The sequence below is a fragment of the Lepisma saccharinum genome, chromosome 21, assembly GCF_977018435.1.
Source record: "Lepisma saccharinum chromosome 21, izLepSacc3.1, whole genome shotgun sequence".
NCBI lineage: Eukaryota > Metazoa > Arthropoda > Insecta > Zygentoma > Lepismatidae > Lepisma > Lepisma saccharinum.
In genome coordinates, this window is record NC_139249.1 from 40,716,646 (window position 1) to 40,846,811 (window position 130,166).

At 37.1% G+C, this 130,166-nt stretch overlaps 1 protein-coding gene across 1 annotated transcript; it reads left to right on the forward strand.

Annotated features, from left to right (window-relative positions):
* The first annotated feature begins 7,604 nt into the window (after positions 1-7,604).
* On the forward strand, positions 7,605-114,906 carry LOC146004141 (mast/stem cell growth factor receptor kita-like). Its single transcript, XM_083142806.1, has 22 exons — positions 7,605-7,653; positions 12,460-12,608; positions 18,093-18,252; positions 24,964-25,085; positions 38,870-39,005; positions 46,888-47,027; positions 52,144-52,291; positions 54,917-55,225; positions 58,625-58,785; positions 61,164-61,442; positions 70,291-70,429; positions 75,077-75,183; positions 76,592-76,733; positions 86,423-86,647; positions 88,584-88,776; positions 89,357-89,415; positions 96,140-96,297; positions 98,342-98,464; positions 104,326-104,455; positions 105,030-105,111; positions 111,689-111,794; positions 113,676-114,906. The coding sequence occupies exons 1-22, from the start codon at positions 7,605-7,607 to the stop codon at positions 114,180-114,182; spliced, it is 3,624 nt and encodes a 1,207-aa protein (XP_082998932.1). The 3' UTR covers positions 114,183-114,906.
* Positions 114,907-130,166: the final 15,260 nt, after the last annotated feature.

The following is a 130,166-nucleotide window of genomic DNA, read 5'->3' on the forward strand; positions in this document are numbered from 1 at the left end:
GGCAACACTTGCATGTTGACCACTTTCAAGGACAAAAACAAGACAGGGCAAGTTTGTGTGTTCCCTAACAGCACGCACCTGCAAATCCTTTCCTTCTGGTGTTCGTTAAGAGCACGTGTTCGCTACGAGCACGTTCGCTACGAGCACGGAATCCTTTAGTGAATAGAGTCACAACCCCCACCCTCCCTCCCGCGCAGGTTAGAACCTGCTCAGTCGTGTCTGAGTGTTGCGAGAGTAATGAGCGAACAGAAGGTGTACGAGTAGTATGTCTATGAGAAGATGCCCCGGAGCGTGGAACCACAGATGGAATAACGCATTGTGATCAAATTTCTCGTTGGAGAAAACGTCCAGCCATCTGAAATTTTGCAGAGACTCAAACAACAGTATGGGGAAAAGTATATCTCACGAACCCGTGTGTTTGAGTGTAAGTACTTCAGAGAGGGAAGAGAGCGCGTGGAGAATTAGTACCAGCAGTCATCACGTGAGTGGCGGCATACTGGTTCTCCCAGACCCGAGAAAGCGCGGAGGACCCGTTCAGTAGGAAAAGTGATGGTAACGTTATTTTTGGGACTGGCAGGGGGTTATCTATGTAGATTTTCTTACAGATGCCAGAACAGTCACTGCAGGTGCAGGTTATTACTCAGAACTCCTGACAACAGAAGTGAAGGAAAGATCCGATCCAAGCGGAAGACAGGTGGAAAGCGGCTAGCCTTTTTTCAAGACAATGCACGGTCTCATACAGCCAAAACAACCATGGCAACCCTCAGCAAATTAAAATGGGACCTTCGCCACACCCACCATACAGTCTCGATTTGGCCCCAACTGATTTCTACCTGTTTGGAAGGCTTAAATCAGACTTGGAAAGCATGTAGTTTGCGAATAACGACGCCGTAATTGGAAGTGTTCGGGAGTGGATACGCAGCAAACTCAAAAACTTTCATGAAAAGGGCATTAAGATGTTGCAGAACGTTGGAAAAATGTATGAACTCTGGAGGGGAGTACTTTGAAGGGTGACATGTGCAAATAAGTATTTGAAAATAAAGGATTTGGTAAAGAAAACCAGTCCCGGTCATATTTGAATGACCTAGTATTAGTAGTAATATGTAAATATAAGTATACCGGATATGACACTTTTGACAATATAAAGTATTGATACATAAATTAGCCGTACATGTATGTTTAACCCGATATGAATAGTAAATATGTACTGCTTAATAAGAATGATTGGTATTCATTGTTTAAAGAGTTTATACAACGAAAATTAGGTAAATAAAGTAGCATTTCTTTAGAGGAACACGGTTTGATTTACTAAAATTAAAAACCTAAAAATAGTGCACTTCAATTAAGTGCCAAGTGTGGTTTCTATTGTTTTATTAGATTGTAATAATGTAGAAAATATTTTATCCTGCCGTTAAAATCATTAATATTTACCAGAAATATTTCTCCTTATATCTCCACGATCGTAGAAATAAATGCAAATGAAACATTTTGGGAATGACAGTGAATAAATGCCATTGTTTAGATATTTTTATTTTTCGTTGAGTATATTTAGGAATCGGAGAAATGTCGAGGAAAAATTTATTTACATATATATCGACCCTTGGCCAGTAGAATCCTATTAGACTTGTGTTGTGAGCTGTCCATATGTGTTTGTGATTGTCCATTCATCTCTTTCATCTTAAGCATTCACTGCAATTGGCCAAAAGTGACACAAACGCGAAGTACGTGTAGGCATGAACAACGGCACGAGGATGTAGGAGGGATCCTTCTGGAATAAGAAAATAATGTATTTATTTGTAATTCTTTGCTGCTGTTCTTTCCTTGTAACTTCTTTTTCGCTTTGAGCTTCCCTAACTCGGTTATGCAGTATTTATTTCATGGTTTTCACTCCCTCTCTTTGTTGATTATTTTTTTTTCTGGTCTCTCTCTGTCTCTCTCTGTCTGTCTCTCTCTCTCTCTCTCTCTCTCTCTCTCTCTCTCTCTCTCTCTCTCTCTCTCTCTCTCTCTCTCTCCCTTTCCCCGTGCGTGTCTTTTATTTCGCTTCATATTTCGCTCTCTTCACTTATTTTGCTTAGTTCTCCACTCTCTCTATTTTACTTATTTTACTCATCTTAATTTCTCTGTATTCCTTCCTCCCTCTTTTATTTCGTTGCGTTTTTAAATATACAGCAGTGGCGGCGACCAGGAGGGACCTTGCCCCCACCCGGTTTTGAAACCCAATCGCCGCCACTGATATACAGTATATGTAAAACCTAAATTATCTACATAAAGATACTTTTTAATTGCACAAATATACCCCTTAAAATGAATTATTCTATTTACAATATTTATAATAACCTATTTATAATTATTAATTACTATAATTATAATAAAATATTAAATATTAACAACATCACGGTAAAATATAAATAAAAAACCAAATCCTGAAAATGATAACAAGACTATTCTCATCATTCGATCCAACATCATCAATTATAAATATATCACTAAACTGAATAAGAACTTTCCTAGGACTATTAATAATTCCTGCTCCATTCTGACTAATACAATCACGAACTTCACTCATATATAATATAATAATATCAAAATCGCATGAAGAATTTAAAACATTCTTAGGAATATTTAATCATCAAGGAAGAACATTAATATTTATTAGTATATTTTAAATAATTTTATTCAATAATTCAATAGGCCTATTCACATATGTATTTATTAGATCAAGTCACTTAGTTTTTACTTTGACACTAGCTTTACCAATATGAGTATCCTTTATATTATTTTGGTGAATTAATAATACAAAACATATATTAGCACACCTAGTGCCAGAAGGCGTGCCAGCACCAATTATAGTATTATTGAAATAATTGGAAACTTAATTCGTCCAATAACTCTATCTGTGCGACTAGCAGCAAATATAATAGTTTGACACTTAATACTATCAATAATTTTAAATACAGGAACAATATATATATATATATATATATATATATATATATATATATATATATATATATATATATAACTTTTCTCCATATTTCCTCCCTCTCCCCCCTCTCTCTCTCTCTCTCTTTCTCTCTCTGTATCTGGCTTGTCTTCATATCCTTATTCTTTATCAGTTCTATCATAAACACATTCACTCTTCCTTAAAAAGTTTGCCTATGATCATGGCCACAGTTGGCTCACGAAATTTGATGTTGAAGTTGGTCAGGTCTGAAATATATACATTCCGTAGATGGACGGATTTGGGATTTACGCGTGCCTGGATACCCAAAAGCTTTGCACATGACTGAATATATGTCTCGGACAAGGTTGGAGCCGTGACCATCTCCGCACGAGCACACGCGAAGGATACGCCATGCGATGAATGACAACTGCTGCAATACAGGGAGAATGGGGTTGGACATGTCGGTGTCAGTAATGTTGATATGCCCGTTATGTCTGTTGGAAACAGGATACTGCTAAGCGCAACACGGATTTTTAGGTGCTAGAAATGTGTCAAAGGTGTCTTTATGTACTGAAAAATATTCGCGGCACAGGGTGATTACAAAGTCCTTGTACGTTTTTAAACTATTTGAAAAAGGTATTCAATTGTGTTGATGCTGAAGCAAACGTTGTCTTCTACTCATTGGCGTTTTTAGAGTGAATGAGCATGCTGATGAAGAGTTCGCTTGCTAATATATTTGCCGTCAGCTGTACAAAATCACAAGAAGTGATGATGAACTTAAATTAATAATAACAGTCGCGTTTATTTCAGCAGGACTGCTTCAGCCTCCTTGGCTATTCATAACAACCAGTTCGATTGATTTATTTAATTTTAGTTCGCTTCTCTGCCGCTTTTGGCTAACCTCGAAGATGAGGATGAGTGATGATAAATGTGTGATTGATGAAGGGACACACGAAAAGACCCATGCCCTAGCCGGGACTCGAATCGGCTACAGCCGGATTGCGCACACTTTTCCGGTTTTATCAGTGGTATCTCATAAGCCGTTGACAAGCTGTCACAATGTACAGGATTGCGCACAAAAAAATGAGGTGATGTTGTCAGATGTAAAATGTTCTCAAGCCGTTCTCACTTCTGTTGTGTTTGTTTGTGTGTGTGTGTGTGTGTGTGTGGACTTACAAGTGTTTTTGCTGTGTTTTACCTAACCGAACCTAACCTAACCTATCTAGACGTGCTACATTTAATGGTCAAATTATATTTTTTATTTAATCCCTAAGATATTTACTATTTTATTTCTAATTCCTCTCTCTCTTCTTGTCTAAAGAATAAAACAGTTTTGTGCACAGACTTTAAAGTTATCAAAGGGGCAATGTTCGACCAAAATCTGTGCGCAAAACAGGTCATTGAGAATTGTGCGCAATCCTGGATCTAAAGTGTGCGCAATTCGGTTGTGGCGCTCGAATCCGGCACCCTCGTGTCGCAGCGCTTCGTGCTAACCACTCCGCCACGGAGGTCGACAACAACCAACTCTTTCCAAGAGGGCCTCCTCGATGGCGCAGTGGTAGCGTCCTCGCCTTGTAATAAAGGTGTCCCGGGTTCGATACCCGGTGGAGGCACATAGTGGTTCGGATCCCACATTAAACTGTAGGTCCAGTCCCGATTAGCCTTTCTGTGCATAAAGTGGACTTAAAACAACAAATCAATCAATCTTTCCAAGAGGAGATAGAGAGGAGGGGATCATTGAAAAGTGACGATAACACAATACAAAAATACATAATAAAAAGTTAGATAGCATACTATTAATAGCAACATCAAGTGCAAAATACGCCAGTGCAATGCAAGTCAATTAAGGGCAGTGATAGGGTCATTCGAGGAGGCTTGCCCTGCCCCACCTAAGAAACATGTGGTTGTACATTCTTTAGCCCACTGATATGGTTATATTTTTAACCCAATAATAATAATAATAACAATAATAATATATTTGCAGCATGAAAGCCATGATTTTTACTTTGCGATTTAGCAAACTAAAATCAAGTCAGAGGCCCGGGTTCGATTCCTGGTCGAGTCTACATTTTTCGCTGAAATTTCCTCGTGATTTTAGTGTTTACATATCTGCATAGAGTCAGTGCTGTAACCAGTGCCGGATCTACAAGCCGCAAAACCCCGCAGTGCGGGGGGGGGGGGGGGGCGGAGACAAGTAAGCATTTAGGGGGCCCTCAGAGAGGGTTCGTAGGTTCATGCGTATGTAAAAAAAATAAACGTACTTATTCAGTGGTACAGAAACAAATACAATGAATACAGGTAAAGATAAAGTTCCCTGTGCATGGTACCGTGCCATCAAGGCATACTTAGGATATGTGGCGGTATGGGCCCTACATATTTTCGATGTCGACCATCTTGAAGGAGATGTGATCAGCACCACAGTGCAGCCGCATTTACCCCCCGGTACAATTTGATTTTAGGCTGGTTGGGCCATAGAGCGCTCTTTTGCGGGAAAAAAACAGGGTTTCCCGCGTGGCAGTCAGACTAGAATCAAATCAGTCTAGAATTTCACGATAAATACAGTGGTGAAAGTTTCATCAACTTATATTTAATCAGGAAAAAGTTATGAATGCGTGATTGTAACAAATGCATAATTTTCCAGGTGTGAGAAAACAGTGTCATATATATATCAATATAAAAAATTTGAATTCAATATGGCGGACGTCCGCTTGGAATACACTTGTGGTTTCCCCTAAGCCTAACCTCTTTCTATCATGACCAATTGTACCTAGCCTAACTCCTTTATTTTTTATAGGGGGTGTTAAGGGACTTTTAAATCACCCTCTAGGCCCTTATATGTGACTTTGTCAACATGAGATCAAGAATCACACACACACACACACACACACACATAATATATGTGTGTGTGTAAAGGTAGGTAGGTAGAGGGGAGCCTTTTGTAATATTTTGCGGGGGAGGGGGCAAGATGTGTAGATCCGGCACTGGGTGTAACCTTGACTACATTAAGCATTTAAAAAAGCCCTGAGTTTAAACATATTGCTCAAACAATAACACAACTATGGCGCAGGAGCCCTTGATGGCCAATGATTACCTGCTGACCAATAATTTCGATAAAATAGATTACAATATGAAAGATACAAATAACAAATAATGTTGATTTCAAAATACTTTATGCAAGTAATCAAGATACAAACGTCAAATAGGAAAGCATTAGGAGGGAATTAGTTGGACTTGACAAGGAAGGAGGAAAACAAACAACAGAGACAATTTTAAAGGGAAATTCAAGAAACAGGAAGGGTTAACCCTAACTTACCCGTGCCGTACGAGGAGGGGAGTCACAGACCTACACTTTTTGTTGATTATATATGTGCAGTTATTTATTAATTATAATAATTACAAATTTACCATTATTAATAAAAAATAATAACAAATTATTGCATGAGTGTCACACACATATTTTACCATTCGCTAAAACTCACAGAAAACATAATATTATTTTATTAATGCTTTTTGTTCATAGAGGCCAGTTGTTTATTTATTATAATAATTACAAAAATTACCATCATTACCAATCAATGGTACACTGTCACTGGCATGAGTGTCTCCAATAACAATAATTCAAAGATGTCGCCTGATAGGCCCACCAAGTGCATTTTGCCTCCTACAATGAACAAAAGTAATACAGAAATATTGAGAACACTCTAGAGAACAATGTAATGTATTTTTAATGTCTTATAAAAATTTTCGCAGTAGAAAAATCGAAGAATAGAGTTGGTGGGGCTGACAGCTAGGAAACAACAGATTACACACCGTTTTTGGAATAAAATATTTGATGCTAATGAATTTGTGTTACCACATTTTACTTGTCAAATATCTGTGAAACTACATATTGGATGGAAAAATGATTTGTACAAAAGTTGTTTATTTTTGCAAGAGGAATAATAATATTAAACAAAAACATTAGGTTTCCAGGTTAAAAACATTGAGTAACCTTCAAATAACCTTCAAGATGGCCGCTTGCTAAAAAAATACATAATGTCATTCTCTTTCTCCCTTAAAGTAAACATTTATTTGAAACATTTCCTTTGAAAACGCTTCGTTTGTAAGATATTTCGAGTTATCAACTTAAATGGTTCACCCTGTATATGTTTGGGTAGCAAACTTGCACAATCCTACATGCAGAAATGTAAATACATGAAAAATATAAATAAATTAATGTTTACATTTGTACCTCCCCCATGTAAGCAGTACATAGCTGCGCCTGGAACTTCACTAGGAAGCATTTTTTACAAATGAAATTAACTGTGACACTAGGAAAAAAAATATTTTAACAAGTGGCAATGGACGTGAGCCACCACCCTTGCGTCCCTCCACTCGCATGTCAGGAGTTGAGGGGGCGCTAGCGAAACCGCTGACTCGTGCTTTATCTGTGGAAGATTTGCTTGAACTTGTGTACAGATACATCCACACGTGGTTACAGAGTCAAGGAATCGTATTTTAAACGCGACGTCAAATTAGACGAGACTACTGACTTGGAAGGAAAAACAAAGTGTGAGATTCGCTGGCGGATACAGGATTGCCACATCCTTCCTGATAAGAGATAAGGGGCCTCCTTGCTTCATGTCTAGTCTAATCTTACCAGAGGTGTGAGTGCACTGGAATGGATAAGGACCGCGTTGTTCTCTGCGCGCTGGTTGTCATTAGTTCAGGTAAGTTGGCATGTTATTTTGTAAATATCAGTAGGTTTCTGTGCTGCTCCTAACACTTACTCGTGTTGTGCGACGCAATGATCAATTAATGACACACCTGCGTGCCATGCCCACGCCTTAGTAAAACGCATGTGTTATGTGCCATGCCTTTACGCAGTGACACCTACACAAGTTGCCGGCGAGAAGGAATGTAGTACATCCCCGTCTTTTTCCACAACGTAACTTGTAACTTCAAGGTACAATGAAGAAATATTGTACCGATACGATGGCAGACTGGCGCTATATACGTACGCCTGCAAGTTTGGTGAAACCCAGGTGAGTCATTCGGGGACGATGGCTTACGAGAAATGACGTCACGTGCGGTTATGAAAAGTAAATACAAGCTCAAGCACTTTTATGAACACTATCAACGGAATTACAAACATGCGAAACCACTAATACGCATTCAAAGATGTTACCATTATTTTTTACTATTTATGAAATAAGGAAGAGGAAATTACAATTATTATCTATATGTGCATAAAAATGACCAACTGCAGAGACAAGTTAAATAGCATCTAGCTATTCAAATTTTCATTTTTCTTGTCTTGCGTCACTTTTCTGTCTCTTAAGCTTATCGTGGCTCCCGTGTAGCATAAGATTAGCGCACTCATCTTTAGTGCGAAGGTCACTGGTTCGATCCCCGGTGAGGGTATGGATGTTACCGAGAGCGAGACTTTGTATCCGAGACTACTTCGGAATGAAATTCCAAACCAAATTTACTTTACGTTTTCTTCAGACCTAATAAATTATACTTGATTGATAAATCATATACCTAACTATTCATTAGTGACAATTGGGGTGTAGGGGTTGACCCTCTGTGAAGACAGCCAAAAGTCAACCGTTCTTCCAAGTAGTACTCCCTGGACTGCATTTTGCAGACTAGCGAGGCTCTGGCGCCTGGACTCACAGCCAGTCAGTGGCGCAACCACAGGAAGGGTAGGGGGCATTGCCCCCAACCTTGAACGCAAATGAGTTCTAGGGGGCAAGGGGGGGGGCAAACATTGACGGCCAAGTGTACCTGCAGGGGGCAATTGCCGCCCGGAACTTCAAATTTTATGCAAATAAAAATACTTTTCGTAAAATTTTCTTGCATGCTTCGCTCACATTCCCTGCTTTTTTTAGTCCTATCACTAGGGCTTGGAAGTGAAGACCTATAAATTGCCAAAACAAGACCTATAATATAAAAAGACCTAGAAATATAAAAAAAAGGACCTAAAAACGGAAAAAAGGACGTATAAATGTGATCCAAATTAATTAATAACTTCATTTTAATTACATATTTAATGAATAAAAACATTCAAAATTCTGGTGGCATGGTACACAGTGCGAAAAAACTGAAAGGTTCAAAACAAGAGAAAGTTGCCACTTACAGCGCGACCTTCCAGACAAGTTACGGTTAACGGACCTTGTACCTTACCTGCTTCAGTCGTCCAAAAATGTTTTTCTCTTGTTTCAGGGATGTTTCAAATATATTTCTTTCTTTCTTTCTTTTGAATTTCTTTACTACAGAAAGGATGTTTAAGAGGTGATGAACTGATGATGATTCGAATTGAGAATGGGCAGTAAAAACGTAGTGAAAAGAAGGTGAAGTTGCAAGAAAAAGCCGTTAAGACCTAAAAATAGGTTAAAAAAAGGACCAATAAGCCAAAAAACGCCGAAAAAGGCAAAAAAGTACAAATAAAACCCACCTTTTTCTGGCCTACATTGACCCAAAATGAACATATATTATGTTGGGCCTCGTCTTCGGACACTAGGGAAAAAAATGATTTTTCCTCAACTTCCGAGCCGTGCTTATCAATTTCAGGACCGTAGCTAAGAGACGGCGGGAGAAGGCCCTGGGCGCCGAATAATCTAAATGAAAAAAAAGTTGTGAAATTGTTTGATTGATTTCTGTTTTATTTAAGTCTACTTTATGCACAGAAAGGCTAATTGAGACTGGGCCTATAGCTTAAAGTGGGTTCCGAACCACTACATGCCTCCACCGGGTATCGAACCCAGGACCCATTGATCACAAGGCGACGATGTTACCAGTCCACCATCGGGGAGGCACAAAAGTTGTAAATGATATAATGCCATGGCGTTCTGTGATATTATTTGCACCCTATTAAATTAATATTGATTTCACCCTGCAAAAAAATTGGATCCAAAAATGGTCTTGTTCTCTTCGCTCGCAATTTGCGTTTGTTCGCTGTAATGTATTGTAAATCACCAGACAGAGAAATAACACTTGCCTTAATTGATTTTGTTTCAAATGCACGAACAATTGTTTTGAGCGTGCACATTTGAGAAACAATTTACAGTATGTCATTTTTGCCGTTGGTTTATTGTGAGATGAATGAATTGGTTGTGTAATGTATTTAAATAATATATGCTGTTTATAATATTTATTAAAGAAGCTTTGAATACGTACGCAATTTAGTGTCCACGTCACTCCACGTTGCATATATGTAAAACATATATCGTGCATGAAAGTTATGTAAAACATATATCGTGCATGAAAGTTATGTTAATGTAAAAAAAAATTTAGAATGCATTTATCAAGCATTTTCTGTCTTTCAAAAATAGTTTATGTGCTTGTCTTACATTATTAATGTGAAATTGAACGTGTTAAAAAAATAATTCAAATCGTTTGTTCGAACACAAATGCTATAGCACAAACTTCTACCCCCTTTGTGCGTAAGTTACGAGGATAATAACGTCTTTGATACAGCCACTACTAATAGTAATAATAATGTTGGTCCTGGGTTAGAATCCCGGCTTGGGCATGGATGTTTGCGAGTATCCATTCATCATTTTCATCATGCCATCACTCATCCCCATTTCCGCAAATTAGCCAAAAGTGGCACAAGAAGCGAAGTAAAATAAAGCAAAGCAATAATAACAATAACAATAGTGATAATAATAATGTTAAAATAACATTATTAGTAACATTATTTTTATTAACATTAGTATTATTAAAATTATTATTATTAAGTTATTATTATTATTATTGGTACGTTTATCCTGCTACTTGCCCCCCCCCCAGACAAAAATTCGTGGTTGCGCCTCTGCAGCCAGTATAATCGTCTATGGGACTTGTATGCTGTCTATTTGCATTTGTCATTGTTCTTTCACCCATTTATCCTCATCTTCGCGATCCAAAAGTGGCGGAAAAGCGAAGTAAAATCAAACATACAATCATTAGTGGCAATTGTGAGTCTGTATGTCGTGGTTTCATACATCCAGGCTAAACTTCCGGTTTCGAGCGCCCGTATAGTCGAAATGATGCGTCAAACAAGGAAAAGTTGTTTGCCTTGATGAACTCAATATGCCATGAAAGTCTGTTGTTTATACTACATATATATTTTGAGACTCTAGACGAGATTATGACATGCTCACCGGCACAGAAACGATTACTGTTTTTTTTTTTCATCTTGGTCAAGTTGTTCCGACAGCAAAAATAGATGATAGTGGCAACCTTGAAAATGTGCTTGGTAGACTCATACATACAGGATAAAAATTATTGTTTTTCGAGGGCTCATAACGTCCAAACGAGGCCTCGCGAGCAAAATATTGGTTTGAGTCCAGACAAATGTGCACAAAACTTAAGTAGGTGTGAGAGTGGTAGTCAGAATCGGAGCTACATGGAAGCAATATCTGAGTGTATTATTTCTGACATATCTATTCTATAATGCTCGCAATTCCGGCTGGCGGCTGGGAGACAACGAATCAGCGATCAGTTGAATTCTCTTCGACTGACATCGGGCATTTTCGAGTCACAAGGCACCGAAAGTTCCTGGCGGGATGAAACAAATGAGCGTCGGATACACAGCATGTTGCCAAACGTACTATAAAACGGAGAGAGAGAGAGTTGATCAGCACAGTTACTGGATAAAAGTAGTACAATAGTACACAAAGCACGGAAAATTAGTGCACAAAACACCAAAACACTGTACAAACATGCCAATAAAAACAACTGCCAAAAATAGACGTACACTTGGCAACATTGTAACGGGAGAGCGATGTTACCCCTGCAGCTTTTACTTCCCAACTGTTGTTGTGGACAGATAGAGAGCTATGTAGAAAAAAGTAGGTCAGCCTCCAGTTCGGCTTGTGATCAGCATAGTTGCATAATTTATTTAATGATTTTATTATTGCCTGGTATAATTATAAAGGATAGGCACATGTGATGGTTTTCAAATCCATAAATCAGAAGACATAAATTACAAAATTCATGCATTATAAATGTTCTTGAATCACCTGTCAATTTTTGTTTTCGAACCGGTGGCGGCGATTAGAGGAGGGGCAACTACGGCAGTTGCCCCCCTACTTTTTACCACTTTTGCCCCTGAACTGTGCTAATCCTCATAGACCAAGGGAAAGTAAACTGTCCTTACCTCCCACTTATTGTATTTCCCCATCCCCCTAGTTTTGGAACCCAATCACCGCCACTGTTCGAACCAATGTAGGATCAGAAACTCATGCAGATTGGACAGCATTTGTATACCTACACGCCTATCATGTAATTAAAACCCATTTGTTCACGAATCTGCTAGCAATGATCAGATAGTTCCTGTATATTAACATGGTTAACATTGCTCTAACTTATTTTATTTAGCGTGATATCAATCCATTTATTACAATTCTTCAAAATTGCGAAATAAATCATTCCTATTGGAATTCTGTGTGTTTATCACATTTTCTTAAAGTGATGAATAAGAAAAATTATAATATAAAATTACTTCAGTATTTTATAAACATAAGATTGCATATATACATTTGCAGGCTTCCTTCATAATAGTGATGCCGTGTTTCCAAGACTTAATATAAGCCAATCGGACATCACATTGAATGAAACTGAGGATGTGACAATCATTTGTCAGGGTTTGTGTCCTTTGGAATGGAAAAGAGAGGTTGTGAATACTACAAATCAGGTATGTTTAACATTTATATTAATTTTTTTTGTTCTTTATCTTTATGTGATCTTCAGCTTGGTGGCACTTATAAAGAATGAAAACACATATAAAAATATGTATAACAAAGACATTTCCTTCACAGGAAGTCAGAATGAGGTAAAAAGTATTTAGCAGACTTCCTGCTTACATCCTGAAGTGGCATCACAAGCACACATGCACATATGTGTTTATGTTTACATATACAGGGTGTTTCCGGGACGTTGATAAAAACTTTCAGGGATAATGGAGAAGGGCACATGTATCAATTTGAGATAAGGAACCCTGGTCCGGAAACGACTTAGTCGAAAGTTATAAGCGAAAATCGGGGTATGAAGATGTAATACTTTTATTACCTGCAAAAGTTTCACAAGCTGTTCCGTGGCCAGCTCGGTCACCTGATCTGACCGCACTTGATTTCTTCTTGTGGGGTCATGTGAAAAGTCTTGTGTACGAGACACCTGTCGAGACTGAAGAGGATCCCCTGACAAGAATTCCCGCTGCCTGTGATATTGTTCGAACGACCCTGGGGTTGTTCCAACGGCTACACCAGAACTTTGTGCGATGATGTCATGCCTGCAGCGAAGCTAGGGGACGCCACTTTGAACAACTCTTGTGAATGTAGCAGCTTGTGAAACTTGTGCAGGTAATAAAATTATTACATCTTCATACACCGATTTTTGCTTGTAACTTTCACCTAAGTCGTTTCCGGACCAGGGTTCCTTATCTCAAATTGATACATGCGCCCTTCTCCATCATCCCTGAAAGTTTGTATCATCAGCCCGGAAACACCCTGTCCATACATGCAGTGGCGGATTAAGCTTCCTCGCCGCCCCTAGGCACAAACTTAATGTGCGCCCTTCTCAAAAGAAAAGTAGTATATTATGCAGTATTTTTACAGGCTAATATAAAAATTAGTGAATATACTGAAATAAAAACAAAGGATAAAAATTAATAACAAACAATTGATTTTCTGTATGTGCTATACCTAAAATTATGTAATGTATTGAGAAATTAAATTCACCACTCACCAGTCAAATTGTAGAAGACAAGTAGCTTGTATGACCTTTCCCCGGATTTCCATACCGTTCAATGTGTTCTGCAAGAAATGGATCAAACTCGGCATCGATTTCTGCCTTGTTAGGAGTGCAAACTCGCAGTTTTTGTGTTCTTCAGAATTTTCGTGTGATGCTAGAATATTTGAAATGTTTTTCCAGTCTGAAATGCCGTGAGTTGCGATGTTTGTCTTGCCCTTGAACAACCTGCATGATGCACAATAAACGGCACCAGTGCTGCACGAATATACCAAATAATTCCGCAAAATTGATTCGCCATTTACAAGTTTACGAAAAAAACGCTATTATTTAAAAATCTTGTCTACCTGCTATGAGTCTCTGCGATTTAGAAAAATCGTTTTCAGCATTCTGATTAATTCCACGTCTTAGAAGAATGTCAATTGTAGACTCATTCAGACACCACTCGGCAGGATCGTCACTAACGAAATCTGCACTCTCACTGTCACAATCAGGAACTCCTACTAACTGAGGGGACACAACCTCAGGTGCACTTTCTTCCTCCACTAAACCCACAATATTTTCGACATTTTGCGTTTCAGAGTTCACGCGATGTAGCCGCTTCCACTTCAATTTTTGAACTGCTTTCTGAAATCACTTGTTCCTTTCACCTAAAAAACGTGTTCACTGTACCAAGGTTTTTCTGTAAGGTTGCTTCTCTTTCACGCTTTTCGTTTGCAAGTTTACGATAAGCCGCCCCACTTAACTTTGTTTGTACCTGCTGCATAAAAAACCACCAAATCGCAAACGCACTAGCAAAAACTGAATGCACCAGCCAGAGAATACAGTAAGACAAAAACTAGTTGCGGTCCACACGAAAGCAGCACTCACTCACTCACTCATCAGCAGTGTTTATGTGTTCATTTTTTTTTAAGACTGGCATTGTTACAGATGCGAGTTTCAAACAATCAGTCTTCTTTCCTGCCTGGCCATTAACAAACGCTTAGTGGAAGATCGAGGGGTATGTATTTACAAGAACAAACCAACAAAGGCTGGGGGCGGCTTGCAGGGGGAGGCTTGCATTGCCATTGTAAGCGATAAAAGCCACTGCATGGGTTAAAAACAAATTGATTGGCGCCTGAAGGAGGCAGAGCAGACGAAATATTTCTTGATAACACACAAATCCGATACATCAAGGTTTCTTTCGTATGAAGCGAAAGTGTTGCAACCCGTTGATTTGAAACATTGGTTTCATAGGTCTAAATTGTCACTGTGTTCGTAGACACATTTTATATTTCTTGATATTCTGGAAAAAAGATTTGCCGCCCCCAAGAGTTGCCGCCCCTAGGCACGTGCCTAGTGGGCCTATTTGGTAATCCGCCACTGCATACATGCAACAACAGCCTTGACACCAAAATGCAACAGAAGGACACACAAGTTGGGCAACTACATGAGATGCTGACCACTGGAAGGTCTTATCTGACAATTATTTAATGGTAGAATATGGTAAATAAATAATAAAGTCATTAAATACAAATTAATGAAAATTATCACTTTCAGAATTAGTGTCAAAGATTCAAAGTGCTATGCTGTGCCAACATTAATTTAAAGATTTTAGATTTCAAGTGCCATTCTTCTGAAAAACTATTTTCTCTTCTGCATCCAATTAAAATTATGCAGGTGTAGATATCCAAGAGATGTCAGTTCCCTATAACAAATCCATGGTCCCTCTAACTTTTACACATTCTCTCCACATAGGGATGGAGAGAGTAAGTTTCTTGGCGCTCTGACGTCTTGATAAATTGTAAATTTCAAATTTCCATCATTCTTATCAGAAGATCAATGTAATTAATTGACTGATTAGTTTAGTTTATTTTCTGACACTTTTGGCTAATTGCCACAATGAAGATGAATATTAAGATTGCATAGGCATAACTTGGCAAGAGCGGGACACTTCCACCCCCAGTTTTGAAGTTACGAAATTTAAAAGTTAAGGATAGTTTTATTAACTTCCTTGGACCTGAGGAGCAAAATATTGAAGAGGTTTTTCTTATGGTTGCACAAATGTAAGCTATTTAGCAAAATAGTTCTGGGCACAATTTTTATGGGATGTAAAACTTACGAATTCTGCCCCTGAATTTAAGCTCCAAGTTTGATTCTGCCCCTCAAGGTTAAATCCCAAGTTTGATTCTGCCTCAGAAGTTAAGTTGCAAGTTTGATTCTGCCCCCAATTAAGTTCTAAGTTTGATTCTGCCCCAATTAAGTTCTAAGTTTGATTCTGCCCCCAATTAAGTTCTAAGTTTGATTCTGCCCCCAATTAAGTTCTAAGTTTGATTGTGTCCCCAATTAAGTTTTAAGTTTGATTCTGCCCCCAATTAAGTTCTAAGTTTGATTCTGCCCCCAATTAAGTTCTAAGTTTGATTCTGTCCCCAAAGTAAAGTCCCAAGTTTGATTCTCCCGCTCATAAAGTCCCAAGTCCGATTTTGCCCCGCCCCATCCCAAGTTTGACCACCAAGTTACGTCCATGCATATATGGATGATGCAATAAAAGTCCCACAAGAGATTTTCCGGTCTGCAAATTCAATCTCCAGTACCTCATTAGTCTGCAAAATGCAGTCCACGGTGTACTATGTGGAAGTAAGGTCAGGTACAATTTCTGTCCCCTGTGCAGTCACTTGAATACACTTAAAATTCACTACACTGCACTGGCAGCATTACTAGTTGAACTTCTACAAGTGTGTTATGAGGGAGAAACATTATGAGCATACTTCACAAATGTGTCGGAAATTTGTATAATTGAAGTTAAAAACTTGATAAATTTTACAAGTACAACCTTGGTGACAATGAAGTTCGACCAGAAAGGAATACGTGATTAAATGCACAGAGGCATAGGCGGTGGAATGGGTGACCCACAGAAGTGACGCATGTGTGTAAGAGGAGGCGTGTGAGCAGGCAAGAATCGTGATCCCAGCATGTTGCACCCAAGGTCACGTAAAGAACGAAAACGGGGAACTATACGCGTGACATTGAACTTCGACCAGGCACCAGACCCATACGGAAAATTACAGATAGTGGCGCATTCGACGGAAGCATGACGTCACGGACACGATAAGGGAGTCCGCCATATATAAGCGCGTGCTGTGCACCGAGGAACCGCAATGCATCATCACTATGGCCAGGGGCAAACCTATTGACAACACCGTGAGGAGAAGAGTGGTGGAGTTGCAACGGGATGGACTCAGTGAACGGGAAATAGGGCGCCAACTGAACTTACCCAAGTCAACCGTCCACTGCATCATCAAACACCACCAAAATACGGGTACTACAAAGCCAGGTAAGGCCCCCGGTCGAAAACGCCTGCTGAGCGTGCGTGACCTACGGATATTTAGGCGCTATATCCAGACCAACAATCATGTTTCTGTGGCCGAATTACGACTGTGGACTCGAGAATGCTTTCACATTGAAGTGTCAACCAGAACCATTCGCCGTTACCTACAGCGATGCGGTTACCGAGTGTACAAGGTGAAACGTAAACCCTTCCTTTCCATGTTCAACAAAGGCAATCGACTACGGTGGGCACGAATGTACCGGGGATGGACATTTCGGCAGTGGAACAGGGTTTTGTGGACGGACGAATCCATTTTCAATGTTGTGTACGGGAAAATACGGAAAACAGTCATTTGTCGGAAGGAGGAACAGAATGAAGCAAAATGTTATGCACGTCGGGTACAGAAACCTGCGTCAGTGACGGTATGGAGATGCATGACGGCATCTGGGGTTGGCCCACTACACGTCTGTGAGGGCATTGTGTATGCACACGCCTATACACGCATACTGGAGCGGCATCTTCCCACAGTGCGGAGGCACCGGTTCCACAGGCGGCGTCTCATCTTTCAACACGACAATGCCAGGCCTCATACAGCGTGGCTGACAAGAGAATGGTTGACTCGCCATCACGTGCGAACTCTGCCATGGCCACCATCGAGTCCCGACCTCTCGCCCATTGAGAATGTGTGGCGTGTTCTTAAGCGACGTGTGCAACAGAGGGGACCCACGACAGTGGCTGCTCTTATCGCCTGCCTGCAGGAGGAATGGCACCGCATCGATGTGGAATACCTTGAACGACTCGTCCGCAGCATGCCCCGACGCATTGCCACAGTTATTCGACGACGGGGCGGCGTCACACCATGGTAAACAGGATCCCCTCTAACAGTGGTCGAACTTCAATGTCACGTGTAGATGGACGAAAATGTTTTATTTTGTGTGGACACCATACATTGCTGCGTTGCAGTGGAAATTTATGTTTTCCTTTGTTCCATGTAGCCTGCTGAATAAAATATGTTCAGCATATGCATGTGTTCTCCTTCTGTCACAACGCACTCCTATATTTGTGACTGGTCGAACTTCATTGTCACTAAGGTTGTACTTTCTAAACAATCTTATTTTTTTCCAGATTATTAAACATAACAAGAATCAGGAGCTCTATGAATCTTCTTTGCTTATTCGCAATGCCTCCTACCGAGATGTGGGGCTCATCTCCTGTAAATACAAATACAAGGAACCCAATAGAAAATGCCAAGATAACATTGCTGAGGTATATGTATTTGTGGAAGGTGAGTACATATTAATACCAGAACTGATATATTGCACATTTTCTTTCCATTCACTATTGGATAGAATTATTCACAACTTGATAAGATGGTAATGTGAACAATCCTATAAGTAGGAAGCGACATATGAACCCTTGAATCAATTGGTTGGTCCAATCGCCATGGTGACAGGAAATGTATACTGCATTGCCAGCCTTACACCTCAGAGCAAAAGTTCGGTGTCCAAGGTGTGGCTAAGTCTGACAGACGCTATCAGTTAGAAAGTAATGTGCCTGTCCCTGAACTGGGAGTAAAGGGTACATTTTGACAGTGGCGTCTCGTCCCTTGGGGCTTCCGGGGCTTAGCCCCTAAAGAAAAACGGATGTATTCACGTAATTATCAATCACCTTAATGCATAACTATCACACAGTCTTTTAATAGGCGATTTTTACCCACATAAATTCATCGTCTGTTGCAATGGATACGACAGCGCTCCTAGCGGCATTGATGTCAATTATCGTTTTCCGGGGCACGTCGCAAAGGAAGGCGTGGCCTATACCCACCTACCCTACAGTGAAGGTCACATGCTAGCAGAGAGAGGAGGGGAGAGTGCAATGGATTTGAGTGCTGATTCGGGGCTAATTCTGTTGCATCGCGTTCGATCTCGTGTGATGTTCTGTAGTGTTTTGGTGGCTTTCATTCGCTATGTTTGAGTGAGTTTGGCAGGGTTGATGTTCGAACACAAATTGATGAAGGACATAGGCTGTCAATTACAAGACACAATGAATTTGTCCGGAAAAATAGGCATATATTAAATAGAATTATCGATTGCTTAAAATTCTGTGGTCGACATGAACTTGCTCTACGAGGACAGAATGATAGAGAACAATCTTTAAACAGAGGCATCTTCCCAGATTTATTATCCCTTCATAGAAGAGGGAAAACTAAAGAGGGAACTTCGTGTTCTTTATTGTAGTGAGGAGTTGAAAAACATAAACTCTATCAGTAGATTGCATTCATTTTTTATTTAAAATTATTTAGAGGGTACCTTTTCAGAAACAGTAAAAATGACAAACATAGTTTTAATAACTCCAGTGGCAACAGCTGAATCTGAACAATGTTTCAGCACACTGAAGCGTATTAAAACCTGCTTAAGAAATGCAATGGGACAAGACAGACCAAACGCCTTGGCACTTGCTTACAATAGAGATAGAATACATTTCAAACATAGAGGGCTTCAACGAAAAAGTAATATCAAAATTTGCTGAGCAGAAGAAGAGGAGTCAACGTTCGTAGAAAGGTATGTTTCACAACAATACCTGTTTCTTTTGTAATCATGTGAATTGTCATTATATTTTAAATTCTTTAAAAAAATAAGTCCAGTTTTGTAGTTTAGAAGAAGATAAATACCCGTTTTTTTGTAATTCATGTAATTTGTCATTACATTTTAAATTCTTTCAAAAAGGTAAGTCAGTTTTGTAGTCTAGAAGAAAAAAAATACCTATTTTTTGTAATTCATGTGAATTGTCATTATATTTTAAATTCTTTAAAAAATAAGCCCCGGCGAAATTTGAGGCCACGAGACGCCACTGCATTTTGACAGCAGATGGTTACATCTAAGTATGAGCAAAAATCAGGCATCTAGCAACAACACATTTTGCACTTTGAAGCTCCCACATGTGGAGGCAAAAAGTCTGGCTTGGTTCTCTAATCATATGAGTTTTAATAGCTATTAAAAATTTTTAGAAATACATCACTGTAAACTTAGGAATGAACGGGTGATAGCCAGTGGCGTGCGGTGATAAATCAGCAGGGAAACAGGTCACCTGCACTTGTTCCCCCCTCCGCATGGGTGTCTTAATATAATACAATAGATCAAGTAAAATTCAACCCTTACTGAAATGAACCAAATAAATATACAATACATATACTGTATTACAAATTGTCAGAAGTGACAAACATGAAGCACGTTAAAATTATATGACAATAATAATTTTAAAGCAAATGTGATATAATATAAAGAAAACATTAAAAGTAAAATTGTTGATGCGCAACAAAGAAAAATTTGATAATATAAATTTATGAGTGATCAGAGAAAGAAAGGTTTTGTCGGAACCTGTTTCATCTCTTTATTCGTAGATTAAGTTGACGTTTTTTTCATAGAGTTGAGTATTCTTGTAATTCAAACATCCTCAATGCAATAATGGCACACAGATGGTTGAGTTTTTTCATGACATTTGCTAGATTAGTCAGGGTGGCTACTGTACGACTATAATAAAATTCAAGTATAATTCCCAGTTTTCAAGGGGAACTTTACAAAAATTCAAGGACACAAGCAGGTGTTTTCTATAATTTCAAACTAAGGTTTTACTGTCTCTTACCACCCACACACATACACACAAAACAAACTTATATTAACAATATATGGTCTGTGCGATTCCAATGAATCCAATAATTCTAATTCACTTGAACGGTACATATATATAATTTAAGGTGCGGAGTTTACATTTGTAATTTCACATAGCTACTCGGGACTATAAATACATCTACAAACACAAGTCACAAATGTTACGGGAAATAGTAATCTACGAAAAATTGTTATTTCTAATTAACTTCAAGATATTTTATCTTGCAATAATCTTCCGTCCATCAGATGGATTGTTCCGCAAAGGACACTAACAAAGCAAATGAATTCAGAGAATTCTGTTTTATTTTCCACGCAGCTTTATTTTCCTTCCTTGATAAAAATAAAATCTAAACTGTGAAAAACTTGCCTCAGGAATTTATAAATATGTATAAATTCAATGGAATTGGGATTTTGAAAAGTTGCAATTTTTCACGACTACGGAGAAAAATTCAAGCAGAATTCACGCACAATTCCCGGAGCCAATAATTCATGCATAATTCCCGGAATTCAAGGAATTCCCGGTGAGTAGCCACCTTGTTAGTAGAAGTTGTTAACGTGACAAAACCCGACCTGTTCCAGACTCCCTTCTCCGGATTAAACAAGGACAACAATATAATCTGCCACTGGAAGAATATCCAGTTAATCATTTTACAGAGTTGTAGTAACTCGTTTGTAAATGCCTTGTGTATGATTTTGTTTTAGTTTCTAATTCAGTTAGGATGTGTGTTGGTTTGTTGTATTTTCTGTAAAGTTCAATGAACTAAAGCCGGTCGATCATAGAACACTCGTAACATTCACTTTCTTGTCCTGCTACTGCGTGTCTTGGGATTGGTGGAACAGGTGGATGTGAGCTGTTCCCTCGGAAGCTATTTCCTAGCCTTTAGCCAAGGCATTTAGCAGACGCTTAGACTGTAGAAGATTTTTTCAGTTCGTTATGAATGTCAGACGCAAGTTCTCAATGAGATTAGGAAGTTATAGACTTTCTACACTCAAAAGTATCACTTATGACGTGATTAAACTTCAGCACATAGCAAAAACTGGAAGAAAATCGAATCCGCAATATCTCTCTGAGGGAACAGCTAGAGTGTTCAGCTTCCGTGGTGCCGTGGGCATCGTTTACCTTCGCGCGTGGTTGGAAATACTCGGCATCAGACAGTAGAGGGTGAGAACCATGATGCGTTGGGGGTAGGTGTCGTAAACAAACATCCAGCCACGGTGAAAGATTTTCTTCAGTATTAATTTTGGAAACGTTGATTTCGGGAGAAAGAAGTGTTCTTATTATGTTAATATAAATAATTTAAATAGCTCCAAAGCGTGGTAAGTAGGAGGGAACAGCCTGTTCCCTCTGTTCCATGGAGGAACCGCCACTGGTGTTAGCTGGTAGTTAGAAGTTGTGGATAAATGACAGATCACACTCACAGAAGGAAATTTTGGCCAAAATAACCTATGTGTAAACAGAGTAGAATTATCTGCTTCATTTGTATGGGTTGTGGAAGCATTCTGCATGAAATGTTTGAAGTTAAGTGTCATAGAATTACCAAATATCACCCGCCACCTTGAACTGTTAGTTCATACATGTTCTAAAATAAGTCTTTACATCAGATCGCTACAATATCAATAATCTGTACTGATTAGATAATATTTATCTTGAGGCTAATTTACTGTAGCCTAGAGAGCAGGATTTCTGTGTGGGGCCATTACATATAAATTTAACAAAGAAATACTTAAGCTTGCCTTCTTCACCAATCATTGGCTGATTTTACTCACAGTAATTGTTTCTGTATTGGAATACTGGAAAAAAGGCAAACACGTTTTGATGTGTTACTTTCAATCCAATGTCTACACAGTTAGCCAAAAGTTAAAATAACTATGTATTAATTACACAAAAGGACTTTTGTAGTCTGAAGTTCTCAAAAGATAACTAAATGCACAGCCATAAAATTAGGCAGGTGGCAGAAGTTTGTGCTGTTGCCATGTTGGAGCACAATTCCATGTGTTCAAAGGTTTAAGAGAATGAAAGATATCATTGTAGAGTTGTTCTTTGTAATCCATGTGATACAAACTGATAACTGTATGCCCTGGGGAAAGGTCGGTCTGACACTCGAACTAGGCAATGCAGCCTGGTTGACGTTGCCACACAGTATGCAGGAACCAGCAACTTTTGTCCCACTCTCGCTTTGTTTTTCCCATATGTGGTACCAGCACAATTCTGACCAGCTGCCTATTTTCATGGCCATGCATTTAACTCACTTAGATCTGAATATCACAGTTTCCGGATCCAATAATAATATTCATATCTTTAATGAGAGCTACTTCCAGAGGAAGGGTAAGAAAATGTGTAAATATTGCAGGTACAGTATAATAATAATAACTAATTTACATGAGCATGAGATACACTAATCAGATAAATATTTCATGATTTTATTTTATATTGTCAAAATAAAATATGATATTCTTTTCTAAGGTAAAAAGAAACTAAAGTTGCCTTGAAGGTATATAGGGGGCGTAGAGATATAGTCACATGCCATCACTTCCATGGTGATGTAATCAGCATCATGCTGGAATCACTTTTGTTCCCCAAGGTCACCTCCAAGTTTGACAAAGATTGCTTTAACTTTATGAGCACCACCTTGGGGACATAAAACCAAGCTTCCCCCCTTGATTAGCACCAATACCTTAATTCTGATTACATAAGCATAGCTGAGTTTATTTTTAAGTCCAGTTTATGCACAGAAAGGCTAATCTAGACTAAACCTACAGTTTAAAGTGGGATCAGAATCATTATGTGCCTGCATTTGTACATTAAAAAGAGTTGGATTTATTGTTGTCAAGAATTAATTGAAGTTGCTGCTGAATAACATAATAAGTATATTGGAAAATCATGTAGCAATTTAAGCTAAGAGATTACTGTTGTTTTGATGTCATTATGTAGGTATTAAAGAAACACATACTGTACCTACAATAAACATGTTCTTTAACAATAACACTTAAAGTATTTTATAAATAGGGCTGTTATTTCTTGTCATTGAAACTGTATAACATAGCACGTTTTTTATTGGAGAAAGGTGAAAAGTAAGAAAGTACCAGGGGGCAGTGTGGGAAGTAGGGGATGACAAAAATCCACCTTGCCTGAGTAAAATTTTATCTTGAGTTGCCCCTGGCAACAATGGTGGCTTCCATAATATCAGAGAGGTGCTCATCCCCAGGTAGCCATTGATGAAAAGGCTGTGTGAGTCCCACAGTTTCTTACACCAGGGGTGCCCACAGGGGGTTTCATGTTGTGCCTGCATCATGGGAATTTTTGGGGGGATAAAATTTTATACCAATTATAGTATATATTTTCACACAAAAATGGGTGGGATCGTTTTGTTTGATTCGCTTGTTATTGATTTTTAGTTATGATTATTATGTACAGTTTTTCTACCTACCTGTGGGTGATTGCGGCAATGGGGTTGAAATGAAACACCACCTCTCAGTGGTGGCGATTAGGGGGATGAGGGAGGGTAGTTGCCCTCCCTACTTTTTGCCACTTTTGCTCCTGCACTATGCTAAACTTTACCAACACCAACTTCTACCAAGGGAAAGTCAATTGTCCTTGCTCCCCCCCCCCTTTTGACACCTTACCCCCTAGTTTTGGAATCCAGTCGCCACCACTGCCACCTCTTATGCCTTTTAGAATCGGTTTTAAAGGGGGGGGGGGTGCTGTACACATTAATACAAGGTTAGTCAAGCAGAAAAACAGTTAAGAATAAGATTCAGTACACTAACAATGGCAGTAGGTATGAGCAGTTTTGTACATTTTATGTTAGCAAACATGAAAGTAAGCCTAAAGTACATAAGAAAAACATATATTGCTTAAATATGTCTGTATTATATAGTTTTGCAATTTTTTTCTGTCCAAAATAATTTGAGTGAATAAATAATTCGGAATTAGGGGGGGGGGTGAATGTTCTACCTTTTTGGGGAGAGTGCATCATGGGCCTTGGGGGAGATGGGCACCCCTGGCTTACACAACACAGAGAAAAGAAATATGGAGCTCATCGAAAATGCTAAACATCTACTTAGTACATAAACTATTATTAAACTATATTATTTTTATACATCTATAACTAGTTTTAGAATTTATCATTGTGATATTGTGATTGATTTTGTAAAATTTTAATTTTATATAATTATGAAGTCAACTGAGCTTGGGGTTCGAGAGAGCTAGGCATTAGGTTCATCCTTTTTAAACAGAAAACTTTCTTGAACGCCCTTGTACTGGTATTATAAATTTTATGATCAAAAGCTGTTAATCAGCATAATAAAGGAAAATTGATATTTTTTAGGTTCAAAGCTGCTGGCCTTAGAAAAGGATGATGATTTGGTTGAAGTGCAGGGAAAACAAGTTATTATCCCATGCAAACCTACAGCACCAGATGTAACCGTTGACCTTCAACCAGACTACTTAGTAAGTAATTGCAATTTTCTTTAATCTGAATCATGGAATTTATATTTAAGAACCTGTCTGTCTTTCTGCATTTCAAACAATACACAATTAGGGATAATGTACTTTGATCTGGCTAAAGCTTTTGATACTTTTAATCATTGTCTTCTGATTCACTAATTATACAATCAAGTCAACATTTATGGCAAATTTCTAACCTTGCTTAGTGATCACGAACAATGTGCTGTTTTTACAGGAACAGTTTCTAAGTTTCTTCCTATCCTCTCTGGAGCAGGGTTGATTCCTCCATGTAGGAAGTGAGGAACTTCCTACAGTTAATTTATACTTGCTTCCATTTCTATAGTTTTTAGGAGTTTAATAATATGCCAATGCCAATTATGAGCTCAATGTACGTACACTTGACTAGGTTAGCTACTGTCAAGAGTTGACTGGTGGCGCTCCTTCCAGCTGCAGCCAAAAGTCGATGGACACACACACTTTCCTGCCCTGCCTGAGGAACCTCGCTGGTATGAACTAACAGATGGATGAGGAGTGGAAAAGAGGCAGCAGGAAGGTTGCAGTTTTAAAGCATCCAGCGAGGAATCATCCAGGGGTTCCTACATCAGTGGTGCCAACCACATCAAAATGGTACTAAACATGGCACAGTTTGATCTTCTTTGGCCCCTAGCATCCTGCTTTTGGCATAATGGTCAAATCATATAATCTGCAAACGCGAGTCCATGGGAAAGGGAAATCGAATTCTAAGGAATAGGTTTTCAGGAAATTGAAATAATATTATGTTCAAATCTTATTTATACTTCACCAGCGGACTTGTTTCAAATAAAAGGGAGTATACACACACAGCGACACACTTTTTTACAACCATGCGACGATCCATCATCCTCTATCTTTTCTTTATCGTGTCGATTTTGTTCCTGAGGAGATTTTGCGGCAGTAAATCTATAGAAGGTTGACGGTAAACAAACCATTTTCTCAAACCGTTTCTAGTTCTATGTTCAACCCATCTCGTTTGTTGGGCCATTCTACACAATTTTGTGCAGTGAATAATAAGTAACGCAAGTTCAAAACTCGAAAAATATATGCATAATTGAACTTAAAACTGTAGTTATCAGAAAAAAGGAATTAATAATAAATCCTAGCACAATTTAGAAGAATTTATCATAATTTCAGAGTTTAAGCAGCACTTTTTATTATCCTCAATCCACACGACAGGGAGAGGGGACATAATCGAAATTTTTGCAAAATCTGAAATATCGTCATGTACAGTATATTTTTTATAGGTTCGCATTAAAAAAATCATAGTTCAAGGGGGTAGGGGCCTTCCCTACCTTGTGCGAGGGCCTGCAGGTAACAGTCTAAATGCAATGGATAGTACGAGCTATTTGTGCGACTGTAATTGAACGCATTTTTCAAACCTTCCTCAGTTTACCATAATTTCTTCCTACACTTCAAAAAAGCCACGAGTCGCCACTGCTCTGGAGTTCCACAGGGTAGTGTTCTAGGACCTCTCTTATTCATATTTGTTGATGGCCTTGCTGACCATCTCACATCTCCCTCTTGTAATAGCCTCCTTTTACAGATACTGTAACATTTTTAGAGAAATCTTCACTTCCAGTGATACTGATCTCCTCAAGAGTGACATAACAACATTTACTTCCTGGTGTCTGATATGGAACCTTACATTAAACCCTGAAAAATGTAGTACTATTTCTCTCAAAAAGAACCTGTTAAAGTCATCTTACCCATATTAGGAGGCAATGACATCCAGGTAGTATCTTCTCACAAAGACTTAGGAATTGTTTTCGACAACATTGAGGAATGTTGTCAATGATGGACTGATAAAGATTGAACCAGGGGAGTTGCCACCAGGTGATTGTGACTGAACTCTAGTTCACCTTAAAAATTCTTAAGCCAGCCACACACCAGATCTGACACAACATGACACTGTGAGTCATTCTTGTCGCACACTGTCTCAGGGAAGGTTTTACCATAGTCCCTAATGGGAGGCTGCACACCCGACAAAACATTTGACTCGAGTCACCTTGCGACAGGTTGCAAATGTTTGGGACAAAACAATGAAGGCCCATGGAATTTCGTCTTGTGTGGAGCAGATTTTGACAAAATGATTTGCACATATGCCAATCCATTCACTTCAGCCAGAGACATCTAATCACTTGAAGCCAGCAATCAAATGCAGTCATTCAATCTTACTTAAATGACTAATGTCGTATTTTCTAACCAATTATGCTGGAAATATATTCAATTCACTGTATATAAACTGATACATCATTTCTACATAGACATTGATGCTTTGATTCTGCTGTAAACTGTTACACTTACAATGCATCTTTACCCGCTTCCCAAATTATAAAAGACATACTTAGACTTACTGTGTACATGGACGAAATCAGCTATCAAATTTTAGCCAACAAATTGACGCATCTTATCGCTTCATGTCATTACATTGTGGCCCATCGTGTTGCACTTTGCCACGTTTTATCACGTCACATCGGTGTGTGGCTGGCCTTGGCCCACCTTCCAGCCTACCCAATTATATAATAATTTATAGTAGGGCTAGAATCACACATAGAGAGATGGATGAAGAGAGAGAGAAAGAGATAGAAAATAACAGATAGAGAAATGAATGACAAAATAAAAAATGATAAAGAGATTGAGGAACAGGGAAAGAGAGATATAAAGAAATGAAGGGAAAGATATGGAGAACAGAGGAAGAGAGAGAGAGAGAGAGAAATTCAATTACAGAGAAAGAGAGAGAGACAAGGAATGATAGAGAAAGAAACATGGAATTAAGGTTAAAGAGAGAAATAAATAGGTAGAGGAACAGAAGAGGAGAGAAAGACAAAGATAGAAGAGAGAGAGAGAGAGAGAGAGAGAGAGAGAGAGAGAGAGAGAGAGAGAGAGAACAGAAGAAGAAAGGAACATATAAGTGTAGAAGGAAGAGAGAGATAAGGAAAAATAAAATGGAATAGAGAAACAAGAAAGAAAAGAGAGAACCTTAGCTACAATAGCCACTGAAACAAAGCCCATCCGAAAATATTTCGTTCCACTTTTGAGCCTACTTGGATGAATTTTTTGACAACCAACTGGGTTCAACTCATGAAATGATACTTCCTTTATTAAAACGTTTGCAGTAGAATACCTAATAGAAATATTGTTTAAAATATGACTTATTTTTGGTGTGGGTGGGATGGGGGAAGGGGGTAAAGAGATCAAAATTTATCTCTGTAGCAGGAATATCCAGATAAATTGGCAGGAGCAATCCTTTGCATCATCCACTCTTTAACTTGCACCCTTACTTTGCTAGAAATCAATTTAAATTTGTAGTTTCATATGGACACACTTTCAAACTTGAGGATTTGAAATTATTAATTAAGAAGGTGGGGATGGGGCAGATTAATGGTACCATAGCAGTATCAGGATAATAGCATTTAAACTCATGGCCATGAAAATAGGTTGCTGGGCAGAATTGCGCTGGTGCCACATATGGGAAAAGCAAAGCGAGAGTGGGACAAAAGTCACTGGTTATCATGGAATGTGTTGCATCATCAACCGGACTGTGTTGCCTAGTTCGAGCATCAGACCGACCTCTCTCCGGGGCACTTTTGTGTTATCCCTGACCTTTCAAGCAAATCTTGTCAGTTTGTATCACATGAACTACAAAGACCAACTCTACAACTCAACAATGAGACCTCTCATTCTCTTAAACCTCCGAACACACGGAGTTGTGCTCCAACGAGGCATCAGCGTGAACTTCTGTCAGCCGCCTAATTTCATGGCCATGCGTTTAGTTTATTGATTTGGTGGTAAAATTGTCGGGTGTTTTTGAAAATAGCCCTTAAGCAAATTTGTTGTATCTTTTATATGAGCATATAGGTATAATTCATACACTGTGTTTGCTTAAAGTAAATGTTCAAACACAGTTTCTTTTGTAAGGCTTTACTCCAGTGGCACAACCACAGGGGGGCAGGGAGCATTTCCCCCCAACCTTGGTCGGAAATGAGTTCTAAGGGGGGCAAGGGGGGCAAACATTGACGGTCTAGTGTACCTGCAGGGGGCAATTACCGCCCTGAACTTCAAATGCAAATAAAAATACTTTTCGTAAAATTTTCTTTCTCGCTTCGCTCACAATTCCTGCTTTTCTTAGTCTTATCAAGATCAGAACCATAGTTAGGGGGCGGTGGGAGAGGGCCCTGGGCACCAAACAATCTACATGTAAAAAAGTTGTAAAATTCATTGATTGATTTTTTTTTTTTTTTTAAGTTTACTTATGCACAGAAAGGCTAATTGAGACTGGACCTATAGCTTAAAATGTGTTCCGAAATAATATGTGCCTCCACTGGGTATCGAACCCAGGACCCCTTGATCACAAGGCTACGATATTACCAGTATGCCATTGGGGAGGCACAAAAGTTGTAAGTGATATAATGCCATGGCGTTCCGTTAAATTATTTGCAGCTTATTAAATTAATATTGATTTCACCCTGCAAAAAAATTGGATCCAAAACTTTTCTTGCTCGTTTCGCTCGCATTGTTTCTTTGTTTGCTGTAATACATTGTAAATCACCAGATAGAGAAATAACACTTGTCTTAATTAATTTTGTTTTAAATGCATGAACAATTGTTTTCAGGAAAGTGAGCATGCACATTTTAGAGACAATTTATGTCATTTTGCTGTTGGTTTATTGTGAGATGGATGAATTGGTTGTGTAACGTATTTAAATATTATATGCTGTATATAATATTTATTAAATAAACTTTGAATACACACACAATTTAGTGTCCACGTCACTCCACGTTCCATATATGTAAAACATATATCGAGCATGAAAGTTATGTTAATGTAAAAATAAATATATTTGGAATGCATTTATCAAGCATTTTCTGTCTTTCAATAATAGTTTATGTGCTTGTTTCCCGTTATTAATGTGAAATTGAACGTATCAAAAAAAAATCAAATAGTTTGTTGGAACACAGATGATTTAGCACAAACTTCTACCCCCTTTTTGCGTAATTTACGAGGATAATAACGTCTTTGATACTACCACTACTAATAGTAATAATAATGTTGGCCCTGGGTTCGAATCCGGCTTTTGAATGGATGTTTGTGAGTATCCATTCATCATTTTCATCATGCCATCACTCATCCCCATCTCCGCAAATTAGCCATAAGTGACACAAGAAGCAATGTAAAATAAAGCAAATCAATAATAATAATAATAATAATAATAATAATGATGATGTTATAATAACATTATTATTATTAACATTATAATAAAAATTATTATTATTATTATTATTATTATTATTATTATTAGTGATACATTTATCCTGATACTTTTATCCTAATTTGAAGCAGTGAAGGATATGTCTAAGATGTCATACTTTAGATCATATTAATGAAATTTAATTAGGTCTTTCTGGATTGCTTACAAATACAGAGAAGTGGTAATGGTTAATACTAGAGTGCTGCAATGAGCGTTTTTCGCTCGAGCGGAAAATATGCATGGGCAACACTAGATGGCACACAGAATTGATAGTTCTTCTGCTCGAGCAAAAAATGGTCGAAACACATTCGAACTCTCGAACCCTATTAGTAAATGTATTTCCGTAATTTGTCTATGGTAGTGGGTTCTCAAATATGCATTGTGAAGTACAATACGAAGTGAAATTAAAAAGTAAGTGAACATAATCATCATCTCCATGTTAAAATCCAGTTTTGTGTATCTTACCGAGATATGTGAAAATGAAATAGATGATTATGAGCTGAAACTGCTTAGGCTAACATTTTATGTTTCTACGATTATTGTCACATTGAAATGATGTTTGATTGAATGTTATAACTGCATTTTATTATTTCGCAGAATATGATAATTCTTTTTGGTAAGTGAACAATGATGTACACGTATTCAGGGGGTGCTCATTGCTATCTGAAGTACATATGCATTACGTCATCTGGGAGGATCGGGTTTGACAGTGCTCGTTGCTATGTGCAATAAGTTTGATGCAGGGTACATTTAGCTACTAACACGTTGCAAAAATCGGTACAAGCAGGTCATTGATTTTGTCGCATTCGATATATTTTTATTGTATTATTTCTCTTGAAATGAGATTGTTTTGTTCATTCCACCTATAATCATGCCTAATTGTGCAGTAACAAGCTGTGAGAATTATAACCAAAAAAGTAAAGGAAGTGATATAAAATATCAGATTTCCAGCTGATAATCGTATAAGTAAACAGTGGATTCGTGCTTGTGATCGAGAACATAATATTAATATTAAAAATGCAAGAGTGTGCAGTGCCCATTTTTGTAAAGAAGACTATGTGCGAGATCTATAGATCCACCAACTTATTTGAAACCCTGGCCAGAAACAAATGGCGCTAGTGTCGAATGTTTAGGAGGGGAGCTCGGGAACTCTGGGGCAAGGGAAGGGATGGCAGAAACACGTGTTTTCCCCCTGTGTTGCCAAATCTAGAAGTGGGCGTGTGCCGTGATAGGTTTGCAAGTAAACAAATATGCAGCTAGACGTTGTAATTCAAATAATATAGCATAAGAGAGAGGAGGGAGGGGGACACTAAAGTTAAAAACGCCTGCTGTCTCGCAGAAGGATATCAACAATTTAAACACATAAGATTAAGATTCTAAATTATGTAAACTATAAAAAAAAATTATGTAAAAAAAAAAAGAAAAAAGCATGAATCCAAGTTTCATCAATGTAAACAACAGGCCTTCCTTCGTTGGCCTCCCTTCGTTGCGGAATCTGTTGATCGCAAGAAGATATCTTGCTCTCCAAACCACAATGTTGCTTCGTTCAACCAGAGCTAAGCGAGAGTTTCTACATTTTTTAAATTTAAAGCCGATTTGTTTCATAATTTTCCGTAATGTTTCTCGCCCCCCCCCCCCACTGATAATTAATTTCTTCCTGAGCAATAGCTAAAAGTTTCAATATTGTAGGAACTTCTCTTTTCACTACGTACATTTCATGGACAATTTCTGGTCAGGGGTTTGTAAATCTTTTTTTTCTCTTTTCAGTTTTTTAAGCAATGACTCCAACCGTCCCGTTAGATATTTTGATTTGATTTGATTTGATTTAGTTTATTTTACTTCACGTTTTGTGCCTCTTGGCTAATTTGCGAAGATGGGGATGAGTGATGAAATGATGAAATTGATGAAAGGACATTCACAAACAACCAAGCCCGACCGGGATTCGAACCCGGGACCCTTGGCGTCGTAGCACCCGTTAGATATACTGCTCTCTTTAGGGGTTGAACGAGAGGATAATTCCACCCTTCTCGATGATTGGTAGTAGCAAATTTCGCTCACTGCTGTGTACAACTTTCGACACTTTACACTTAGCCTACTCAAAAACACGTCTACGCACATCAACAACACTCCTCAAATTCTTGAAGAGAGTAAAATTAGCAACACTGTGTCAGCGGAAGTGGGAAGGTCCTTGCCTGACCAGCGCCAGAGCAAACACCGGGGGTGAAAGAAGGGGGTGGGGGAGGCCGGTTAGTTCGCATATTTTCCGAGGTTTCAGAAAGCTTGGTGGATCTATAAGAGCAGAACTTTTGTGTTTGCCAACAAAGAAAGTACTGATGCCAACTGCAGTGCCATAAAATTACACCATATTACTTCAGTGCAAAATAATAGAGAATGTGGTGTAGCAAATTCTCCTGAACCTTCCTCTTCAAAATATGAATCATTTTTAGGATATGCTGATAAAGACTGTGGAGATGTACGCTACGAAAGGTGTGAAATAAGGAAACGTTCCTTAAATAAGCTAAATACTATGTTGTCGAAAAAAAAAATAGTAGGTACAGAAGCTGCTAGCAATGTTTTGTTGTTGGAAAACACTATTCATCACTTACAGAAGAACAACACACGTTTACATAAAGAAATTAATAAGTTAAAGATTAAGAACAAGCTCTTGCAACTTGCTTTAACCAAAAATACTAAACAAGTTCAAAATCTTCAACATAACCTAACCGACAATGTAACAAGAAAACTCACGAATATCTTGGGGAAAGTGTTCAGTGACACTCAAGTATAATGGTAAAATGGTAAAATGAAATCCCTATGGACTAAAGATGATATAAGCAAAGTGTTGACTCTTCGAGCCATTTCAAAAAAATGTTACGTTTATTTGAGATATACAGTTGGTATACCTTTACCTGGACTTTCTACGTTAAGAAGATGGGTGTCAAATTCATTTCATTGCCGGCCAGGTATATTAGGTGATGTTTTGCAATTGATGAAATCACAAGCAACAAAACTTAGTGAGGGGGAGAGGTTATGTGTTTTGAGTTTCGATGAGATGAATGTGGATGCTCGGGTTTGTTATAACCAAGAAGAAGATAGAATCTATGGTCCCCGTAGTCAGGTACTGGTTGCTATGGTCCGCGGGCTATGCACAAATTGGAAGCAGCCTATATATTACGATTTCGATGTGCTAATGACCGGCAAATTACTGAAAGTAATAATATTAAACATCGATAAAGTAGAATTCACAGTTGTTGCTGTTGTTTGTGACATGGGAGGTAAAAATGCCAAAACATGGAAAGATCTAAACATTGATTTCAAGGGTAGCTGTTTTGGAAACCCTGCAGATCCATCAAAACGTGTATCGGTTTTCGCAGATGTTCCCCACATTCTTAAACTTTTAAAAAATCATTTTCTAGATGATGGAATTACGCTGCCTGATGGCAAGCATATTGGAAAATCTATTGTTGAAGGTGTTTTGTCTTTAGACAATGCTGAAATGAAACTATACCCGAAGTTAACACCTGAACATTTATCTGTGTTCGGTAGACAATGTCAAAGAGTCCGGCTTGCATGCCAGTTGTTTTCCAATCAAGTTGCACAGGCAAAAAGTTATCTCCTGCCTGATCAGCAACATGCTGCAGACTTCTTCAAACTTGTGAATGACGCGTTTGATGTGCTGAACTCTAGAATTCCAAGGAATCATGACCAGCCGCTAGCCAGTGGTTTTGGGTTAAATTTAGAAGAACAAGAAGCAGTTTTACACCAATTCTTTTCAGTAGTTGAAAATATGAAAACCGGCAAAGGCAAAACTATTCTCCCGTTCCAGAAAGGTTTTCTTATGTCTATTCGTTCCTTGTTGGGATGTTTATCTGACCTTAGGAAATTATATGGTGTTCAATATATTTTAACTTCGCGTTTAAATCAAGATTGTATTGAAAACTTGTTTTCGCAAATAAGAAGCATTGGACAAACATACGATCACCCCTTGCCAGTGGAATTTAAAAGTAGATTGCGACTTATCATAATGAGCTGCAGCATATTACACGTTTCCCTAACCAGTTCTGCGCCTGTTTATCAAGAAGATCGTGAAGATTATCTAACATCTCATCTCTTCAGTGGACTGACTCCTGACATGGAAGATGTTATCAATATGATAGAAGGAGACGCAGATGTAAGGGAAATGACACTTGGAGATCTTCCATCATTTCCCAACAATGCACCTTCCGAATGCTCTGCTCAAGGCCTTTGCTATTTAGCAGGGTACATTGCAATGAGATGCTGCGTCGTTGATCCATCTCTGGGTAATTCTAGTGGTGGGAATATGAGACACGCCCCACAAAAACAAAGCAATGGGTGGATTGAAAAACTGTCGCAAGGAGCGTTAACAGTTCCATCTTATAGCTGGCTGGAGACGTTAAACAATTTGAAGTGGTGTTCCTAACCTTTCGCAGCAATAATTTATCTTGTAAGCCATATGTCATGAGGAATTTGATCAACATATTAACAGAAAAATACCCTCGGCTTCATCCTGACGTCCAAAGAACATACTCCAGAACGCGAACTTTCATTCGCATTTGCCACCTGAACGCAGCAGCCAGGGCTCAAAGGGCAGTGCAGTTACACTGGAAGAAGGCTCGGAAATGGCAGGCTTCACACATTATGGCAACCGATTTAAAATAAATATGTGTGAACTCTCTCTAATTGTAAATCACATTACACTAATAATTTGTTTAAAAGTTTGTTTTATTTAAATTTATATTAATTATGTTCGGGTCTCTGAGTTCCATATTTTCAGAAATTTTACGTACAGGAGGATGAGGGAGTGTAAGATTGGCAATTCGTGCTACAAAATTTTTGTTGTAAATAAAACCCCAAACCTTGAAAACGCAACTCCAGTTTGTAATTTCCATAAAATGTTAATTTTCGATATCAAAGTGAGGTTGTACAAGTTACCGTGCTGATAAGTTACAGTTGCGTGAAATCGTTTTGCATATTAAAAGCTATAATACGTGTACATGCAAGCGAAGAGCGAAAGTGTACAAATACGAATGCAACACCCTTAACTAGCCAAACCTACTTGCAACTGGATGCTAAGAACACCAAACCTAATTCACCAAGCGTACAGGAAGGGATTTACGAACACACAGAAAATTTAGCTCATTGATAATATTAAGCAAAGCCAAAGCGAGATGCAAAGGACAACACGGTAAACTCACGTATAGTCAGGAGAATGTTGCCACTATTACTGCATTTTTTTTGTTTATATTTCTCCCTTGTACATGTGACATTTAGAACAGGTTAAGATAATATATCTGAAGCATAAATGAAAATATACCAAATAAGTTACAAGAAATCACAATGAAGGACTGTACAAAGGTATGAATCGTTACATAGTAAAATTTCATTTTTGGACTTTGTCTTGGATTTTCCTATTACATTTCCAAATACATTTTAGTCGTCTATAACCAGGAAAAACTATTCTATATGCCGAGCTCATAGCACAAGTATATAGTTTGTCAACTACACCACAATGAGCTTACTGTTTTAAAGAAAATTTTCCACGAAAGGAGAGTATGGCATCCATTGTTTACACTGAGTAGAAAGGTACAAAATCATCCACATTATATTTGTGAAATATTAAATTGAACGAAGTAGTAAAACTTCATTAATGGGCATTATATTTATTTCATACAATGCTCAATATCGTGTACATAATGTTATAAAACCGGAATATACATTTTATTCAAGAAGTGTAATTTACTTTACTGTCGTTAGAAGGCAATTACGTGACATTTTACTATCTTGTCTTCGCGATTAGCCCAAAGTGGCAGAAAAGTGGAGTGAAACAAATAAACAAAATAAATCTGAAACAATCATTTCCTTTTTAACTCTTTCATTCATGCAATTCTTCTTTAGCATGTTAAGATTATAGCATACTATGATTATAGAATGAAGACATGATAAATGAGAACATGCACAACTATCTTTGTAATATATCGATCAGAAAGTTTGAAAAGTATGGATTTTCACAATACATTTGCGAGTTTTCAATTATGTTACTACTAGTGCCTCACCGATGGAACAATGGTAGCGTCGTTGCCTTATAATCAAGGAATCCCGGGTTCCATACCTGGTGGAGGGACATAGTAGTTCGGATCCCACTTTAAACTGTAGATCCAGTCCCGATTAGCCTTTCTGTGCATAAAGTGGACTTGTTGAAACACCAACTCAATCAATCAGTCATGTTACTAATCATTAAAGGAATGCCTCAATACCATCCCGAAGTTTTGATAATTAATAATTCCCCCTCCTCAAAGTAATAAAACACTTCCCTCTCTGAACCTCCCATAGAAATTATAGCGGCCGTTTGCTTCGGCCAAGCTCCGAACGAACATAACCGAAGGGGCACCGAGCATAACCGATCCTCCCATAAGACGTCACGCACTCGTGCATGATCGGCAATTTTCGGATGGCGCTACCTTATATATTAAGTTACCTTGACACGTACTTCTTGCAATGTGATACGATATTTGTAATTGCTTACGCAGGTCTGTCAGTATGTGTATCCATTTTGCGTTTCAGTCTGTAGATATTGCATATGTTCATATGTGCTGGATTTAAGTCTTACATAATAATATACAGAATTGTTATTTAGAATTGTAATTGTGTAGAGTGATTTCCTTCCATGTATGAGTTTTATGTTGACAGTGCTGCTCATTAGACTCTGAAATGCGGGACGTTGCCAATCATTCCACTATGCGTGTGGAACGATCGAGCGTAGCACACTCGAGCATTGGAGATTCGAATGAGTTTGAGCGAGCGAAAGTGGCCTGATGCAGTAAATACAGTTTGGCACAATATAAGTTGATAGGTTTTTTTTTTATCTAGTTGTCTTAAGACTAATAACTTTTAATTTCCACTTTTCTTTTATTACAAGTAAGATTTTTGGAATTTTGCTATGGAGAGATACACAAGTGGTCAGTGAACCAAAATTGTGAAATGCTCCTAGAAAATAATCAGTTGCTAGTTTTGAGGCAACAACCATATAGAAAATTTTTTAACTTTCGTGAGGCACTGACTAGGAATACAATTAACAGCCTAGTAAAAAAGTTTGAAAACATTGGAACTGTAGGAAATGCTTGGCATACTAGAACACCTAGTAGTGGTCAATCAGTTCAGAACATTTAACATGTAGAGCAATGTTGAAAATCGACCACAGACATTGCCCAGAAGAAGCTCGTCAAAACTGTATATCTTATATATGAAAGATAATATCTTTCATCACATATTACAATGAATTTCTGAGCAAAAAATACTTCACTTTTGTGCCACTTTTGGCTAATTGCGAAGATGGGGATGAGTGATGATATGATGAAATTGATGAATGTACACTCACAAACATCCATACCCAGGCCAGGATTCAAACCCGGGACCCCTGGCATCATAGAAAAGAGATAATCACAAGAACTCCTGAAACTCTTGAGAGAGGTCATAAAAAATACCATGAGAGGAGCATATACTTGTAAACAAGAAGGAAGTGGTCATTCGGCCAACAGGGTTTTCTAATCTTAATGGCAAAAAAATCCAAGAATGAAGCTTTCATTTGCTGTTTAGATGGTTCATTTACTTTTTTCCTTCAATAGGTTTTAGACCAGGTAAAAATGTTTATTTATTTCTATGATGTAAGTCTAATTGAATAAATTACGATATTGACATCCATACTTTTTTTTTCAACGAAATGGGACAGTTTCATAATGAATTTATGTTGTCCATGTATTTCCTTAACAGATCCTTTTTCTTTCCTTCAGTCTTTAATAAAATACTATTTCACTCATAAACTTGACTAAAAATAATCTGAGTAATACACACTAAAGTGCTGTTCCTACAGTGGGAGGGAAATGGGGGGGGGGAGGGGGCTGGGTTTTCTAAAGGAAAAGGAAAGGTCCTTCAAACGCAAGAACATACGTGCATATCTTGATATAAAATGGACTTATTCTGTATTCAGGATTTGTCAAATAAATTTTAAAAAAAGTAGGCCAACTGCTAGAAAGAGAGGGCATTACTCCAACCATTCTTAGTCTTGTTTTATGCCCCTTTATTCCATCTTGTAAACACCTTCCATTTTTTGCCTAAGAGTCATTGCTGGTTTGATGGCTGATTAATCTATCTTGCCATCAAAATTCTTAGCTTCGAACCCCAGCTTTGCCACGAGTGCCCTTTTTGAGTGTCTCTTCATTAATTTGATCTAATCATCACTCACCTTCTCATCGCAATTTGTCTAAAGTGTCAAAAAAAGTGATGTAAAATGACAAAAAATACAATACAATATAATTTGTAACTTTTTTTCACTCATCACATTTAGCTTGTTTTTGACAAAAGAAATTCCTTTCCTCACAGCTACAAAAAATATACATTTTTGGTCAAATATGTATATAGATTTTTATGTCAGTATGGTCTGAAAGTATCTGACATGAATTTATTCACATCTGCTTTATCTTTCAGTCATCAAGCTTCCTAAAGGACATTAAAATTGGTTACATAATTCCTTCAGCAGCCTACATACATGGAGAATATTATGAGTGCATAGCAACGAAAGGGGATCAAGAGGAAATTGCGGGATTTTTTCTGTCTATTCTACGTAATTATACTAGCATATATGTACAGAAATCTCAAATATTACTTTTTGGGGGATATTTTATTTTCATTAAATGTATAGTAGTTAATATTTTCTTACTGCTTGATATCTCTGCTTTGCAATATGTATATACTAAAGCATTCTATTGTAGTAGTGAAATGTCTTTAACATTTACTTAAAGTGGTTGTCACTTTAGAAACAACCATGGTGGTATTTTAAGGCGGTTCATGCCTAACTGGCTTAGTTGAATGTAAAACACCCTACTTGGGATGGAACAGGGAGATCTTATACCTTCCTGATATAGAAGATCAGGGCACAACTATATGAATCTCTTTTCACTTGTATTAGTTAGTGCTCCAACAAGTGTGTCACTGAAAATTCATAGTGGCTGTTTGGCCAGAGACCACGTTATTTCAGTTATTGTGATTTCTAAATTACAGCTCTATCCCACTTTTTCTTCCTTCTTTCAAATCAGATTCTGCTGAAGGATAAGACAATGCTTTGCTGTTACTTCTCATAACTCTTATTGTGTTTTTTTTTTTTGGGAAGAACAGAGATAAAACTGGGATAGAACTGTAATCCAGAAATCATGACTAAAATTCGCTTCACATAGGCATTTATTGAGGCACAAAGGATGCAAGGTTAATGAAGGAATGCAAAGGCACTACCTCATCTTCTCTAGTGCAGATCTCCCCCCAGGAGCATCAGCTAATGCTATCGGATTATAAATTATGGATATCCGAGTTTGCACTTTAATTAAAAATTAACCAGTAGACTTATGTAAAAACTAGTTACATAAACATTTAGCTTATTCGTCTGCGTTAAGCTTTGGTAACCATTTTTTAAAGTATGCCTTCGATTTTGTATTGTCATGACAATAAAAAAAGAGCAGTTTTTTTTTTGTTGATTTCCAAACGTCCACTCTCTTTGAAGTTCATTAGAGAAATAACTTGTGGTCGGATTGTGATAAATTTAAATACAGTGCAGGTAGAAAAGTTTCAAACACAATTCTTAATTTCCATACTTTTTTAAAATTGACCCAAAAGGGTTCTTATCAATTTCATGAAACAGCTCATTCTTGTAGTATTGGGTAGTTCCACAAATAAGATTTTGATCTTGTTTTGAAGCTCTTTGCAGCTGTTTTTAAAACCCATTATCATTGTCAATTTACATGCGATTATACAGATTTTTATTCAACGGACTAAAGATGGGTGTTAAACATGGCAACACTGCACATTTTGTCACTACCTCACCATCCGTTAAACCATGGAATTGCAGGCTGTCACTGCGAGTGGTGTTGCCACATTCAACGCACATCTTTATGTATCCATTTAATTGCTTCCTGACCTTATACACCAGGGAGGTGCATGATCTCCATGTTCCATGCTGAGTTAGGTGTTTTACATTGAGCTTACATGTGACTTAGGCAAAGTTCATGCATTTCTTGCACCCTACTGAAAATTTTTCAGTAGGAACAATCAAAGTGTTCACAAAAAGGTCAAGCTTCTATATCTGAATGCAAATTTTCTAATTCTTACACACATATGCAATAATTCCATGTGCTTGACTCAGCTCAAATTTTTCTTTAGGAACAATCAAGGTGTTCACAAAAAGGTCAAGCTTCTATATCTGAATGCAATTTTTCTAATTCTTACACACATATGCAATAATTCCATGTGCTTGACTCAGGAATGCCTTTGTGAATAGTGGCAGTAAGTTACCAAAATTGATAGGTGAATAAATTATGTTTTTGCAGGTTGTATACTCAGAATTATTGTGTATTCGTGTAAGAAATTAATTTTAATGTGTTTGTATGAATTTAAATTAATGTTCTACGTGACTGCCCATAAATCAGCTATCAAGGTTGAAAGGAAACCTGCAACTGCCTCATTACTTATCCAATGTGCTAACCATTACTCTACCAGTGGCTAACATGTTGGATAAGTAATGAGGCAGTTGGAGGTTACCTCTCACATTGGAGTTGTAGAATCCCTACTATGAGAATTAAAGAAAATTATAAACACAATAGGAAAGTTCACCTGAAAACAAGAGAACAGGTGCTCAATTAAACTATAGTGTTGTAGAAAAGTAAACTTAGAAAATGGATAATAATGTATAACAAACAGCCATCATCACTATATCATTCAAACATAATATCTTGGATTTCCTTAAGTTATGAAAAGTTTAATATTGCTTTTTCAAAAAAACTTTAAGGGTACTTTACAGAAATGTCATCTCAAGAACTGGTGAACCACTTGAAAATACACACTTTACAATATTTTGTGATAATTATCTTTAAAAGAAAGTACTTTAATTTATAGTAGAGTACAACTGATCAGTCCAAACGTCTTTTACAAATGTGCTTATTAATATTAATAATATTCAAATGCTCTCAAAATCATCATACTGTATATTAGAGTGCTGCAATGAGCGTTTTTTCCTTGAGTGGCAAATAGTTTGCACAGGCAACGCTAGATGGCAGACAGAATTGATAGTTCTTCTGCTTGAGCGAAAAACACTCGAACCCTATTAGTAGACGTATTTTCATCATTTGTCTATGGTAGTGGGCTCTCAAATATGAATCGAGAGTTGAAGGATGAAGTGAAATTGAAAAATAAATTAATATAATCATCATCTCCATGTTAAAATACAGTTTTGAGTATCGTACCGAGATATGTGAAAATGAAATAGATGATTATGTGCTGAAACTGCTTAGGCTGATATTTTATGTTTCTACGATTATTGTCACATTGAAATGATGTTCGATTGAATGTTATAACTGCATTTTATTATTTTGCAGAATATTATTAGCCTTTTCGGTATACATACTTCTTGCACTGTGATACGATATTTGTAATTGCTTATGCAGGTCTGTCAGCATGTGCATCTATTTTACGTTTCGGTCTGCAGATATTGCATACTTTCATATGTGCATAATTTGAGTCTTACATAATAATATACGGAATTATTATTTAGAATTGTAATTGCATAGAGTGGTTTCCTTCCATGTAAGCAGAGGCGTGGCGTGCATGTACCGGTGTTACCGCAGGTAACAGCAAAATGTAAAGAATTAAAAAGTTGTTTCAATAAAATGAGAACATTGTTAAATACGTTAATGAACACCGTTGCCGTCGAGTAGATATTGCCTAGGACATTTTTTCTGCAGCCGACAGAAGTGAAGAGGGAGGCCGTTCCGCTACCCTGAAGAGGCAACAAGGGAGAAGAGGGTGCCAATGCAAGGAAAGATCGGGGAAGGACTTTATGGGGTTATTCATATACCTGTTAAGGGGCCCTGTTGCCATTCAGACCCACCGGAGCAGCCAGTTTTGTCACATCGGATTGACAGAAAAGAGCTAAATCCGGCCTAAAATAGGAATACAATTTCTGTGAAGCAACCAGAGTAGACTGCAAAGCCAAGGCTGGATTGAACTAGAACTGAGACCAGGTAGGTAATAGATGAAAATATAGTTCCTTGGTGTGATTCGTGATTTGGACAAACCTTGCTCCAAAATACTAAGTTGGCAACAGTAGTACGTACAGCTGGGTTTCCCTTCCACGAAGGAGCGGAGTTCTGTCGTCTGCTCAGTGCTCACAACACACACGTCAAACTGGCCCGGGAAAAGTGTGGTGCTTCTTCCCCTTCGCAGCTCATTGCAAAGAAACGGAGACAGATGAAGAATTGACAAGGGTCTGTCACCATTCATTGGATTTTCCTGGTAACTGTCTCATGAGTGGTAGTTGTTTCTAGGAGTGTTTGTGGCTAAATCACTGTGCTGATTGCAAATCAAGAACGAAATGAACAAATATCTAGCTCGGCAACATGTTTTCTTTACCGAAAAGGGGGGGGGGGGTTGTAATAACGTCTAGGAGGCATAATTGTCGTACTGATAGCCGGTAACACTTTTTAAAAAGTCACGCCACACCACTGTATGTAAGGTTTTTAGGTTGACAGTGCTGCTTATTAGGCTGTGATTTGATTGATTGATTTGGTGTCTTAAGTCCACTTTATGCACAGTAAGGCAAATCGGGACTGGACCTACAGCTTAAAGTGGGACCCGAACCACTATGTGCCTCCAGCTTATTAGGCTGTGAAATGTGGGACATTGCCAATTATTCCACTACGAATGTGGTACGATTAAGCGTAGCATGCTCGAGTGTGGGAGATTCAAACGAGTTTGAGTGAGCAAAAGTGGTCTGATGCAGTACTCTACTGTATATGTTGTAGAATAGAATTACGAATAAATAATTAAGCTTTCTATCTTTATATTTTTAAGATCATTACCAAAATCACAATTAACTAAGTTTTTGGTGATAATCAATTGTTGCTGTAAATAACATCATAAAAAATATGCATGATATGATTAGTGAGCTGTGAAAGCAAATTATAAAAGCTTCACATGCTTTAAAGCTTCGATATTAACATTTTTCATTTTACGCCTTCGCAGTTCCTTGAGAAAGCTTTTGCTGCAGACCTAATGATTCTGTATTATATCTTGGTGAGTACTGGTGCATAAAATCTACTGTGTATATGTAACATAGCTCAAGTTTCTATATTGATATTATTTAATTTATTAAATAAATTTTAATATGGCATTTAATGGTGATCAGATGTTCTTGAGAATGAAAATGGAACAAAGGTCAAAATATTATTCTTGTTGATATTTTCATTGTGAGAAAAAATTCTCTCAGCTACGATGTTATATTGATGCCTATCTATGTTTACAATTTACAAGTTGTGCTGTGACCGAGAATAAAATTAAGGGTTACGTTATGCATAATACGTATGGTATCCAACTTGTTTATTATAAACAATGACAAAGCATAATAAAAGACAACCACATATGTTCCAGTCTATCTTCTGTCAAACAATAGGGGTGACTTGGCTAATTGCCTATCTCCATGCCATGTTAGCATAGCAGTAACATTGTTGCCTTGTAATAGAAGATTTGATACCCACTGGAGTCACATAAGTTCAGACTCCACTTTGAATTATAGATTTGATTGATTTGGTTCATTATACTTTGCTTTTCTGCCACTTTCAGCAATTTCGTGTCAGGGGTCCTGGGTTCAAATCCCAGCCTGGGTATGGGTGTTCTTTGAGAGGGTCCCTTCATCAATATTTCATCTTATCATCACTCATCCTCATCACTTTGATTAGCCAAAAGTGGAAGAAAAGTTATGTAAAATAATCTAATTCCATCAATCAATCAATGACTTGGTCAGTTAGCCATGAGACTTTCAGAATTGTAATATTTGTTTAGTTTGTGATTGTAATACTTTGCTTGTTATTTAAAGAAACAAACACACACACACACACAGAGAGAGAGAGAAAGAGAGAGAGAGAGAGTAATAGAATGAGGAAAAGAGCCAAAAAGGCAGATAAACAAAAATATATGAAAGAGGAGACAGTACAGTCCCCTCTGGTTTGCCAGAAAAATAACTAAATTTTCAGAAAAGATCCTTTGGACAATTGGTGTTGATTTAAATGCTTATAAGAAGGTCAATACACTTACAATCTCACATGCGACCAATTTTAGAGTCCCACCATGGCCAGGAAGTCTAAAGCATCATGCTTTGGGCTTCAGCTATGGGGAAAGTGTGCAGGTTCAAGTCTCCTGGGGGAAGCGTAACAACTTTTCTCCTGAGATTTCGGTCTGTTTATGGGACCAGTGTTCATGCACCATTGTGAGGAAATTGGAGGAGCTATGAATAAGTAGCGTAACCTGATCATGGAGACCGAGAACTATGACTGGGGATTCATCGTGCAGACCACATGTCACCCCATAACTGGTCAGATGATCTCCCATCTTGGCAGGTGGGAGTGAGGCCAGCAGTTGGTAGTGAGGCCATAACCCTCACTGGCTGTTGCACCACTCATTATTATTTATTATTAAACAATTTTAGAACGGTATACTTGAGAGTTAAATAAAACAAAAGTCTCTAATTACCAAATAATAATTAGCATATCAAACTGAAATACAGTTTGTTCACAAAACAAATTTAAAATGAAACTTCTCTATGTGCAGAAAACTTAATTTATTGCTGTTACACAAATAAAAATTAAATGGCGAAACTATTTGGAATTGAAAAGAAAGGATTAAAACTAATCTAAATCTACTTTTAAAAAAAAAATCTGTAGAGTCGTTACCTGGTGATAAGCCAATGTATAATAGTCAAATAGCCCTTGTTGTGAACAGAGATTCCTTGTATACCAAAACCATGAGTCACGGCTGTCAGACGTTCCTTATTACATGAGTAACACCTGCTGTAGCAAATTTATCCATCATTGCTGCTGACTTGTAAGCATTCTCTATTTAAGAGTTCTACTACAACAACATTATTTTTCCAGATAAGGAGTTAATTTTCCTTACTTTTCCATGACCATTCCAGGAAAAGTAAATTCCATTGACTTTTCCAGGTTGTCTAGGATTTTTAGACTTGTAAACACCCTGGCAGTGAATAGGAAAGAAGGCAATGTTACAAAAATCAAGTCACATTTTTCTATTTACTGTATTGTGAAATACAAAGGATAAGTTAATGCCATGCTGTAAATTTTTAGAAAGTAGGTCTAACAACAATAAAATAAACTATCATCTGGTAAATTTCTCCCGAGACAACAGTTCAACAATTTGAAAATTAGTTTACAAATGGAGCATCTAAAAGTTGTAGACAGACTTTATTTATATGAGGATGAGACTTTTTGACTTATGTGTTTCCACTTCTCACAAATGTGAACATAACATAACATGCTAAAAAATGTACTTACCTCAATCATAATTTGCACTAGTGAGCCAGGTATGAAGAATTAATTGTAATTTACACTTTTTAAAATTACTTGCATTGTCTCAATCATGTAAATATTATCAAAAATGTATTTTGAATTTATAATGGACGTTTGTTTGAAGTCCACTTTATGGTCAGATAGGTTAACCAGAACTGCTGGGACTGTAAACCACTGTGCAATGTATGAGGGTTATTTTTTAAGTAAGGTCCGTTTTGCAATAGAAATGAAGTAAGTAAATGTTTTTCAAACAAACATTTATTTTCTGAATTTACATACACTTCTCTATTTGCTACATAATTTCCTCCCCAGTTTAAACATTTATCGTAACGAACTACAAGTTTTTGGTTATCCTCCTCATAGAACTCTGCTGCCTGTGAGATAGCCAGTTACTCACAGTCGTTTTCACTTTTTCATCAGTGTCTAAACGCTTGCCGCCCAGGAAGGTCTTCAGATGGCGGAAGAGGTGGTAGTTGCTACGTGCAAGGTCTGGACTGTATGCGGATGATCAAATACCTCCCAGCCAAAAGATTCGATCAGATTCCGGCGAGGAAATTATGTAGCAAAATAGAGAAGTGTATGTAAATTCAGAAAATAAATGTTTTTTTAAAAAACATTTACTTACTTCGTTTGTATTGCAAAACGGACCTTACTTAAAAAATAACCCTCGTACATCCACCAGTAATCAAACCAAGGACTCTTTGATTACAAGGCATTGGAGAGGCCTAAATTAATATGATGTAACCCATGTTGACTAAGAGTCTTTATCATATATATCCTGTTCTTATTTTATTTTTACACGTATTTTGATTTTGTTTTTAGTTCCACTTGTAATAAAGTCCTTCACATGAAACATTTGCTTTGCCATGCATTGCTTCCCATTGGGTATATAATTATTTCTTGTTTTAATTGGCTGTTTTAAAGATACAGAAATCAATTTAATGTAATTTACATATTCCCCTATCTTTTCACTAATCTAATATAATATTTTAAAATTCTGAGGGAATGATGAATATCACCAGCATCTTCATCCTTTGGCTTACAGTATATCACAGAAAACCATCAGTGTACTACTTGATAATTATTTGTCTTAATTTTTTGCAGCAGCTGAAACTAAACCAAGTATTTATTATGAAGAAGCAAGACCTGTGGAGATTGGAGAAGATCTTAGGCTAATTTGCAATGTAACTCTAGATAAACCTGTGGCCTTTAGGTGGATTCTACCAAATTCTGAAGACAAGCTGGTAATATTTTGACAAATGTATACTGGATTGAAAATAAACAAATGGGAAATTCGAAAGAGATGAAATTGTACATGAATAACTTGAAGCAAGGTAGAGAACGTGGTATTTTCATCATATGGCCACACTGGGCAAATTCTTCAAAGTAGAGGATTCCTCTGTATCTCATCATCATTTATTGCCAGCAAAGCTTCAAGATGTACTGAACATTGTTCTTGAATTTTAATTTTTTGATACAAATTAGTGCTCACCATTTATTTATTTTATATATATAATGTTGTTTCATGTGCAGTGTTGTTGTTTTCTTCTTATTATTATTGTATTATTATTATTGATTTCTGTAGTTCATTAGTCAGAGAAATACATGCAAATACTGTAACAGCCCAGAGTACTTAAAATAGGTTATAAGTAGGGCTAAGTCAATACCAGCGGTATTAGTATCGGTAAGTATCGGTTGAATTTTCTTTGCCGATACCATCCGATACCAAACATTTTGAGTTGCTAGAGAAACAACTTATTTGTCAAGATTTGTTCTTTACAAAGGTTCATTCATCCTTCCATGTGACAGGTTGGGGTGCCGCACAGGAATTCCATATACATTTCTGAAAAATGATGCACCCTCCTGGGAAGCAGATGACAAGATCAAAGGCAGGACTAAAGTGAAAGCACTGCACCCAAACGTGACATTGAAGGCATGTAACTGCCTGGTGGTCAATGCTATGTGGAAAAAAGTAAACCATTCATTGCCAATTCTTGCTCACAAACTCATGGGATAAAAAAGTGGACATTTTTGAAGCCAACATTATTATCATGCTGGGCTCGTTCCGGTGTTCTTGGGAAAGGGATGAATGTCACTGTGGGAGGGAGGGTTGTGAATTTTCTTCTTGTTCTTTACCCTTTTGTGTGACTGCAGGCTGATACTGACACATCTGATATTGCAAATGGCAGAGAATAATAGTAGACAGGAGGGCATATGCAGAGCTGGCCAAATGAGCATTAAATATATATCTGTATTTGTACATATTTTAATGTTGTTTTCCTCTTTCTCCAGGTTAATCCAAATGACAGGAATGTTTTTACATGAACTTGATGATTATGAAATGAAGCAGGAACTCTTATAATAATCCACCAATTTTTCAGTGTAACTGAAAATTCAAAAACTTTTTTCTTTCTTGCATCCTCTGGGGGTAGAAAGAAGTTCACATAAAATGTCACAATATATTTTAAAGAGTTGTAATGCTACAAAAGAATAATTTGAGAGTTATTTAATGCCATTAACAGAATTTTATGTGATGAGTTTTATGACTCACTAACTAGCCTTTGTCATTTTAAACTGGAATTATACAAATATCGGTATCGGCATTGGTATCGATTAGAATCGGTCAAGGTATCAATATCAGTACCAGCAAATGGTGGTATTGGCTCAGCCCTAGTTGTAAGGTGATACAAGGCAAAGCTATAGTCGTTTTCACGTTCAGAAGACACGACGGCGCTTATGGAGAAACTGCACAGTGTTGCCAATACAGCGCCAGCTCATGTAACCGGGAAATGATGAGCTTCCTTCACAATGAAGGTGTTACATATTTTGTATATATATAATGATAATTATATGTAATTATTAATATTAATATTATACTGTGAACGTTACAGTTCATTAGCATGTCATTTTCCCATTAGATTTAATTTAATACACAGGCACATTTAATATTAATTCGCCTTTCTCTGAAATTATTTCATAGAATAACATTGAGATATGGTAATGTGTTACATATACTATATATAAATTCATTATTGTTACCTTAATCAACAGTGGATCAACGAGTCTTGGGAGGATTGGCCACTGCTGTCAGAACTTGTGCCACTGCTGGAAGAATTGCTGCTTAACCTAATGATTAAAGGTTCAATGTCATCCTGTAGTAGGTCCTCTTCTATCCCTTCAACGTGTCTGCAGTTATTCGACCATTGCTCCTGGGTAACTGATTGAAACGCAATGTCTATCAAAGGTCCCATTTCTTTCACTTTAAAATTAACATTATGCTGCCCAACATGCCCTTCAACCTGACTCCATACCATTTCAATAGGATTCAGTTCACAATGGTAGGGGGGAAGTCTACAAACAATTGCTCCACATTCTTCTGCAATCCAGTCAACATAATTAATATTAAATTGGTGTCGCACAGAATTCACGACACTGAGCAATTCTCTTTTAAGAGAATCATCTGAAAAGGCGATATTTTTTTTATTTCAACCATTCCCTAATTTCTTCCTTACGGGTTTTGGAAGTAGGAATAGTTTCTAATTTTCTACAGTGGTAAGATGAGTTGTCCATAACAATGACCGTCCCTGGCTGAATATTGGGCAGCAATTGCTCCTTGAACCACCGTTCAAACCAAACACTGTCCATTTCATCATGGTAGTCAGCAACATTTTTTTTTTTTTGCTAAAAAAAAAAACATGTTTAGCCCCCTCTACAAACCCCATCTTTCCACAGGCGTGCAGCAAAACAAATCATGGACCCCGAGCAGTAGGACCTTTAAGACCCACGGATAATCCAGCCAAAAAATCTTCTTAGGAGTTTTTATTGTTTTGTCCTTCCAAATCTTTGGTACAGTATGCCCTACGTTTACCCAACTTTCATCTAAGTACACAATATCCCTTCCCTCATTCCTAAATTGTCTCATTTTTCGTAAATATGAATGTCGCCACAATATAATATAGTTTCTTTCTATCATTAGTGCTTTATTTCCTCGCTTTTCGAATTCGAACCCCATTTCTTTTACAAACTGTAAAACGTTGAATAAGTGAAATTGGGCAAATCATTGTCATCGTTATCTTCCTTCATTATGGCCCTAATTGTAGGGGGAGCATTTTGAAACAGAAATGTGTGAAATTTCCGCTGTATAGCACTACGTACGAAGTCATTATACTTCACTTCCCTTCTGGTTTTATATTGAAGTCCACCTTGTCTTCTTTGCGGTGTAGTGACTGGTCATTTGCCACTTTCCTTTCTTAATCTAAAGAAGGTGCTTTGACTGATACCAGTCGCTTTGCAAAGTTCACTAACAATAAACGATTGGCTATGTCCGGGGTTCTTTTCCTTCAAGTAGGCGAACACACGTAAGACTGCTGTTCTCTCGCTACTTTTAATTATCTTACCCTTTTTTCTATTTTCTATGATCCATTGCGATCACTACACGCGCGAGTGTAATGCACAAAATAAAGGCACATTGTCTATAACAATGACACTTCAGAAATCACTTAAAAAAGTAAAAATCACCTAGCGCTCACACAACTGAAAACACTTTTTCGAGAGAGGAAAAAAGTCGAAACAGACCAAAGCAGATCTCTCACTCAAGTAAGGGGAACCTGGCACATGGGTTAGATTCAAGTTGCAACCCAAACAAACAAATGAGTTATGGCCAACTTGAACTGAAAAGATGTCAATGACTCAAGCAAGGAATGTCATATTTTTATCTTGAAGCCCCATATTTTGTCACGTATTGGAAAGCCTTTCAAGGGTTAATATGGTGTCTATGAATTTATGTGTATGTTGGAAACTGAAAGGTGATCTTCATTTCAGTATTAATGTTGACAGTAATATAAACAAAAACATGGTGTATTTGCGACAGCACTAATGTTGCTCACAACAGCAGCATTGGAAATAATTGTCAATTATTAAATTTAAGTCATTGCAATTCTATTATAACAAACTGCATGAAGTTAATATTTTTTACTGAATGGAAATAAAATAACAACTCAAAAACTTGGTGGTGATTAGCCGGAATGCTGCGGTGAGTCAGCTCAAGATGGCCAGACAACGTCTCCTTACTTCGCACGTGGTTCGGGTGAACAAGAAACTCCAAATGCATGGAAGTAATATTTCTGGGAACCTTTGAGTGGTTATAAAAAATAATTTCATTATTTTCTCCACAACTTTGTCACTGGAAGTTTTTACTTGGAATTACAGAACAAAAAATGGCCAGCAACGACATTTTCTACTGCACGAATATAAAAAATCTCCACATACTTTATTTGAGTATTTTTTAATACAAATATGCTTTAAAGTATTGATAAATTCTGAGCACCACCATCACCTATGACAATTAAAAAACAGTGTCAATTTTTTTCATAATGAATGCTTTAATTTTACGGCATGTTTCAACGTTAGGAATGAAAACAATGTAAAAATTTTGTTTTCACAGAAAATTTGCCTTTTTAATTTATCTAAAAATATTTAAGCAAGTTACCAGTTTTTTGTGTTCACCATCGTATTCTCTACAAAATTTTCTGAAAAACTGCAGGTACCGATTTTACGTAAGCAAATTTGTAAATCGAGAAATTTCACAACAGAGCGCTCGTATTTTCCCATAAGAAAAACATTGTCCATAAGACTCCATTGTGTCTTCTGAACATGAAAACGACTTTAGTTGCCATGCATATCTTCCCATGAAAACACATAGCGATGAGGAGGTATGATCCCACACATATTTGCACTGAAGAAGGTCATTAAGTCAGAACTCTTTGAAGTTAACACCCTTGCTTGCTCGCACTTTAAATTGTCACATGTGCAAATATTTATGATTTTGCATTCAGTTTGTTGGAGTCTGATTTTAAGTCCACTTTATGCACAGAAAGGTTAATCGAGACTGGACCTATAGTTTAGAGTGGGATCCGAACCACTATCTGCCTCCTCCAGGGATCGGACCTGGAACACTTTGATCACAAGGTGACGACATTAGTATGATTTTGCATCATCACAATTAACCCGAGAGGTTAAAAAGAGGTGGAAAATAAGTGAAATAGAAATACATTATTTATGCTTTTGCTTAAAATATTTCCATGTGTCAATATTAAAGATTCATCTGTTTCCACCAAATATATGCCTGAATTGGAAATTATAACACTCCCACATCAGAATGTTGGTTACAATAAATATTACAATTATAACTCTTGTCTTGATTGAAACTGACACCCTGAATCTTCAGAGATAGGATTGTGAGTCAAAAATTCAATGTACTTGGCCAGGCCACCTAAATTATTTATTCATTTTTGCAATCATAAGAGATCATTACGATTATTTTTTTTTATTATTATTATGTATCATTTCTGTTTCTTTCAGAGAGGGCGAGTCAATAGAATTTCCCCAACGCAAAATTCATCCCTGTTAGTTGTGAAAAACGTTACAACTGAAGATGATGGAAACTATACCTGCACTGCCATAGAAAATGAAACAGAAACAAACACCACCAGACACATACATATTCATGGTAAATATTAATAAGAATATTATTATTTATTTGTGCATTTCCATATTTTTATGTAACTGATTCATAAAGCAATATACTTTTAACAGTTATGGATATAATAATCCTGGTTTCAATTTTTCTTACTTGAATTCCAATTTTTAATAGCAATTGATGTTTTTCAATTGTTCTGGAAGTTTAATCAATTTATTCATATTTTCCTATTACTCTTTCAAGATGCTAAATCTTATCCAATTTTTTTACAACATACGATTTATTTATTACTAACACTATCTACATAGATTTAACTGTTTCAATTTTTATTTATTTACACTCCTCACAAATGTTTGGAATATTGTTATGTTAAGCACAGAAGTTTTGAATATTGTTATATTAGGCGATAGGTGTTATACAAAATTCTAAATACCGTATTTATGCATATATAGTGCACATGCATGTATAATGCGCACCCTGGTTTTTGATGGGTAAAAGTTACAAAAAACTATATATATAATGCGCAGTACAATCCAGTTTCAAAAAATGGCTTTCTTAGTTGTAGGTTGTAAAGCTGTTGCTATGTAAACCAAGAGGAGGATATCCTCTTGTGTAAACAGTAAGTCACAAATCCAAGCCACCTCCCCCCTCTCCCTCCACTGTGTTTAGCATCCCAAAGCTTTCAATCTTTAACCACCTTATTTATTCCGTAATAGTAGAATGCGAGATGAAAATTACATTATGGATTTGCAGTGCTCAGGAAGTTATTTTCTATTATTTCTCGCCCTACAAATACTGCTGATATGCATCCCATGTGACGGAAGTTGCATGCTCTAACTCCACCAGAGTTGCACTGCTTTTCTTGGTGTTGCAGGACATTACATTACAAAGTGAAAAATGTGAAATGTGTGAAATGGCCTTCAAACTTTTATACGTGGTTTTGCTCATTCCTTCTTTACTTTTCTAATAGAACTTCAAAGTATATACCCTTTTCCCCGACTAATGTAACATTTATACGAGGCACATTCAGGACCTTCAAACTAGCAGTTAGCAGCACAAGATTTCTTCCATTAAGGAATTTACACACTCCATATATATAATATTATTTGGCCAGTAATACATTTTAATTATTGTTTTCTTTTTCCTTAAGTTTTCTTTCATCCAAAGCACCATAGAAATCAGAACGTTCCTTCATTTTGTGATGAACTTACTTCAACCTCATTTCACATCAGTGTTGTTATCTTGAATGGAATACTGTTACCATATTCATAAACTCCAAGATTTAAGCTTTCTAACGATATATAACATGATAGGGTTCCATAAACATGAAAAATCAATGCAAGTGTTCCAAAATCATGGAATGACCCTCTACGGTTTCATGTTGGCTGTTCGAGTTATCCAGTGCATAATACGCACTACAGTTTTTGGGAGCAAAAATTTTGGAAAAAAGTGCGCATTACACATGAGTAAATATGGTATTTCTGGGGAAAATGTTCGGATTCTTTGCAGGTATGTAACTAGAGTAAACTTATTTCACTGGGATATTCTTCTAGCACTGTATGTAGCTGTTGAAAGTAGTTTGAAAGAGGTTTGTTTACTAGCTTTTAAACAATTACCAAAAATATTATTTTTGGACTGTGTATGTGTATTTACATGTAACCATTTTTTTAAAAATTTGCGTCAAGCAAAATATGCAAATATTTGGCTGTGTGATGCTTTCCTCTCCTCCAAGAAATAATCCAGGCTGCACCTCTGTGTTGAAGTAAAAGATAATATTTACAATTTTTTCTTCCAGTTATTGATCAGAGAGATTTGTATCGTGTTGTTTTACTTCCCAGAAACTACTTCTCTGATATATATATATAAATTAATAAAAATAAATTGGGAGGTTGGGTGGAGCATATTTGGAATAAGAGTTAATTTCTTGTCCGTTGTTTCCACTTGCATACACTGGCACTGGGGAGCTGATGGAGCTATAGCCTCTTCTGAAATTTTGAGAAAATCATAATTTTCAAGTGGAAGCAGTTAAGAATTCGGGAAGGGGGGGGGGGGGACAAAGTACTAAATAGAAGGTGGTGGAAAAAGAACTCATGTTTTTTTAATAAGTGTAACATCATTGATTTTCAAGATACAAACGTTTTATTAACACCAAAACCATCGGTAAGAAATTCAGTTTGGATAGGTATACAATGATTATTTAAGTATGGAAGTTGATGTCAGAAAGATGACGTCCTTGTTGCTGTACACACATCCAGAGTCTCTGATGAGAGCAACAAGGACGTCATCTTTCTGACATCAACTTCCATACTTAAATAATCATTGTATACCTATCCAAACTGAATTTCTTACTGATGGTTTCGGTGTTAATAAAACGTTTGTATCTTGAAAATCAACGACATTATACTTATTCCAAAAACATGTGTTCTTTTTGCACCACCTTGTATAACCTTCTTAAAATGACCCCTGATTACTATTTCTGTTTTTGGACAGCTTTGAAAACGAAGGTTCAAAATCAATGGTTTATTTCAATGGGAAGACATAGAAAACTGTCATACGGCTGGTTGAATAATTTTGTAATAAAAATATATTATAATGTATATACTATTTTTTATTATTTATTTTTATTATTATTATTATTATTTTTTCCAATTTCAGAACAGAATACTTGCTACTTCAGATTTATAGTGGATGATGATATGAATGCTACAATAGTCAATGAAAGAAGGAAGGAGCCAGTTCAATGGATAGTTTATATCGAAGCCCTGCATGAACTGACCATCGCATGGTACAGTCCTACAGGAGAAAAGATAAATTCGACTGGGGGGAAATATAATGTGACCATTAACAGGAACATTACTAAATTGCAAATACATAGTGTTCGCTTAAACGACAGTGGAACATATCAGCTTGTAGCAGAAGATCAAACTTGTAACAAAACAAGGGAGTTCACACTAATTGTAAAAGGCAAGTCGATGCTCTTATGGTGAATTTTCTTTATATTCTTCTTCCTTGAATGACTTTTGTAGAGCTAAAACACAATGCACATTTACAATATCTTTTATTTACAACAATTTAAAAAATATATACCATTGAAAAATGACTCCTGCAAGTTCTCGCATTTCTCTGCATACAATTTAAGACAAAAACGAGAATTCCAAAGTTGCAAGGCTAGCTTTGAACTAAAAAAAAAAAAAAAACGATCTGCCATGTTATTATGTAATTATTTAGGTAGAAGCTGGTTTGTCGTCTGCTCTTGAGCATTCAGTATACTGTATAGTATACTGAGGGACAACGTGTGCTGCAATTTTATGATCTTTACAGATTTAAATTCTGGACGAAGGAGCAATAGTGGAAGGGAAAGCTATGCTTGGTAATGATAAAAATTAAAAATAATAACCTATGGTGCAATATCCCTTGAGGGCCAGGGCCAGGACTGTTTCCCTCACCCCCACCTTCCAAGGTTGGGAGATCATTCAACCAGTTACAGGGTGATGTGTGATCAACATTAACATGAATGAACTGGTGTTGTAATTAATATACACAAAATTCTTGACTTATCTGAGGAAGTTGCCTTGTACAGTAAATTCGGTTTACATGTTTTTTTTTTTTTCAATACCATATCAAAATCTTGAATGGGATCGAGAATTTCATACACTAAATCTCACTTTCTCCTTGATTTTCCAGAGGGCTGTCCCGTAGGGTCTGTTCTAGTTCTTATCTCAATTATTACAAGTCCACCTCAGTCTGGTGTCGATTTTTACAAGCCCACCTGTTTCATCTAGATTCTTACAAGCCCATCTCAGGTGGACTCCTCTCGGTACCAACCCTACTTACAACCAAATGTTCTAGGTTTGACTCTCGACTTGTGTATGACTGTGGTTTTCATTGAAGTGGATTTTGTTAGGTGTAGGAATGTCTGCTCTAGCCTTTGCAGACAGCTGGGAGGATGCTTCTATGGTTAACATTAGTGTTACTCATGAGAAGATACATTTTTGGCTTGAGCGAATATTTTGAAGATGATACATGAAATGAGATAGCATTTTCATGAGACGAGATGAGACAGACCAAAGTCTCGTCTCATCTCATGGCAACACTTGTTAACATGGTGGAAATGAGACAGGTTGGGTGATACTTAAATTGTGCTGGTTGTTTGTAGTGGTGGTAGTGAGGGTGGGTGCATATCATCATTTATCTTCATTGTCACGATTAGCCAAAAGTAGCAAGGAAAGAGGAATACTAAATTAACTATGTGCTCTCATCATTGCAATTACACAGAAAAGGAACATAAAAGAAGGATAAATACATAAATTTGCAAAATATATATTATCTGAAGATAACATTTGTTTACTGGAGGAAAGTTAAAAACTTCATGGACTATTTATTACCATATCACCTCTCATATTGAAGAAATTGATATGTAAATCAGAATGTTCTAAACATATTTCTATTTTAAAATTTGCAAACAAAAATTATGATGAAAATAATTGTAATCCCAGAAAAGGCATTGCCAGTCAGAACCTATGTATTGGCAATATAGAAGTTCACATGATCAGACATTGACTGTTACCGGGATTGCTTTGTCAGTCTAATGGCAAAAACCCTCTACTGAGTGGCTGAATTATAGTAAGTGCTGCTGTGCCGTTAGGACATAATTCATCTGTAAGATATGGAGTACATGTTTTTGCACTGCAAATTATAATATACTTGTGTTTCACACAGTAACTAATGAATTTTTGCTGTAGCTTTCATGGCCCATGCTAAATTAACAGGGTGAGCAGAAAACCTTGCCTGCATGCCTTCCTAAATTATGATGTCAGAGGACATTTTTACTTCAGTGAGGTAGAATTTACTTCTCAAAAATTATATTTTATTTTTTTATGACAAGAGTTACATTATTTTCAAACTTACTTTTGTGTTATATTACGTCGTTCGTAAAGTAAGTTCCACTGATGAATACCGTGGCGCTGCAAGCGGGGCAGTGTGAATGCGCATGCGCCTTGTGTAGCCACAACCTTGATGAAGTGCAGACGTCAGTCTGAGGCAGGTTGGTCAGGATAGTAGTGCGTAGTGCGTTGTTGTTATGTTTCAGACAATCCAAACTCCCGCCACGTGTGAGGTGCGATCCGTGATCCATTTTCTGGATGCATGTAATGTTCCAGCTGTAGAGATCCACCGTCAGATTTGTGAGGTGTATGGAGAAGGAATAATTAGTGCTTCAATGGTAAGAAGATGGGTGAGACAGTTTCGTGGTGGACGGGTTAGTGTTCATGATGCAGAACGAAGTGGTCGACCGTCTGTTGTGAATCCCAATTTTGTTCGTTTAGTGGAAGAGCGGATTAGGGAGAACAGACAATTCACTTTGTCTGAGCTGTCATTAGAGTTTCCACAAATCTCCAGAACTGTGCTGTATGAAATTGTGACAGTGAATTTGAAATTTCGCAAATTGTGTAACCGTTGGGTCCCTCATCAGCTCTCCGAAAATGCCAAAAAGGAAAGAATGGGAAGTGTATTAGAGTTTTTGAAACAGTATAGTGAGGAGGGGGAAGAGTTGTTGGATCGGATTGTGACTGGAGACGAGACATGGGTTTTGCATGAAATCGCAGAACAAAAACAAAGCACCATGGAGTGGAGGCACTCTGCGTCACCGCGGAAAACGCAACCAAAACCAAAGCTTACAAACAAAAAAATCATGTGCACTGTGTTTTGGGATAGGCATGGAGTATTGCTTGTGGAATTTATGGATCGTGGACAGCACATCAATGCCGAAACCTATTGTGTGACACTTCAAAACCTGCGTCGTGCAATCCAAAACAAACGACGTGGCATGCTCAGTCGGGGTGTCATTCTCCTCCACGACAATGCTCGTCCGCATGTGGCAAATGCAACTCAGGAACTCCTGACGACCTTCCATTGGGAAAAACTACCACACCCCCCTTACAGTCCTGATCTTTCCCCATCTGATTTTCATTTGTTCCTCCACCTTAAGGCATTCCTTGCTGGAAAACATTATGGTACTGACGAAGAACTGAAACTTGCAGTTTCCCAATGGTTCTCCATTCAGGCGGAAACGTTCTATGATAGGGGTATAACGAACTTGGTTTCTCGCTATGATGCATGCTTGAATTCTTATGGCGATTATGTGTGAATGTTGTACCATGTATATATTCTCATCCCTATAAAGGTCGTGATATTACTATTTATATTTTTAATTTTATTGCATGATGGAACTTACTTTCCGAACGACGTTATATTTTCAGAGTCGTAGTAAAAACAATGGATATGTAGTGATTTTTATGCATAATGTAAGATTTTTATACCAGTATTTGGACATTTATTTGTAGCTAACACAGGATTCTCTTTCAGCCTATCCAAGTGTTCGCATAAACTCATCCAATGGACCAAACTATGAACATCTGAGAAAATATGAAGTAATGTGTGAGGTTACAGGAAATCCTATCCCTAACATTACATGGTTCTTTACAACCTGTAAAGATTGTGAGAAAGAGATGCTGAATTCGAGTAATGTAAGTTTGGAATAAAATGCTATTTAATTGAATGTACTCAAACATATCTTTTTGATTTTATTGGTTGCTTTGATTTTTATCTATTGCATTAATTTATAGATTTATGACATGTTTTGTAATATTTATTATGAGCAAAGAAAGCTTTTTGATTTTTTGGTGTAATAAAATGTAATTTTATTTGATCGACTCCAAGTCTTCTAAAAATTAGTAATAAATCATCAATTAATGCCACTCAACATCTAAAATTAAGCAACTACTCCTCTCTGAGATATGTAAGGTTAATAATAAGTTCTCAATATACATAAACATAAATTACAATCGCTCCTTTAACATCAGAAAAGCCAATCACCTTACTTTGGTTTCTGAAATTAAGTTATCGTCCATTATTATAGCATACAATACTACAAATTAACACATAATAAATAGTGATGTCCCCTTGATGCCTAAAATTAATTGATCACCCTTCACCATGACATACAAAACTACCAATATCAACTAGAGGAGAGTGGAGAGTGGGGGCAAGTGAGACACTTTTACCGGTCGTTACTAAGCGTGTTTCAGAGTAACATGATTGATATACATGTGAGCATTGCACTCACGTACGATTTTTTTTTTTATCATTTTTAAATAGCTCTTTACGTTCATCACATTCATAAATATTTATTGCCTAATATACAAGGTAACCAAAAACGTTCTTGTCGTTCTAGAGCAGTGATAAACAAAGAGCAATACAGTGGACGGTACGTACCTTTAGGTTTTGAAGTAATCTCCGTCAGCATCCAACACCTTTTGCCAACGTTCCTGCAGTTGCACAATACCCTGGTGATAAAACTCGTCGGGCTTGGATGCAAAGAGGTCCATGAGTGCATTCCGCAGGTCTCCCTCATTTGCGAAGGATCTCCCACGGAGGTGGTTGTCGAGGGAATGAAACAGGTGGTAATCTGTTGGTGAAAGGTCCAGTGAATATGGTGGATGGCACAGTGTCTCCCAGCCAAGTTGCTGAAGGCTCTCCCGAGTCCTCTTTGCCACATGTGGCTTGGCATTGTCATGCAGGAACAGCACACCCTTGCGATTCTCCAATGCCGGCTCCTTCTGCCGCAATGCACGGTGCACCCTTTGCAACTGCTCAGAGTAGAGGTCAGCAGTGATGGTCCGACAAGGTGGAAGGAGCTCGTAATGCACCACTTGCTGACAATTCCAGCATACAGAGAGCATAACCTTTCGTGGGTGCAGAGGTGGTCTTGAGGTGTGAGGAACAGGGTCACGTGGCGACAACCAATGTCTGCTACGCTTGGGAGTGTCATGGAGGACCCACTTTTTGTCACCAGTCAGCAAGCCATCAAATATGGGTGTGTTCAGATGCCGAGTGAGCAAGGACAAACAGGTTGTCACTCGTTGTTCCTTGTTGGCTGCCGACAATGTGTGGGGTACCCACTTGCTTAACTTGTATGACTTCCTATCCCATGCAGGTGCAGTCTGACTGTTTCAGTGGAAACATGGAACTTTTCTGGAAGTTCATCACACGTTAGACCACTGTCCTCCTCGATGGCTGCTTTCAGGGCCTCGTCATTCAACACATGTTATGTCCACTGCGAGGTTCATCCGAAAGGCTCACATCTGTGTTTGTGGTGATGGATCGGTAGGAACAGGTGTGAATGTGCTCCGTGTTTTTTGTCTTATTTTATGTATTTCTGATGCGAGGTGGTGAAAACGATATTGCAGGAATGTGCAGTAAGTACTGAAGAATACTTTTGTGTAACAAATAGTTCAATATCTGGTAAATGAAATGATAAATACCTTAAATACTGTCACTGTCATTTCTACTTCCCGTATGTAAACAAACAGTGTTGCCACCTCAGTGTTAAAAGAAAACCATGGAGTACAGTTGAACTGTCATTATCGAATTGTTCGATATATCTAATAAGATGAGTAGTTGCATCGAATGTCACGAACCTGTGGCTCGGAAGGACATTTACTTAAAAATACGGTGTTCAGATTGTTTGAAGCTATGTCATTTGAAATGTGCACGTTTGAAAGAGGAAGATGCAGAATATATGTGGAGTGCAGGACAAATTTGGAGATGCAAAGAATGTGCGAAGATGACGTAGTATTTTACAGGACGAAAGTGTAAGTGAAACGGAAGTGCCAACTATTGTTGATATGTATGAACTACTTCAAGTTGTAAAGCAGGAAATGGAAAATTTGAAGAAAGCAAATATAAACTGTGAACGCGAACTAAGTAAATCACTTGAGTTAGCTCATCAAATGCTGGATGAAAATGCATCATTGATTAAAAAGCAGGCAGAGTCAATAAATACTTGTATGGTACAAATTGAGCAGTTGAAAGGGGAAAATGTAACTTTAAAAAACAACTGAAGGATAATCAGGAGCAACTAGATGAATTAGATCAGTATGGTCGCCGCAATCCATTAGAAATATACGGTGTTCCTGAACAGCCGAATGAAAATACGACGGATGTAGTAAAAACTATTGGGCGAGCATTGGATATAGAAATCAAGGATGAGATGATAGACTGTTGTCACAGGTTGCGCAAACCCTCTAATCAATCTTCAAGTGGAATCATTATGAAATTTGTTAGGCGAGTGGACAAGGATGCCTTTATACAGAAGAGGAAAGTGAAAAGGAACTTAAATGCTGTACATCTCGGTTATACCAAAAGTGAAATCATTTATATTAACCATAGCCTCACACCTTACCGAAAGCGCATTCTTAGTCAGGCTAGGAAGATAAAATATGAGATAAACTATGCTTATTTATGGGTAGACCATGTGAGATTAATTAAGTTAAGGAAAAAAAAGGGACGATACTAACATCATATTATTAAAATCACTTGAAGACGTCACCCAATTAATGTAACTTTCGAGGGTTGTATAAATGAAATATGTATTTATTATCAAAATGCCTGTGGTCTAAATACTAAGATTATGGAATTTTATATTTATGTTTTGAGTAATAATTTTGATATTATAATTGTTACTGAATCCTGGCTGCATGAGAGTGTAAATAGTAATTAATTATTTAATGGCAATTACAAAGTGTACCATCGTGATAGACCTGGAAATAAGAGGGGAGGGGGAGTTATGATACCAATAAAGGAATCACTGAAATCGGAAGTAATAAATTTGAATAAATTTTTACACCTGCATGCGGTATAGAAAAATATTTGTCATTTTCTAATATGTTTGATTCTTTCATGGAATTTCATGGCTCAAATACAGGGTGATTCTAAAGGTATAGTACAAACGAAAACCACAGATACCTCCCATGAAATAGAGACGAAAGTTCCCCTTCCACTTTGCCGAGAGATGCCTCCGTGAGGAGATAGACAACGCCGAAAACGTGTGAAAATGAACTTCACACCTCTGTACAGCCAGTACCAGTGAAGATAGAAAGGCGGAACAAACGAAGTCAAAAGGAACACCAAAGTCGCCCATCTGAAAAACACTAGGCGGCAGCTGCGCAACGCATGCGCATGGGATTCCACAAAGGAAATAGTAGTGTCCCGCAAGACAAGTGAAGGGAAAGGGTAGCGATCAACAATGGTAGGGAGAAAAGAAGCTATGAAGCATGAAGTAACAATTGCACAGCGGGAAACAAACACCATGGCTGAAGCAGTGCAGTCGAGAAAAGTAGTGCGGGGTTGCAGAACCACGGGAGGACGACGTAGGATGTAAAAACACACCGAGAATGCAAGCAAAGTGGTCCGTGACACTCGACAGGCAACAGACACGTACATGGTTCGGGGCAGAAATGGCGGCGCTGGCGGTGCAGCGCAAGGGGAGTCCCCAAAACACAGTGGGGAGACACTGCAGCAAGAACAAAGCACGGTGCAACAAAAGAGAAAGAGGACCGGACGGGGAATGGTACCTGCCAAGGAGACAACAAATGCGGGATGAGGGATTCCCCGTAGCAGCACCGAGGGGATGTCACACAGAGGTCGTGCGCCAGCAGGACAAACACAGCAACTACGGGAACAGGAGGTTATTGCTAATGAAAGGTGCACGTACAGATAGGACCACGTATCCCGTACTGACGTTGTAACAAACGGCGTGATGGGGCCCAATCAGCCTCTTAGAAATGAAGCCGGAGGCTCATCGCTGGGTGGGAGTGGGCGAAAGGCTGTTGGAGTGTCGTACGGACCCCACCACTCCATACAGTGGACGACACTAGTGGACGAGGTCGGAATGTTTCCATTCCGATCACCAGGTCCACCGTTCCCAGACCTGACGCGGCTGCTTGCTTCCGAGTGCAACCCCAGCCGAACAACTCGAGTCCCTCCTTGGCCGCAGCCTTCCACTCCGAAACCAAGCGTGGCCTCACACCACCGCAGCCACACACTGCCGCGTGGGTGTGAGACCGGGCCGAGCAAGGCTGGACAGATAAACTGCGTGGGACAATCGTGTAATGAAGCTACGTGGGGGTATGCACGTCTGTTCAACTGCTGGTTTACCCCACATTGGTGTACACAAACACCACACGATCGTACGTAGTGCTCCCCGTCGGCTCGAGCAAGACGGACGAAGTACGTGTTGTGGGTGAATGGGGCAAGAATGAAGGACGCTACATGTGTTCCACGATGACAAGTCCCCAGAGTACATGGCCCCACCTGACGGCAGTGGTCAGGTAGTGAAGAGCACAGGCACGGGTGGCTCAGGAACATCATGCTTATTGTACCACAGCGCCGTGCGGACGTGTGGGCTGATTGGAAGTGCAGCGTCAGGAAGCGTGTCAGTGAAAGAGCCGGTGCGGTGGTGGTGTGCTTGACGTACGACAATTGAGTACGTTGTTTCGAAGCCGTTGTGACCAGTGTGTGTGTGTGTGTGCCACCTGTGCACTGCAGTACGGTATTCCATAATTGGCACTATCCTCACCGTACCATGGAACTCTACACATTTGTAGAACTGAGGGACATGCATTTTGTCTACGGCCTTGCAGATGGCAATGGCCGAGCAGCTGCACGCCTTTATCGCGGACGGTATCCGGAGAGGCGACAACCCGACAGCAGGTTGTTTTCGAACGTGCACCGTACCCTTGGTGAATCGGGTGTGTTACGTGCAGGCCAATATGTCGGTCACCCAAGACATGTGCGCACCGCGGCGGTCGAGGAGGACGTACTTGCTCGCGTGGACAACACACCGTCCACTAGCACCCGTAGCATTGCACGTGCAGTGGGAGTATCACAGTTGACAGTGTGGCGTGTCCTTCATGATGATCTGCTGTATCCCTATCATCCACAGCGAGTCCACTTTGCAGGCTGGGGATTACCCACGACGTGTGGAATTCTGTCAATGACTGTTGCAGTTTTGTACCGACGATCCCCGTTTTTTGCACCATGTGCTTTTCACGGACGAGGCAACATTCACCCGTGAGGGCATCTTCAATTGCCGAAACAGCCATGTGTGGGATTATGAAAATCCACATGCAGCAGTCGAGGTGCACCATCAGACCCAGTTTGCAGTGAATATCTGGGCAGGTATCATCGATGAACAGATTATCGGTCCATACCTGCTGCCACCACGTTTAAATGGCCGCCTCTATCGCACCTTTCTTGCATCAGTCCTTCCAGAGCTGCTAGAAGATGTACCCCTCAATGTGCGACATCGTTTGTGGTTTCAATTGGATGGAGCGCCTGCACATTTTGATGGCACAGTGCGAACCCTTTTGCACCGTACCTACCCACAGCGCTGGATCGGCAGAGAGGGCCCCGTCCCCTGGCCCGCCCGTTCGCCTGACCTCACACCAATGGATTTCTTCTTGTGGGGCCATGTGAAAACACTCGTCTATGAGACCCCGGTGCCTGACAAGGAAACATTGGTAGCGCGGATACTTGCAGCATCGGCCGAGGTGTGTACCATGCCAGGGATTTTTGATAGGGTTCGCCAGAATTTCCTGCGACGCTGCAATGCCTGCATTGAATGTGGTGGTCGTCAATTTGAGCAACTTTTGTAACAATGTCAGTCCGGGGTACGACTACGTACTACGTACTATTCCTATCTGTAAGTGCACCTTTGTATGGCAATAAACCTCCTGTGCCCGTAGTTGCTGTGTTTGTCCTGCTGGCGCACGACCTCTGTGTGACATCCCCTCGGTGCTGCTACGGGGAATCCCTCATCCCGCATTTGTTGTCTCCTTGACAGGTACCATTCCCCGTCCGGTCCTCTTTCTCTTTTGTTGAACCGTGCTTTGTTCTTGCTGTGGTGTCTCCCCACTGTGTTTTGGGGACTCCCCACGTGCTGCATGTGTTTGTTTCTCGCTGTGCAATTGTTACTTCATGCTTTATTGCTTCTTTTGTCCCTACCGTTGTCGATCGCTACCCTTTCCCTTCACTTGTTTTGCGGGACACTCCTATTTCCTTTGTGGAATCCCATGCGCATGCGTTGCGCAGCTGCCGCCTAGTGTTTTTCGGATGAGCGACTTTGGTGTTCCTTTTGACTTCGTTTGTTCCGCCTTTCCATCTTCACTGGTACTGGCTGTACAGAGGTGTGAAGTTCATTTTTACACGTTTTCGGCATTGTCTATCTCCTCACGGAGGCATCTCTCGGCAAAGTGGAAGGGGAACTTTCGTCTCTATTTCATGGGAGGTATCTGTGGTTTTCGTTTGTACTATACCTTTAGAATCACCCTGTATATTTATAATTGGAGATTTCAATTTACCCACGATTACCAGTTCAGGTTATAAGTTACAGAATGGTGGACCCTCTTGTAGAGCTTTGTTAAATTTTTTGAATTTTTATAACCCTCATTCTGTAAACAATATTAAAAATTGCCTCAATAGAACTTTGGATCTTATTCTTACTAACATTCCAAAGAATGTGAATATATGTAGGGAGGAAATGCCACTTGTAAAAGAAGATAACCATTATCCTGCATTGACTGTACACCTAACTATAAGGGAATCTACTGGTGTAATAACAAATGAAGCTTATTATTCTTACAATTTTAAAAAAGCCAATTTCATGCAGATGTATCATTTGCTTGTAGTGGTAGATTGGTCTGCATTAGATAATATGACTGATGTAAATCAGGCGGTTAATTTTTTTGTAATAGAGTTCATGAAGTATTTCTTGCCACAGTCCCAAAAAGAAGATGAAAGACAACAAATAAATACCCATGTTGGTTTAATAATGATATTATTAAATTGATAAAGTTAAAAGAGTATTACAGAAAAAATATAAAATTTAGAATAGAATATTAGTCATTGTTTCGGCAGACTAGAAAGCAGGTAAAAACAATGATAAGTAGTGTCTATTAAAACTACATAAAGGAATTGGAAAGCAATTTGATATCAAATACTAAAGAGTTTTTGGAGTTTTATTAGAAGTAAGAAAAGTAATAATGGTGCTTGTAACAGCACAATGAATTTTGAAGAAAATTCTCTCAAATCTGCAAAAGATATTTCTGATGGTTTTGCTAAATATTTTAGGTCCGTATATGCTGAAACATCTTAACCATGTATAATAGACCAACGCACTGAGTCAATTATATCATACACATTAGCAATTTTGTCAGTTAGTCAGAAATAATATGAAAGTGCTACAAAACAGTTAAAAGGCAAATGATCTAGCGGCCCAGATGAAATACCACCTTACATTTTGAAAGGATGCTCTGAGGTATTAATGTATCCTCTACTTAGAATTTATAACTTAATAATGAAAATACAAATGTTCCCTGATATCTGGAAGGAAATGCGTGTACCAAAGCCCCGTCTTAAAATCTGGTGAAAGTTCAAAAATAGAAAATTACAGGCCCATATCGATTATCTGTGCACCGGCGAAAGTATTCGAGTCTATCCTATAGAATCACATATCTAATCATGTAAAATGTTTCTTAAGTGACAATCAACATGGTTTCTTGCCAAGTAGATCAACACAAACAAATTTGATAAATTTTGTCCAAGATATACATGATGCGTTCCACGAGAGACTTAGTGTACATGCAATATATATAGATTTCGCAAAAGCTTTTGACAGAATTAATCATAATATTCTTCTAAGAAAACTTGCAAGTTTTGGGTTCTCAACACAATATGTAAATCTTTTCAAATCTTACATTATTAATCGAAAACAATATGTAACTTATAAACAAGCGAAGTCTTTTGTTTATAATGTTAAATCTGGGGTTCCACAAGGTTCAAATCTGGGTCCTCTATTCTTTGCAATTTATGTTAATGATTTATCATGTACAATCAAATTTTCAAAGTGTTTAGTGTACGCAGATGATGTTAAGATATATAGAGGAATTAGGGATATTACGGATACTAGGAAATTACAGACTGATATAAATATGGTTCATAGGTGGAGTGTAGAGAATGATATCAAGTTTAATATTAAGAAATATTAAATGATATTTACTAGAGCACAAAATAATGTGCGAAATGATAAGTATGTTATTAACGGCGAATTTGTAAAAAGAGTGTATTCAATTAAAGACCTAGGAGTAATTATTACCCATAATATGACTTTTACTGAGCATATTTCTTGCATTACCCAGAATGCCTATAGGAATCTTGGATTTCTAATAAGAAATGCTAAAAGTTTAAATGATATATGCTCTTTGTGTATGCTCTACAAATGTTTAGTTAGAAGGAAATTAGAATATGCTTGTTCCGTATGGGCACCAAACTGTAAAAAAAAGGTAAAGTGCTCCCCTGTGCATAGCACCACACCATGAAGGCGTATAGTGGGTGTGGGGTAACGCCCCACACTTTCTTGATCCGGTCGTGAGTGGGGGTGATGTGATCAGCATCACGCCCCTGACTGCCTTTACCCCCCCCCCCCCCCCAGGGTTTCCCCCAGGAACCCATGTTATTCGACGCTGGGTGGGCGCCGGGGCCGCTTCCATCGTTAGAAAAGTTCCCGGATTTGAACCGGCAGGGGGTCGAACCCGGGACCTTTAGCATGATAGTCAGACGCGTTACCGACTGATCCACCGTGGCCATTTGTGACCAAACTGTGACTCCCAGAAAAATATGATTGAACGTATACAGAAGAAATTTCTCAGATTTTTATATTATAAGAAGTATCGAATATCGCCAATAATTCTTAAAATACCTTACAACGATTTAGTAAATTAATTAATGATTTTGTAAGCCTGTCAAATAGACGTGAAATTTCTCAACAAATGTGTCTGTATAAAATAATAAATTTACATATTGATAGTAGTTCTATACTAGAGAGAATATGGTTTAATGTAAGACAGGGTCATTTGCGTAATAGACGTTTACTCTCATACAAAATCCCAAGAACAGAAATGTATAAAGGTTCGTCAATACAAAAAATGACACTTCAATATAACAAGATCTCAAATCATTTGGTGGACTTGGATTTCGGCATGACACGAACCAAATTTATGAATATGTTAAAGGGGTATCTGTCTTAATAATTTATTTATTATGAGAATTGGATTTGTTATATTGAAGTTTGTTGTAATGATATATTGTACCAGTGTTTGTGATACTTGTTTTGTGTAATTCAGATGAAATGTGTAAATATATGATAATTTCTGTTGTCACAGTTAAGCAGTAAACCTGATCTGTCACCAAGATGTCTGTATATATATATTATGTATTATCTGTCTATGTTTGTGAATATGTGTGTGTGTGTGTGTAAAGGAGGAAGGAGGGAGAATGTGTACGTGTGTACATACAAGTTGTAAATGAAAATATAATATTTTGATATTACCTTTCTGTAATTGGAGACTTGTCTCTGTTGAAGGGAAATAAATAAATAAATAAATCAATCTTCCGAACGGAATTTCTGGAACCAATGCTTGGCAGTGCGTTCGTTCACAGCATTCTCCACTGCTGTGTGCGCGCAATGTGCCTGTGTTACTGACAGTCAATGGTCAGCCTAACTCCCGATCACTTGGTAGGCACGTGCGTCATTTCGTTTCCTCTCTGTGAGCGCATGATTACTGGGACATCAAAAACGGCAAGAACTTTTTTTTGTTATCTTGTATATCATTTATAAGTTAAAATTGATATTATTCATTACACAACAACAAAATTATATTCTTATACCTATTATGAGAGACAAATTATCAAGAAAAACATAACATTTTTTAAAAATGTTATTTGGAATTTACTATTGATGTTAACTAATTTGCAAACATTAGTAATAAGTTCCATGACTTGTTGATGAGGCAGGTGTACATTAGGTTGATCTGGTTATCACAATTTTTCAATGACTCCTCAATGACATTATCTTTGGGTCCTGAGAATCACACACTCTGCCCAGATCTTCTATTTTCTCATTACTCAGTTCAGTCAGCCATCACTCAGTTCAGCAAGCCATTCTTGGATCTGCTGTTCTTTATTCTTGATGAATATTAGATTTTAAAATTCATTTAGCCAGAAATAGTGACAGTAAGAAGTAAATGGAGTCAAATAAAATAATAACTGAATAATCAAAACAGTAAGTAAACAGTGATGTAACCCGAATTCATTTGGCACAGAAATAAAATATATTTACAGAAATGGTTAGGCTGTTGGTATATGTGTGAACATGGCACTAACAATCACGGATGACCATCATTGATATCTTTGATGTTTTAACTCCACTTTATGCATGCTAATCGGGACTAGATCTACATTTTAAAGTGAAATCCGAACCATTATGTGCCTCCACTAGGAATCAAACCTGGGATCCCTTGATTACAAGGCGACAATGCTACCACTGTGCCATTGGGGAGGTCTAAGGATGATTATCAAAATGACATGTCTGCACAGACTGAGAGCAGTGCCACAACCTGTAACTGATATCGTCTGGCCACAAACATTACAAATGACAACAAGATCAGAAAGTGATGCCATTATCTGGACCTAAAAAGCTTACAATTAAATACTATGGCCAGTACTGCACTCACATGTATACCAGTGAAGGGTTAAGAGAGAAAATGGCATAGTGTGCACATTATTTATTTGAGAAAAATGAACTTCTACCAGGCTACACATGGAACATTTATGAACATTTCAAGCTACTTCAAGCGCAAGAAATAATTAACCACTACGTTAAAAAAAATTAATAATTAAGAAGAAGTTGGGGGGGCAATTGAGATCAGAAAGATACAGAAGTTGAACACTGACTTGAACGTGGCAAATGATTTTCTCAAGACAGACATTGTAAATTACTTTTATCACATGTCCATATTATTATAAACAGAGTTGTCAGATAGCTTTCATAGGGAGTTAATTTTATCTCCAATGATCACAAACAAAATAGTATTGTCCTGGTTCATTAACTGTGCATTCTTCATGTATGCATTGATTGCACCAGTAATGTATTGACATATTTCTGTACAATAAAGACATGCTGTACTGTCTTTGTCAGCATCCATGTTCTTTCTTGGTGTGAAGTTCGTTGAAGAATTTCCTCATGAGGATTTTCTTTAATCCACCACTATGAATAACTGAAGTGTATGCATTTCTTCCCCCTTTCCTGTTTTAAATATGGTAATTAATATGTGTTCTCTTATACATTTTTGCAGATAGTCAGTTCTACTGGCATTAACAAATATAATGCACTCAGTCATCTACAAATTGTGGCCAGAAAAACTGGGTTCTTGATTTGTAAGGCATGCAATGAAAAGGGTTGTAAAGAAAGGACAATAGCATTTGCAGTAAATGGTAATGTATTACTTTAGCAATAAATCTTAGTTTGTAAGGCACAGAATTTGAAGTTGTTTTTTTTTCACCAACACCACCATTAGGACTATTGTTTCAATTTTACTTTTTTAAAAGCATTTTGGCTTATTGATTATGTTTCAGTATTTCTTCAGCTCATTAGTGCATTTTATCATTTCTTGGTGGTATTAACTGCATTTTGTTCCTTTAAGCTTGTTGCATTTTTGGCACATTTGCATCTCCCAAAATTCTACAATGTAAGAACTTCATGATTTTGGTCCAAGTGCATAGAGGGAAAGAGAAAGATGGGAGAGAGAGGGGAAGTGTCTTCTTCATACCTGATTGTGGATAACAACAGAGAGAGAAAAGAATTGAAAGTTTAATGTCTCAAGCAGGTGCAAATTAATATATATATATATATATATATATATATATAAGGCATCATGGATCCATTCGCCATTTTTCACAAAACTGTCGTATGTGAACAAACGATGCTCAAATATCCATGGTGCCATGACTGCAACTGTCATTGCATGTACTGCTGCCACACTGAGCTGAGCCGATCCAAACTGAGCCATGGCTGAGCCAGTTAAATGCCACCCTTCTTCTATCTATATCCCCTCTTACTGCTTCAAATTCTCCATTTGAAAACTGTCCGTTTCCTGTGACGCACCCTTTATAATTAAATCACACCATTTGTGAACAAAAACAGTATCAACATTTCTCAACACGGATTTTGTAGAGGGAAATCAATGGTATCAGCTGTATTTGAATAATATGTGAGGGATTCATAGGGTTGTTTCTTGTTCTCGTTTCTTGATTTCACAAAAGCTTTTGACTTAGTGCCTCATAGTCAGCTACTAAAGAAGCTAAATCAGTATGGAATAAGAGGCAAAGCAAATGATTGGTTTTGATCATACTTACAAAACCATACCCAAGTCATAGAGATCAGGCATGTAGATGAAAGAAGCAGCTGCACAACAACATGTGTCTCAGAACAATGTAAAATAACATGTGGAATTCCCCAGGGATCTATACTGGGGCCAATACTGTTCGTGTTGTTACATAAATGACGTAAAAATAAACCTAAGCTCTGTGAGATCTGTCTTATACCCTGACGATACAAGTATTGGTGATGACTGGCATAAACAGTGAACTTCTTTCCAACATTAGTCACACAATAGAGGTTCTCAGTAAGTGGTTTTCAACAGACAAACTAAATCTGAATGTTAATAAAACTATAGCATTAAATTTTCACCATGCAAGAAGGAAACCACAAGGTAATTCCATCAAATTACAAAACAATGTGCTTAACTATTTGAAATCTGTTAAATTTTTAGGGCTGTGGATCAATGAAAATCTGAGTTGGGAATCACAAATCAACTATTTGGCAGGCAAACTGAGCAAAATAATCTATGCTGTGAAAGTAATTAGAAAATTTTGCACTTCCGCATTGCACAATTTAATGGTTAAATCCTATTAATTTCGAAGATCCACTGTCTTCATTCGCAAAAGGGTACGGCGTCTGAAGCGGAGATGGTACCGCGTCATGGCATTGTTTGTTCCCGGGTGGCGGTAGTTGCAATTTCTCCCATTCAGCGGTGCTGGCGTGCACATCCTGGTTTACATTGTCTGCTTCCTGTTGTCAGGTGGCATTGCCAGGTGGTGGTTGGGGGGCTGGACTGTGCTGCTCGGCATGGTGCAGTTCCTGTTCACCACGTGGCTGGAGGGGGGTTGAGTATGTGCACCACATCTTTTCTTTTTCAGGTCGGGGATCTTTCTGAGGACAGGGTGGCAAGTCGGGTGTGCCTGTCCATTGTCCAGGTTCAGTGCTGATTTCTGTTGGATGATAGCATGGGTTTCTTTGACAGAGTTTTCTATGACAGAGCCGGTTGGATGAAGTATGGATATGGAGGAGATGGTGTGGTTGGTGGAGTGGAGGTGTTGAGAGAGGCCTGATTTTGGTGTGTCATTTTTGGCATCTTTTACATGTTTGTTAATCCATTCTTGGATAGTGTGGATTTTCTATATTTCATTTAAGTAATTTTAAAGTGCGAAATTTTCTAAATTTCACGTAAGTAATTTTAAACTGCATTTATCGCATCCATCATGAATACAGAATTATATTCTGGGGTAATGCCTACAAGAGTAAGCATTATCTTACAAAAGAAAGTTGTATGAATCATGATGGGGGCAAAACCAAAGGAACCATGTAAGCAGCTGTTCAGGGATCTATGTGTTCTGCCACTCCCATGCTTCTACATTTTCACCTGCTCTATTATGTAAAAGCAAACTTCATGACATTCACAATTATAACACAAGAAATAAAACTAACTTACTAATGCCTGTACACAGGCGCGGTGCCAGGGGGGCACAAAGGGGTGCTTGCGTGCCACTTAATTTTCTTCCACACCCCCTTCAGCACCCCCTACGTCCAACTGCAAACACTAACATTAATAAGTAATATTATGTCATGTCAAAACCGAATGTTAGGTACTGAAGTAAGACCATTAGTATTGTATGCAACAGGCAAGCACTGAAAGAGGTGCCGATATGCATACTTTTCTGCACTGACGGCAACCTCTATAAAGATCAGTGGCCGTTTTCTTTCTTTCGTCAGCATTGTGGTTTTCATGATTGCCTATAGCTTAATGTGAGTTATGTTTTTTTATTTTTTTTTTTATTTTTTGCATTGTTGATAAACAGTTTAATTCCCTCCAGCTTATTCTTTCTCGCACTGGAGCAAGAATTTCAGCTGCTTTGAAGGTATCACCAGGTCGTACTCGGGAAATTATTTAATGTGAGTTGTAACATGAAGGGTAGTTTTCTTCTTAATACGATCTATGTATTTGTTCCACATAACATGTCTAGTAAATGTACCAATTCAAGCTTTTTCAAAAACTGTTAGGAAGAGGCCCAATGTTCACGAAGAAATTTTACAGTTCGTTGTTGGGGATAGTGTGCCAGAAGGAATTTTAAAGATGACCCAGTTGCTGTGCTCTTCGCGTTTTGTCCTGTGTCAGATGGAAGGTATAGGCCTAATGTACTATGTATTTTGTACCATTTACATTGAAAGGTTTCAAAAATTGTGTTTTTAATGGCAGGACGATTTTCTTTTGTATTTCACTACATAGTTCAATAAGACTGGAACATGTATCTGAATGTTTACACTGTATGACCACTTTCTTGGAGTAGAAGACTCAATACATATCATCATGAATGTCCAGGGGGAGGGCAAGGGGGGAAGGGGTTACAGTATCCCTGGAAAATGTATGTCAATCTAAAGTTATATATTTCACACATATATATATATATTAATTTCAGTCAGTAATTTATATTAATCAGTGGCGGCGATTAGGAATGCAGTTTCATTATGCTACACCTTATCTACCAAGGAAAAGTAAACTGTCCTTGCCCCCCCCCCCTCCCCCTTTCCCATTTTGGGACCTTGCTCCCCCAGTTTTGAAAGGTTGCATGTGTGTTTCAAATTTTCCTTATTTTCATTATCGCACCCACTAATTTTCTTTCCACACCCCCTCAGCACCCCTAGATGAATAATCCTGGCGCCGCTGCTGCCTGTACACAATACAATTTTATATGAAAAGGGACCTAGGTACACAGGAATTCTCTTGTATATCAACCTACCAAACTACATAAAAACAATGAAACCTGCAAAGCTTTTAAGAGAGAACTATACAAATACTTACTGGATCATTGCTTTTAATCAATTAATGAATATCTAGGCATGCAATAATAAAATTATCTTTTCTTTTTTTCTTTATTTTTTTAATCTTTTTTACTTTTCACTGTATACATACGTATATTATATTTCATTGTTATACTCCATGATATTTTATTGTATTCCACTACAATCATGCATTGTATTGTCAGTGTATTATTGTTGTAATGCTCATGGTATTCTAGTATTTCATCACATTAGACTATATTTCACTATATTTTACTATATTTCATGTGTACATATATTGTATTTCATTGTACTTACTATTATATTGCAATGTCTATGATATTGTAAATACAAATTGACATGTTCGATATCACAGCAAGCAATGTTATATCTTGGATGAAATAAATAAATCAATCAAGCAGTATTCAATATTTTCTTGTAAGCAGTACCCATAAACTTCATGTGACTTCCATAGAATTGCATTATGAGCAAAGTCGGAAAATAAAACATTTAGATACATATATTTGGAAACTGATAATAATATTGATTTAATCAAGCACCAATACTTTCACAGAGTGCTGCGATATTTATTCATTTCCAACTTTTTTCTTCTTGCTTGTTCAGTGCTCTCTTTACCTTGATGCACTGCATGGGCCACTAGCCCACCATCAGCTATAGCTCTGGGAGAGATGTATACATGTGAATAAGAAATGAATGCGTAGTGTGTCTATTGAACAAACTACATCAGAATTTCATGTGTGTCCTTAAATGGAAGTGGTAGGTGAGAGGAGTCATGCAGAGAATTAGTTATATTGACTTAGAATTTCTGTTTAATTTCCTTAAAGGTAGCTGGATGAAGAAACATAGTTATTCATACTTTCATTTCATTGTACTAAAATCTTGAGGACATGCTTCTGGAAATAATAAACTGCATTTTCTAAAAAGAATATTGTTATTTCTTTCAGAACCAAAGGCAACCAATGGGGCAATAATAGCAGGCGTTGTGGTTGCATTTCTTATACTAATTGGGCTGTTGGTGGGCCTGTTTTTTGTAATACTAAGAAGGCATAAGGTAAAGTCAATTTATATTATTAAATACTTTGTATCGAATAATTTATTTTAAGTAATATTAAATAACACAGAACCTTACTATTACATTTCTGAATTTTACATTGGCCCACATTATGTACTACCTTGACTCTATACAGTGTATGCTTTTAGAAGGAACATGAGTTCAGCCAATATGCACCCAGTGTTATTGCGCTGTTGCCAAACTAACTGCTAGTGGAAGGGAAAGAGAGAATTCACTGTGTCCAATATTCAACTATTTTTTTTTATGTATAATGGTCCAGCCCCTTACCATTACTCATAACAACTCTAACATTGTATAACTAAAATCATAAAATATTCTGACTTTCGTTAAAAGCTGAGGCTGTAAAGGGGCAGTCAGTACACATAAGGACAAAATAACAGGACAACACAAACAAAATTATACTGGGCATGGGGCCAGTTGCCAGAGCCTCATTCGTCTGCAGTCCAGGGTGTACTGACGTGGAAGTGAGGTTAACATTTGGGTGTTCTAAGTGGAAGGTTACCCCTTACACCCCACAGTATATATGAGTCCAGTGAAATAATACAGTGAATATTTCTGCACAGGGTTATAATATCTTATCACTGCAGCATATAGAAACTCAAACTGACTCAGACTCACAATGTTGGAGAACGTCCATATAATGAAGAGTCATTGTGTATATTAAGACAAATTTAACACCCATTGTTTTCTCAAGACATAACAACTCATCTGTCAACACGGTGACAATGAAAAAGAACAGAAGGAAGGAAAATGAAAGGGTCATTTTGTGTATGTTGAGACGTGTTGTTTCCCAGTGTTTCTTCAAGAAACAATAACTTTGGCTGTAGGCGAAGGAAATTTATGGAACTTGGACAGTCAAGTTCAAAATGTCTTGCCCCATCTTGTGATGAACTCTAAAGTGGCAAGTTTTATGAAAACTGCATTTAACTTGCATGCCGCAATTTTCTATCTGTACAATCTTGTACTCCTGCCATTGGCTGGTCGCCAATGACTCTCTGCTTTGCCCCACCTGATATTGCTTTGAAAACTGTATGCCGTATGGTAAGGCAATATCTTTATTCAACGACAAACTACTTTGTTTCTGAAAACTGCTGATCACAAATATTTGAATTCAAGACCTTTCATAAAATATTTCTTGAAAAATAAACACATACAGCAAGAAATGTATTTGAAAACTTTTGAGTATTTTTTAAAAAAATATTTTCGTATTTCTCATCATTTTTCATAGTGAGCAATATATAAACTGCTTAAAAAAAAGTGTACATGTTATTTGTTTAGTTTACTTCTCATAATCTCTACAAAGATGAGTAAATTTTCTCCTTGCAAACTATGGATTTTGTACAATTTTCAATGAAACTCGTTTTTCTTTGTATTTAATTTAATGAAGAACTCTCTGCCATTGGCTGAAATTGAGAGATTTGAGAAGGGAGCTGTGGAGAGTATCAGTCCAGGACTCACCATAGATGATCAAATCGAGCTGCTGCCATATGATAAGAGCTATGAGTTTCCAAGAGACAAACTCCAATTGGGTGAGTTGTATGCTAAAATTCTTGATTCCATCATATGAACATTTGAAAGTTCAACTCTGGTAGATTGCTATGATGTAGTTGCAATAAAATACTTATAACAAAATAATAACCTGTGGTGCAACAGGCCGTGAGGACCAAGGCCTATCCAATGGCTGCCCTCCTCATTCCTACATGAAGGTGGGAGATCATCCAAACAGTTAGGGGGTGATATGTGGTCAGCTCAAGGAGCCCCATGTCGTCGTTGTAGGTGTCCATGACCAGGTTACACTGCTCATTCATAGTTCCCCAGTTTCCTCACAATGGCCACTGGTCCCATGCACTGGCTTAGATCTCAGGAGAAAAGTTGTTACGCTTCCCCCCAGGAGACTCAAACCAATGTGTGTCCCATAGCCCGAGCCCAAAGCCTTAGCAGACCACACAGCCATGGTGTAGGACATGAAATACTTATCTTTATAAAGATTTTCAACAACTTGAAATTGTTACAATGTTCTAGTATCAGCATCGATCTGAACTGTGGTCAGTTTGGATACTGTCATGAGTTTCAACTAAATTTGGATGGAGCCTCATGTGTAATTTTAAATGAAGTAAACATTTGTTGGAAGCTTTATTGCAACTTTTGGAAACATTATAAAACATGAATTCACACATGTAAGGATTTTAAGATGCCTGAAGGAACAATACATCTTGACAACTACTATTATCATTCATGCATATAGATTTCCACTCACTTTGCAAAACTGAACTCCCTGAGTTTTCCAGATTTTCTTTAACTTTTCATGTTAATAAAAAAATCAAGTTTGTTCAACTTTGTTGAAAACAAATGATGAAAAATGATATAAGAACATTTTGATATGAAACATTCCAAAAGCAGTTGTAATGTAATGTAATTAACAGTAATTTACGTGATTTTTCAGGTTGTTGAACATTTTTAAAAAATTCTCTATTTTTTCCACTCCTGAGTTGATTTCCATGATTTTCACAGTATTTCCAGATCAGTGAGAACCCTACAATTTGAAAATAAAAGTGTCCAAAGTTAGTTCATCCTTTTATCTCAATTAAATCAAATTTACATGCACATTTTCATTTTCCCGTACAGGCCTGTACCCAAGGGGGGCCATGCCTCCCCCTTGAGCCATGAAAATTTTAAATTTGAACTCATAAAAACCTACAAAAATTACGTTGATGGTTTTTCAAATTTGCATGAATTTCGATTTTGTCCTTGCACAAATGAATTGGTTATTTCTGGACAGAGGCAGGCTATTCTACAGTCTGCAATATTGGGCTATTTTAGTTCAATAACCATTGATGCAAGGTTATCAGATGTTCCAATTTAGTCGGGATAGTCCATTCCTTTTAAACCATGTTCCGACTTTTTCGTCTCGGCTTGGACACTACTTGTTATAAGAGAAGAAAAACTCTTGCGCCTCTACAGACATTGTACTGGTTATTTAGGACTTTCTGTAGAATACTGTGTACATTTTTTAAATTGTCTGAACTTTTTATTAGTCAAAAACAGTTGTTTGATACTCGACAAATGGGAAGCCCTTGATTATTGAATGGTTTCTTCTTTTACAGTGTCTCTAATGTTTCACATAATTAGAATAGAGGGGAATTTTCTGTATGCTTTACATTATGTAAGAAAGGTTCCTCAATGATGCAAAAAAAAACCAACCATATAAGGGGCATTTAACTCTCCACTCGCACTACAAGGTCTGTGATCCCTTTTCGCCACGCCACCACTGAGCAGAATTATAAAAAACTTTGTTTTCTTTCTCCAACATCAGGATTTCTCTGCCACTGATGTCCATTCTGCCACTCAATGGCTTAGGGTTAATTAATATTATGTAAATAGGAGAATCCACTTCACAGCAGAATCTTTGGTAGAATTTTGGGGCAAAAAATTGCCTGAAGCACTTTTAACATAGCTTATATTGTTATTTGTCCAAAACACTCAAGAAATTAATGTACATTATTATTTGCGAAATTCTGTCAATCAGAATTTGTTTTACTGCAACTTTTCTTCTTTTCTACTTGTAATTGTCTTGAACATAAATACACAGTTGTGTGAGCGTACAACAGACAACTTTCACAGTATGCAGAGAACATCAAGGCCAAAAATTTTGAATGTAGCAAAAATGCTACGACTTGTTGAAAATGACATTTGCTATCCCACATGTATGCAACCCCATTTAATAGCTTCTTCGTTGCCACTGGCATTTATTATTACTGTCGAATAAGATTCTAAAAGTGAAAATAGGCCATAGAAAAAATATTATGCCAGCAGACACACTGCCAGGGTGAAGTCACTTAGCCATTCCCTTCAGATAATTTATTTACACGGTTTGCACTGACTTGAAAGTCCTGGACAATTGCAGGAGTCAGGAAAGCAAGACTAGGACTGAGGTCATTGGAAACAAATGATTTTTTAAAGAAAGCTTTCAAAACCAGGAAAATCAGGGAAATAAATGATTTTTGCTTGGAAGAATTTGTAACCAGAAAAATGTTTCATTTTATTTTATTTTCTGCCTGACCCTGTGGCCGAGTGGTTAGCACATCGCGCTGCGACGCCAAGGGTCCTGGGTTCGAATCCCGGTCGGGCTTGGTTGTTTGTGAATGTCCATTCATCAATTTCATCATTTCATCACTCATCCCCATCTTCGCAAATTAGCCAAGAGGCACAAAACGCGAAGTAAAATAAACTAAATCAAATCAAATCAAATCAAATCATTTTATTTTCCCAACAATCTTCCTTTTTGGGTAATATTGCTTATAAAAAGGTTCTTTCATTTTATTTTTAATTCATTTTCAAAAATGTTCAACAAACGTGATTCATTTGATTAACTTACAAAGTTGAAGTGTAACTCTTAAATTCTAACATGTTAAATCATTACACAGTTATGTAAAATACCTGGAAAAGTCAGGGACTTTGCAAAGTGGGTGTGAACCCTCAACTATCAAAACCACACACATATATTGCTTTTTGTAGGCTATTTTAATTGTTTGTATTATGCATACATGTAGTCTACCCCTATCATACATTTTTTTTCGCTCTGATACAAACAAATGTTAGTGTCAACTGCAAATATTTGTCACGTGGTTGCATACATATAGGTTATAAAATGAACAAATTTCTCTACCCCCCTCCCTTATACCACCCTCCCCCCCACACACACACATACACACACACATATATATATATATTAGGGATGTGCCGAAGCCGATTACAGATGTATGAAAATCGGCCGAAATTGACACATCGGCATCGGTATCGGAATCGGAAAAAATCCGATATTTAAACCGGTACAGATTATACTAGAGTTTTTATCTTCTAATAAGTTTATTATTCTAGTTTTGTAAGATTTATTGAAAATTTGGTTATGTTTCGATATTATTGTAGAGTTTTTGTAATAAAATTATTGCAAACTCATTCAGAGGATCAACCTAACTATAAATCGGAAATAAAACAGTACATTGCTGAACCAAGATCTGATGTTGTATTGGAAATTCAAAAATGAATATTCAAACCTGAAGCAAGTGCTGAGAAAATACTTGAGCATACCTGCCGCATCAGTATTCAGTGATTGAGTGTTCAGTGTTGCTGAACAGATTTAAGATAAGAGAAGAAGTAGGTTACTTCCTGAAGTGCTTCCAAATCTCGTGTTTCTGAAGTTGAATCTGGCAGAACAGGAATTCATTTTGCATTTCAAAGAACTGCTTGTGTACTAATGTTTAATCTCTTGAGAATCCATGTTCTTCTTAAAGTTTCGCATAACATTTTGTAGATGCAAATGTACATTCGCATCTCTTGAGAATATATATGTATATACATATGATATGCAATAGAAATGTACATAGCAAATTTATTTTTGTCATGCTGAAAATAACATCCCATTTCTGTTTAATAACCTTATGTATCGGAATCGGTTAAATATCGGCATCGGTATCGGTTCCAAAAATTATCGGTGAGTACATCGGCATCGGTAAATTTTCAGCTTCGTCACTTCCCTAATATATATATATATATATATATATATATATATATATATATATATATATACAGACAGTGGCCCAGGAACGGGGAGGTACATTGTACCCCCTCAAATTTTTGAAGGGGGTACTGTACCTCCCTAAAACCGAAAATCCCATTGTACCCCCTGTACCCCTTTAGATAATTTGACAGATGCAAGGTGCAACTGTTAAAGGAACATATTTTCAATTCACTCAATAAAAAAGGTTTAGGTATACTGTTTATAACTAACTAACTAACTAACTAACTAACTAACTCCCTAGCCTTCTTAAACCCGAAGGTTCATGGCTGCAGCAACACAGGCCTTCCATCTTTCCCTATCTTGAGCAAGTTCTATATACTCTTTTCCATCCCTAACGATTTCCCTTAGGTCCATCTCAACGTTGTCCCTCCATCTTCGTCTTGGCCTTCCTACAGGTCTCTTATCATCAGGTTTCCCAACAAGAATCCTGTAAACTCCTCTTTCCTCTCCCATTCGTGCCACATGGCCTGCCCACCTAAGTCTTCTTGATTTAATTATTCTAATAATATCTGGACATGAATACAAATTATGTAGTTCTAAATTATGTAACCTTCTCCACTCACCTGTCTCCTCATCCCTTTTAGGTCCAAAGATTTTCCTAAGGATCTTATTTTCAAATACTCTCAACTTATGTTCCTCTTTCAATGTAAGGGACCAAGTTTCACATCCATATAATACTACAGGCAAAATTACTGTTTTGTATATTTTAACTTTTAGTTTCTTAGATATTAAACGAGAAGACAAAAGTTTATGAAAAGAGAAGTAACATGCATTTCCTGAATTAAGCCTACTTTTTATTTCCTCTTTAATATAATTTTCATTTGTTAATATTACTCCTAAGTATTTGAATTTGGAAACTGGTTCAAACGAGTTGTTATCGATAATTAGATTTTGATTATTACCTAACACTTGGTTTCGGCCTGTAAGCATATATTTAGTTTTCTCTTTGTTAACTTCCAAACCTATCTCTTTAGCAGTTTTGAAAAATATTTTAGCATTATTCTTAATTGTATTCACATCATCCCCCAGTAAGTCTACATCATCTGCATATGCTAACAATTGAGTCACACCATTTAATTTTAGTCCTTCTTTAGTTTTTTTTACCTTCCTAACAGCATATTCTAAGGCAAAATTAAAGAGCAATGGAGATAATGCATGTCCCATCATGAATTGTAAATTTGTCAGACATATTAATACCCACACCAATTTTACTTTCTGTTTCACTGGTGCATATTTTTATCATACTAACAAGCTTCTTAGGTATTCCAAACTCGACTAATATATTATATAATTTATCTCTTTTGACCGAATCATATGCTGCTTTTTTAAAATCAATGAATAGCTGATGGACATTTTGATTATATTCCCACTTTTTTTCAAGTGTTTGTCTGATGTGAAAAATTTGATCTGTAGTTGATCTGTTACGTTTAAATCCACATTGATAATCACATATAATTTCATTAGCATATGGGGTTAGTCTTGTTAAAAGAATGTTAGAAAATATTTTGTATGTTGTTGAGATTAGAGAAATTCCACGGTAATTATTGCAGTTCATTTTATCACCTTTTTTAAACACAGGAACAATTATGGATTCTTTCCACTGTTGAGGGATTTCTTCTTTATTCCATATTAAACAAATTAATTTATGAATTTGACATATTAATGAATTTCCACCATATTTAATTAACTCAGCTGGTATTAAATCAATGCCAGGTGCTTTATTATTCTTTAGCCTTTTAATAGCATCTTTAACTTCAGTCAAGTTAGGTTCTGGAACTAAAGGTTCTGCTGTGTGTACTTCATTTACTTCTGATTTATCTCCTACATGGACATTTAAAAGGTCATTAAAGTAGTTCTTCCATCTATTTAGAATATCGCTTGGGTCAGCTAGAAAATCACCGTCTTTATCTTTTATCAAGTTTACTTTAGGTTGCCACCCCTTTCTAAACTCATTTACACCTTTATATAAATCTCTAATATTTTTTTTTTTTTGCTGTTTGTTTCAATTTCGTTAATTTTGCTTTACAAGTAATCTCTTTTTTACTTCTAAACGTGAGGTTAACTTCTCGCTTTATTCTATTATAATTGTTTAGATTTGTATCATCAGAGTTATTTAACCACCTAAGTCTAGCCTGATTTCTTATTTCTATTAGATTATGACATTCATTATCAAAACATGGCTTAAGTTTTCTCGGTTTATGGTATCCTATACTTTCTTTAGCTGCTGATTCTATTGCATTATTCAGAAATTCAAACCATTGTAAACTTATTCTACTACATTGTGCTTGCTACTATGTAGTTAGTTCATTGACCTGTGTTCTTGGAAACCTCTCTAAGGAGATGAAAATTGTGTAAAATTTCTGTGAAACGATGGAATCAGATAAAGTTTACTCTCAGAAAATCACACTCCAGATGAATGCTCCTTTACGTAAGGGGGGGGGGGGTACACTTTTCTAAAGAAGTTTTCGCGTCGATTCAAAGATAATATAAAATCTTCATCAGAAAAGTATATGACTGACCTTTTCTTTTGAATTTTTCAAATGGAATTTTCCGAAACGAAATTACTTACACAAATGAGACGAGACATTGGGGAGTACAATGTACCCCTGTACTTCATAATTTTGTAAGAGGGAAAACTATACTTAAACCTATATATTAAGAGATTTTTGAACATAGAGATGATACTGAGACAGAAAAGTCTGTGTTTTCTCTCAAATTTTGAAACGAGACTGAAATAAATCTCTGCAAAATCAAAGCAAGGCGTTAGAACTTGATGTTCGAGATGATCTCGTTCGAAAGTCTGGTATCATATTTGAAGAAATTGGTAAAAATAAATTTAAATTACTGAGTGTCTTATCAGACATACCAAGCGTTTAAATTTATTGACTTCTTTTTTTCAAAATGTCGTGTATTTTGTTTACTGTAATTGCAAAGTTAATGCATTAGTAACAATTGTGAGCTTGTGCTGCCCGGTTAAATTTATAATATAATTCCGTATTTCGACGGTTCACAGCATCGAAACAAGATATAGAGCAGAAAAACGTTATTATGAAAAGTTTTGCTTTAATGACATATACGTTGTGAAACTTTGAGTGGTGACACAATGTACGTGTTGCTTGTACTAAACATTTCGTGGGGCAGGACGAGATATCTCACCTTGTAATTGAAGGGTCCAACTTGCACTGAGCTTTGGATTTCACTTTAAACTGCAGATTCAGTCCCGATTAGCCCATGAAGTGGATATAAAGTAATTACATAGAATAAGTTTTAACAACTCCTGAGTGGACACCGAAACAAAAGAAAAGCACAAACAAGAACGAGAAGGACCTCAGCACACCGGAGGACCTCCCCAATGGTGCAGTGGTAGCGCCATCGCCTTGTAATCAATTCGATACCTGCTGGAGGCAAGTGGCACAGTGGTTCGGATCCCGATTAGCCTAACTGTGCATAAAGTGGACTTAATAAACCAACTCAAACAAACTCAAACTCACCACACAGGAGACGAGATGAGGCTGTGACAATTCTCGACTCGTCTCATCTCGATGTCATTCCTAGGTCAAATGAAAGGTTCCCCTTTCCTAGACATTAGAACAGGGTGTAATTTGTAATTTTATCAGAGAACGAGAACTTACTTTTACCTAAGTATTAGATATAGTACTTAGAATTGGACATTAATCGCTTAAAATCTAATTTTGATATCGAATGCAACACAAACACAACACCATTTGAAGTTAAACCCTGAAGTCAAACTGGAAGAAAATTACATTAGTCAAATGAATGCAGGAGATAAATGAGACTCCTGCAGGTCCTTTGGTTTGCCAGTTGGCTTGTCAAGGCCACTGTGTTATCTAGACTAGACTTCATTCAATTTCTTTTCAAAGTTTTCTGCATGAAAGCAATGCACTAGGGGTATAAGGAAAGTAAAAGTATGTTTAAAACTTCTAAATTATTTTTCTAATCAGTTAAGGTTAGGTTTATGACATTTCACATTCGGTTGGTAGATATTGGTAGATTTTTGATTGAAATCACAAGGTCTTTGCGCAACATGGGAATGTTTGATTGAGTGATTTGGTTTGTTTACTTCAAATTCAGCCACTTCTTGCTAATCGCGAAGATGAGGATGAGTGATGGTATGATGAAATTGATGAAGGGACACTCACAAATTACGCCCATGCCCAGGTCGGGATTCGAACCGGGGACCTCTGGCGTCGTAGAACGCTATGTAATCACTCCGCCACGGGGGCTGGCGAGGTGGAAATGTGTTTTGGATTTTCTTCGTTGATGTGAAAATATTTAACTGTGACACGCACATGCTTTTGCTTACATTAGAGTTCACCTTTTCACGTAAACGAGGGATTGACAAGTCACCTTAAAACATGCATGTACGCATATATGCATTTAATACTACTAAATACGAAAAGAAACCTTGGCCGGCTCTTTATATTATCCACCGAAGATTAGAGAAATAAAACAACTTTTGAGCATTTGGCTTTTCCTTGCTTGCTCTGAGATCTGAAGGATTTCGGTTTTGTATATATAATGATAGTATTTTCAGTGCTTGAAGAACGTCGTTAGGTACAAATAATTATGTTACAAATAAATTCTTTGACAAATATTTTACAAACATTCCAAACTTAGACCTCTTAGGAGTTGATCGGGAACAATCTCAACTCAATACTTTTTTAAAAAAATACAACACCCTATAGATGCCTGAGGAAATACCGAATACATGGCTTCTAAAAGGCATTGGATGTGGTACACATCTGCCATAAATTGTTTAAAGATATTTTTATGCTTAGCTATGGGATTTTAAAATCAAATGAACTGAACTGATGTGGACTCAACTTCGCCCGACCCTGTGGCTGAGTGGTTAGCACATCGCGCTGCGATGCCAAGGGTCCCGGGTTCGAATCCTGGTCGGGCTTGGTTGTTTGTGAATGTCCATTCATCAATTTCATCATTTCATCACTCATCCCCATCTTCGCAAATTAGCCAAGAGGCACAAAACGCGAAGTAAAATAAACTAAATCAATCAATCAATCAATATAAGTATGATATATTCAATAATATGGTTTCTATATCCAGTTGGTGAGAGACTATTATTCCTGGTTGGGATAGCTGAAGATAGAGGAGAAGGTTGAATCCTCCTCACCCCCGTTATCTCACACTGGATTAAAAATCAATAGCTGTATCTTTGTTCACAATTTTCACATTTCGAACTCCTGATATTCCGTTTTGTTAAATTCAAAATGAGCCCATGAGGTCCAGAGCTTTATATTTTTCGGAATTGTTATCTGGTTAAAATCTGTTTTTAAAATGACCATAAATACTAAGGAAAACAAAGAAATAAAAATTATTTATGCCAATTTTTAATTAAAGAAACAGGAAATTCGTGTGCTGTTCTAAAATGGAATATTTCTGATGCCTTCACATTATACCTATAGTGTGTGTGTGTGTATGGGAGGCTGAATTGTGTACCCCCCAAATGAAAAGCGTTCCTGCGCCACTGTATACAGAGTATAATATGAGAGAAAATTTATGAAAATTTGCCTATGGGTCTGCCCCCCCCCCTCAAAAAAATTATTCTGGGTATGGGCCTGTTCCTGTACAAATTTAAACCAGCGTTGCTCTGTGTTTCAGGACGTCAACTTGGATCTGGAGCTTTTGGAAGAGTCTTGAAAGCCACGGCTGAAGGCATCGTTGAAGGGGAAGCTGAGACTACTGTAGCAGTGAAGATGATAAAGCCACATGCCGATCGCTCACATATGAAGGCCCTCATGTCAGAGCTGAAGATCATGATTTACCTTGGCAAACATGTCAATGTTGTAAATTTGCTGGGGTCCTGCACCACAAATTTAAGGAGAGGTAAATTGCCAGATGTTATATTTATTTATGTCTCATATGCAAATTAAATGTTATTTTGTATTTTGAGTGGAAATTCTTAGGTGGCAGATATGTTTGCTTGGAAAAATATGAAGGTATCCTTGCGTGGTTTAACATGGTGACAATGCAACATGGAGGGGCAGATTTTTCTAGCTGGGGATAGCATTCCCATCGTCTTGAAGTACTGATATTTATGTCTTCTATCCTCATTTTTCAGAAAAAAAAAATCTTCGAATTTTAGGTGCAGGAATATGCACAAAGACGTTCATATTTTAATCTTTGCGGTCTATATTTAAACATTTATAGGGTACATGTTTATTTGTTTACAAATACGGTATATGGTACTTTACCTTGCAACATCGGTAACTTCTGTCCTTACATTTTTTTTTGTCAATCAGTCTCTTCACTTTCAGCATCACTTTCACCTTCATTTTCTTATCAGGAAAACGAAATGTTGATTGTTGTATTGCAGCTACCGGTAATTTTGAGGAAAGTTAAGAAAAAATATTTACTCTTTGTAACTATCGGTATTAGAGACGGCAATAGATTCTATGTTGTACATGCATGAAATACGTATATTGTAGTATGCATATACATCGAATCGAAGATGCCATCGAATCTAAGGTGCACCTGAATTTTGGACGTCTAAAATCTGACAAAAACCTGCACCTTAGATTTGAAGAACTACAGTATATAAAAAGGAAAGTAAAAGTAAGGCTACCCTTATACATGTCATGGTTATGGTATAGGAGGAGGGAGTGTGAAATTAGGGGCCACACCTTCACAGTCACAACCATCTGTGTAGGTGATGTGATCAACACCATGCTCCAGCCACTTTTACCTCACTCCCCCAGGGTGACCCCGGTAACTATTTATTAGAGGTTGCGTAAACCCCAAAGCTGCTCCATTTATAACTTATGATGGGAAAATTTGCACCTCAAAATGGAGTTTTGGTCCCCGGCATGGCAGTCAGATTGGACAAGCCCAGCTCTAACTTTGATATGTATAAAAATATTTTAATTAGTTCTGTATGATATCTAACCAGATTTTATGTCAATATGTCAATATTAAATATGACAAAATTGAAAATAGCATGCAATATACAGCCTAAATATGGTCAATATATTTTGATAACTATAATGTAACATAGTCCTCCTCCGTGGCTGTGCAGTCTAAGGTGCTGTGCTTTGGCTACAACTGCAGGATGGCATGGGTTCAGTCTCTGGGTTTTCAGCTTGTGTAAAGGGCTGGTGACAACCCACCATCGTGAGGAAATTGGGGAGCTACGAGTGAGTACCATAACCCAGTCTGGGAAATCTCCTATAATAGTTGAGGGTTCGACATGCTGACCCTACGTCACCCAATTACCAGTTGAAGAACTCCAGACATCTAGATAGGAATGTGGGAGAGAGACTGGCAGTCGGGAGATAGACCAAGGCCCTTACGGGCTGTAGAGCCACAAGTTATTGTTATAATATAAAACAACAATACTATTATATTTCTGGATGTGAACCATGTTCATTCTGATGATTATTTGCAGATTAAATAAGATATAATATAATGTATCTCTCATCTTTAATAATAAATAAACAGTAATTTATTGATTTGGTTTATTTTACTTTTCTTTTCTGCTACTTTTGCCTAATCACAAAGATGAGGATGAGTGATAACATGATGAATTTGATAAAAGGACACTCACAAAGAATACCTGGGATTCAAACCCTGTCATCAAAGCTTGTTGTGCTAACCACTCTGCCACAGAAATTGGCGAAACAAACAGTAGAGTATATCAACTACTATCAGATAATATATGTAATCAAGGTCCTGTAGCTAAACAAAAACTATTTTCAAATGCAAACATTACTACGTTGTTCACTTCTGTTTTATATTAATAAATGTATTCGTTGTTGCATTTCAGGTGAACTTCTGCTAATTGTAGAATACTGCAAGTTTGGAAATCTACAGAACTACTTACTTCGACACAGGTCTGAATTCATCAGCCAAATAGACCCACTGTCAGGAAGATTTGACACTAATATTGGTAATGACAAAATAAAGGCTCTTGAACTACATTATCTGGAAGCAAGAGAGAATGCACTTCAAAAGGCAAAGTGAGTCAATGGTGCTGCAGAAAAAGTTAGTTTTGTATCTTCAGAGAAGGAAGAAAAAGTAAAAAAAAAAGCACAAATTAATTGCTTTTAATTCAAAAGCTCAAATTAATTTTCTTTTTAATTTCACCAGGTCAGTGATATCTAAAAATGTTAAAGTTGCTATGCTCTTGCATTTGAAAAAATAAACATGATGAAAACAGTATGTGTGTTTGTGTTTACATGTGTGTAAACAACATATATATTATTTACTTACACTATCCCACCAAGAAAATAAGTTGATATATTCTAACTTCTAGGATAAAAGCTAAATAAACAAACAAATTTATTACTAACAAGTTTTGTTCATATTTTGCTAGGGAAGAGTATGGACTTTCTTAACAAGTTACTGAAAGTTAGAAATAATTGAAAGATATGTTAAGTAACAGTTACCCACCCAGAGTAGCAACAATGATACACATTTATGTATACTATAAAGTTAATATTTTATTGATAAATTTACTGAATAGATAACTGTTACTTATATAGTGATTGGTTTGCCAATTAAAGTTCATTACGTGTAATAATGCTATGCTGCTTCTAGGTCCCTGGATACTGGAAGTACAGAAATGACTGATGGATCAAATAGTGCTTCAGTGACAGGTAAATACAGTCAGTTTATAAGAAAGAAATGTAATATTTTCTGAATATCATTTATTGTTGTTGAATAGCTTGAACACTGAAAACTGAATATAATGAAGGGTTCCACACAAATGTACACGAATATGACGAGACGTACAACACACATATGTCGTCTGATGACTCAGCTCAGACTCACACTGCACATGTGCACACTGCATGGTAACAAACTTAATGAGAATGACAATTCGTCTGAACATCATGGTCCCTCTTGGAAGATCAGCTTCCAAAATTAACATACACAATAATTATTACCCTTTACAATATAACATATTACACTTGAATACATAGATTACAATAAACACAAATTTTCTTTCTGGTTAGATATTTACACTTTCTCAACTGGTAGAGGTGCAAGCTTCATAATAGGCCTCTTCAGTTCACCGTCTTTAGTTTTCACAGTTGCAACTCGTACCAAACCATCTTCTCCTTTGTAAGTTTCGATAAATCTACCTAATTTCCACTTCAATGTGGGTACGTTATCTTCCTTTATCAGCACTAAATCATTGACTTGAAGGTTAGGCAATCTCTTCTGCCACTTCGGTCTACTTTGAAGTCCAGATACGTACTCCAAGTGCAATCTTCTCCAAAAATGCTGCACGATTTGTTGACACCTTTGTCATCACGTCAGGCGGTTAATCTTGCTCTTGGTGAAATCACCTTCTGGAATGTTTAGTAGGTTGTCGCCAATCAAGAAATGCGCTAGCGTAAGTGCTTCAGGTCATTGGGGTCACTTGAAATGGCTGTGATTGGACGAGAGTTCAAACAACCTTCTATCTGCACCAATACTGTGTAAAGCTCTTCGAAATTCAACACAGCATTGCCCACAACACGTTTCAAATGATATTTATTGCATTTTATGTTACTTTCCCGAATTCCGCCAAACCAAGGTGAGGAAGGAGGATTAGAATGTCCCTTGATTCCTTCATTTGTCAGATAGTTATGCACAGTTTCTCTATGGTTCCGTTCTCTCAAAAAATACAACATTTTATGCAATAGTTTGTCAGCTCCTACATACTGAGTACCACAATCAGAATACAGGTTAGCAGGTTTTCCTCTACGAAATATAAAACGTCTCAAACATGCAATAAAAGTATTAGTAGTTGCTGAAGATACAACTTCAATGTGAACACACTTAGTAGAAAGACATATAAACAAAACAATGTAACCCTTGATTGTTTTATGTGATTTCAAAAATCCAGACTTAATTGAAATGGGACCTGCAAAGTCAGTGCCTGGGTTAACAAAAGGTCTTGCTTCATTTACTCTAGGAGGTGGTAAACTTCCCATCAATTGTTTAGCTGTAGTAGCTTTGACACGTCTACAAATAACACATTTGTTCACTATGCTACGAACCATATCTCGAAGCCCAACTAATCAATATGTTTGTGTCATAATAGCTTGTAACAGTTGGGGATTTGCATGGAGATTGTTCACATGTTCATGTCTCAATAACAGTTCAGTAAACGGATGATATTTGGGTAACACTCTAGGATGTTTCTTAACTGAAGACACATCAGCATTATGTAAACACCCACCTACTCGTAACACACAGTTATTGTCAATGAATGGACTCAACGAAAGAAGTCTACTGGATGACGGGAGCTCTTGTTCTGTTTGTAAACAGTTAATCTGGCTCTCATATGCTTAACCTTGGGTGACCTTGACCCAGAACTCAGTCGCAGCTGATAACTCTTCGGTTGTGAACGTCTGCTCGTTTCGCTGCATGGAAGGCGCTCTACAGTTGTTTATGAATCTAAACATCCAAGCAGTAACATGTATTAACCTCAAGAAGGATGAAAATCTCTGCAATAACTCCTTACAGTCAGAGGTTGTAGCTATCAACACAAGAATCGTTGTTTTTCTTTCCTCCTTTTTCACTCCTTCACTTTCCAATGCAGACGATTCATGCATAGGCAACTCAGGCAAGTAAAGAAATGATGGACCATTCCACCATAAATGAGCTTCACACAACTGTGTAGGGATAGCACCATGAGAACCAATGTCTGCACGGTTTTCTTTCGAATGCACATGAAACCACTGTTGAGGATTCGTCATCTCATCAATGAGTGAAACTCTGTTTGAAACAAAGGTACTCCATCTTGATGGATCTGATTTAATCCAACATAAGGTGATCTGTGAATCAAACCAAAGGAAAATATCATCTATATGCAATGACAATGATGACTGCACAACACTAATCAATTCTGCTAACAACACAGCAGCACATAACTCTAAACGTGGCAATGTTACAGGTTTTATGGGTGTAAGCTTTGTTTTCGAAACTAATAATCTGACTGTAACAGTGTTGTCATCATTTACTGTTCGTAGATACACAATGGCACATGTACCTTTCTCACTGGCATCAGAAAAACCAATCTGTTGACACAAAGTTTGTTCTCTACATTTTAAGCATCGTGGCAACTGTATGCTCTGTAACACATGTAATTCAGCACAATGTCTTTCACATATTTCTCTTATGTCACTAGGAATAGGTTCATCCCAATTTAACTGTTCCTTCCACAGTGATTGAATTATTATTTTAGATAACATAGTGACTGGGGCTAGTAATCCGAGTGGATCAAAAATGCGAGCTACCTCAGACAACAATAACCTTTTGGTTAATACAGGGTGTTCACTAGGTGGGTTAATGATGAAACTCAAATGAGCAGTATCCAGGTGCCACACAAGGTCAAGAGGTCTTATGAATTTGCTGTTATGGATGGAAGATATTGTTGGTTTCTCTCGCAAATGTTCAGGAATACTGTTCAACACGTCAGCATGATTCAACGTCCATTTATGCAACTCAAATCTACCCTTTCTCAACAATTGTGTCAATTGTTGCTGCATCTCTATTGCTTCTGGAACACTGTCAGCTACACTGCATACATCGTCCATATAAAACTGTTGCTTTAAGACTTCTGTTGCAATCGGGTAATTTTCACCTTCATCGTCTGCTAACTGACGCAACACTCTCATAGCAAGAAAAGCAGATGGTGCCGTACCATACCTGAGCGTACTTGAACAATAAACAATCACAGGTTGATTGGGAAACTCTCTTCACAAAATTAATTGGTAGTCTCTGTCCTGGGGATCCATTTTTATCTGGCGATACATCATCCGAACGTCACTCGTCAATGCAATAGGATGACCACGAAAATGTAACAAAATGGATAGTAACTTTGGCTGTTGTTTACCTCCATTCATTAACACGTCATTCACGGGCACGCCTGTGCTAGTTTTACTCGATTCATTAAAAACTACTCTCAGTTTCGTACTTGTGCTTGTCTCCTTTGTTATAGAATGATGCAGAATGAAATAAGAATCAGCGGGGGGTGCTGGGTGGTTCGCAGTCCGCCACTGGTGTCCTATGATTCAAAGCAGTATACTCCTGCATGAATGACTTGTATTGTTCTATTCTCTGTCTATCAACTCGAAGCCTACGCTCTTGACTAAGCAAACATTTCATCACCTTATCCTTTGAATAACCTAACTCATCGTGGGTAACCTTAAATGGTAAGCGTACAACGTACCGACCATCATCCTCGCGATAATGTGTTCATACGAAATGTTCCTCGCACAATTGTAATCTTGACTCGGCACTCGTAAGTTAGGAATCTCCTCCAATTCAAAAAACTTATTCAGAGTTTCATTCAGATCATTTTCTTGTACAACAATGTAATAAGAAGACAGAGATTGTTGAGGTCTTTGTTGAGTAGTTTTGCCACAAACAACCCATTCCAAGCGGGTTTGAATAGCCACGGGTTCATTCATTCTCCCCTCTCTTCTTCCACTCATTAGTAACAATGGAAAAAGATCAGCCCCGATAAGCAACTGAATAGTGTCAGGTTTGTGATATGAAGGATCGACAAGTTCAATGTTACGTAAATGTTTAAAACTCAGGGTGTAAGGTAAAAATGCTTGTGGAACTGAGATGGATATTTTCTATACAATTAAGGGCGAACAATGATAGGATCTGTCCACGTTTTTAGAGAGTATGTTCAAATCAACAGTAGAGTGTGAATTGCCGGCATTTACACCCGAAATTCCAGTAACCGACACGAACACTTTTATATGTTGCAAGCCTAATAATTAGGCTGCATTCTTGCACAAAAAGGATTTTTCACTAGCACTATCCAAAAGTACTCACAGGGAGTGAAGCTGGTTTTGTTTATCCTGTACTCTCACAATAGCAGTTGGTAACAAGACACGTGTTGTGTCACACTACGTATCAGATGTTATGTGCAAGACCACTTGCGGCGTTGCAACATTTTCACTTACCTTAACTCTTCGCGAAGTTTCACGATGGATAGACGTGTGGTGAGACTTACCACAAGACTTACACAAGCCTGATTTACACTTATTCACAAAATGGGAATTATCTAAGCAGTTGAAACACAAGCCCCTCGATTTCACAAACACTTCCCTCTCTGGGACAGACAGACTCATATATTCTTTACATTTATGCAAAAAATGCGATTCTCGACACATAGGGCAAGAGGACAACACGTGAAATGAATTAGCACTGCTTCTAGCACTGGGTTCACTGTGGGAGGTGGGGGTTTCCTTTGGGATCCTGGTTTCGGGTCCTTGGAAGATGCAGATGCTGTGAGTGCTCTCGCTCTGTTGTCCAGGAAGCCGCTCAGCTGTTCAAAAGTAGGAAGTTGCTCGGACGACACGCTCAGCTCCCATTGTTGCCTTGAAGTACTGTCCAATTTCTCCACTGTATGAAACACTAGGATAGCATCCCAATGCTGCACTGGAATGTCCAACACACGTAAAACTCGAACACATTCTGTGGTTATGTCAACAAGCTTGCATAAGCCGACAGCAGACTCAATTTGTAATGAGGGTTGAGACACAAGATGCTTAATTGTGTCGTTCACTAGAGCATGTTTCTGTTCATATCTATTAGTCAGAATGTCCCATGCTTCTTTGTAATTCGAATTAGTTATCATTATAGACTGTAACAATAGCGTGGGTTCACCACAGATGATCGATTTCAAATACTGCAGTTTTTGCGTGGGCGAAAGTGACGTGTTGTTGTGTACGGACGCCACGAACAAGTCTCTAAAAGAAAGCCACTGCTGCAGATTTCCTGTAAAAGTAGGCAAATCTAACCTTGGTAGACGCACATCGCTCACTGCCTTTATCTCGGTTGCTGTCATGGTAGGTTGCTGTTTACTCACGATGTATAACTTGGACAATGCTTTGTCCAGTCTGTCCTGCACTGAACCAATTTCTTCATCATATTGTTCAAACTGTTCATCGGTGCACTTTTCTGAGATTTCACGGATCAGTTTTTGAGTGCCCTCTGTCAAATGTAAAGCTTTGTCTATGTACACTAAAACATTACCTTCGGTGAGATCATCTGCCGCAACTTTCTTCTCCAAACGTGTGACATCACGTTTGAGAAGACGTTTGTTTGAAAGTATTTGCTCCATATTTTAGTCTCAGAATACATAAAGTACATACACTAAGATCACAAATCACACCCGGCAAGGATATGGTGCACTTAATTGATGGTTAGCACAAAAATACGTGTCTCTCGAAGTTCAAGCACAAAGCCGTTAATAAAGTGCCCACTTTCTCAGCACAATGGATGACCAGGCCATAATGAATCAAATCAACCATTTATCCGGGCACAGGAGGACCATGAATAGCTTCCTAGTTCCTGGGTGTGTGGTTTCGCGTATGTCAGTTTCACAAAGGTACAAATGAAACATATATGTAGATTAACTTATACTTTAATAACGTGAAGCATGTAAATAACACTGAATATAATGAAGGGTTCCACACAAATGTACACGAATATGACGAGGCGTACAACACACATACATCGTCTCATGACTCAACTTGGATTCTCACTGTGCATGCACACACTGCATGGCAACAAGCATAATGAGAATGACAATTCGTCTGAACAGTTGTCTAAATCAATTTTTTTACTTGCGATTAAAAATTTAACTGAAAGCAGATATTTCAGAAAATTACAATTTTCATGTTTCAAGTAGTGCATGAATTGTAATGTATAGTTAGTGGAACTACCCAGGCTATGCAGATCATAGCTTGCTCAATGTTTTCAGGAGCAATATAAACATACTATTATTGCAATGCACTAAAACAATTCTTGGTCTTCCATGCAATTAAACCTTGACATTGTTTGTAAATTGTTAACATGTTGATTGTTTCTACTTGCAATGTAAAAATGCAGCCAGCATATGCAAAGTTTCAGACCCTGTGTGTAATATTACAAAAATAGAAGGGAAAATGGAAAATTCAATCAAAATAAGAATCAAGTATTTTGCAACATAATCATATTGTCAATGGTTTTTTACACTTAATGACAATATATAATAAGTTTTTACTTAAAATGAATTGACAATGAATTCTTGTTCAGTTACAGCCATTTTTAAACATTTTGAACAATAATACATGAGTGGAATGCAGATGTGAGAAATGTTGGTCACCAATAGTAAAAAGAAAGTTCTATTGGAATATCTGGGAATAATGTCACACCTCAAAAATAACTTTTCATGCATTATTGAAAGTTGTATTGATTTCTACTGTAAACATCTCAAGGCAGCCTTATTCTTTTCTTATTCCAACTATCTCTTTTCAACAGTTTCATGACTTAGTACATCTAAGAAATCCAAGACAAAATATTGATATAATTTTAACATTTCAGGAGAAACAAATGTTAGCATAATGAGTGATAATCAGCCAGAATGGAGGTATAATTGCAAGAGTGATTACAAAGGAGCTGTTCGACCACTGTGTACACGTGATCTGATCTGTTGGGGCTTTCAAGTTGCTAGAGGAATGGCTTACTTAGCATCAAGGAAGGTGAGTTATCATAGACTCCATAGCCAGTCTACATGCCAATGAAGTGAAGAAAAATGTTTAAAATGGTTAACTCCTGTAATGCTCTTAATTATACATGGTGAGCCTAACAGAAATAGACAGATTAAACGTTATATAAATCAATAAGCATTTAGTACTGATTTATAGACAAAGTCTTCAAGTTTATGATCTCCTCTTCCCGTTTGTTTTCATGACGTCAGCATCATGTAAGCACCCTTGACGTCAGTCGAGCAATTTGGCCAACATGCTGAGACGTATTTGGGCAGAACTGGACTATCACATTGATATCTCTCATGTTACAAAAGGGTCACACATAGAACATTTGTAACTTAGCCATGTAAACTTCAGGACATACTCTTCCAACCATATAAGAATTTCAGCAATGTTATTAAAACTCTTGTTTCTGTAAAACCTTGAAACTGTCTATATTTCTTTTAGGTTCACTCTGTGTTAGAAACATAAGAAAATAGTGGGAAAAAAATGTACAACTTGTGGTACCATGGAGAAAAAAAGGAGAAGAGATTGTCCTCCACCAATTAATTTATCCTAAAAATCCTCTTCCATAAAATGGCTCCAATAAGGGAAGTTTTTGAACAGTTTAATGCTTGTTGTAATGTGGAGAATATACTACCATTGATGAAATGCTTGAACTCTTGAAAAGGAAGATGCAGCTTTAGAACTTTGGGCAGCATATTAAATGTAAGCCTGCTAGGTATGGATTTGAGCTTGAGTATTGGTTTTAAGTCCACTTTATGCACATTAAAGCTAATCGGGACTGGACCTACAGTTTAAAGTGAGATCTGAACCCCTTGCACCTCCACCAGGTATCAAACCCGAGACTGCTAGGTATGGAATAAAAATAAACAGGTCAAAAGACTGGCTGAAATCCTAGAATACTATACAGGAGAACAGGCTGCAGAGGAACTTGCAAATCCTGTATGATGCAGTTTTGCAGCTGGAAGCAGAATAGGAAGACGAGATTCACTTGTGCAAAATGAGCAAGTTGTATCTTCAGAGTCAAGTTCTGTACAGAATGTCCCTTGAATGATGCAGATATATCTCATTGTGATCAATCAGACCAAGAGTGGCATGAAAAATGAACAAGATTTTCAAACACCAGTTACTTTATTTGCAGAAGAAAATCGTATTTCTAATTTTATGGTTGCACATGCAGCATTGAAAATTTCTTATTTTGTCCTATGTATTAATTTTATTAACTAAAATGTATATTTCACAGTTTTATACAGTCTCAATTGTTTATAGATAAAAATTTAATCATAATAATTTAGGGTTTGGTGTTTTAGTTTTTAATTAAACATTTTTTTAAAATACATTCACCAGCACCATGCACGACCAATAACATAGTTTTTTTTTGTTTATGAAGGGTTAAACATAACAAGAATTCTGCAATTTATTGACGTTTGAACCAGTTAGTAAATGAAATTTATTTGCTGCTTATATTTGTGTTGTGTGTCTGTGTGTATGTACATGATCCTGTCTCCCTCACCAATTCTTAATGATTTCACTTTGAACATTATAAATATACTTCAGTGATCTCTTTTCACACAGGGTGTAATAGTGTGTGTAAAACATATCAGTTTATTTGATGTGCTTTTAAATTTTTATGATGCTGGGATCTTATAGTTATTCTCTGTTATAAATTGGAATTATAATTAGTCAATAATTTTTTTAAGTCCACTTTATGCACAGGAAAGCATACACTGGACTTTCAGTTTAAAGTGGAATCTGAACCACTTGTGCCTCCACCATGTATTGATCCCAAGATCAATGACGATGTTACCACTACACAGTTGGGGAGGCTCCTAATTAGTCAATAAATGTGAATAATATTTTTAATGGTTGACATTAATAACTACATGTTAAAACAGCATTCTTCCTTCCTGATGTATCCAGCAAAATGTATTACCTGTATTCTTATATACATATGTATGAAAAACATTAATAATACTGATATTGTGTTATTGTACTTCATAAATTCTGCAAAAACTGCTACCTCTAATTTTAGGTCCTCCATGCTGATCTTGCAGCTAGAAATATACTTTTGGCTGAAGGAAATGTTGCCAAGATTTGTGATTTTGGCTTAGCAAGGGATATGTACAAAACTTACAATTACAAGAAACAAGGAAATGTAAGTTTATAAGTATCCTATTTATAATTTTATGTTTAAAAAGTATTAAAATGAAAACCAATTCTGGAAAATAAAAGAAAAGAGTGATTTTAAAATGTTAAACAGTGCAAGAAATTACATAAACATTGCAAGGAATGAAGACAATAATTATTGAAGATTGTAATGGGGTTAGCAGAAAGATATTAATAATATATTCCTGGTTAGGGCTGGAACATTGGTATTTACCAATTGGAAAGGTAAATAAATTTCAGTATATATCAGGTATTTTATTTCCCTATGCATAATGTGGGTACTTATTCCAAATTCTTCACAAGATTCTATTATTTTTTAGCCCCTATCCTTTCAATAGTTCTATTTTTAAGTTCTGATTACTAAGTGATTAAGCATTTACTATGTCACTACATTCCAGTATATTTGAAGTGTCTGAGTATGCATTTCCAGTTACTCAAAAACATAGGTTATGATTCCATCGAAACGTTTATTTCAAATAGATGTTTACTTGAACAGCTCATTTTGTTTAATTTTTTTCTTGCATATTAAAATCATTGCTTGAAGTGGTGAGATGCAGGGGGATGCTATCCTCCTCCCAGGTATAAACATTTCCATAAAGCATGCCCCCACCTGCTGCATTGTTTCCATGCTGATCCATGCAAGCATCCCCCTACTAGTAATTTCCACTTTGTGCACTGATTAAAATATTCAAATTTTCAACATTTCAATTGTTATTTTTTTACTTCCTTGCCTTGGTAAATCGTAACACTATTTTTTAATTTTTCAGGATCAATCTATAAAACGTTTCTTGCATCAATTAGGTGCTAGTTTTCCAAGGTTTTGCACAACTGTAGTTAAACCTTTAACTTATATTTTTAAATGTAACAATCTCCAAAATACTTTAAATATACATTAACAATTTAAAGTTGCTACCTTCCAAAGAATTATATGCATATCTACTGGGTCTAGTATAAACCAGTGCTGGCTGGCAACTAGTATGATGGGTAGTGCCAACGTGATCAAGAAATCTAATAATATTTGCTAGCATAAGTCATAGAAATCTATTGAAAGAGGTAATTTTAATGGAATTTTGTTTACCAAAGTTGCAGATAAAAATTCAGAGTTCCTGAGATTGGTTTATTTTACTTTGCATTTGTACTACTTTTGGCTAATCGTGAGGATAAGGATGAGTGAACCATCACAAAGAACACCAATGTTCAGGCCAGGATTTGAACCCATGATCCCTGGCATCATAGCATGATGTGCGGAGGTCGGCCAGAGTGTCTAGGAAATAAATGCAACTATTAAAATTTCGAAGCCTGTCACCTTTACCATTTTTTTGATATTTTTAAATAGAATTGTTGTTAAATCTGGCATGGGACAGCCAAGTTGTTTAACTTTTAATTTAATATCCTATAGTACCTTGGAAAACGGTGTATGTAATAATGATCTAATCTGACTCATCTTTACTAACTACCCTTCCTTTCACACACCATCGGACACTTTCACTTCACTAAAAAAAAAAAAACACCGAACAATTAGACACACCTAGTCGAACACGGTATTCTCGCCTTGCTTTGTTTATAATTTGCAACCCCAGCATGGAAGACAGTACATCAATAATCAGTGTTACTAACAACTGAAATATGATTATCTGCTAAATGAACTGTAGATCTGCAATTTTTAAAATTCAATGCAAGAAATTGAATTATATCTCCAAGTAAAATGCTTATACTCAGTGGCGGATTAAGCTTCCTCGCCGCCCCTAGACACAAACTTAATGTGCGCCCTTCTCAAAAAAAAAGTAGTAACTTATTTGCAGTATTTTTACAGGCTAATATAAAAATTAGTGAACATACTGAAAAAAAAACAAAGGATAAAAATCAATAACAAACATTTCATTTTCTGTATGTGCTATACCTAAAATTATGTAATGTATTGAGAAATTAAATTCACCACTCACCAGTCATAAATGAAACCGCTTCCGCCTCACTTTGGTTGCTGCAAACTCATGTATAAGTTCTTCAAAGTTGATGTGTACATCAGTCAAGATGTCTGCTCCGATGTGGAGAATAGATAACTCGTTCAGTCTTTTATTACACATGGTTGAACGGAAATAAGTCTTCAGTCTTTTTAGGACCAAAAACGAACGTTCAGCTAAACAGTTTGTTACAGCAGTACACAAAAATATTCTTCATGCAATGTCCACATTTGGAAACACAGACTGCAGATTTTCTTTCCGTGTAAAGGCTAACATTTCTGCTGGCGATTCACAGATTCCTCTGGTCTTCAGAAACCCCGCAAAATGCACACATTCGTTGGGAAAGGTTGATTCCAGATCAGTTTCATATGCAGCCTGAAGGTTAGCTGCCCGTTCAGAAATGACACAAGAAGAACTTTGCAGAAGTTTGTAGAACTTTGTAGACTCATTCAGACACCATTCGGCAGGATCGTCACTAATGAAATTTGCACTCTCACTGTCACAATCAGGAACTCCTACGAACTGAGAGGACACTACACTACCTCAGGTGCACTTTCTTCCTCCACTAAACCCACAATATTTTCGACATTTTGCGTTTCACAGAGTTCACTCGATGTAGCAGCTTCCACTTCAATTTTTGAACTACTTTCGGAAATCACTTGTTCCTTTTGCCTAAAAAAAGTGTCCACTGTACCAAGCTTTTTCTGTAAGGTTGCTTCTCTTTCATGCTTTTCGTTTGCAAGTTTACGATAAGCCGCCCCACTTAACTTTGTTTGCTTCATGCTGCCTGCTGCATACAAGAAAGCAACCCACCAAATCTCAAACACACTAGCAACAAACTGAATGCACCAGCCAGAGAATACAGTAAAACATAAACTATTTGCGGTCCACGCGAACGCTGTACTCTCTCACTCACTTATCAGCCATGTTTATGTGTTTATTTTTTTTAAAGACTGGCATTGTTACAGATGCGAGTTTCAAACAATGTATTCTTTCCTTAACAAACGCTTAGTGGAAGATCGAGGGCTATGTATTTACAAAAACAAACCAACAAAGGCTGGGCGGCTTGCATTGTCATTGTAAGCCATAAAAGGCACAGCACGGGTTAAAAACAAATCGATTGGCGCCTGAAGGAGGCAGAGCATACAAAACATTTCTTGATAACACATAAATCCGATACATCAAGGTTTATTTCGTATGAAGCGAAAGTGCTGCAAACCGTTGATTTGAAACATTGGTTTCATAGGTCTAAATTGTCACTGTGTACGTAAGACACCTTTTTATTATTCTTGATATTCTGGAAAAAATATTGCCGCCCCCAAGAGTTGCCGCCCCTAGGCACATGCCTAGTGGGCCTATTTGGTAATCCGCCACTGCTTATACTGATAGATTTTCTGTGTGATTTTTTACAAATATTAAAGTAAAAAATCCGCTGGTGATGCAAATTCCCTTTGATATTTAGGCAATTTTTTGTACAGAAAATGTCTTCAATGTTGTCAACATCAGTTTCAACACGTGAGTGTCTGTGTGCATGAGAGCAAGGGATATATCTTTTCTTAAGGAAGAAATTGATAACAAAAAAGTCTGGATGGCTCTTTAGATGCAACTATCTAAATGGTTATATAAATTTGGGGAAGATATTACGTTCGTTCTTGCCAAGTATGCAGGAAAGTATCTTTCCTTGCAAATTACTTCTCCAACGAGTATTACAAATTGGTCAGGATTAGTCACTTCTCTCTGAAGTTTGCAACTATGTCAACACAATGTGAAAGCTCTTGCGTCCGTGCCGGCTACCACTGGGCTACCACCTCCTTGCTCGTTAACTTTGGAGACTTTTTCATGACTATGCTGGCCCAGAGCAAGTGAGAAAACAGCTGGGGATGCGGCGCATGGATTGAGGCAGCCGTAAGCTTGAACGCTTACGAGATTCGAATCTCCTCGTTCGTAAATGTATTAATTTAACTATATTTTGGCAAAGCAAGTGCTTTTTCTTTTTCTGAGGGTTGAGCCATGGCACGGTGGCTCTCCCCTTAGAGCCGCCGCTGGTATAAACTATCACTTATTGTGTGCTGCAGAAAAATGTCAGTTCATTTAAAGAAAGACTTGTCCTGAGAGATTTAGTTTCATAAAATAACTTTGTTGAAGTAATTGCTAGAGTAGAGCATTAATTCATTTGTTCTTCTCTGTTCTCTGCTCGAACATTTCAATAGTCTCTTCCTTTGTTCTTTGTTAAAATGCCCACTAAACACACTTCTTCTATTAAAGGCTTCTTTCACAATCACTATTCTTCCTTTGACTTTGTAGCTCATATCACCGTTTATGATGCATTCCTGATTCCAGGTATCTTGTCAACTTTCCCAATTCTTTCATCTCGAATTCTCATGTTCATTCCCTTGATTTGTCTTGTATAAATTTACATTAATCTTGAACTACTCACAGTTAGTATTGAAGTCTTCTGCTAACAAGGCCATGTCCTCAGCAGTCTTATACATTTTATTCTTCTTTCTCATATTACATCCCTCCCTTATTCTGGAAACAGTTTTTCCCTAATTCTCCTAAGTAGATGTCAAATAATGTAAGTGATAGGCAACATCCATGTCATACTCTTCTCTCAATTATATTTGCTTTTGTCATCTATTCTCCTACTCTCACTTTGACTTATTGTTTCATGTAGAGATTGCTAATAAATTTCTTCTCTTTCCAATCTACATCAATTTCCTTCAGTATCTCTGTTAGTTTCATTTAATTCACTCTGTCAATGCTTTCTCCAGATCCACAAATACTATAAATACTTCCTTTCATTTCTCAAGATATATTTCACCAATTACTCACAATAATCCACTTGTATCACTTGTCTCATGAAACCAAACTGTTCTTCTAACTGTTCATCATACAAGTGTCTATTTAATGCTCACAGGAGAATTTTCACCAAGTGTAATATCAAGCAATTTGTCCTGTATTAAGTACATCTCCTGGCATTACTTTTCTTCTGTAAAGCACTAAAGCTGTATCCATGAAGCCTTTGGACCAATCATCTTTCTCGTAGGTTTCATTGCATTAGAGTAAAATCTCCTTCTATCTATCACCCATGCACTTGATTAGTTCAATGGGGATCTCATCCACTCCTGTTGTTTTCCATTCTTCATTTCTTTCAGAGCTTGCTACAATTCTTCCTTCAGAATGAAAGACAATTTCTCATCATCAGACACATCCATCATTTTCTACAGATGAAATGTCTACACAATTACTTTGCCGTATAGTTCTTCTACATACTTTTCCTATAAATTCAGTAGTACTAGTTAGTCTATGATTTTGCACTCTTGGTTATCTCCTATCATCCATATTGTTTTTCATATATTCTCGCGAAGTCCAAACACTTTGCTTCATCAAATCATACCTTCCTTTTTTTTTACTGATGAGTTAGACAAAACTGAAATCGATTCTTTTTTTTTTTAGTTCCTCAAGCTCAATTTCTTCACATTTTTGCCAGAAATATTCTTCTTTACCTCATCACTCTCTCTCTCTCTTCTTAACTGGTTATTTAGTTCCTTTTTCCTTCTGTGTTCACATTATTTAATTTTCTTCTTTCTTCCATCTGCTCAATGTATTTGTTGTGTTGCATAGTAACCTTTCTTTCTCTTCTGCTGATTTATGTAGAGAGCTTTCTATGCCATACAAAATCTTATCACTAGCTTCAGCGCTATCTGTTAATTTAGTAATTTCCTCTTTGCAATTTTCTTCAAATTTCTGTCTAATGACCATTATTTTGAATTAATTCTTAGCAGAAATAAAACCAGTGAAAAGTTGAAATTATGCTTGTTTTATTTGTAATTTTATGAATTAACTATTCATGACAATGATAGACATAATAAATATTATCTCTCTACAGGGTCCCTTGCCAGTCAAATGGATGGCAGTTGAATCTCTGCGAGATAGGGTTTTCTCCACTCAATCAGATGTTTGGTCTTTTGGTATAGTTCTGTGGGAAATGTTCTCTCTTGGACAGAATCCATATCCAGGTAAATGACAGTTTCAATTCATGTTTCTATGAGACAAACACAAGCACTCATGATTTGCTGTCAGTGATGTATTATATTTAACTGAAAATGATATGGATGGTTGACTTGTTTTGATTAACATGAGTCTAGTTTTCATGGTATTCACCTCAACTTTCAGTGTGAAATTCGAATTATATACTGTTCTACAGCGCTTGGTGGAAAATGTTAGTTTGGGGGATGTATGGTCGAGCCTTGGGTTTAGGTGGTGCACCTAGTTTAAATATGGTAACAATGAGATAGATGGCTTGGAAGGATGCTTTGCAAAAATTTTGCTAGAAGGGAGGACCATCCCCCAACATTTCCCTTCACACTTGAGCACTGCTGCTGTAACTGTCTCAGAAAAATGCATGGTATAATTAAGAATTTTACTTTTTCTTTGTTCAGTGTAGATGAGGCTATAAGGCCATACTCATAGAGGGCCCATGTGTTTAAATAAAATACAAGAAGAGAAAAATCTTTTAAAATGTGTTTCAACAGCTGTAAGCATGGCATCTATACAAGAAGAATTAACTACATTATGTTTTCTTTGTAATAGGTATACCAGCAGATGACCAATTTTTTGAGAAGTTAGAAAATGGATACAGAATGAGGAAACCAGTTTATGCAACAACTGATATGCAAGTATTTTACAAATTGCTGCAATAGTGTGTCCATGTTTGTGTGTGTGTGTGTGCGTGAGAGAGAGAGAGAGAGAGATAGAGGGGGGCATGAAATATTGCTTATATTCATACCAAATGTTACATACCTAGGTATACTTATAAAAAAAGGAAGGTACTATAGACGTTGCCAAGTAGAAATGAATACTGTGAAAATCAAGCAGAAGTACAGGGTGTTCAATTTAAAAATGGACCATGTTATACCAAAACTACCACATTTCTACATACTCTTGAACATCTTCCATATATTTCCTGGGTAGCCTTAGTAACACTTCTCTCAACACCTCCAGCGTGTATGTGGATTGGTTCTGAAGATGCAAGCTTCTCAGAAACTTCATAAGAAGAAGTCACAACGTGAAAAGTCCCGGGATTTTGATGAACATAGATTTTGAAGTTAACCCTATTACCAAAAACTCTCTACAGCATGTGCATAGTGCAGTATTGTATCCTGAAAAATTGGCCTGGTAACAATTCTTACTTATTGTATGTAATACCCTGCATTTAGGTTAATTAGATATAATAGAAATAAAACACAAAGCTGGCAAGCAAGTAAAACAAAAAGAGGAGTCCAACAACTTCAAATCTTCCAGTAATTTTGATATTTTCATAAAATTTCCCTTTTAACCTAAAATTGGATCTGGAATTCCCTGCACCAAGCAAAATGTATCTACATATTGCAACACTTCCTCTTCTAATCATGGCACAGAAATAGAAGGAAGAAGCAGTTTACTTCACCAACACTGTTTTCAGCAGTAAACTGACAATGCTGAGCCACATGTTCTTAAATAGCCATGTATCTACTTTCTCTTCGGCTCCAAATTGAGTATCAGTTACCAGTTATTGTGAATGCAGAAAAATGTCAATGTGATGGTTCAAGCTCACCCTCCCTGCATACAACCAGGTAGGAAACCAGGTGGTCATAAGGGTGTATTGGACAACAATCAGTGGCATACATAAATCAGTCTTGTAAGTTCTTTAAGTAGTGCACTTAAATTTAAATTCTTCTTTAAAAGCTTGTTTACTATAAAGTTAGCAATTTTCCATATATGAGGCTACATATATAATAAATAGATGAGAAAAGTTGGTTATACTGGTGGTAAACATGCTAATATTGAGAATACGCCACTAGCATGCAGCAGTCAATAGTGTAGCTTACAAGCTAACATCTTCTATGGTCATGGTTTGGTGTGGTAAATGCAGTCAAGTCACAACCTATGTTAATGAATGCATGTTTTTTTTTTTTTTTTAAATTGGGCCAACATATATTTTTTTACATTGGGCCAATGTATGGTTTTACGTTGTACCAATGTACTGGAAATGAAAGTATAGATAAGTTTGTGTTCTGATACATACATCATTTATTGTGAGGCCAAATGTAAACAATGGTACAAATTATTTGTGAAAATAAAAAAAATACACAGCACTTTCTCAATCACATTGCATCTTTGTTTTCAAGGCACCGTACCTTCAAGTGGTACCACAGAGGACTTTCTGTTTTCCACCTTTCATGGAATCCTTTATCTAACCACCTTCACAAGAATACCTGTAAGAATGTTGTTGTACTGCTACAGCTAAACAGACAAACAATAAGCAATTCCCAACACATCTTTCATCCATGGCAAAGGAATGGTGAGTGCCTGCAAGTTAAAAATAGCTTCTACTTTCATTAACAATATAATACTCGGTGGTCCAAAAGTATGGAGACACCCAAATAAAAGTTGAATGACATACTGTTCCACAAAACTAACACTGCAGGTTTTTAATAGGGGTGGGGGAAAATGTTATAGGGGATATGACGATGATGGCCGCCACCTTGAATTCAACTTCAAAATTTTAAATGGAGATGGAGTGATATGATATATCAAATCAGACTAGAATTTCATGAGAAATGCAGTGATGAAGATTATTTCGACATATCTTTAACCAGTAAAAAGTTATGAATGAATTATTGTACCCATTTGCTCCTTTTCCAGGTGTCAATAAAAAGTATTAAAATGGCTCTAACGTGTCAGGTCATACTGACGTCTAGGGAGAGAAGTTTGCATGCCATTTCATATGATTTTGATCATGGATATTCCCAAAGGGTTGAATTTTGTGACTGGTTTTCTCCAAACATTACGTCTATTTGCCAACCAGCATAAAGCCAATCTTTCCCACGTAAAAACTGACATTGGCCCAATGGTGTGGTTGCTGTGGAAAGTACTACATTTTTCCTGTAAGGGGTGGTTTGACCTTAGCAAGTATATAAGCAGTCAGAATTAAGGCACATGGGGATCTGATAGTGTACACAGAAATAATTTTCAACAAGAAACACATACTTTTCAACACTGAACTACAGTACTTTGTTATGAAACAATGATGCCAGGAAGTGTGCACTTGTTAATCTTGAACCCTCTGCACTGAGCCACAAAACTCATGTTGGTCAAATAAAACTCATTCATTCCACTCCATCAACGGGTTCCCTGCTTTCCATGCTGCTATATGTTTCTTTCAGTACACAACAGTTTTGATCAGCATACAAATGGGAAGAAAATGGTTGAACTGGTCCACTTTTGCGTCAAATTCATTGTAAAGTTTAATGTTGCAAACAATATTTTTCTGGGAAATATGACTGTACACTTTTATTAAATCAAATATTACTGAAGGTACCTTTCTACAGCTTTGGACGTAATGCAAAGTTTGCTGTAAATAGTGCAGTAAATGCATTCTTTCATAAACTCATTCATAATATAAATAAATTAAAGAATGACTGAGATGGTGTTATTTAGCACTAGTTTTTAAGTGGCTCATTTATTAAAGTTTTAATACTTTTGTGTGTAACATTCAATAATGCACCAATGATTATTTAATAAAAAAAACTTGTTCTTAATTCTTCTTCTTCGTATGGTGCTACAGTCCACTCATTAACGTTGGCCTCCTCTGTGATTTGTCTCCATCTATCTCTACCTTTTGCTACAACTTTCCAATTTCTATACTGGAGCTTCCGAACATCCTCATCCACTCCATCCACCTATCTTGATTTAGGCCTTCCTCGCTTCCTCTGCCCACCTGGCCTATCCAACATCACTCTCTTTGCAGGGTCACTATCACTCATGCGAATCACATGACCTGCCCATCTTGGTATTGCCTCCTTTATTACACCAATAACTGTTGGTTCATGATATAAGTCGTAGAGCTCCTTATTAAATCGTTTTCCATTTTCCATTCTCACATACTGGTCCCAATATTCTTCGTAATAACTTTCTTCAATGGTCTCTACCAGCTGTTCATCTTTCCTTGAACTGGTCCAAGTTTCCGCAGCATAGGTCAATACAGGTCTTATCAGTGTCTTGTAAAGTGTTAACTTAGTTGTTCTGGACAATATTGTGCTCTTAAAATGTCTCTGTAGTCCATAATAGGCCTTATTCGTTGCTATAAGTCGTGCCTTTACTTCCTCCTGTGAATCATTCACATATGTCACAACAGAACCCAGGTAGATAAAGGAGTCCTCTCTATCAAAGGTATAATTAGCCATTGTTATGGTCGGTGATGCATTATATCCGTGTGCTTTACCTGCTGCCACGTACTTGGTCTTCCCTTCATTCACCACCAATCCCATCTTCTTTCCTTCCCTTTCTATGGCCAGAAATGCTTCTTCCACTGCATGTAGAGATCTTCCTACTATGTCCACATCATCCGCATATGCTAGTATCTGGATTGACTTATAATATATGGTACCCCTAATTTGCACCCGAGCTTCCTGTATAACCTTCTCTAAGGCAATGTTAAACAACAAACCGGACAGCACATTGCCTTGTCTTAGTCCTTTTTCTATTTCAACAGATTCTGAGAGTTGTTCTCCTACTCTTATCTTACTATTAGAGCCCTCCATAGTTATTCTCACCATTCTTAGTAATCCTATTGGAATTCCAAGATCTTCCATTGCCAGATAAAGTTGGGCTCTGTTTATACTATCGTATGCAGATTTAAAATCAATAAATAGATGGTGCGCTCATATCCCAAACTCCAGAGTTTTCTCCAGTATTTGCCATAAGGTGAATATCTGGTTAATTGTAGATTTTCCTGGCCTGAACCCACATTGTTATGGTCCAATGCACTTTTCTACATATGGTAGTAGTCTTTTATATATAATTCTGGCAAATACTTTATAGGCAACGTTCAACAATGTAATTCAACGATAGTTTGCACACTCCATCATGTCCCCTTTCTTGTGGATAGGTCATCCATTCACATGGCATCTGTCCCTTTCTCCAGATTATGTTTATTATTACATTCAAGCCTCTAATGACACTTTCGCCTCCATGCTTAAGCAGCTCTGCTTGCAAGTTATCTATCCCAGGTGCTTTACAATTTTTCAATATCTTGATTGCCTCCCATACTTAATCTAACGTTGGACTTTCTATGACCTCATCTTCATTTAATCCTTCTTCCAGCATACCTGCTACATCTGCACTGCCATTCAATACCTCATTAAAATGTCTTCTCCACCTGTCTAAAATTTCATTACTGTCAGTAATTATATCGCCTGTTTCATTTCTACAGACTGTTGTCCTTGGCTTAAAAACATCTTTTGTATTATTTACCAGCTTATACATCTGTCTTACATTCTTCTGCTCATGGAGGCTTTCCAACTGCTTCATCTCCTGCTTCGTCCATTCCCTTTTTTTCTTCCTATGGACTCTCTCCTCAATCCTTCTTTTCTCTTGATATTCATCCCAAACCCTCCTTGTTGCACTTCTTTGCTGCACCCTCTTATATACATCATTTTTTTCTTTGGTTACATTTTGACATTCCTCATCGAACAACGTTTCTTTCTTTTGTGTTTCAAGTATTTCCTTTGCTACATTACTGATCCTCAGCTTATATCTATCCCACCTCTCACCTACATTTTCCACTTCTGCCTGTTTCATCCCGATGAATCTCTCTTGTAATTTACTGCTGTACCTCTCAACCACCATTGGATTTCTTAACTGCATGACATGAAATTTCATCAGTCTTGTTGCCTTCTTTTTTTTGACTATTAGATATTCTTGCTCTAATCCTTCCCATAAGCAAATAATGGTCGGAATCAATATTAGCCCCTCTATATGATCTAACATCAATGATATCTGATCTCTGTCTACAATCTATCAGCATGCGGTCAATTTGATTGTAAATTCTTCCATCTGGGGCTCTCCATGTCATTTTATGAATATCTTTGTGCTGGAACCGAGTTGTTGTTATTACTTGATTCCGAGATGCTGCAAACATTATTAGCCTCATACCATTGTTATTTGTTACTTTATGCATACTTTGTTTATCAATTGTTGGTTGATACACGTCTTCAATGTCTATCTGGGCAATAAAGTCTCCAATTACTACTTTTATGTCATTTTTTGGGCAATCATCAAATACTTTCTCTAACGCATCATAGAAATCTTCTTTTACATCATCTGTGGATACTTCCGTGGGTGCATGTGCATTAATTATACTGTAATTAAAGAACTCTCCTTTAACTCTTAATGTTGATAATCTTGAACTTATAGCTTTAAATCCTATCACTAGATGTTTTAGTTGTTTATGTATTATAAACCCAGTTCCTAGCATATGCAGCCTTTCATCACAGCTATAGAAGACAGTTGCTTCTCTCTTTTCCAAAACTCCTTTTCCAATCCAACGTACTTCTTGCAATGCCACTATCCCAGGCATATAATTATTTAGTTGATCCAGCAACATCCTCAATGCACCTGCCCTATACAAAGATAGCACATTCCAGCTCCCTACATATAGATCCCTTCCATTTCCATAATTGGCTTGTCCTTTGTTCACGCCACTACGTTGTTGGTAGATCTGTCTGGCTACATTTCTTTGCGGTCTTGTAACGTGGTTCCTTTTGTGGGATGGGGTTGTCGGCCCCACTCCCAAACCCCATTCTTGGAGGACCAGGATTTGTTTAGGGTTTACTCCCCTAGGTCAGCTGGCTTTACTGTGCCTTACGAGGTTGCCCCACCCTTGGTTTTCTGTCAGGGTATCCCTCCCTTAGCCTTTGGGGATCCCTCCCCTCCCTGCAAGGCAGCAGGGGCTGTTCTCCTCGCCAGATCTCAGAATTTTCATCGGAGCCTTGCAGTATTAGTCACTCCAATATAATGTAATTTGTATCTTGCATTGAAATTTACTCTATGACTGTTGCTCTTGGTGTCACCAGCAGCACTAATATATAAATAAGACTGATTGATTGATGGGTTGCTTTGTTGTTTTATGTCCACTTTATGCACAGGAAGGAACTGGATTTACAGTTTATAGTGGGATCCAAACCACTGTGCCATGTGCCTTCACCGAGTATCGAACCAGGAGCCCCTTGATTACAAGGTGATGACGTTACCACTACGCCATCGAGGAGGCCCTATATATAAATAAAAGAATTGCATTTCTGTTCTTTTGAAACTCTCGATTCATTTTCTGAGAACATTCTTCACAAATCAGCCATCAACTTTGTTCTTATCTACAATTATACTTTTCAGTATTTAAATTCCTAATATATTACATTACGTATTTCCAGACACAAAATCATGACAGAATGCTGGAATGCTGAACCATGTGAAAGGCCCTCGTTTGAAAGTTTGGCTGAACATTTGGGAAGTATTCTCGATGAGAGTACAAAACAGGTAGTTATTTTTATATCTTTCATGCTTTCACCAGAGCTTAACTTTAATTTAAATTAAATCTTAAACATTAACTCTTATTGATTTCTTAAAATGCATCTATATTTGTTGATTTTCTTCAAAGGATACAAGTAGTTATGTCGATGAAATACTCTCACATGGGGGCAACTAGCCCCCGAAGATGAGAATAAATATTACTCTTGAAAGCTTACAATTTCTCCAGAGTTTATCTGCCTCATAAATAGGGTTTAGATTTATACCCACTAAAAGTAGTAAAATTGGCAAGAAAATAAACACCAAGAAAAATATTTTGAAACCACACACTAAAAGCACAATAAGAAATTAAAAAGATACCAAAACAGACAGTGAGCATGAACAAGTTATTAACTTTGTTAGTCAATTGCAAACTTATGACTGGAATGTTTTGTATTCTACTGTGTTTTTTAAGTATTTCACCACAGTTCTGTTACTTTTGGCTAACTGTGAGAATGATGAGAAAACAGAATAAAAAACTGTCAAAGAAGGCATTTTAGGTAAGATTAGGCTAAGTAAGCATATACAGGCTCTATACAAATGCACGTTTAACTGATTTAAAACATTAAAGCCCATGTTTTTTTAACAATGGTAAATAGGTAAAAATTGCACATAACATAGGAAATCATCATAGAAATGCAAAGTTGAAGTAACAGATAGTTAAGCAATTTTTAATAATTAATAACAATAATAGAATGATGATTTTGTGATTTTGGAGTCAATGTCTGGCAGTTGTTACATTGCAAGTGCACGAACTGGCATTATAATATTTAAATCTAGGGAATTCACTTTGGCATAGTTCCACAATGCTGCACTCACACTGAGACTCTTCCCTCCTGGAAGGAACTGAATCCAAAATCACTGAAAGAGAGTTCATCCTACAGTCATACTTAGTGAGTTACTTTTATCAACAGGTTGGGAAGCATTGAAAATTTGTTGTAGTTTTTGTAATGTTTAAGCAATCTCAATGAAGCTTTCTGTAGATATGCATGGTGAAATAGGATTACGCCTATGCATTCAAATTTCTCAATATGATAGCCGATAGGGTTATAGGTCCATATTTTCTGCATGACACCATGAATGGCGAATGCTAGCTGACAATGTTGCAAGGGTATGTTAGCCCATTGTATCTCGCTGGGAAAACATTGCTGAGCTTTTTTTTCATGCAAGATGGTGTGCTACCACACTTTGCACTTACCATATGGGCCTCGTTGTACCACAATTTTCCGGGATGTTGTCTGAGATGCTGAGGACCTCATAAATAGCCTGCCAGAAATCTAGACCTCATGCCCTGTGACTTTTTCCTGTGGGACTGAACAAAGGAGGAAGTGTACAAGGCAAAACCCTGCACTGTGGAACAATTGGAGGCATGGATTTGGGATGTTATCACAAACGTCCCATAGGAATTTCTACATTTGTTTCATGAAGCTGGTGGATGCTGTCTGTGCTTACGTTGATTTCTGAGGTGGCACATATGTATTCCTATTCCATAATGTATATGTACAGAAAATATTGCTTAAATATTACAAAAACTGCAGCAAATTTTTAATGCCTAGTTACTTCTTATGCATCCTGTAGATTCCTAGAACAGAGTTCTCTACATCTTGTTGCTCAATTAGCTCCCAAATTGTCCTTATGATGTGTCAGCACAGAAATTTTAGGACTCCCCCTGGGTATCAAATCCACAACTGCTAGAACTAAAGGCAAGAGAGATAACCATTTTACTATGCAAGAGTCATAAATAAAATATAATATAGTAGAAATTGTTGCTTGCCTTCATTACATTTTTGTGTTAAATTGCATACAAAATTAATTGATGTTATTCATTTGAAAGAAAAAATTGATTTACAGCATTTCATCGAGCTGAACAATCCTTATCTAGAACTGAACATGAGGAAATTTAGAAACAGCGAAGACTTTTCAAAACTGATGAGTGAGCCGAGCTATGTGAATGCAACAAGGCGGTTTACTCCAGAAGGAAGCTGCGGGAATATCCCAAAGGAATGTTCCAATTACTTAGTCATGAACAAGCAAATCCAGTCTCCATATCAAAACATGCCACCACCTCTCGACAGGGAGGATTCAGGTTACTTGTACATGGAGAGTCCCACAGCCAGGGAGTTTAATGTGCTGAGTCCAATGTTCAGTAATCCCTCAAGATCTGAACTTTTGAACAATACACAAACTAGTTCCAATTCAAACATAGAACTTAAGCCACTACTTACTAACCAAGGATGTAAAAATATTGAACAGAATACACAAGACTCTGCAAATTTCACAAACGTTCCTCTACAAGGTCAAACACGTGACAATTCTTTTTATAATCCTTCATATGACATCTTGAAGAGTTCTTCATAAATTGTTCACATAGCCATAGGATATGGTAGTATTAACACTAATTTCTTAATCATATTTTTCCTCTGGCATATTCATTTTGTAAAATCAGGTAATACTGAATATGGCATAGAATTATATGAAATTGCTTCATATGGATCAATTTCTCTTACACACATGCCGAGTTGGCAATATAATTTAAATATGATACATTCAAAATATTACATTCGTATGATTTCATGTAGTGAGTCCCCAAATCTATAGGCACATACATGCTTACACATATATGTGTGTGTGTGGGTGCATTTATGGAAAAAGCATTTTATTAAATTTTAATTGGGAAGTGCCATACTTGGGACATCTGTAACTATACCAATATGCAGCAGTACAAACAGTAGTCATAAAATATTAGGTAAGATTATTTCTTGCATATTATTTCCTAATATGTGACAATAATATATTTATATAAAGAAGAATGCAGGGAAGGAGCATAAGTTTCAGATTGATGTCTTCTGATAGGAGCTAGGAGAAAAACTGTATAAGTCACTTTTTTTTGTACAGAATATGTTGTTTCTACGAGTTTTTATTGTAATTTTGTTCCACTCTTTAATTGTATTTTAACTTCTCTTGATTTTTTACCTGTGAGTTATTTTTAAATTTTATAATATGGATTTTTTAAAATGTACATGTAGGAATCATAGAAAAGTAAATAATTGTATGAAAATGATGCAATTTGTAAGACAGTAAGCCACATTCATATAAAAATTCACATGTGAGAATTCTTATATGTCATAGCAAGAACAATAAAAGATTGATATTACGTGCACTTTCATTTAACAGTTTACAACAGAACATGTACAGTTGCATGCCCAGGTGAGGTTTTTTCAGCATCCCCTCTCCTTCCTTACCAGATTCATGAAAATATGGTAAAAAATACTAGTCATTCAGTGGTGCAGTAAAAAATGGAGGGAGAAGTTGTACTTTGAAGCAGTATACTAGTTGCTACGATCCAAAGTGTACCCCTTTAGTCCCTCAAATCATTGGAGAAACTAAGTAACTAAGTAAGCTGCAGTTGAAAGAACCTTGTTGCATTAATCACAACATGTTATTTTAATCTACATTATCTTCCTATCCAAAAGAACTTCTGCAGTAAACCTATTGTATTACAGCCATAAACCTATTCTACTCACTGTTGTACGTATACTGGTTAGCTTAGTTGATTGCTCGTCGTAAACTTTTTAAAGACAGTGAAAAATAATATAAATTGAATCCAAGATGACGAAAAAATATTTTTATGTTTACTTCATAGTATCAAAGTTACGCATTAATATAATTTTGTGCAAAAATGTAGGTCCACCGTTCTCAAAAAGTTACTGATAGGAATATATGACATAAATCATATATGAAACAGTATATGATTGACATTTTGAATTGTTAAATTTGTTAAATTTTCAGAAACTATGTACAGGAGTCTCTAAAGTTCCGTGAGCATTATAATGAAACACAACTCTGAAAACACATGACATGGAGCAAAGTGGTTTCTTGCAAAGTGTTCTACAGGTCACTACGATGGTACAGAACCCAATTAATGTCTCCGTAATCAGAGGCGAGGGCCACCTGCACCAATCACGTCATGAGAGCATCCAAACAATCCTCTCAACACCAAAATTACAGCAACTTCAAATTTATGTTTCAGAGAGCTCCCACGAGTCCTACCTAGTAACGCCGGCAGCGCTGATTTGTTGTATACTGTGGAGAACAACTGACCTCGAAAGGGATTCCTTTTATGTGAACAATATAAGTTTACTTAATAAGATCAATATTCAAATAAGAATATGCCTGTCAGCCACCATATAATTCAGTCTTGGATATCAAATTCAGAGCTAGTACAAATGTATGTGATGCAGTTTACATGTTTTATCCAGTCTACTTCCATACTGTTCAAACCTGTCTAACGGAATACCAAATTTTGTAGTAACCCAACAACCTGATCTTTCCCTAGCTGATTGCCAAACCAATTACCAGCATGAAATAATATGAGTTACGTTGGCAAGACACACAAAGTTCTTCCCTCTGAAAGAAAACACACAATATTAAGATATGTCAACATGCAATTATCACATACTGATTTTGTAAGCATATATAGAATGAAATAGGAGTTTTGAAATACTTAAACATTTATTCATATGAGAAATTACACCTCTCCCTGATCATTAACAGGAGCTGTTTATATTTTCACTTGCACTCAGCTCGTAACTGAATTTAGTACGAACAGCTGAATTAGAATTAAATATCTTCACCGTGCGTCTGATTTGGCAACATCGCCTCATTCAAGGTTATAATTCGTCAAGTTCAAATAATTAACCCAGATAATTTTACACAGACAATTTCAAGCAATTGCACATTTCTTACTAACCGTGCAAATTTCACTAATTCGTCTTTCTGCCGACTACATACCTGCATTACGACATGTGACCTTGAAATATTCAGACGCAATAAAATACCTTTTGTGTCTGATTACTACCCAGATTTAAAATTATAAGGATAAGCACTTATTCAAGGTTCTCTGGATGTATTGTATCAGATCATGTTCAAATTATTAGAGAAAACTCCATTTTACATGTAACGGCATCGCCCGCCATTAGCTGTCAACCACGAGATACGGAACGCTAAATTTTCGATTTATTTTCCACACTAGATACACACGCTAGCATGCTTTATTCGAAACGTACTTTAGATAGATCTACCTTTGAAGTATATAAACATGAGCTCATGAAAAGTGATTAAACTGCTGCAGCTTACCTCCTGAAACGGTGGGTCACGTGATCCTTTTCACACCCTACCTTTGTAATGGAACTGCCTAATCGCATCACCTTACTTCCATTCATTGCTCGATCCAACGGCCGATCTCCTGTTGTACAAAGTGCAGTACATTCCTTCACTGTCGAACACTTATCTTCCGTAAGCTAAACAATGAGGATTCCTTACCACATAGTTCCGTTATTTCTCCCATCCTTCACCTCTACCCCGGCTTCCTCCTTTTTTCTCCTTCGTCTTTTTCTTTCTCCTTTTTACATCACGTTTTCCGCGTGACACAAGAAGTTCTACTGAACATAATATTAAGTACAAATATTCATATATGTATGTATTAATTATCTGAATGTCATAAAGACTTAATTGATTATAGTTATTTTATTCAAGCACAATAATGGAGAATACTACGCTGTAAATTTTATAAGTTTTCGCCATCACTGCAAATTGTCCTTGCGTGCAGCCGCCGTCACAACAAAATGTCCTTGTGCATAGCGAAAGCAAACTGTTTTTGGCGGTAAATTTTATGACAATGAGATCTACAACAACAAGAGATTAAAACTTGTTACAAAGGCACTTGCAATACCATGACTTTGAATTTAACTTCGAAATAACATTCACGAACAATGTGATTTTAAAATTTTACAATTTATAATGAATTACAAATAGTGCCATCTAGCGTTATTTTCTGAACTTCGTAATGTACCGGTTTACGGACGTAAGTACAATATTTAAATGTTCTCAGCATTCATTACATTCTTATAATATCATGATACCATATGACAATAACCGTCATATCACATATATTTTTTTTTTTATTATAATAATAGAGGACTGATTACAGAGAAAATTTGGTGATATATGCTTGAACAGTACCTACTACCCCAGATGGAGGAGTTGCAGCCATCCATTATTTTCCAGCAAGATGGAGCATCCCCACATTGGTCTCATGATGTTTGTGGTATTCTGAATAGACATTACCCTGGGAGATGGATAGGCCATGATGGACCAATTGCCTGGCCCCCAAAATCTCCTGATATCAATCCCATGGATATTTGCCTCTTGCGGTACGTCAAGTATTGTATATACCAAACACCTGTTGCAGACCATGTTACACTTCACAGAATAATCATAGCAGCTGTGCAAACAGTTGTTGCTGCTATGCTGCAGTGGAATATCGCATTGACATCCTGAGAGCAACTAGAGTGGCACGTATTTTGGTGCACTGACATTGCTCTATGTTACTTTGCTATACCAGCTCTATTTATAGTGATTGACACACCGAAGGTTCCAGATAAGAGTTTCGAGGTGGAAAAAGACACCACTGCATCATTCATCCTCATCTTGGCGATTTCCTGAAAAGGCAGCCAGTGCTGCATCTACTCGGGGATTGGACTTAACGAAAAAAGGTGGTGTAAGGGTGTGTTAGTGGGAAATTCACAATGTTAGAACATTGAATTTAAGACAACATGTAAGTTCTCATATTCATATGAACTATTTAGATTATTTGTAACAATCAAAGCATAAAAATCTCAAGAACAAATTAACTGATAGAAAGGGTTAGTTAAGGTAAGGTAAAGTTCCCCGTGCACTGTGCCGTGAAGGTGCAATTAGGGAGTGTTGGGGTAGGTTGTATTCGGAGGGATGTGATCAGCACAATTCTCCAGCCACCTTTACTATCTAGGGTTACCCCCAGGTACCCATTGATTTGAGGCTAGGTGAGCTGCAGAGCCACTTTATCCAGAGCCAGAAAAATTCTGAACTTAGATTAACCACCTAGGGAATCAAAGAAATTTCCAGTGTTTATTTACAATACTAGGAACAACCAATTAAAAACGTCTTAAGAATTAAGAATGTCTTTCAGTCTCTCTCTCTCTCTCTCTCTCTATCTGTTTAAAGTAGCTCATCATTTCAAAATGTACTATTCATGAATTTATACCAAGAAATGTAACTTTATACCTACTTTTGCACCTTCTCTCTCCCGTATACCCTTTGCACCTGGAACCAAAGCAAGTGACCATGTGCTATTTGTCCAACAAACAATAATATATATATACACATAGTGTGTGGATGGGTGTTCTATATATGTGAATCTATTTGTGCCAAGTGAAGGTTAGAAAACTCCATAAATAACAGGGTGCGATATCCTGGGGGGGGGGGATTTCCCCCTACCAACAATCTTGGCATCAAAAATCCCCCCACGCACACACCAAAAGATTTCGGGGGGAGAGTTTTCGTTATAACAAACAAAAGATAAGCAATTACTTTTAATTTCAAATACACTTTACTAACAATAATATCGAAAACGCACACAAATTAGTGTGGTTGTGAGTATTGAATGAGTAAAAAATCTACATCAATATGCACAATTAAAGTAAAACAAGAATGCAAGACAAAAATAACTATAAGATCTAATTGATTTATATTAACATAGTGCAATATCTAAATAAAAATGTATACATAATAAAACCACTTCAACTATTTCCTAATTAATTAACATCTTTAACCCAGGGGCAGCAATTAGGGAGGCGACGGGGGGAGTTGCCACCCCACTTTTGCCCTCCCACTATGCTAAACCTTATATACAAAGGGCAATAAACTGTGATTGCCCCAAAGTTTTTCAGCTTGTCCCCTCCCCCTCCCCCCAGCTTTAGAACACAATTGATGCCAGTTAGTAAAGGAATTAGTTTGCTACTTTATGATATCTGATATATATAAAAGTAACACATTTTTATTTCTATGTAATTAATAATAATAATAATAATAATAATAATAATACATTTTCACTTTTAATAATATTATTATGAATGTTTATATCGTATAATTTATGCATATGTTCGTGGGGTTATTGTATAGATTAAGAGCTTTTTCCCTTCCCACCAGTCACCCTGGTAAATAGAATACTACAAAGCAGGATGTTCTTATTTTTCTGACTGTTGTAGTGAATACCAATGCTACTCTAAACTATAAATGAATCGACTGTTATTGAAAACTCAGCTAACATTAATATCAAAGAAACTACTTCTACATCTACATGCTGTTTTACTTCCAATGAATTTACACTCGGTTTATATAAATATTCCACAAAACAACAAGACTTACTTGTATGCGCTACTTCCCTTGATCTTGGCTGGCTTCAAATTTGATGCTGATCACTGCCTAAGTTTTCTTGCAGTTTTTTTTATTTATTTATTTTATATATACTATGCTTCCGCGGACTGGAGTACCACTCTCTAAGAGGTAGACTGACCACACCTCCCACCCTGTGCCCTGAGAGTCACCTGGACCCTTTAAGATCCAACTTGGCTCTTTAGGCCCCCTTTGGCCCTTTCAGGGTTCCTTAGGGCCCCTTTGAGGACCCCCCTGGATCCCCCTTGAGCCCCAACTTTTCCCCTAGGGGGGAAACCAACACTGCAGAGGAGACCATGGACATTGGGGGAGCCTAGGTCGGAGAGGGATGTGGTATACCTCCATGCCTTCTGCCCTCCTACCCACCGAAACCCCCCTCCCTGTAGGATTGAGCCCCCCAGCATTCCCGGATGCCGTAGTGATGGTGTAGCAGAAGAAGATCTAGGGATCAACCCTCCGTAGTGAGTGCCAAAAGGGACGAGAGAGGCCCATGCACACAAACATGCACACAAGCATGCACACACATACAAACACAGACACACACAAAAGAATGAACCAAAAAGCTATGAGCTAAAGAAAAGATGGAATCGGGGTTTAACTACAATGGCTCTAGTCTACTAGATATTGTGACACCATCTGCCAGACAGCAGCTGGATGTCAACCTTACTAACTATTGGGTCTCCAGCTGCTCGAACGGCCAGAGACCACCACTTAATCACTACAGTGACACCAGCCACCATACTGAAGCCGGATGTCACCCTTAATTGCTATTGTGGTCTCTAGCTGCTTGAACGGCCAGAGACCACTCTTAATATCCCATACACTACCTTGAAAATAGCGGTAAAACGGAAACCCTGTTGTATGTGGAGATAGTTTCTCTCTAACAACATGTTTAGGCCCAGCCTCATCGCCTTTCTCCCTTGTCTCTTGTTGCCTCGTGAAACTCAGTTAATTAATTAATTTATTTATTTATTATCCTGCGCACAACAGGCATCTGCCCTTTTACAGTGCACAGTAAATGTCTTACATAGGATTTATACACATCAAAATAATATTTATACACATTTCAGATATAAAAAAAAATACATATAGGGGTTATATATATCGTCCTTAAACATTACCGTGGATAAAAGAAATGAATCAAACCTTATACAATTACATTCATATATGTATGGGTATATATATACACATAAAGAAGGTAACAATAATAATAATAGTAATAATAATAATAATAAAACATAATAAAAATAAAAAAATTAAGCAAGAATGTTGTCCATTAAGTACCGTTTATACTCAGAAAATTTAGCATATATGTCCAAGTGTATGCCCCTCTCTAACCATTCATTATACAAGCTACACATTCTTCGCAGGGGAGACATTTCTGCGGATTTTGTACGGGTGCGGGAAATTGCAAAGAGTTGCTTTCTTGATCGCAACTTTGGATGGTGGACATAGAAAGCTATTTTTGAAAGCAGAGAGGAAGAATCCAATTTGTCGTTAAGAAGTTTGAAAAGAAAAAGGAGCTGATGTATGGTTCTTCTGTTTGCAAGGGAGGTAATGTGTAATTTAATTAGTAATTCGTTATAAGGTGTCATCATGATGACTGATTGTAGTGTCGACACAATAGATGTCATGTTACAAACTACTTGAGCGATATTACAAATACTGTAAACTATCACTGTATTCATCTTAAATCTTCACCTAAAGTAACTTGTAATTTATCTAAGCTGAACCTAACTATACGTTATGCCTTATTTATATACATCAAAATTTACTATTATTTCCAGTCTGGAACCTTGTTTTCACACATATAAAACTAAATTATAAACCTAACATTCTCAACAAATACATGTATATTTTCAATATATTAATTTCCTACAAAATCTGATTATTTCCAATGTTTTGTCTTTGTACAAGGAGTGTACCACTTTCTGAAGTAGTTGGCAGATAACTGGTTGATATCAATATAATCACTCCTAATAAGCCTTTCTTGTGTGTATATCCTTGCAAGATAATTTTCTTAATTTCAAAGTAGGTCAAGTTCATATGAATGAAATTTCCTCATTTCTTATTGTAATTTCTGAAAGTCAATAATAATTCCTAATTCCAAATAATTCCTAATCCTTTCAAAGGGTCCCTATTTCTTTCATTGTAGAAGCATTGAAACTTAATAAAATTTGCTTGAATGTATATAAACTTGCAAAACAATTTTCTTAATTTCAAACTAGGTCTAGTTCACATAAATGAAATTTCATCATTTCTCATTGTAGTTTCAGAAAGTCAATAATAATAATTAATAATTCCTAATAATTCTTTATCCCTAAAAATTCCTAATGCCTTCTAAGGAGCCCTATTTCTTTGATATTAGAAGCATTGACACCTAACAAACTTTGCTTGTATGTATATCCTTACAAAATAATTTTCTTCATTTCAAACTAGGCCTAGTTCATATAAATGAAATTTCCTCATCTTGTACTGTAGTTTTTGAAATTCAATAATAGTTCCTAATTCTTAATAATTCTTAATGCCCTCTAAGGAGCCCTATTTCTTTGATAGTAGAAGCATTGAAACATAATAAATTTTATTGTATGTATATCCTTACAAAATAATTTTCTTCATTTCAAACTAGGCCTAGTTCATATAAATGAAATTCCCTCATTTCGTATTGTAGTTTCTGAAATTCAATAATAGTTGATAATTCCTAATAATTCCTAATCTCTTGTAAGGGGTTCTTATTTCTTTGATAGTAGAAGCATTGACACCTAATAAATTTTGCTTGTACGTATGTATATCCTTGCAAAATAAATTTCTTAATTTCAAACTAGGCCTAGTTCATATAAATGAAATTTCATATTGTAGTTTCTGAAAGTCAATAATAATTCCTAATTCCTTCTAAGGGGACCTACTTCTTTGATAGTAGAAGCATTGAAACTATGTACTGATTTGTACCTATCAGTAGTTTAACTTACTGTTAAATTATATGTAGATTAGAAGAAAACTAACTGTACTCCTCTCAGAATCTTTCACCTAATAATATCCAGAGTTCCGTCAAAGAATCCTATCTCTTAGATAAATGCATATCATGATGTGACAAGCACATCATCATTTTTCTATATTCTTGTGGTTCAGCTAAATCTTAGTGGGTCTTAGATTTCTATTTGATATTTGCTTTGTCTATTCACAGCTCCCTATCTCTATTTTCTTCCACTAGTAACTTGCATCTATGTTTATTCATATTGTACATACTCTATAGTTATATTTATATATTAATCCAGACGCTATCTACGTTCACAGCAATGCAGTTGTTAAGTATATATTAAGTATATAAAGGCAAAATGGTAAGAAGTAACTGAAAATGACTTCAAATTATATCGTATGATAGAGTCAAATTGGAAAATAGTCAAGAAATAATCAATCAACGATGCATAGGAGTAGTGGTAAAGATATTTCCACTGTTAAACATGGCTTGAGAGAAAATATAAACATGAACGACCGAAGATGAATGACGACGAGGAAAGCAAAAAGAAAGTAAGGAAGGAACATAGAAGCAGTCTGATCTCCTCTTGAACGGGTTTAAAACTGGAGGTAACGCCTGTCTCCTTGCAGAATAGCGCTACGATGTCGTAGGTTCGAATCTTTCATAAAACATGGATGTTTCATCAATTCATGATTAGGGACCTTGATTTTTCGGAAATGCGATAACACCGAATAATATTAATAGTTGCTCAAAATAGTTGCTGTATATAAAGTGACATGTTCTAAACATATTTTTTTATATAAATTCCTAATAGCAAAATAACTATAATTTGGCATAAAATGTGAATTATGGCCCTTTTCGCGAATTTAAACACATTACTCAAAAGGCTAAAAAGCTAAAATACCGCGAAAATTCAACATTCCTGTGTTTTAAGTCTTATATAATAAAATATGCCATATTTATGGGCGCTTTCCAAAAAAAATTATACTCCCAAGAAACTATGGTGATGGTCATACATGGATTAATTTCGAAAGCTAAGCGAAATCATGTTTATGGGTATGTTCTCGACGATGTTTCACCTTTTGTGCGAACATTGTGAATCACCGAGCAAAGTGGCTGGGTTCTGACAGAAGCTTGAGTGCTCACTCCGGAGTCATAACATATTTGTCACACTGGAAACCTTTTGCTTTACCGAGCAAAGAGTCATGATGACATTTGGATGACATCGAGTGCGCATCTATCGCCACTCGGGGACCGTAACATCGGTATTTGTAGCGTGAGAAACTTTTTACCTCACCGACCACAATTGCGCTGTTCTGACGGAGATCGCGTGCGCACTTAGGGTCACACAAGAGCTGTAACATCAGAATTTGTCGCGCGAGAAATAATGGAAAATATCTTCCTCAAGAATTTTTTCCAAAGTACGAAACTGTCACGAACAGCGAATTCCATGTGACCTACAAATTAATATGCTTGTTTAAAAGCACTTTTAGGTATTATGTAGAATGTGAATTTTGGGATATAGAGCACGGAAATGTTAGAAAAATTAGGAATTAGGAAAAATGCAACACCGAAAAAATAGGTCCTTACCTATTATCTTCACGATGCTTTATGAACAGAATCATTTTGGAACTCATGTGAAGCCCCGCATCGAAATTATGAGTTCTGACCTTTGCTTTTCTCGTGACAGACGCTAAGAGCTTGTAGCTCTTCTTTCTATTCAAGCAACGCCGATTTTCAGATGCCACATTTCATTTCCACATTACGTTTCGACTCTTTGTTGAACTGTTACATGAAGATTATCAATGTATCTAAAGTCACTCGTTTCTGTTCTGAACCCATTTTGTATAACAACTGGGAGAAAAAATGCAATTTTCTTTGTTAGATTTTACAAGTGGCAGACTATCGATTCTCAAAGCTGAGTGTCTTCTGTGTTTTACCATTGTATGCCAAATGCGCCTACATCCCCTTGACCAACCAAATTACCATACCGCAGCTCCATACTCATGGTTTTCAAATTACAAAACTCGTAAAATTGTTCACACCAAAAATTGATTATGTTACTCCCGTTCGGTAACGCACGAAACGCAATTTGTAGGTTTACAGATGTGCAGAATTAGAAAAAAAAGAAAAAAGAAAATTACAAACATTTTAGTCCCATCTCTTATCGAAGGACAGAATCGATAAATCTTTCCCTATATTTAGTTTGAACTTTTGTTATTCGTCCAATTTATACATGGGCAACCCACGCACTACTTCACGAATTTGATCCAGAGAATATTTGATTGTGATCACTCCAATCTATATTTGGAACTTTTGCATTTCTATCAAAACTCGAACACTCGATAATTAAACGCACACATTTGTTATGCACAGGGAAATCTCCATCAAGAAGGAGAACGATTGTAATCAATGCACACAAGAAATAACACTTGTTGTGACATTTGTAAATTACAGGATAAATTTGAACAAATTCAAACTTTTGATATTATGTTTATTATATTAATAACTTTGGACATAAAGACCACCTTAGTATGAAAAGTTGAATAGACCAGTTATCAATAGATATTAGCACTTTTATATCTTAGATGTTACTCGAAAGGTTTTATCTTTACGAACGTATTTTATGCTACGATCCTAATGATTCAGAATAAAAACGAACGTGCTTCGTTTTGAAATAACCCTTTCCACAGTAAGCTGAACATTACTTTCACACTCAACATACATATAGAAAATCAATCACCATGAATAAACTATCAAAATAAAAAAAAATAATTATATTCGTTTTAATATAGATATCTCAACCATCTCTTAACATAACCTAATTTAGATCTAACATAGCTCCGGATCCGATTGGCATCCCATTTTAAAGACTTGTACTGTTACTCAGCTCTAGTACATGTAAGACTTACGTTTTTCGAAAAATAATACTAGACCCGATTTTGAAGACGTTGTTTCCAAAATGTTTACTCCACCATTGTCAGTTGTTCTTTACTTAAATATAGTCTTGTAATTTGTCCAGAGACTGGCATACAATTATACAGCGTGTCCACAATGAGACTCCAACATTTTGAAAGTCTATAACTTTTTCATTTCAGATTGTACAGCTGTGATTCCGGTAGAAGCAGAAGGAGAAACTCAAAAAGTTTATGTGGTAACGTTTTAGTGCGCGCAATAGCCGTAGTGGCGCTGCAACAATCGATCGTTTGAAAATGGAGATTCCAAACGAGCGTGCACAGGTTCATTCGGAAGGAGTCCACAGAAGTCAGTAAGACAAGCAGTGAAGAACTGTGTGAACTGTCGACCGTTTCATACCAAGTTCTCTCGCTGCTTGTCTTACTGACGTCTGTGGACTCCTTTCGAATAACCTCCGCACATTTTCTACAACCTGTTCCTGGATTCTGGGTTTACCACCACCATGTCCTTTCAAAACATTGCCGGTCGCCAAAAAACTGATCACACTACTTCTTTATAGTCTTGAATGTCGGAGGATCCTTATTATACACATGAAAAAAGTTTCGTTGCACTTGAATAACTGATTTTGTTTCTGCATACCACCACACAACCTGTGCACTCTCGTTTGGAATCTCCATTTTCAAACAATCGATTGTTGCAGCATCACTACGGCTATTGCTCGCACTAAAACGTTACCACATAAACTTTTTGAGTTTCTGCTTCTGCTTCTTCCGGAATCACAGCTGTACAATCTGAAATGAAAAGTTATAGACTTTCAAAATGTTGGAGTTTCATTGTGGACACGCTGTATAATATTTCATTTTTGATTGTAAATCATAATTTCATCTATTGATGTAGAATTCATGAAAATAAACGACAGACGATACAAACCAACCAACCATTGGCCCACCCACCCGCGACTCCAACCAACCAACAACTTGCCCACCCGTTCGCCAACACCTCCAGCCAACCATTGACCCACCCTCCCACCAACACCATCCAAACCAACCACTTGCCTGCCCGCCCGCCAGCACCATCCAACCAACCACTACCCCACCCACCAGGGCCACCATACACAGGGCCCTCCCACCTTCCGCACCGACCCACCAACCAACTGTAGAACCACCCGACCACCAAACCCAAAATTACCAGCGTTCGCTTGCTGGACGACTATTCAAATCACTAATATATAATGCAACTTACAGGTGATATTACGTCGGAAAGCCACAGCGCGGTGGTCCCCAAACCGTTTAATTAACAAAACCCCAGCTCCATAACAATTGTGTCTCTTACAATATCTATGAATTAAAAATGTAAACTCCTTAAACATTAACATGCGCATATGACAAAATGTCATAATTGAGTACCCTGCACTCAACTCAACATTAAGATCTGAAATAATATTGTATATCCGAACCATACATGAGATTTAAGTTCACAATAGGTTTCGACTCTTTGTTGCACTGTTATGTGAAGATTATCAAAGTATCTAAAGTCACTCGTTCCTATTCTGAACCCATTTCGTATAACAACTGGGAGAAAAAAATGCAATTTTCTTTGTTAGTTTTTACAAGTGGCATACTATCGATTCTCAAACCTGAGTGTCTTCTGTGTTTTACCATTGTACGCCAAAGGCGCCTACATCCCCAAACCATCCAAGTTACAATACCCCAGCTCCATACTCATGATTTTCAAATTGCAATACTCGTAAAATTGCTCACACCAAAAATTGATTATGTAACTCCCGTCTGGTAACGCACGAAACTCAATTTGTAGGTTCACAGATGTGCAGAATTAGAAAAAGGAAAAATAATATTACAAACATTTTAGTCCCATCTCTTATCGAAGAACATGATCGATAAATCTCTCCCTATATTTAGTTTGAACTTTTGTTATTCGTCCAATTTCTACATGGGCAGCCCACAGACTACTTCACGAATTTGAAGCTAGAGAATATTTGCTTGTGATTACTCCAATCTATATTTGGAACTTTTGCATTTCTTTAACACTCCCACAATCGTTAATTAAACACACACATTTGTTATGCACAGGGAAATCTCCATCAAGAAGGAGAACCATTGTAATCAATGTACACAACAAATAACACATGTTGTGACCTTTGTAAATTATAGGATATATTTGAACAAATTCAAATTTTAGATATTATGTTTATTATATTAATAACTTGGGACATAAACACCACCTTAGTGTGAAAAGTTGAATAGACCAGTTATCAATAGATATTAGCCCACTTCATATTCTTATCCACCGCTTGTAACACTCTACTTCACATTCTTACGAATTCCAGGAATCTACTTCCTGAGCACCTTAGAGAGAGCATTAGCATTCCTCAAGAAGCCACCACATTTAAAAACGTTATAAATAGATATTTGATACTTTCAATGTCCTGTTTTCCTTATCTTATCCATTTATAGAATAGGTGGTCCAAAACTACTCATGTAAGGGTTATTAACAACATACACCCTTGACCATGGTGCATTGATCACATATTTACATGTGACTTGTTAGATCTTGGAAGCTTTTTTTATGTTGATTATTGAGTTGATTATGTTTATCTTGTGTGGTAGTTATGCTGTCTAATGTGTTTCTGTTGGTCGTGTGTAGTATAGGTGGTGAGTATGTATGTGTCTTGTGTTGTAGTTGTGCTGTCTAGTATGTTTGTGTAGTAATTGTGCTGTCTAGTATGTTTGTTTTGTCTTGCGTAGTAGTTGTGTTGTCTAATTTGTTTGTGTTTGTCTTGTGTAGTAGTTGTGGTGTGTAGTTTGTTTGTGTTTATATTGTGTAGTAGTTGTGGTGTGTTTGTGTTTATATTGTGTTATAGTTGTGATGTGTTTGTGTGTGTCTTGGGTAGTAGTTGTGCTGTCTAATGTGCTTGTGTTCGTCTTGTGTAGTAATTGTACTGTCTACTGTGTTTGTGTTTGTCTTGTGTAGTAGTTCCTCCATTCATATTGGGGGTTAGGCGTAGAGCTGACAACTCTGCACTGTAAAAAGCCATGTCAAGAATCAGCAATATAAGGCCATGGATGTTCCCAAGGTAAAATATTCCGGAGGTAAAGTAGTCCCCCTTTCGGATCTCCGGGTGGGGACTACTTTCGGAGGTCCCTGGACTAAGGATAAGATCTACATTAGGAATAAGGATATTAAATTAGGCACCTGGAATGATCTGAGCCTTTACCGGCCTGGGGCATTTCAGTGTACAGTTAATGAGATAGTTAAGTATAAATTAGATGTAGTAGCTGTCCAGGAAGTTAGGTGACCAGGAGAAGGGAATTGTAAAACTAAAAATTATACTTTTTTCTTTGGTGGTACTGAAAATCATAATTTTGGAACAGGCTTTTTTATAAATAATAGAATTATCTCTGTTCTTAAAACAGTAGAATTTATTAATGATAGGATATCATATGCAGTTTTACAGGGTAGGTGGTGTAAAATTATTTTAATAAACATACATGCACCAACGGAAGATAAAGATGATAATACTAAAGATGATTTTTATACAGAGTTAGAACAGGTCTTTGATAAATTTTCTCAGTATGATATGAAAATTCTGTTAGGCGACTGTAATGCACAGATTGGCAAAGAAGAGACATTTAAACCCACGATTGGTAAAGAAAGTCTTCATGAATTAAGTAATGATAATGGTATAAGATTGATTACTTTTGCAACCTCAAAGAATTTAATTGTGAAAGTACCACTTTTAAACATAAAGATATCCATAAATATACCTGGTCTTCTCCAGATGGTAAAACTCATAATCAGATAGATCATATTCTCATTGATAAGAGAAGGCATGCTAGTATAATTGACGTTCGTACACATAGAGGTGCTGACTGTGCCAGTGACCATTATTTAGTAATTGCTAAATTAAGAGAAAGAATCTCAGTGATAAATCATAAGCAACAAAATCTAAATGTTATAAAATTTGATACAGGAAAATTTACTGATGAAAGAATTAAGAAAGATTACCAAATTAAACTGTCAAATAGATTTGAGGTTTTGCAGGATTTAAATGATGATGAAAATATAAATGAAACAGACGTAAATAAGAATTGGGAGCACATACGTAATGCAATAGAATCAGCAGCTAAAGAAAGTATAGGATACCATAAACTGAG

Excerpts from the sequence above, each read along its gene's own strand:
- LOC146004141 (XM_083142806.1), top strand. The coding sequence starts at position 7,605 with ATGGATAAGGACCGCGTTGTTCTCTGCGCGCTGGTTGTCATTAGTTCA. Across the intron at positions 58,786-61,163 it reads AGATGCTGAATTCGAGTAAT|GATAATCAGGAGCAACTAGA; the intron begins GTAAGTTTGGAA and ends AAACAACTGAAG. Across the intron at positions 98,465-104,325 it reads ATTACAAGAAACAAGGAAAT|GGTCCCTTGCCAGTCAAATG; the intron begins GTAAGTTTATAA and ends ATCTCTCTACAG.